Genomic DNA, 144,179 nt, shown 5'->3' with positions numbered 1-144,179 from the left:
CTCCGACATGATCCAACTAACACTTTTCCAACAACGAAGTATTCAATTACAAGAAAGAGTAGAACATGCATCAATTCTATGTTCCAAAATCCAAAATACAAATCGAGTTCAAATAAAATCTAAGTTCGATTTCAAATTCGACTTCTACAACAACAAGGCCTCACTCTATCAACTCGACCACCTAGCCATGCGATCTCTGACTCGGTCCTGCCCCATCTGTTGCCAAACACACATACAAAGACAAGACAACAACCGGATAATCCGGTGAGAATAATATTCCCAGTAAAAGAGACAAACATGCAATATCATAAAAACATCTCAAACGAAATGCATCATCTTCTACATATTCAAATAACAACCATGCAATTCCACAAGCATGTCTAAAACTCAATTCATATGCATAAATGCAATGCATGTCTTTAAATCTGAGATTATCAAGTCGGATAATCAAAACATTTCAGCTTTTGCTTTTGGGATCCCGAGGACGAGATCACGTAAACAACTCACCGACTCTCCCGATCGAGGTGGTGCTACGTATCTCCATCCTCTAGACTTTGGTGCAACTATAAGGAGTATGCTAGCACTAGGTGAAACAGCTACACCCAGGCCACTCACAATATAATTCCTAAAACGTCTATCATCAAAAGGGCCGTCCTGCCCGCTATTCAAATCAGGGTTCATATGCTCAATATGAATGCAATGCAACATAACTCAAATAATCAATTAACATGCAAGTATGTTATTTTTCCGGAACACTCGAATCAAGTCGGATTCGAGTCATTCGTTCCATTCCATTCCAAGTCATCTTATACCTCTTTTCAACAACGTCGATGATCCAAACCTGGAAACAACATCGATACAAGAATTTCAAATCAAAATTCCATTCCAAATCAAGTTCAACGATAAAGATAATTCAATTCAACTTTCGAGGATGGATCAACTCGATACCAAACCTCGATCAACTCTTCAACGATTCGAAAGTTGCCAATTCGGAACTCCACGATCTTCAACTAATCTGCGGAGATAAAATCAATCCAATATCAATCCATTCAAAACGAGCAACTCCCAAAAACTCAAACGAATCTCCAATTTCCAAAATCTCAAACCGGTGGCATAACGGCTATAAATTCAACTAACCGAAAATGCAAACAGCATAATATCACTCTAAGCAACTCACATCAATCAACATTCAACCAAAACAATCCAATTCCAACAAATCACAAAACTCACTTTTTCGAAAATCCCTTCAAAAATTCATAACAAATCCGAACGTCGCTCTAATTCAAAACTGACATATAATAAACGATCAGAACTCCGTCAGGAACAACATACTAGAATCTAAATCGATTCTAACCACCTCCGAAAAACAAAACATATCCGATCGGAGAAATACTTATGGTATAACGAAGCTCTCTCAGCCGTGATCGCTAATCTGTCTTCAGAAATAATTTCTAACAGACGGATCGAGCTCGGGAGGAAATCCAAAAGCTTGAAACTCACGTTGAGTTCTTCAATGGGGGAGAGAAACGTTTGGGAGGGATGAAGGGAGAATGGGAGACTTAGTCAAAGTCTAGATATTATAACAATTCCATTTTTTGCGTTTTAGTCCCTGAAAATTCCGAAATTTGCAAAGTAGTCCCTGATCAAATTCAAGTCGTCTCTTGAACTCTGGAATCTCCGATTATCTCAAATAAACTCATTTAAGATAAAAACGGGGCGTTACAATTCTCCCCCTCTAAGAAAAGATTTCGTCCTCGAAATCAAACACGGTTCTAACACGAACTGTATCTCTCAACTTATTCCTTCAAGTCCGTAAATCAAAATTCGACTCATTCTCGTCAGAATAATCTTCCTCTGCTTAGTCACAATTCGATTCATCTTCTATCTCGACAAGAAATTTCCATCTTACAACCATAGTTTTTAAACGTCTAAACAAAAAGGGCGATTCTGCCCGCTGAATCAAAGATAGGCTCAAGATGAAATCATAATAAAACATAACAAAAACTCAATCCATCAACCAAATACGAGTTCCACAAGCTAGAACAAGTATCGATGCGATATGTGATTTGAAAGGGAAACTCGAGAACCAACTGTCCCGAGTATGCTATCCCGCTACGATGACTGCTTTTACCTTTCAAGGCAGTAGCTCCAACTCTGGATAAGCTACAACAAAATATTGTATCAAAAGCTATACAATCTAAACAACAACAACGTCACTAGGTTGATTTTCTATATCGTTCTTTGTCCAAATCTCTGAAACGAACAATTGCTGCTAACTTCGGGTTCGACCGGGTTCGACAACTCCAAACAAATCTGTAAGGAGACAATAACTGATCAACATAGCGATCAACTCAATTTTCAAGTTCAATACTCCAAAACAGTTCAAATCTCCAAGAATAAAGAATTTTGTCAACTAGTGCTAAGTCAAGCACTACAGGTCATGGCATAACTTCAAAAGTTCAACTCATCTGCTCTGGCTGTCCGTAGCTCTGAGGGTATCGAACTGAAAAATTTGAATTCAGACAACAAAATCTCATTGAAATCTATGCCGAAAGAACGAGTGCATAAAAAATCTTTGTCTAAAATGACAGACTTCGGCAAAAACAAGACATCTGACTACCTCTGACAATATATCAATCTTCTAATCTTGACTGAAAGTCATCCAGTACAGAAAATAATAGCAGATTCCAGCAATAGGTCACTCTAATTCAGATAGTAGATAAAATAAGAACAGTTCAAAACATCGGTTGCTGCATAAAATTCCTCAGATAAAGATTCGCAGTCAGAATCTCAAACAATCTAATCTTCTTTTCTGTTTCCAAATAAATTTCATCTGTGAAAACAATTTCTCCAACTCCAAATATTATAACAGATCACGTAAATTTCCTCATAAGACCAAAGATAACAGATCTTCAAATCAATAAGATCGCTGCGAGCTCGAAGTCCAGATTCAGACATTGAGTCTCGAGTGTCTTCAGTTGTCTCGATGCATCAAGCTAATAAGTGATTCTTCTGAACAAGAATACATCCCGTAAATTCGATAAGAAGAGATCGCTGATCGACAGAAATTCCATCATCAAATCATACAATCGAAGAAGACCATTCAATCCAAAAGAATTCAGACATCGAAGAATAACGTACAACTGCTTGGTACCACAATATGCTATACGATTCTCAAAAGCTCCGAAAGATCAGTACAATTCTCATTCCAAAAAGATAAGAAATCAACGATAAGAATTCATAACCTCTACTAATTCTTCTGAAAGATCCGGTTAATAGAACAACACTACTGGAGTATTCATCAATTCGACAATTCAACAATTTAAAAGAGGCACGTTAGACATATACAGATTCTTCAATAAGAAGGCAAGAGATTCGCCAGTCTCTAACAGTCCAATAAGAATAGGAAACTCAATATCGAACGTTACCTGATCTGTCATTATCGGGTGCAGCCTGAGTCTGCGGATCCTCAGACAGAGCAAAAACTCGTGCCTGCTGTCTGGGAGGCTGGCTTCCATACTGATTACCTTCCTGCCTATTCTGCTGCTGAGGTTGGAAAGAGTGAACAGAAGGTGCTTGCTGCTGAGGCTGAGCTGTCTATCTCAAGAATTTTCCACTCTGTGCTTGCTCAGGGACACGCTGAGGACACGTTCTCGCAAAATGCCCCGCCTGGTTACAAATATGACAGCTTCCAAAAATACCTCTACACTGATCACTGGAGTGACGACCTCCGCAGTTGGCACAAGACATGCCTGACTGCCCCGAACTCTGTCCCGACCCATACTGCCTCGAACCACTCGAGCTCGAAGAACTGGTTCCGTGCTTCTTAAACTGCTTCCCCTTCGGATGATAGTATTCCTTCCTATTACCTCCACTGCTACCACCTTCAAAACTCGATGGTTGATTCTAAAATTGAAAAGGTTGTGCCTGAAACTGTTCTTGCTGCTGCTGCGGCACAAACTGACCTCCTCTCTGTCTCCATAAACCTGCTTCAGCACCTTTTGCGTGATTCATGGCATCCGCAAAATTGTTAGGCCTATTGGTGTTTACCAACGTGAAGACGTCGGGGTTCAAACCATTAATGAACTGGTCGGCTTTAGCTTCCTCATCGCTGGCAATCAGCGGTGCAAAGCGTAACAGACTATCAAACTTGGCTACATACTCTTCAATATTCAAATTCCCCTGCTTCAGATTTGCAAACTCGGCTCCCTTGTCCTTTCGGTACGACACGGGGAAAAACCGCTTATAGAACTCAGACTTGAAAAGAGCCCAAGTAATTTCCATACCTCTACTCTCCATTGCTTTCTTCGTCATAATCCACCAGTTCTTAGCAACACCACGAAGCTGATGAATGACTAACCTGGTTCGGCGGTCATTTGAGTAATCGATAGAATCAAACAGCTGATCGATATCATCCAACCAACTCTCACAATCAACTGGATTTTCAGTGCCCATCAACAACGGCGGATTAAAAGACTGAAACCTCTTCAGCAGGGTTTCCATAGGTGTCGCTGTAGCATCCATCTCAACAGTTTCAGTACTAGCTTTCTCAGTACCAGGAATAACTGGTGGTGGGTTCCTGTTAATAACTCGTCGAGGACCCATCTGATTATCAAAGGTTAGAACACAAGATATCTCAATCGCTGCAATTCGGTGCCCTTGCAACCTCTCAGAATTCTGGATACAGGTGAAATACAGTTCATATCTCAAATAATTCATGCTTCATATTTCAAATCACAAAATCATGTAAATCAAGTAATTCTCAACAACAAAGCATGCTCGCATGGTATTTAAATAAATCAATTTAAATAACTCAACCACATGCGAGAATCAATTCATTCAGACTCGATCTACCCCGCTCACTTCTAAATTCAGTCCAAGAATCTTATTGCTCTGATACCACTTAATGTAAGACATCGATTCTAATCATCTAATACCAGAATAAACAATAATTACGCATACAAGATCTAAGATAAAAAGCAAAGTTTTTTTTTTTTTTTTTTTAAAACAGGGTGAGGCGCGGGCGCGCCACCCGAGGCGCGGGCGCGCATACAGACCTGCCCGGGCCTCCGAGAAAGGGAGCAGAACGCGCGGGCGCTTCTCACCAGGAGCGGGCGCGCATGGCCTGCTGTTTTAGCTCAAAAAAGGCTCCAAAAGTGCAATCTAACACCCGGAAAGGCTCCGACATGATCCAACTAACACTTTTCCAACAACGAAGTATTCAATTACAAGAAAGAGTAGAACATGCATCAATTCTATGTTCCAAAATCCAAAATACAAATCGAGTACGAATACAATCTAAGTTCGATTTCAAATTCGACTTCTACAACAACAAGGCCTCACTCTATCAACTCGACTACCTAGCCATGCGATCTCTGACTCGGTCCTGCCCCACCTGTTGCCAAACACACATACAAAGACAAGACAACAACCGGATAATCCGGTGAGAATAATATTCCCAGTAAAAGAGACAAACATGCAATATCATAAAAACATCTCAAACGAAATGCATCATCTTCTACATATTTAAATAACAACCATGCAATTCCACAAGCATGTCTAAAACTCAATTCATATGCATAAATGCAATGCATGTCTTTAAATCTGAGATTATCAAGTCGGATAATCAAAACATTTCAGCTTTTGATTTTGGGATCCCGAGGACGAGATCACGTAAACAACTCACCGACTCTCCCGATCGAGGTGGTGCTACGTATCTCCATCCTCTAGACTTTGGTGCAACTATAAGGAGTATGCTAGCACTAGGTGAAACAGCTACACCCAGGCCACTCACAATATAATTCCCAAAACGTCTATCATCAAAAGGGCCGTCCTGCCCGCTATTCAAATCAGGGTTCATATGCTCAATATGAATGCAATGCAACATAACTCAAATAATCAATTAACATGCAAGTATGTGATTTTTCCGGAACACTCGAATCAAGTCGGATTCGAGTCATTCGTTCCATTCCATTCCAAGTCATCTTATACCTCTTTTCAACAACGTCGATGCTCCAAACCTGGAAACAACATCGATACAAGAATTCCAAATCAAAATTCCATTCCAAATCAAGTTCAACGATAAAGATAATTCAATTCAACTTTCGATGATGGATCAACTCGATACCAAACCTCGATCAACTCTTCAACGATTAGAAAGTTGCCAATTCGGAACTCCACGATCTTCAACTAATCTGCGGAGATAAAATCAATCCAATATCAATCCATTCAAAACGAGCAACTCCCAAAAACTCAAACGAATCTCCAATTTCCAAAATCTCAAACCGGCGGCATAACGGCTATAAATTCAACTAACCGAAAATGCAAACAACATAACATCACTCTAAGCAACTCACATCAATCAACATTCAACCAAAACAATCCAATTCCAACAAATCACAAAACTCACTTTTTCGAAAATCCCTTCAAAAATTCATAACAAATCCGAACGTCGCTCTAATTCAAAACTGACAGATAATAAACGATCAGAACTCCGCCAGGAACAACATACTAGAATCTAAATCGATTCTAACCACCTCCGAAAAACAAAACATATCCGATCGGAGAAATACTTACGGTATAACGAAGCTCTCTCAGCGGTGATTGCTAATCTGCCTTCAGAAATAATTTCTAACGGACGGATCGAGCTCAGGAGGAAATCCAAAAGCTTGAAACTCACGTTGAGTTCTTCAATGGGGGAGAGAAACGTTTGGGAGGGATGAAGGGAGAATGGGAGACTTAGTCAAAGTCTAGATATTATAACAATTCCATTTTTTGCGTTTTAGTCCCTGAAAATTCCAAAATTTGCAAAGTAGTCCCTGATCAAATACAAGTCGTCTCTTGAACTCTGGAATCTCCGATTATCTCAAATAAACTCATTTAAGATAAAAACGGGGCGTTACAGATTATGAAGTTGAGTTTATTTCTTGAAATTGGTTCAGAGTTGCCCTCACTCGATCGGTAGAGTTTGACCGATCGAGCGAGAGTGTCTGTAGCCTGTTCTCCGTTTTTCAAAGATTTGCCCGCTCGATCGGTTGAGTTTCACCGATAGAGCGAGCGGTCTTCAAGAAGGCGAGCAGAGTTTTGCTCACTCGAGCGGCAAGATCTTACCGCTCGAGCGAGGCACCTTTGCATGGAATTTTTTTTTATTGTCTTTCAATCTTGGATCTTGTATGATTAATTATTGTTTAATCCGAGTTTAGATGTTTAGAAACGAGGTCTCATATTAAGTGGTATCAGAGCGATAAGTTCTTGGTTGAACTAGAAGTGAGCGGGGTAGATCGAGTCCGGTTGTATTGGCTTCTCGCATGTGATTGAGTTATTCATTTGTTTATTTGAATTTCATGCGAGCATGCTTTATTATTTGTGAATTATTTGAATTACATGATTATGTGATTTAATTTATAAAGCATGGACTACTTGAGATATAACTGTTTTGTTTATCGACTTGTATCCGATTTCCTAACAGGTTGAAGGGCACCAAATTGTAGAGATTGAGATATCTTGTGTCCTAACCCTTTGATTATCAGATGGGTTCTCGTCGAATAATTAACAGAAACCCACCGCCAGTTACTCCTCCAAACGAATAAGCTAGTAACGAAACTGATCAAATGGATGCCACAACAACGCCTATGGAAACCTTATTGAAAAAGTTTCAATCGTTTAATCCGCCAACCTTGAAAGGTTCTGAGAATGCTATTGACTGTGAGAGTTGGCTAGAGGACATAGATCAGTTGTTCGATTCTCTCGACTATTCAGATGACCGCCAAATCAGGTTAGTGATTCATCAGCTGCAGGGTGTTGATAAGAGCTAGTGGATTTCGATGAAAAGGGTTCTTGAGAATCGAGGTACAATTGTCTCATGGAGTTTGTTCAATACAAAATTCTATAAGCGTTTCTTTCTAGTGTCTTATAGAAAGGAAAAGGGTGCTGAGTTTGCCACTCTGAGGCAAGGGAACATGAACATTGAAGAGTATGTGTCTAAGTTTGATAGCTTGCTTAAGTTTTCATCGCACTTTGCCGACAACGAAGAAGAAAAAGCCGATCAGTTCATTAATGGTTTGAACCCTGAGATCTTCACGTTGGTAAACACTACTAGACCTAATAATTTTGCAGATTCCATGAATCATGCAAAGGGAGCTGAAGCAGGTTTGATGAGACAGAGAGGTACTCCATTTGTGCCTCAGCAGCCGAGACAATCTTAGAACCAACCATCTCAATATCAGAATCAGACATCGCAATATCAGAACCAACCACAGAGGTCTGAAGGAGGAAGCAGTAGGGGTAATAGAAGGGATCATTTCAGAGCAAAAGGGAAACAGTTCAAGAAGCTAGGGAACAGTTCTTCTAGATCCAGTGGCTCCAAGCAGTTCGATTCAGGACAGAGTTCTGGATTTTCATCCATGTTTTGCAACAAGTGTGGAGGTAGACACTCCCAAGAGTAGTGTGTAGGAGTTTTCGAGAACTAAAATATCTATCAACAGCCGGGACACTTTTCTAAGGTGTGTCCTCAACGAGGTAAAGAACGAGCTCAGAATGGAAGTTCTTCTATACCTATAGCTCAGCATGAGAGGTAGACTTCTGTGGTTCACTCCTTCCAGCCTCAGCAACAGACTAGACAGAGAGGTAACCCGAGTGCAAACCAGCCTCCGAGACAGCAGGCACGAGTCTTTTCTCTGACTGAGGATCAGGCTCAGGTTGCACCTGACGATGTTATAGAAGGTAACTGTTCGATTTTTGGTTATTCTGCTCATGTATTGATTGATATGGGTGCGTCTCAATCTTTTATATCTGAGAAATTTGTTTTGATGCATGTCTTGCCTTGTGAGCCTTTGCCTGCTGTAGTAGCTGTTACTTCACCTTTGAGTGAGGGAATTGTGTTCGTAAGATTGGTTCGGAACTGTGAACTTCATTTCAAATTTAACGTGATTATTTTCGATTGTATTGTGCTTGGATTGTCAGATTTTGACTGTATTATCAATATAGATGCTTTGACCAAGTACAGGGCTACCGTTGACTGTTTTCAAAAAGTAGTCCGTTTTAGACCGGAAAAGGCATAGGAGAGGAAATTTTTCGGTAAGGGTTCTCGATCCAGAATTCCTTTAATATATTTTTTGTCGATGTCCCGTTTGTTACAGAAAGGAGCAGAAGGATTCTTGATGTATGCAGTGGATGTCCTGAAATCTAGCCCAGAATTGGTTGATATACCAGTGGTTAGAGAATTTGCTGACGTCTTTCTAGATGAGATTCCTGGATTTCCGCCTATTCGAGAGATTGATTTCATCATTGATTTATTGTCAAGTACTCAACCGATTTCCAAAGCTCCTTATCGTATGGCACCAGTCGAATTGAGAGAATTGAAAGAACAGCTTGAGGATTTGATTGCCAAGGGATACATTAGACCTAGTGTGTCGCCTTGGGGTGCTCCTGTTCTTTTTGTGTGGAAGAAGGATGGTTCTATGCGACTCTTGATTACTGTCAATTGAATCAAGCGACGGTAAACAAAAGGTATCCTTTACCTAGAATAGATGACCTTTTTGATCAACTGCAGGGTTCTTCTGTCTATTCGAAGATTGATCTGAGGTCTAGATATCATCAGCTGAGAGTGAAAGAGGAAGATATTCCTAAGTATAGTAGCCCGTAACCAAAATCAGTAATTAAGTGATTAATCATAATTACTTGGGTAGAGTTCGGAAGCTCCGAAGGTGAGATCGGAAGCTCCGATCAGGATCGGAAGCTCCGAACAGGATCGGAAGCTCCGATCGTTATTACGTCAGGCATGACGTGTGGCGAGATCGGAAGCTCCGATCAGGGCCGGAAGCTCCGATCACCCCTATCCAGAGTCAACAAGTGATATTCTGACATGTGGCAGATTAGGATCTTCGAAAGCTCCGATGGTAGGATCGGACGTTCCGATCAAGGTTCGGACGTTCCGATCAAGGATCGGAAGTTCCGATCGTTGTATATAAATAGAGGGCCGAGGCTTCACTTTCATTTGCCAATTCCGAGTTCTCCTTCCCATTCTAGTCCTTTTAGAGCTGTTCTAGTCTTCTTGGGCTTGGTCCGGAAGTCGGCAAGGCGTTCGGTAGTCATAGCGGAGTTGTGCCCAAGTTCTGGAGGCATCGACATCAAAGGGCTAACGACGGACGAAGGTATAGCTTTTGCTTCCTATAAATATTTAGGAGTATGCAATAGCTTAGTTAAGGCTTTTAGAGCACTTTAATGATAGTAGTATCATTTGGCAGTGTAGAGCAGACTATAGGCATGGACCTAGAGTTGGTAGAGCTTGCACTGTTTTGAGGTACGGAAGTACTGTTCGAGATATCCTGACTGAGTATGCATGTATTATGTGACTGCATGATTTATATGACATGATATTATGCTGCATTCATTTGCATTTGTTGTATCTCTTTCGAGATGTCTGTTAGTAGGGTTGTACCCTATCCTGTTAGTGGATGGACTTCCATCGATTTGGGTCCGGCGTATCCACGGTTATCTCGGTATGGGAGCCACCTCCTAAAGCGACGACACAGCGTGCTACATACCAGGGCCCGGTCTGTCTCTGTTATCTGATCCTTGACCTCGAGTCTATAGGGAGTTCACTTTGCATGCATGTATACTCATACTCTCGTACTGAGCGTTTTATGCTCACGTCTCGTACTCTGTATTTTTCTGGACACCCTATTCCATGGGGCAGGTTTGCGTTTGGACGAGGAGGGTGGATCCAGGAGGGGCTAGTCAGTGGTTGGCCAGCTGGAGCTTCGTCTATGTTTTATTACTGTTGTTTGGGTTTATACAGTTATTCGATTTGGTTGTATATTATTGGATAAATTACAGATTCCTTTACTTGGGATTGTATTAAGTTTACGGTTTCCGCAGTTTTATTCTGATATCTGTTTAATTAAGTTAATTGCATGCATAAGTTCTATTTAGTAGGTGATCCGGGTAAGGGTCACTACATTTATGGTATCAGAGCATGCAAAAGAATTCTTGGGATTTAGTCTCATCTTGAGGTATTTTTGTAGATGTCAAATCATGACGACCGGAGTTCTCATGGCAGTGTTGGTGGGCGTTGGGGTGATGCCGATCGGGAGCCTCGTCGAGAACGGCGTCATCGTCATCATGACGACGAGCGTTTCACTGTGCGTCGATTCTTAGCTATGGGTCCTAAGCCCTTAGTTGGAGGTGAGTCTCCGGAGGATGCGGAGAACTGGTTAGACCGCATGGAGACGACTTTTCAGACTTTCCAATGCACCGAGGAGCAGAAGGTGGAGACCCTTGGCTATCTTCTGGATGGGCGTGCGCGCAGGTGGTGGAGGTTTACTTCTGCACCTTTTGTTGCGGCGAGAGGAGTGGCCACCTGGGCCGAGTTCCGCACAGCTTTCCAAAAGCGGTATTTTCCTCCTGCACTTTGACAGTCGAAGGCAGGCGAGCTACTGAGTCTGCGACAGGGAGCCATGTCTATCGATGAGTATCAGCAGAGGTTCTTTGATCTGCTATCCTATTGCCCCGAGATTGCTGATAGCTCAGAGATGAAGTATAATCTGTTCCTTCAGGGCCTTAACCCTGAGATCCATGACCGTGTGGCGGTTGGTGACGACATGTCCTACGAGGGTTTGGTGAGCCGTTGTCACCAGGCGGAGGACAGCATTCGGCGGAACAGGTCTTTCCCTCAATCAAGGCCTGCTAGTTCTTTGGGTCCCCGTGCCCAAACTTTCAAGAAGTCTGGATCTTTTTCTTCCTCTAGTTCTGGAGGTGTTGTCCGTTACGGTAAGAAGGACAAGTGTGATCACTGTGGGAAGAACCATCCATCCGACAAGTGCCGTAGAGCTTCTGGAGCTTGTTTCCATTGTGGAGAGACTGGTCATATCCGGAGGGATTGTCCACTATCTGGGGGAGGCGGTTCTGGATCTGGTTCAGGATCGGGTTCTCAGGCCACCGTACAGCAGAGGTCGCAGGGACAGTCTGCTGGGAGTTCTCATTTGAGGCCACGAGCTTCTGGCCAGGTGTTTGCCCTGAGACATGATCAGGCTGTGGAGAAGAATGATAAAGTCATCGCAGGTACATTTCTGCTTTATGGTATACCTGCTCTTGTATTTATTGACACTGGTGCATCTCATTCCTTCATTTCTGCACGTTTTGTTAAGAGGCATAAGTTACCATGCATTGCACTAGACGTAGTAATGTTTGTTTCTACTCCGACGGGCCAATCTGCTTTGGCTAAGCGTCTAGTGATGGGTTGCCCTTTAGAGTTCGAAGGAAACGTTCTGTTAGCAAATCTCATGGTCCTGGCGATGGACGACTTTGATTGCATTCTGGGAATAGATATGTTGACTACCTATCGAGCTTCAGTGGACTTCTATCAGAGATTAGTACGCTTTCATCCGGAAGGGAGTGAGAGTTGGTTTTTATATGGTGAGGGAGCACGACCCCCGATGCCTTTGGTATCAGCTTTGAGAGCCTGTCGAGCTCTAGAGTCTGGCGGGGAAGGCTACCTTATCTATGCAGTTGATTTGTCCGCTGAGAGTATTGGGATAGAGAGCATTCCTGTTGTGGATGAATTTTCAGATGTATTTCCTGATGAGATTCCGGGTTTTCCTCCTGCTAGGGAAGTTGAGTTTGGCATAGAGTTGATGCCGGGTACTTCGCCTATTTCTAGAGCACCGTATCGTCTGGCTCCGTCAGAGATACGTGAGTTGAAGAATCAGCTACAGGATCTTTTGCACAAGGGGTACATTCGTCCTAGTGTATCTCCTTGGGGAGCTCCTGTTCTCTTCGTGAAGAAGAAGGATGGGTCGATGCGGCTGTGCATTGACTATCGGCAGCTGAATCGAATCACTGTGAAGAACAAGTATCCGTTGCCTCGTATTGATGACTTGTTTGACCAGTTGCAGGGCACATCAGTTTACTCCAAGATTGACTTGAGATCTGGGTATCATCAGTTGAGAGTCCGTGATCAGGACGTAGCCAAGACTGCATTCCGTACTCGCTATGGGCATTACGAGTTCCTAGTGATGCCATTTGGTTTGACTAATGCGCCGGCTATATTCATGGATTTGATGAACCGTGTCTTCAGGGAGTACTTGGACAAGTTTGTCGTGGTCTTCATTGATGACATCTTGGTGTATTCACGTAATACGGAAGAACATGTTTCTCACTTGCGGTTGGTACTACAGACTCTTCGAGATGAGCAGTTGTACGCCAAGCTGAGCAAGTGTGAGTTTTGGATGGATAGAGTGGTTTTTCTTGGCCATATCATATCCAGGGAAGGGATTTCTGTTGATCCAAGCAAGATTGAAGCGGTACTTAATTGGTCGCGTCCGATGACAGTTGCTGAGATCCGTAGTTTTCTGGGTCTAGCAGGGTATTATCGTCGCTTCATTCTGAACTTCTCTCAGTTAGCTCGACCATTGACGCAGCTTACCCGCAAGGGTGTGGATTTTGAGTGGTCCTCCGAGTGTGAGGAGAATTTCTGTGAGCTTCGACGGCGGTTGACTTCTGCGCCGGTGTTGGCATTACCGTCCGGATCTGGAGGGTATGTGGTATATACGGATGCTTCTCTTCAGGGGTTAGGTTGTGTCCTGACTTAGAATGGGCATGTGATCGCATACGCTTCTAGACAGCTAAAGCTTCACGAGGACAACTACCCAGTCCATGATTTGGAGTTAGCAGCCATTGTGTTCGTTTTGAAGATCTGGCGTCATTATCTGTATGGCGAGAAATTTGAGATCTTCACCGACCATAAGAGTCTCAAGTATTTGTTCAATCAGGCGGAGTTGAACATGAGGCAGAGACGTTGGATGGACTTGCTTAAGGACTATGATTGCGAGATTAAGTACCATCCGGGAGCTGCTAATCTCACCGCTGATTCTTTGAGTCGCAAGGTGCGACTATCCGCACTTCAGACTTGTTCGATATCTAGTGCGATCAGTGACTGTTGTACTTCAGATTTTACCTTCAAGCATAAGAAAGGTATGCAGAGTATCCAGATGTTTGCGATATTATCTGAGCCAGCCTTGTATTCGCGAATCCGAGATGCTCAGATGTCTGATTCGAAGACCCAGCGTTTAGCTCATCTAGCTAACGAGGGTAGCTCGTCTGGATTTCATTATCAGTCAGATGGCTTTCTGTGTTTGTCTGGTAGGCTTGTGATTCCGCAGGATGAAGAGTTGCGAGAGGAGATTTTGTCTCAGGCACATCGCACAAAGTTGAGTATTCATCCTGGGAGCAACAAGATGTACAAGGATCTACGTACTCGTTTCTGGTGGAAGGGAATTAAATGCAGTGTTTATCAGTTTGTTTCGAGATGTTTGGTGTGTCAACAGGTCAAGGCAGAGCACCGACGACCTGGAGGATTGCTTCACAGTCTGCCTATTCCTGAATGGAAATGGAAGTTTATCACAATGGACTTTGTGACCCATTTCCTGGTATCCCCGAGGAACTGTGATGCTATCTGGGTTGTGGTGGACCGACTCACCAAGTCAGCGCATTTCATTGCCTATAGCCGAGAGTACTCTGTGGATCGCATGGCACAGATGTACATTCAGGAGATCGTCCGACTTCAAGGAGTGCCTGTGAGCATTGTCAGCGATCGGGACCCAGGTTTACTTCTAGATTCTGGGGGAGTGTTCAGCGTGCGATGGGTACTACTCTCAGTTTGAGTACTGCCTATCATCCGGAGACTGATGGTCAGTCAGAGCACACTATCTGTACATTAGAGGATATGCTTAGAGCGTGCGTCATGGATTTTGGTTCAGCCTGGAAGGATCATTTGTCGTTGATCGAGTTCGCTTACAACAACAGCTATCACACTAGTATTGGGATGGCACCATTTGAGGCGTTGTATGGGCGACGTTGTCGTACTCCACTCTTCTGGGAAGAAGTGGGGGAGATACAGGCTGAGGGGCTGGAGTTTATCCAGCAGGCGATAGATATTGTTGATCAAATCAAGAAACGGAGTAAGACTGCGCAGGATCGTCAGGCCAGCTATGCTAATATCAAGCGTAGGCCCTTGCAGTTCGAGGTCGGGGAGAAAGTGTTTCTGAGAGTGTCACCTTTTCGCAAGATTCTCAGATTTGGCCTTAAGGGCAAGTTGTCTCCCAGATTTATCGGTCCGTTTGAGATCTTGGAGAGCATTGGCGATTTGGCTTATCGACTAGCTTTACCACCGCATCTATCCAGTATTCATGACGTTTTCCACGTATCTCTGTTGCGACAGTATGTGGTGGATGAATCTCATATTCTGCAGCGGTCTGAGGTTCAGGTAGACAAGGATTTGACTTATGTTGAGAAACCTCTTCGTATCCTGGATTATAAGGATAAGGTTTTACGGAACAAAGTCATTCCTTTGGTTTTAGTTCAGTGGCAGCGCCGAGGCACTGAGAAAGCTACTTGGGTGCTTGAGGACAGGATGCGTAAAGACCATCTTGAGTTGTTTTAATTTCATTCTTTAAGTTGTATTCAGTTGCAAACTCTGTAAATGTTTGATTTGAATAAAGAATGTTTCTGATTTCTGTATTTGCATTCGGTACTTAAGATCTGATTTCGAGGACGAAATATCTTAAGTGGGGGAGAATGTAGTAGCCCGTAATCAAAATCAGTAATTAAGGGATTAATCATAATTACTTGGGTAGAGTTCGGAAGCTCCGAAGGTGAGATCAGAAGCTTCGATCAGGATTGGAAGCTCCGAACAGGATCGGAAGCTCCGATCGTTATTACGTCAGGCATGACGTGTGGCGAGATCGGAAGCTCCGATCAGGACCGGAAGCTCCGATCACCCCTATCCGGAGTCAACAAGTGATATTCTGACACGTTGCAGATCAGGATCTTCGGAAGCTCCGATGGCAGGATCGGACGTTCCGATCGAGGTTCGGACGTTCCGATCAAGGATCGGAAGTTCCTATCGTTGTCTATAAATAGAGGGCCGAGGCTTCACTTTCATTTGCCAATTCCGAGTTCTCCTTCCCATTCTAGTCCTTTTAGAGCTGTTCTAGTCTTCTTGGGCTTGGTCCGGAGGTCGGCAAGGCGTTCGGTAGTCGTAGCGGAGTTGTGCTCAAGTTCTGGAGGCATCGACATCAAAGGGCTAACGACGGACGAAGGTATAGCTTTTGCTTCCTATAAATATTTAGGAGTATGCAATAGATTAGTTAAGGCTTTTAGAGCACTTTAATGATAGTAGTATCATTTTGCAGTGTAGAGCAAACTATAGGCGTGGACCTAGAGTTGGTAGAGCTTGCACTGTTTTGAGGTACGGAAGTACTGTTCGAGATATCCTGATTGAGTATGCATGTATTATGTGACTGCATGATTTATATGACATGATATTATGCTGCATTCATTTGCATCTTGCTGTATCTCTTTCGAGATGTCTGTTAGTAGGGTTGTACCCTATCCTGTTAGTGGATGGACTTCCATCGATTTGGGTCCGGCATATCCACGGTTATCTCGGTATGGGAGCCACCTCCTGAAGCGACGGCACAGCGTGCTACATACCAGGGCCTGGTCTGTCTCTGTTATCTGATCCTTGACCTCGAGTCTATAGGGAGTTCACTTTTCATGCATGTATACTCATACTCTCATACTGAGCGTTTTATGCTCACGTCTCGTACTCTGTATTTTTCTGGACACCCTATTCCATGGGGCAGGTTTGCGTTTGGACGAGGAGGGTGGATCCAGGAGGGGCTAGTCAGTGGTTGGCCAGTTGGAGCTTCGTCTAGGTTTTATTACTGTTGTTTGGGTTTATAAAGTTATTCGATTTGGTTGTATATTATTGGATAAATTACAGATTCCTTTACTTGGGATTGTATTAAGTTTACGGTTTCCGCAGTTTTATTCTGATATCTGTTTAATTAAGTTAATTGCATGCATAAGTTCTGTTTAGTAGGTGATCCGGGTAAGGGTCACTACACTAAGACTGCTTTCAGAATGAGGAATTGCCATTTCGAGTTTATAGTCATGCCGTTCGGTTTGACTAACGCTCCAGCAGTTTTCATGGGTTTGATGAACCGTATCTTTCAACGTTATTTGGATGAGTTTGTTATTATTTTCATCGATGATATTATTATCTATTCGAAGAACTGTACTGACCATGCATAGCATTTGAGGATCATATTGCAGATTTTGTGGGCTGAACAGTTGTTTGCCAAGCTGTCCAAGTGTGAGTTCTGGTTGGATCGAGTTGTCTTTCTCGGTCACATTATTTTTGGAGATGGGATTTCTTTCGATCTCAGCAAGATTGAAGCAGTCATGAATTGGCCTAGACTGACAACAGTGCCTGAGATCCAAAGCTTTATTGGTTTAGCTGGTTATTATCGCCGATTCATCGAGGGATTCACATCTATTGCAAATCCGATTACCCAGATGACTCAGAAGAATGCGTCTTTTATCTGGACTGTAGATTGTGAGGCTATTTTTGTTGATCTGAAGAAGAGAATGACCAGTGCTCCGATTCTTTCTATTCCATTAGGTACTGGAGGCTTTATCGTTTATTGCGATGCTTCTCACCGAGGTTTGGGATGTATTATTATGCAGAGGAAGCATGTGATAGATTATGCATTAAGGCAGCTGAAGCCGCACGAGACTCGTTATCCGTTTCATGATCTTGAACTCGCCGCGATCGTACTTGTTTTGAAGATCTGGCGTCACTATCTTTATGGAGAGTCTTTTGAGATCTTTATGGTGAGTCTTTTGAGATATTTTCTGATCATAAGAGCCTTAAGTATTTGTTTTCACAGGCAGAACTGAATATGAGACAGAGAAGATGGTTAGATTTGTTGAAGGATTTCGACTGTGAAATCAAATACTACCCGGGAAAGTCGAATGCAGCTGTAGACACTTTAGGCCGAAAGCTTTGCTCCTTATCTCTTTTTACTATCAGTGTTTCTCAGTTGATCAACGACTGTTGCACTTTTGGTTTGGAGTTTGAAACAGATAGGAGGACTATCAGAGTGTTTGCTATTCAAGCCGAGCCAGAGTTATTGGTGATTATCAAAGAAGCATAGAAGTCTGATCCGAGCATTCAAATTTCAGTAGAGAAAGTTAGATCTGGGTATCAGTATGAATTTCAGGTCAGGGATGATGTTTTGTTTTTGAATAACTGTATTGTTGTGCCAGAATTTTCTGAGTTGAGACAGTGTATTCTTGAAAGAGTGGGTGCCCAGTGAGCCAACTTGTGGCTAAGGGCTTTGATGACTCTTTGTATAAACAATCTTTTGTTTAATATAATTTACACTTTTATTAATGACAATGACTTTATCTTTCTTCATATTGTTATATTGTGATATACTATTGTTGTTTTGATAAAGACCTTGAATATACTATAGTGTATGTAAGATGTGGTAGAACATGGGGATGTCTATCATGAAACACATCTTATAGTCACTGTATATTCTAAACTGTTCCTAGTCGATTGAGCCGTCCGTTAATAAGGATAAGGATCGCTCGAGTTTGAGACTAGCATTTGCGATGCAGAGTACCACGTTTCATTGGTAGGGAACATAGAGATGTTCGAAGCATGCAAATGGATATTCATATGATGAATGATCGAACTACCCTATCCGGACTTTCCAAGTGGTTATCACTTATCGAGTGGATAAAGTCCGCGGTTTTGGTTGTACACCATTAGTCCTTACTACTTGAAACATCATTGAGACTCTATATGCTAGTATTGTGCTTTGACTCGTTTACCGACTTTATTGGGGTCATCAGGTGTCGGGATTGGGTATAGTTACAACACATATAGGAGTCGATGCTTTGTTATCAAGGATTCACCACATACTTGCGAGTGTGGATATCCTATGCAATCTGAGGAGATATTAGTGTGACGAATCTCTGGCCAGAGTACATGATGTGTTTTAAGAAATGGTTTCTTAGTAGCACATGCGATGTCACTATTTGATCTTCAAGATGCGTTGCATAGTTATCGAATCTCGAACGACTATCGATTTACCAATGGTTGTTGATTCGATCGGGATATATGGATGAAGGGACCGTACTGTACGCTAACCAAAATCTATTGGTTCTTGCAGGCACTATCAGTTATACCTAGGGAATCATGGGGCGATGTTGCTAGGCGCTCTTACCATGATTCGATGGGCAAGTCGGAAATTGTTGTTCCGAGTCACAAGGAGTTGTGAGCCCACGGCTAGCTGTATCCCTGAACCATTGAGGGTCACACAGAGTAATGGATTTTTAATCCCCGTTGAGATAGTTAAATTTAAAGAGTTAAATTTAATGAACAAAGAAGTTGGACTTCTTATTTAAGAGTAGAGGAGTAAGATTTCCTAAAATGACATAGGGATGGGCATTTTTGGAAATCACTGAATTCGGATTCAGAAAAATTTATCTTGACTTTAAAAGGTGCAGAAATGGTTTCTGTGTACATTGGTGAAATCGGTTTATCAATCGGAGTCATGATGAATTTTATATTAATTTCTGAACATGCGGGCTTTGCTTGCCGGACTTGAACTTATGACTAATGGGCCCTAAGCTGTTAGCGGCCTACATTATAAATAAGTTATTGCAGTACAGAAATTACACACAACAGGTCACAATTTTCGAAAAAACCCTAGTTTTCTCTCTAACAGTGGCCGCCCCCCTCCCCTCTGCTCAGGAAAAATCCAGCCTGTGAATTTTGAATTACAGTCTGGTTTAACGGATCAAATTCGTTAATTTCTTCGTAGAAACTTCTGATAGATTTTCTAGTGCAATCTATCAGAGGGATTAAATCTCTGTTCGTGGACCTGATTGAAGAACAGTTCGTCCATCAGTTCCTGGGAGATACAACAAGAGCAGAGCAATCTGTTGGTGTCCATAATCTCGATTCGAGATTGGAGGTAAAAATTTATAATTGTTATTTAATTTTTACACACACAATTTAATCGTAAAGTTTTGATACCCATTATGGAATCGTTCCATATAAAATTTTTAAACTTCCGCTGCACCGGGTATCAATCTTAATTGATCTGATCAACGTTCTCCAACAGTGGTATCAAAGCCAGGTTGCTCAGATCAAGCGATTAAATTAATCGATTGTACGAAAATTTTTAAGCCTCGGTTTTTTGAAACAAAATAATTTTTTTTAAAATAAAAAAAAAAAATTTCGGGCAAAACCCGGGCAGCGATCGTCGCTGCCCTGGGGGCAGCCGGGCAGCCCGGGAGTGTCCCGGGCGGCCCGCGGAAAAATTAATTTTTAATTTTTGAAATTAAAATTTTAATATGTTAAAATTCTATTTTTGGTCCGATCGAAAATTGTTTTTGATTGGTCCACGAGGCGTCGGATCGAATTGTTCGAGTTCGAAAATTTTAAAATTGATTTTTGGATAAATTTGAATTTTTGGAAAATTTATAAATTTTATTCGTTAAATCAGATTTTATGAAATTAATTATTTTTGGTACAATTGATGATAAGATATGATCTTATGGATATATTGAGTAAAATATGATTTTATGTATAAAATTGGATTTTATATGTAAAATATGATTTTATTTGATAAAAAGATAAAATATGATTTTGTATGTAAAATGAGATTTTATATATGGAATATGATTTTATCCTTTTAAATTTAAATTGTCATTGCATGTTATCAAATAAATTAATTTTGAATTAAATGTTATTGGATAAGGATGATCGATTGCCATAACCAATTTTGTAGGTGTATGTTAGGAATTTACATTTGTTTTTATTGTTGTTGGATTTATTAATGGACCTGGTTTATGGCCCAATATGAATTGTCATATGTAATAAAAGTGGGCTTGGTTTATGGCCCGTTCCCACCCCTTAAAATGTATCCCCTACTTGTCATGGTTATTTATTGTAAATACATTAGACTTAGTGGGAGATGAAGATTTGAAGATGGAGGTGGGCCCAGCAGACAATAAAGACAGAAGAAATGTAAATTGGAAACTCAATGTAATAGGATTGCATTGCATACTGCATATTACCTAGGATTGAACTAAGACTCGTGATTGGCAACCACGGGTCGATTAGAAATGGAATCGATCATCCTATATAATATATGATATTATTGTTGTATGCATGTTTTAGACTAAATTGTGTGAATCCGGCAAGCATACAAAAATTTTAAAATGATGAGACAAATTTTCAAAATTAAAATCCCTCATTTTAAATATGATTTAAAATTGATATCAAGATAAATAAAGGAAATTTAAAATTGTTTAAATGTTCCTACCTTCCATCAACGATCAATGTATGAGATGCTACCCGCGGATACGGTCCGGCTCATATTATTGGGGGGGCCGTTCGTCGGAAAGCTGTACATTGGATCGACACATGTTGTAAGTTGGGTGGAACTCCCATTGGATCGGCTCATATTATTGGGGGATCCACATGGCGACCGTCCATCACAACTTAATATTGATGGGTCATCTTGACATGTCACAATAAACGGCGTCATATTATTGGGCCCTTATTGGAAATGAGGTAAAAACGTGGAGGTTGCTTTGGAAGCAATTGGGCTCTACCTTTTCAAAATTATGGTTGGCTGATATTATTCGGGATCATAGTTTGTCAATTGGACTCCATGTTCTCACTAAGGAAAACAGTTTCCCGTTTTCACTAGAGGGTAGTGAAATCGTTAAAATAGTGGGAGTGAGATTCATAAAATAAATTTCGCCTATTTTATGTCTTAGTAAATTAATTAAATAATCACTGATATTTGTCTGTTTCTTTTCAGTATTTCATAAAGATGAATTCGCGTAATCCACTTTTCTCGATCCTCGAACAAAATAAATTGACTGGCACAAACTATACGGAATGGTTCCGTAAGTTGAAGATTGTCTTGACTTCGGAGAAGATGCTCTACGTGTTAGAAAAATCTCCTCCGAAGGAAGCACCAGCTGACATAAGTCCGGAAGAGTTAGCCAAACTTGATACATGGCGGGACCATGATATCAAGGCCAAATGCTATATGCAAGCCTCAATGTCTGATGAACTCTAGAGGCGATTTGAGGACACCGTGAATGCTGCTGACATTCACGTACAACTCAAGGAACTTTTTGGGGCTCAGTCGAGAGCTGAAAGGTTCGCTACTGTAAAGGAGCTAATGACGTGTCGCATGCGTGATAAGACTTCGGTCCGTGATCATGGGGTACGAGTGATTTGGCTCATACAGAAGTTGGTAACGCTTGATTTGGTGTTGGAGCATGAACTCAACGTGGACTTATTACTTCTATCTCTTCCTTCTTCGTTTGACGGATTTGTGGTGAATTTCAATATGAACAAGATAGAGGCCTCCCTTGAAGAGATGGTCAATATGCTTGTAACATATGAATCCACTTTAAAGAAGGATAAACCGGCTTTCTTGGTGGGCTCCTCTTCTTCTGCTAAGAAGGGGCCAAGTACAAAGGGTAAGAAACGTTCTGCCCCACCCAAGAAAATCGAACCCGAGAAGAAGTACAAGACAAAGGCTTCAAACATGGAAAAGTCCAAGGATGTTTGCCATTACTGCAAGAAGCCCGGTCATTCGAAGCGTAACTGCAAGGAATATCTTGAGCAGTTGCGAACTGCGAAGGGTATGTTCTATATTGAAATAAATGTTTCACTTAATACTACTTCTTGGGTATTGGATACCGGATGTGGATCTCACATTTGCAATGATTTGCAGGTGATGACAAGAAGTCGCAGGCTTAGAATGGGTGAGACCCAGCTGAGGCTCGGAAATGGTTCCAGAGTTGAAGCTAAAGCTGTGGGAGATATTTATTTAATTTTGCAGAACGGTTTTAAGTTACTTTTGAGAGATGTTTTATTTGTTCCAGATTTGATTAAAAACATTATTTCTATTTCTATGCTTGATAGAGATGGTTATTCTTGCAATTTTGTGAATGAGATTTGCAATATTTACAAGAATAAATGTTTGATTGGAAATGGACAACTTGAAAATGATCTATATAACTTAAAACTAAAAGACGTTCCAATAAATTATATTGATAAACCGGCAACAACAAACAAAAGGAAAATCGATAGTCAAAACCCGGCAAACCTTTGGCATGCTAGGCTAGGTCATATTTCCTCAAGGAGGATGAACAAGCTAGTGGGAGAGGGCATGTTTGATATGTCTGATATTAACTCTATACCTACTTGTGAATCCTGCCTGAAAGGAAAAATGACTAAATCTCCTTTTAAGGGGAAACCTGAGCGTAGTTAAAATCTGTTGGATTTGATCCATACAGATGTTTGTGGTCCATTTAGAATTGGTACTCAATATGGCCATACCTACTTCATTACCTTTACTGATGATTATTCAAGATATGGGTATTTATATTTAATGAAATATAAGTCTGAAGCATTTGAAAAGTTCAAAGAATTCAAGGCTGAAGTAGAAAACAAGCTAGGTAAAAGTATTAAAGCACTTCGATCGGATCGAGGTGGAGAATACTTGAGTACCGAGTTCTTGGACTATCTGAAAGAGAATGGGATTCTCTCTCAGTGGACTCCTCCTATGACACCTCAGCTGAATGGTGTATCGGAGCATCATAATCGAACTTTATTGGACATGGTTCGATCCATGATGAGCTTCACTGAGCTTCCACCTTCGTTTTGGGGCAATGCGCTTGAAACGGCGGTATTGTTGTTGAACAACGTCCACACCAAAGCAGTGGACAAAACTCCATACGAGTTATGCAATGGCAAAGCTCCTAAGTATTCGTACTTGAGGATTCGGGGATGTCCTGCTTACGTGAAGCAGACAGTGGGAGATAAGTTGGATAGTCGATCAACCTTATGTTATTTTGTAGGGTATCCGAAGAATTCAATCGGATATTATTTCTATCATCCTGCTGAAACAAAGGTGTTTGTTTCAAGGAATGCCACCTTCTTGGAGAAGGAGTTCTTATTGGATAAGAAAGGCGAGATGATGGAACTCGAAGAAATTCGAGAAGAACCCGAAATACAAAATAACGATCCTACACCTCAGGAACCATTGATAGACACGCCTATACCTAGAAGATCCGAGAGGACTTCTAGACCTCCTATTCGATATGGTCTTCTTCTTGAAGGGGATCAAGATGAACGCGATGTTGGATGTGATCCAAGAAACTTCAAGGAAGCAATTTCTGATGCGGATTCAAATTAATGGCTTGAAGCTATGCAGTCGGAAATAGATTCGATGCATACAAACCAAGTTTGGTCTTTAGTAGATCCTCCCGATGGAATTGCTCCAATAGGGTGTAAATGGATCTACAAGAGAAAGCTTGGGCCTGATGGTAAGGTATTGACCTACAAGGCGCGATTGATGGCGAAAGGTTATACTCAAAGACAAGGAGTTGACTATGATGAAACCTTTTCACCAGTTGCAATGTTCAAGTCCATAAGAATCCTTATTGCCATAGCTGCTTGGTATGACTATGAGATATGGTAAATGGATGTGAAGACTGCTTTTCTTAATGGAGACATTAAGGAAGAAATCTATATGACGCAGCCTGAGGGATACACATCCATGGGAAGCGAGCATAAGGTATGCAAGCTTCAGAGATCAATCTATGGTCTAAAACAAGCATTAAGAAGTTGGAACCAGAAATTTGATGAAACAATAAAGGATTTTGGTTTCATCAAGAACTCGGAGGAACCATGCATGTACAAGAAAGTAGTTAAGGATGCTGTGACATTCTTAGTACTTTATGTTGATGACATCCTACTCATTGGGAATGACGTAGGGATGTTGCAGTCAACAAAGATATGGTTATCAGGTAGATTCTCGATGAAGGATTTGGGTGAGGCATCCTATATTCTAGGGATACAGATCTATAGAGATAGATCTAAGAGAATGATAGGACTCACTCAATCAACCTACATCGACACCATATTGAAACGATTTTCAATGGATGGGTCCAAGAGAGGACATCTACCCATGTGTCATGGAGTTTCTCTATCCAGGTCTATGTGTCCCAAGACTGATGAAGAGATAGAGAAAATGACACATGTACCATATGCGTCAGCCATAGGTAGTATCATGTATGGGATGATTTCTACTAGACCGGATGTAGCATTTGCTCTGAGCGTCACGAGCAGATATCAAGCTAATCCCGGTCAAATGCATTGGAAAGCTGTGAAGCACATTCTTAAGTACTTACGAAGGACTAAGAATATGTTCATGGTATATGGAGGAAGAGAACTAAAATTGGAAGGCTATACCGACTCTAGCTTCAAAGTGACGTGGATGACTCGAAGTCAACCTCTGGATTTGTGTTCATGCTCAATGGCGGTGCTGTCTCTTGGAAGAGTTCCAAGCAGGACACCACAGCGGATTCCACCACTGAGGCAGAATACATTGCAGCATCAGCTGCTGCTAAAGAGGCCGTTTGGATGAGGAATTTCGTCCAAGAGTTGGGCGTTATTCCTGAAGTTGTTGGTCCAGTCCCGGTGTACTGTGACAACACGGGTGCCGTTGCTCAGGCAAAGGAACCAAGGTGTCATCAATGATCCAAATACGTACTGAGGAAATACCACATCATCCGGGAGATTGTGGAAAGAGGAGACATCACTGTCGAATGAGTGGCCTCTGCAGACAATATCGCTGATCCACTTACTAAGCCCTTGCCAGGACCATTATTTGACAAACATCGCGAAGCAATGGGTCTACGTAGTATGACTAGTTGGCTTTAGGGCAAGTGGGAGATTGAAAGAGTGGGTGCCCAGTGAGCCAACTTGTGGCTAAGGGCTTTGATGACTCTTTGTATAAACAATCTTTTGTTTAATATAATTTACACTTTTATTAATGGCAATGACTTTATATTTCTTCATATTGTTATATTGTGATATACTATTGTTGTTTTGATAAAGACCTTGAATATACTATAGTGTATGTAAGATGTGGTAGAACATGGGGATGTCTATCATGAAACACATCTTATAGTCACTGTATATTCTAAACTGTTCCTAGTCGATTGAGCCGTCCGTTAATAAGGATAAGGATCGCTCGAGTTTGAGACTAGCATTTGCGATGCAGAGTACCACGTTTCATTGGTAGGGAACATAGAGATGTTCGAAACATGCAAATGGATATTCATATGATGAATGATCGAACTACCCTATCCGGACTTTCCAAGTGGTTATCACTTATCGAGTGGATAAAGTCCGCGGTTTTGGTTGTACACCATTAGTCCTTACTACTTGAAACATCATTGAGACTCTATATGCTAGTACTGTGCTTTGACTCGTTTACCGACTTTATTGGGGTCATCAGGTGTCGGGATTTGGTACAGTTACAACACATATAGGAGTCGATGCTTTGTTGTCAAGGATTCACCACATACTTGCGAGTGTGGATATCCTATGCAATCTGAGGAGATATTAGTGTGACGAATCTCTGGCCAGAGTACATGATGTGATTTAAGAAATGGTTTCTTAGTAGCACATGCGATGTCACTATTTGATCTTCAAGATGCGTTGCATAGTTATCGAATCTCGAACGACTCTCGATTTACCAATGGTTGTTGATTCGATCGGGATATATGGATGAAGGGACCGTACTGTACGCTAACCAAAATCTATTTGTTCTTGCAGGCACTATCAGTGATACCTAGGGAATCATGGGGCGATATTTCTAGGCGCTCTTACCATGATTCGATGGGGAAGTCGGAAATTGTTGTTCCGAGTCACAAGGAGTTGTGAGCCCACGGCTAGCTGTATCCCTGAACCATTGAGGGTCACACAGAGTAATTGATTTTTAATCCCCGTTGAGATAGTTAAATTTAAAGAGTTAAATTTAATGAACAAAGAAGTTGGACTTCTTATTTAAGAGTAGAGGAATAAGATTTCCTAAAATGACATAGGGATGGGCATTTTTGGAAATCACTGAATTCGGATTCAGAAAAATTTATCTTGACTTTAAAAGGTGCAGAAATGGTTTCTGTGCACATTGGTGAAATCGGTTTATCAATCGGAGTCATGATGAATTTTATATTAATTTTTGAACATGCGGGCTTTGCTTGTCGGGCTTGAACTTATGACTAATGGGTCCTAAGCTGTTAGCGGCCTACATTATAAATAAGTTATTGCAGTATAGAAATTACACACAACAGGTCACAATTTTCGAAAAAACCCTAGTTTTCTCTCTAACAGTGGCCGCCCCCCTCCCCTCTGCTCAGGAAAAATCCAGCCTGTGAATTTTGAATTACAGTCTGGTTTAACGGATCAAATTCGTTAATTCTCTTCGTAGAAACTTCTGATAGATTTTCTAGTGCAATCTATCAGAGGGATTAAATCTCTGTTCGTGGACCTGATTGAAGAACAGTTCGTCCATCAGTTCCTGGGAGATACAACAAGAGCAGAGCAATCTGTTGGTGTCCATAATCTCGATTCGAGATTGGAGGTAAAAATTTATAATTGTTATTTAATTTTTACACACACAATTTAATCGTAAAGTTTTGATACCCATTATGGAATCGTTCCATATAAAATTTTTAAACTTCCGCTGCACCGGGTATCAATCTTGATTGATCTGATCGACGTTCTCGAACAATTCTTCGAGAGGCACATTGCAGTCGGTTTAGTGTTCATCCAGGTGGTCGGAAGATGTATAAAGATCTGAAGAATCAGTTCTGGTGGAAGAAAATGAAGAGCGATGTTGCAAGATTTTTTATCCCGATTTTTTAACTGTCAACAAGTGAAAGTAGAGAGGAAGCGACCGAGTGGTCTGTTGCACAGTTTAGTTGTTCCTAAATGGAAGTGGGATCGCAATTTGATGGATTTCATCATGAAACTACCGTGATCTGTTCGAGGATGCGATGCTATTTGGGTAGTGATCGAGTGATTGACAAAGTCTGCTTGCTTTATTCCATACAAGATGACGTATCTTCACGATCAGATGGCTAGGTTTTATGTTAGCAATGTTGTGAGATTGCATGGTGTGCCGAAGTTGATCTTTTCAGATCGAGACCTTAGATTCACTTCACACTTTTGGCATAGTCTTCAAGAGGAACTTGGTACTCGATTGCATCTGAGTACATCATATCACCCTCAGATCGACGAACAGTCAGAGCGGACTATCCAAACTTTAGAGGATATGCTTCGAGCAGTAGTGCTAGACTTTGCCACTAGTTGACACGATTATTTGCCTCTTGTCGAGTTTTCTTACAACAACAGTTATCAAGCAAGTATTGATATGGCATCTTTTGAGGCTTTGTACGATAAGAAGTGCCAATCTCCTTTGTTTTGGGGCGATGTGTCGGAGTCACCTGTTTTGGGACCGGATATGCTTCGAGATATGACAGAGCAAGTAAAGATTATTCAGTCGAGAATGAAGTCATCTCAGGATAGACATGAAAAGTATGCAAATATCAGATGTAGAACTCTAAGTTTCGACCAGGGAGACCGAGTATTCTTGAAGATTTTTCCTTTTCGAGGCACTGTTTAGATTTGGGAAGAGAGGGAAGTTATCTCCGAGATTCATCGGACCGTATGAGATTCTCGAGAAGTTAGGCGATCTTGCCTACAGACTTGCACTTCCTCCATCTTTATCTGGTATTCACGATGTTTTTCACGTCTCTATGCTGCAAAAATATCATCCAGATCTTTCTCATATTCTTCAGCCTGACAAAGCCGAGCTTGATGAGACTCTAAGCTACTTTGAGCGACCGTCAGATCCTTGACCGAAAGGAGAAGCAGCTCAGAACCAACTCTATTCCTTTGGTGAAAGTTCAGTGGAGCTGTCACGGAGTCAAGGAAGAGACTTGGGAGACAGAGTTTGATATAAGACAGCGGTTTCCAGAGTTATTCGGATGACATAAGTTCTACTTACTGTCTTAAGTTCTTAATTCTATCTTATGTGTTGATTCTTAGTGATTTCGAGGACGAAATCTCTTTTAAGAGGAGGAGAATTGTAACGCCACAAATTTATCTTAATTGAGTTTATTTGTGTTAATCGGATATTATAGAATTCAAGAGTCGATTTGTTTTTTATCAGGGTATATTTTACAATTTTGGAAATTTCAGGGACTAAAATTCAAATAGGGGATTTGTTATAATATCTTAGCTCCTTTGACTAGTCTTCATTCTCCTCCATCTCCTACAACATGCCTTCCCTCCATTTTTGTGCTTCAAACGTTTCTTCAAGCTTTTCTTCTTCGGTTTTCGGTCGATCCGTCCGGTAGAATTTTAATCCGAAGTCAGTTTAGCGATATCGGCAGCGAGAGATTCGTTCTATAGTAAGTTTTTCTCCGATCAGTTATATTTTTATTTTCGGATGTTGTTAGAATCGAATGAATTTCGAGTATGATGTTCTTGAACTAGTTCTTATCGTTTATTCTCAGTCGGATTTTAAAAAGAGCGTCGTTCGAAATTTTTATGATTTTTGTAGCATATTTTCGAAAAGTGAAGTTTTGGGATGTGTTGGTTTTGAATCAATATTGTTGTTTTGGTATTGGTTTGAGTTGATTTCGATGCTATACTGCTGTTTGGGTTTTCGGTTTGATCAGATTATAGCCGTTATGCCGCCGGTTTGAGTTTTGAGATTTTGATTTGTTTGAATTGTTGAACCATTGACAGTTGGGTGTGATTGTCATTGTTGATCTTTTTTTGCCTCCGTACATATTCGTTTGAAGTTTTTTGAGCCAAATTTAGCAGAAATCGATCGTCGAAGAGTTAGATGAATAGCGGTAAAGAGTTTTACCTTGAGCGTTTGTTTTAGTGGTTGTATGGATTTTGATATAACCTCTTTTTGTAGCGTATTCAGAGTTGGAGCTATTTGAACGAGAAAGGTATAAGCAAACATCATTTAAGCAGGATAGAACACTCGAGACAGATGATTCTTGAGTTTCCTTTAAATCACATACTTGCATCAATAATTGTTCTAGAATGGGGAACTTGTATTTTGTGATTGAATTCTTGTTATTACTTGAATTATGATTTAATGCCTTGTGTTTCTATATGCATTCATCTCGAGCCTAAATCTTTGATTTCAACGGGCTGTACGGTCCTTTTTGTTTAGACGTTTTGGGGGCTATATTTCGAGTGGCTTGGGTTGTAGAAGTTCACCTAGTGTCAGCATATTCCTTGTAGTCGTACCAAAGTCTAGGGGATGGAGATATGTGATACCACCTCGATCGGGAGAGTCGGTGAGTTGTTATGTGATCTCATCCTCGGGATCCCAAAAGAATAGCAGAAATTCCTTGATTATCAGAGTTGATATCCCGGTTTTAAAGACATGCATTTCATTCGTATTACCATTGAATATGTTGTCTTTATTTCATGTTATTGAGATATTACTTTTTATTTTATGTTATGTTGCTTTTACTGGGAATATCATTCTCACCGGAGTTATCCGGCTATTATTTTGTTTTGTATGTGTACTTGGTGACAGGTGGGGCAGGATCGATTCAGAGGAGACTTGGTTAGCTTGGAGATAAATGAATAGAAGTGGGACTCGGTTTAGAAGTCGAACAACATGTCAATCTAGTTTATATTTTGAAGCATGTTTAGAACTCAAACTTGTTTGATGTTTGTAGTATTTAATACTTGAATATTGTGGATTGAATGTTGTCGTTGCATGTATTGTATTCATCATTTTGTATTGAATGGATTATGAAGTTGAGTTTATTTCTTGAAATTGGTTCAGAGTTGCCCTTGCTCGATCGGTAGATTTTGACCGATCGAGCGAGAGTATATGTAGCCTTTTCTCTGTTTTTCAGAGTTTTGCCCGCTCAATCGGTTGAGTTTCACCGATCGAGCGAGCGGACTTCAAGAAGGCGGGTAGAGTTTTGCTCGCTCGAGCGGCAAGATCTTACCGCTCAAGCGAGGCCCCTTTGCATGAAATTTTTTTTATTGTCTTTCAATCTTAGATCTTGTATGCTTAATTATTGTTTAATACGAGTTTAGATGTTTAGAACTAAGGTCTCACTAGTTGGATGCTTGTTTGAAGTTTTGATGGTAAAAAAAAAAACCCAAGTAAATTTTGAATAATCATCTACTATTATGAGAGTGTGTCTCATTCCCCCTAAGCTCTTTATAGGAATAGGACCAAAGAGATCCATATGCAATATCCCTAAACATTGAGAGCAAGTGTTACAACCCTTATTTTTGAAAGTAGATCATACATGCTTGCCTAAATGACATGCGGTACAAACTTTCTTTTACGAAATTTCCTTTGGGCAGTCCAGTAACCAAATCATGTTTACTAAAACTAGATATTTACTTAAAGTTAAGATGATTCAATCGTTTATGCCACAACCATTGTCTATCATTAAGAGAAACAAAACATATAGGTGAGAGAGATTGATTATGTTTCCAGTTTATTCTACAAGTATTTTGTTCTCTTAAACCAGTCAACATAATATCACCATTTTTAGACTTTATCATGCATGTTTTTTGATAAAATTCTACAGCATAACCATTGTCATATAATTGACTAATACTAATTAATTTATAACAAATATTTTCAACAAGCAATAAATTATTAATAATGATATTACCATGGATAATCTTACCCTTACCCACGGTTCTGTCTTTAGAGTTGTCACCAAAATTAATTTTTGGAACTTTGATTTCAATTACTTCAGTTAGAAATTTTTTATTTCCAGTCATATGCCTCGAACATCCACTTTCTAGATATCAGGTAGTATTTCCAACCTTTTATCAATAATAAAATTTGGTACCCTTATCTTGTTTGGGTCCTGGATGGATTAGACCTTTCGGAACTCATAATTTAATTACCTTAAAAGGCCTACCCTGTGTGTGTTTCCAGAAATTTTGTGGATTTATTAGTTTTTTGGATATCATATGTTGTATTATATTTAATCATATGCTGTGCAGGCCTTTGATTGTTACTTTTCAGTCTATTCCTTTTTTGAACTGACATGAAGTTAAAGAACTATATTTGGTATCTCCTTTGAACATTTGGTCTAGATTAGACTGGTTTCTTCCATGACCAGGTGTAATTTCACTGATTTCTCTGATCAATTTCATGTGGTCCTGGATTCAACCAAATTTTTCCGAAAGAAATGTTTTCAGGTTCTTCATAGCCTAGTCCTTTATGCTTAGATTTGTTTTCATAAGGTATTTTCTGATATGCATTATCCTTAGGCATGTCATGATCTTATATCATACTGGATCTGACAAAATTTATCATATTAACTTTTTACCTTGTCCAGTTGCAATTGAGTGCTTGTCTCAGTAACAATGCATTCATTTGAATCAAAACCCAAGCCGGTCTTATCACCTGCCTGTTTTTTTTATTATCATGCATTTTACTTAGTGAGATAGAAGACTTGTTCCAAGAATTTATAGTTGTAAGTAACTTTTGATTTTCTTTTGAAGTAGCTTGGAACAATCTTCTCATGTTGTCATTCTCAGTAGCCAACAGATTTAATTTTACCCTTAGACTGTCAAGTTCCTTTTGTTGCACACAATTTGACTTATCTTTGAGTTTAGTATTTTCTGTTTTTACTTCCTCGAATGACTGAGAGAGTTTCATATAATCTCTAGACATTTCAAGTAATGCATTTACTAAATCTTCACGAGTAAATTCAGAAGAGCCAAAATCAATACCTCATTACTATGCTTTTTATTATCCAACTCTATGTTAGCCATTAAGAATTGAACCATTTCATCTTTGCTTTCACTGGAAGATTCCTCAGAGATGCTTGATTATCAGTTTGAATCATCTCATTTCGTGTTTTCTTCAGCCATCAGCACTTTTTGATATTTCAATTTTTTGAATTGCTGTCTATCATCTTTGGATTGTCTTTTCTCAAATAATTTCTTCACGTCTTTCCTAGGCTTGTTATAATATGCAGCAAAATGCCTTGGTTTGCCACAGTTAAATAATGTAGGACCATTACTTGTATGGTCTTTTTTATTGTAAGATTTTGAAAATTTAGATTGATTCTTTCTCATAAATTTACCAAATTTTCTTACAAAGAGAGACATGGCTTCATTAATGATTTTCTCGGCAGTCTTCTTTCCAGACCCTTCTTGATTATTAGGGCAACAACAGTTGTAGCCAAAGCTTTTGTTGGTTGAGGAGTTGATGGTTCTTCTATAGTAAATGTTGGAGAACGCGGCGATCAGATCAATCAGAATTGATACCCGGTGCAGCGGAAGTTTAAAAAATTTTATATGGAACGATTCCATAGTGGGTATCAAAACCTTACGATTAAATTGTGTGTGTAAAAATTAAATAACAATTATAAATTTTTACCTTCAATCTCGAATCGAGATTTTGGACACCAACAGATTGCTCTGCTCTTGTTGTATATCCCTGGAACTGATGACGAACTGTTCTTCAATCAGGTCCACGAACGGATATTTAATCCCTCTGATAGATTGCACTAGAAAATCTATCAGAAGTTTCTACGAAGAGATTAACGAATTTGATCCGTTAAACCAGACTGTAATTCAAAATTCACAGACTGGATTTTACCGAGTAGAGGGAAAAGGGGGCGGCCACTTCAGAGGAAAATTACTAGGGTTTTCGAAAATTTTGTGACCTGTTGTGTGTAATTTCTGTACTGCAATAACTTATTTATAATGTAGGCCACTAACAGCTTAGGGCCCATTAGTCATAAGTTCAAGCCCGACAAGCAAAGCCCGCATGTTCAGAAATTAATATTAAATTCATCATGACTCCGATTGATAAACCGATTTCACCAATGTGCACAGAAACCATTTCTGCACCTTTTAAAGTCAAGATAAATTTTTCTGAATCCGAATTCAGTGATTTCCAAAAATGCTCATCCCTATGTCATTTTAGGAAATCTTACTCCTCTACTCATAATTAAGAAGTCCAACTTCTTTGTTCATTAAATTTAACTCTTTAAATTTAACTATCTCAACGGGGATTAAAAAATCCATTACTCTGTGTGACCCTCAATGGTTCAGGGATACAACTAGCCGTGGGCTCACAACTCCTTGTGACTCGGAACAACGATTTCCGACTTGCCCAACGAATCATGGTAAGAGCGCCTAGCAACATCGCCCCATGATTCCCTAGGTATCACTGATAGTGCCTGCAAGAACCAATAGATTTTGGTTAGCATACAATATGGTCCCTTCATCCATATATCCCGATCGAATCAACAACCATTGGTATATCGAGAGTTGTTCGAGATTCGATAACTATGCAATACATCTTGAAGATCAAATAGTGACATCGCATGTGTTACTAAGAAACCATTTCTTAAAACACATCATGTACTCTGGCCAGAGATTCGTCACACTAATATCTCCTCAGATCGCATAAGATATCCACACTTGCAAGTATGTGGTGAATCCTTGACAACAAAGCATCGACTCCTATATGTGTTGTAACTGTACCCAATCCCGACACCTAATGACCCCAATAGAGTCGGTAAACGAGTCAAAGCACAGTACTAGCATATAGAGTCTCAATGATGTTTCAAGTAGTAAGGACTAATGGTGTACAACCAAAACCGCGGACTTTATCCACTCGATAAGTGATAACCACTTGGAAAGTCCGGATAGGGTAGTTCGATCATTCATCGTATGAATATCCATTTGCATGCTTCGAACATCTCTATGTTCCTTACCAATGAAACATGGTACTCTGCATCGCAAATGCTAGTCTCAAACTCGAGCGATCCTTATCCTTATTATCGGACGGCTCAATCGACTAGGAACAGTTTAGAATATACAGTGACTATAAGATGTGTTTCATGATAGACATCCCCATGTTCTACCAGATCTTACATACACTATAGTATATTCAAGGTCTTTATCAAAACAACAATAGTATATCCCAATATAACAATATGAAGAAAGATAAAGTCATTGCCATTAATAAAAGTGTAAATTATATTAAACAAAAGATTGTTTATACAAAGAGTCATCAAAGCCCTTAGCCACAAGTTGGCTCACCGAGCACCTACTCTTTCAATCTCCCACTTGCCCTAAAGCCAACTAGTCATACTACGTAGACCCATTGCTTCGCGATGTTTGTCAAATAATGGTCCTGGCAAGGGCTTAGTAAGTGGATCAGCGATATTGTCTGCAGAGGCCACTCTTTCGACAGTGATGTCTCCTCTTTCCACAATCTCCCGGATGATGTGGTATTTCCTCAGTACGTGTTTGGATCTTTGATGAGACCTTGGTTCCTTTGCCTGAGCAACGGCACCCGTGTTGTCACAGTACACCGGGACTGGACCAACAACTTCAGGAATGACGCCCAAATCTTGGACGAAATTCCTCATCCAAACGGCCTCTTTAGCAGCAGCTGATGCTGCAATGTATTCTGCCTCAGTGGTGGAATCCGCTGTGGTGTCCTGCTTGGAACTCTTCCAAGAGACAGCACCGCCATTGAGCATGAACACAAATCTAGAGGTTGACTTCAAGTCATCCACGTCACTTTGGAAGTTAGAGTCGGTATAGCCTTCCAATTTTAGTTCTCTTCCTCCATATACCATGAACATATTCTTAGTCCTTCGTAAGTACTTAAGAATGTCCTTCACGGCTTTCCAATGCATTTGACCGGGATTAGCTTGATATCTGCTCGTGACACTCAGAGCAAATGCTACATCCGGTCTGGTAGATATCATCCCATACATGATACTACCTATGGCTGATGCATATGGTACATGTGTCATTTTCTCTATCTCTTCATCAGTCTTGGGACACATAGACTTGGATAGAGAAACTCCATGACACATGGGTAGATGTCCTCTCTTGGACCCATCCATTGAAAACCGTTTCAATATGGTGTCGATGTAGGTTGATTGAGTGAGTCCTATCATTCTCTTAGATCTATCTCTATAGATCTGTATCCCTAGAATATAGGATGCCTCACCCAAATCCTTCATCGAGAATCTACCTGATAACCATATCTTTGTTGACTGCAACATCCCTACGTCATTCCCAATGAGTAGGATGTCATCAACATAAAGTACTAAGAATGTCACAGCATCCTTAACTACTTTCTTGTACACGCATGGTTCCTCCGGGTTCTTGATGAAACCAAAATCCTTTATTGTTTCATCAAATTTCTGGTTCCAACTTCTTGATGCTTGTTTTAGACCATAAATTGATCTCTGAAGCTTGCATACCTTATGCTCGCTTCCCATGGATGTGTAACCCTCAGGCTGCTTCATATAGATTTCTTCCTTAATGTCTCCATTAAGAAAAGCAGTCTTCACATCAATTTGCCATATCTCATAGTCATACCAAGCAGCTATGGCAATAAGGATTCCTATGGACTTGAACATTGCAACTGGTGAAAAGGTTTCATCATAGTCAACTCCTTGTCTTTGAGTATAACCTTTTGCCACCAATCGCGCCTTCTAGGTCAATACCTTACCATCAGGCCCAAGCTTTCTCTTGTAGATCCATTTACACCCTATTGGAACAATTCCATCGGGAGGATCTACTAAAGACCAAACTTGGTTTGTATGCATCGAATCTATTTCCGACTGCATAGCTTCAAGCCATAAATTTGAATCCGCATCAGAAATTGCTTCCTTGAAGTTTCTTGGATCACATCCAACATCGGGTTCATCTTGATCCCCTTCAAGAAGAAGACCATATCAAATAGGAGGTCTAGAAGTCCTCTCGGATCTTTTAGGTACAGGCGTGTCTATCAATGGTTCCTGAGGTGTAGGATCGTTATTTTGTATTTCGGGTTCTTCTCGAATTTCTTCGAGTTCCATCATCTCGCCTTTCTTATCCAATAAGAATTCCTTCTCCAAGAAGGTGGCATTCCTTGAAACAAACACCTTTGTTTCAGCAGGATAATAGAAATAATATCCGATTGAATTCTTCGGATACCCTACAAAATAACATAAGGTGGATCGACTATCCAACTTATCTCCCACTGTCCGCTTCACGTAAGCAGGACATCCCCAAATCCTCAAGTACGAATACTTAGGAGCTTTGCCATTCCATAACTCGTATGGTGTTTTGTCCACTCCTTTAGTGTGGACGTTGTTCAACAACAATACCGCTGTTTCAAGCGCATAGCCCCAAAACGAAGGTGAAAGCTCAGTGAAGCTCATCATGGATCGAACCATGTCCAACCAAGTTCGATTACGACGCTCCGATACACCATTCAGCTGTGGTGTCATAGGAGGAGTCCACTGAGAGAGAATCTCATTCTCTTTCAGATAGTCCAAAAACTCGGTACTTAAGTATTCTCCACCTCGATCCGATCGAAGTGCTTTAATACTTTTACCTAGCTTGTTTTCTACTTCAGCCTTGAATTCTTTGAACTTTTCAAATGCTTCAGACTTATATTTCATTAAATATAAATACCCATACCTCGAATAATCATCAGTAAAGGTAATGAAGTAGGTGTGGCCATATTGAGTACCAACTCTAAATGGACCACAAACATCTGTATGGATCAAATCCAACAGATTTTGACTACGCTCAGGTTTCCCCTTAAAAGGAGATTTAGTCATTTTTCCTTTCAGGCAGGATTCACAAGTAGGTAGAGAGTTAACATCAGACATATCAAACATGCCCTCTCCCACTAGCTTGTTCATCCTCCTTGAGGAAATATGACCTAGCCTAGCATGCCAAAGGTTTGCCGGGTTTTGGCTATCGATTTTCCTTTTGTTTGTTGTTGCCGGTTTATCAACATAATTTATTGGAACGTCTTTTAGTTTTAAGTTATATAGATCATTTTCAAGTTGTCCATTTCCAATCAAACATTCATTCTTGTAAATATTGCAAATCCCATTCACAAAATTGCAAGAATAACCATCTCTATCAAGCATAGAAACAGAAATAATGTTTTTAATCAAATCCGGAACAAATAAAACATCTCTCAAAAGTAACTTAAAACCGTTCTGCAAAATTAAATAAATATCTCCCACAGCTTTAGCTTCAACTCTGGAACCATTTCCGAGCCTCAGCTGGGTCTCACCCATTCTAAGCCTGCGACTTCTTGTCATCACCTGCAAATCATTGCAAATGTGAGATCCACATCCGGTATCCAATACCCAAGAAGTAGTATTAAGTGAAACATTTATTTCAATATAGAACATACCCTTCGCAGTTCGCAACTGCTCTAGATATTCCTTGCAGTTACGCTTCCAATGACCGGGCTTCTTGCAGTAATGGCAAACATCCTTGGATTTTTTCATGTTTGAAGCCTTTGTCTTGTACTTCTTCTCGGGTTAGATTTTCTTGGGTGGGGCAGAACGTTTCTTACCCTTTGTACTTGGCCCCTTCTTAGCAGAAGAAGAGGAGCCCAGCAAGAAAGCCGGTTTATCCTTCTTTAAAGTGGATTCATATGTCACAAGCATATTGACCATCTCCTCAAGGGAGGCCTCTATCTTGTTCATATTGAAATTCACCACAAATCCGTCAAACGAAGAAGGAAGAGATAGAAGTAGTAAGTCCACGTTGAGTTCATGCTCCAACACCAAATCAAGTGTTACCAACTTCTGTATGAGCCAAATCACTCGTACCCCATGATCACGGACCAAAGTCCCTTTACGCATGCGACACGTCATTAGATCCTTTACAGTAGCGAACCTTTCAGCCCTCGATTGAGCCCCAAAAAGTTCCTTGAGTTGTACGTGAATGTCAGCAGCATTCACGGTGTCCTCAAATCGCCTCTGGAGTTCATCAGACATCGAGGCTTGCATATAGCATTTGGCCTTGATATCATGGTCCCATCATGTATCAAGTTTGGCTAACTCTTCCGGACTTATGTCAGCTGGTGCTTCCTTCGGAGGAGATTTTTCTAACACGTAGAGCATCTTCTCCGAAGTCAAGACAATCTTCAACTTACGGAACCATTCCGTATAGTTTGCGCCAGTCAATTTATTTTGTTCGAGGATCGAGAAAAGTGGATTACGCGAATTCATCTTTATGAAATACTGAAAAGAAACAGACAAATATCAGTGATTGTTTAAGTAATTTACTAAGACATAAAATAGGCGAAATTTATTTTATGAATCTCACTCCCACTATTTTAACGATTTCACTACCCTCTAGTGAAAACGGAAAACTGTTTTCCTTAATGAGAACATGGAGTCCAATTGACAAATTATGGTCCCGAATAATATCAGCCAACTATAATTTTCAAAAGGTAGAGCCCAATTGCTTCCAAAGCAACCTCAACGTTTTTACCTCATGTCCAATAAGGGCCCAATAATATGACGCCGTTTATTGTGACATGTCAAGATGACCCATCAATATTAAGTTGTGATGGACGGTCGCCATGTGGATCCCCCAATAATATGAGCCGATCCCATGGGAGTTCCACCCAACTTACAACATGTGTCGATCCAATGTACAGCTTTCCGACGAAGGGCCCCCCCCAATAATATGAGCCGGACCGTATCCGCAGGTAGCATCTCATACATTGATCGTTGATGGAAGGTAGGAACATTTAAACAAATTTAAATTTCCTTTATTTATCTTGATATCAATTTTAAATCATATTTAAAATGAGGGATTTTAATTTTGAAAATTTGTCTCATCATTTTTTAAAATTTTGTATACTTGCCGGATTCACACAATTTTGTCTAAAACATGCATACAACAATAATATCACATATTATATAGGATGATCGATTCCATTTCTAATCGACCCGTGGTTGCCAATCACGAGTCTTAGTCCAATCCTATGTAATATGCAGTATACAATGCAATCCTATTACATTGTGCTTCCAATTTACATTTCTTCTGTCTTTATTGTCTGCTGGGCCCACCACCGTCTTCAAATCTTCATCTCCCACTAAATCTAATGTATTTACAATAAATAACAATGACAAGTAGGGGATACATTTTTAAGGGGTGGGAACGGGCCATAAACCAAGCCCACTTTTATTACATATGACAATTCATATTGGGCCATAAACCAGGCCCATTAATAAATCCAACAACAATAAAAACAAATGTAAATTCCTAACATACACCTACAAAATTGGTCATGGCAATCGATCATCCTTATCCAATAACATTTAATTCAAAATTAATTTATTGGATAACATGTAATGGCAATTTAAATTTAAAAGGATAAAATCATATTCCATCTGTAAAATCTTATTTTACATACAAAATCATATTTTATCTTTTTATCAAATAAAATCATATTTTATCTATAAAATCCAATTTTATACATAAAATCATATTTTACTCAATATATCCATAAGATCATATCTTATCATCAATTGTACCAAAAATAATTAATTTCAAAATTCAATTTAACGGATAAAATATTTAAATTTTCAAAAATTCAAATTTATCCAAAAATCAATTTTAAAATTTTCGGACTCGAACAATTCGATCCGACGCCTCGTGGACCAATCAAAAACAATTTTCGATCGGAACAAAAATAGAATTTTAACATATTAAAATTTAATTTAAAATTAAAAAAAATTAATTTTTCCGCGGGCCGCCCGGGACACTCCCGGGCTGCCCGCGCCCCAAAGGGCTCGGGCCGGGCAGCGATCACATCGCTGCCCCCCCCCCGGGCAGCGATCCAATCGCTGCCCGGGTTTTGCCCGAAAAATTTTTTTTTATTTTAAAATATTTATTTTCTTTCAAAAACCGAGGCTTAAAAATTTTTGTACAATCGATTAATTTAATCGCTTGATCTGAGCAACCTGGCTCTGATACCACTGTTGGAGAACGCGGCGATCAGATCAATCAGAATTGATACCCGGTGCAGCGGAAGTTTAAAAAATTTTATATGGAACGATTCCATAGTGGGTATCAAAACCTTACGATTAAATTGTGTGTGTAAAAATTAAATAACAATTATAAATTTTTACCTTCAATCTCGAATCGAGATTTTGGACACCAACAGATTGCTCTGCTCTTGTTGTATATCCCTGGAACTGATGGACGAACTGTTCTTCAATCAGGTCCACGAACGGATATTTAATCCCTCTGATAGATTGCACTAGAAAATCTATCAGAAGTTTCTACGAAGAGATTAACGAATTTGATCCGTTAAACCAGACTGTAATTCAAAATTCACAGACTGGATTTTACCGAGCAGAGGGAAAAGGGGGCGGCCACTTCAGAGGAAAATTACTAGGGTTTTTGAAAATTTTGTGACCTGTTGTGTGTAATTTCTGTACTGCAATAACTTATTTATAATGTAGGCCACTAACAGCTTAGGGCCCATTAGTCATAAGTTCAAGCCCGACAAGCAAAGCCCGCATGTTCAAAAATTAATATTAAATTCATCATGACTCCGATTGATAAACCGATTTCACCAATGTGCACAGAAACCATTTCTGCACCTTTTAAAGTCAAGATAAATTTTTCTGAATCCGAATTCAGTGATTTCCAAAAATGCCCATCCCTATGTCATTTTAGGAAATCTTACTCCTCTACTCATAATTAAGAAGTCCAACTTTTTTGTTCATTAAATTTAACTCTTTAAATTTAACTATCTCAACGGGGATTAAAAAATCCATTACTCTGTGTGACCCTCAATGGTTCAGGGATACAACTAGCCGTGGGCTCACAACTCCTTGTGACTCGGAACAACGATTTCCGACTTGCCCAACGAATCATGGTAAGAGCGCCTAGCAACATCGCCCCATGATTCCCTAGGTATCACTGATAGTGCCTGCAAGAACCAATAGATTTTGGTTAGCGTACAGTACGGTCCCTTCATCCATATATCCCGATCGAATCAACAACCATTGGTATATCGAGAGTCGTTCGAGATTCGATAACTATGCAATACATCTTGAAGATCAAATAGTGACATCGCATGTGTTACTAAGAAACCATTTCTTAAAACACATCATGTACTCTGGCCAGAGATTCGTCACACTAATATCTCCTCAGATCGCATAGGATATCCACACTCGCAAGTATGTGGTGAATCCTTGACAACAAAGCATCGACTCCTATATGTGTTGTAACTGTACCCAATCCCGACACCTGATGACCCCAATAGAGTCGGTAAACGAGTCAAAGCACAGTACTAGCATATAGAGTCTCAATGATGTTTCAAGTAGTAAGGACTAATGGTGTACAACCAAAACCGCGGACTTTATCCACTCGATAAGTTATAACCACTTGGAAAGTCCGGATAGGGTAGTTCGATCATTCATCGTATGAATATCCATTTGCATGCTTCGAACATCTCTATGTTCCTTACCAATGAAACGTGGTACTCTGCATCGCAAATGCTAGTCTCAAACTCAAGCGATCCTTATCCTTATTATCGGACGGGTCAATCGACTAGGAACAGTTTAGAATATACAGTGACTATAAGATGTGTTTCATGATAGAAATCCCCATGTTCTACCACATCTTACGTACACTATAGTATATTCAAGGTCTTTATCAAAACAACAATAGTATATCACAATATAACAATATGAAGAAAGATAAAGTCATTGCCATTAATAAAAGTGTAAATTATATTAAACAAAATATTGTTTATACAAAGAGTCATCAAAGCCCTTAGCCACAAGTTGGCTCACCGGGCACCTACTCTTTCAGTAAAAATGCTTAGTTCAAACTCACACGCTTTTAGATTAGCGAATAAGTCATGTAGTTCTATTTTTCTTAAGTCCTTAGACTCTCGCATTGGTACAAACTTCACATCACATTCCCTGGGCAAAGCACGCATAACTTTCATAAAAATTTCTCGATTAGAATAAACCTTACCTAGGGTGATAAGTTCACATATGATACTGCTGAATCGTTCATCAAATTCTTCCATAGTTTCTCCAGGCTTCATTTTGATATTGTCATATTTTGTATTGTCACTATGAGCTTATTATCCTTGGTTTGTTAATTTCCTTCACATAACTGAACAAGATTTTCCCATATTTCTTTAGAGGTTGTGCACGTCTTGATCTTATTGAACATAGTTTTATCCAAAGTTTTGTAAAGAATATCTTTGGCCACGTTATCAAGATTTGCCTTCTTTTTGTCCTCAGTGCTCCATCCAAACCTGTGTTTCTCAACAATCTGAGGTCCACCACTCATCATAGCTGCGACGGTGTTAACTTTGGTGATTTTCATGGGATCATCCATGATGACATACCACATATCATCATCTTGTGCTGACAGATGCGTCTGCATGCGAATTTTCTAATCATCATAATCTTCTTTAGATAAAATAGGAATTTCATTAAATGCAGATGACATTATGAGTATAAAATATATCAACAAATAAAGAAAAAATCGCTCTGATACCAATTGTTAGGATCGAATATGTGTGTAGAGAGAGGAGGGCTGAATACACACTTATAATATTTTAAAATATTTTTCAAACTCTTCGCGAGCAGTCTTAATAGAGTTAACTATTAAGACTATTTTCTTTATTCTCAAAAGCAGTTTGGACTACTAAAGTAGTGCGGATAAACAGTCCAAATGCATTTGTGATATCTTTATATTCAAATAAGTAAGTACAGATAATAAAATAAATGAGTAGATGAAGTAAGTGAGGCAGGATATATGGAAGTTCGAAGCAAACTGCTTCTAAGTCTCCCCTTCTTCCAGAAAGGAGTAATTCACTAGAAAGCTTTGGTTTATACACTCTTTTGTATATAACCCACTCCAATTGTAGGACTTATCTTTTGCCTAGATTGAAACTCCTAGTTCTCAACACAACTTAAGACAACAAGTCTTTAAAGTATCAAGTTAAATAATCGTAGTTTGAATGAATCATTAGATTCAAACGAATGAGCAGCTCATCTTCAACGATTCCATGGAATGAGCAATTGGGAGTTAACTCTTTGATTTTTTTATCCTTAGAATGATCTGATATTTATCTTGTATATGTGGGCTAAGTGAGCAGTTGGGATAAGTATACGCAAAGCTTCCTCTCTCTCTCTCTCTATATAACCATCTTTTCATAACGTTCATCTTTTATGACTTCAAAAATGTTCTTCCGAACCGTATGTTAGTTTTCCAAGAATCTTCATAAATATCTGTTTGTATATCTTCATAAATGTGAAACAAGATCTTTGCCCAAGATGAATAAGATTAATTCTTGCGGCTCTTTAATGCGGTTGACAGCTTGTCTGTTTTATTGGTATTTGAACTTGTTTATTCAGAGCAGTTTTGATTTAATAGCCGTAAAGAATTTGTCTTAGAATCTTTTTGAGATCTTTAAGTAGTTTGAAGAATCTTTTAGAGCATTTTAAGATCTTTAAGTAGTTCAAAAATTCTCTTGAGTCTTTTGAGCAGTTCGAAGTGTCTGAGAATTTTGTAGATTAGTTGGAAATCTTCTACTCATTTTACAATGCTTGGCAGTTCAGTTTGTAATCACCAAAACTAAGGGTCCAACAATTGCTCTCTTTCCCTTTTGCCTTAGTGGCTTCACCTGCCCCCTGAGCAGGTGAGGGAGTACCAAATACTTGGAGTAGATTAGCATTGTCCAAAGCATACTCTTCTTCATCGGATTAAAAAATGACTTTCCTTTTGAGCGGCTTTGGTGCCTTTTTCTTCTTGGCATGGTCTCCTGCTCAGCACCAATATCTCGTTTGATTGATCGAAGTTCATCAACATTGACTTTGTTTTTCTTCAGAAATTTGTGAACATTTTCTATGTTCAATGTAGTGATCCGCACCGTGATCACCTACTAATCAAAACTAAGCATGCAATAATCTTAATAAAAGCATAATCAGAGTTCAACTGCGGAAACTGATAAAGTTATACAATTCCAAGAGAATAAATATGCAAACTTAATTATTAATAAAATCGAATAATCATATTCTCAGTACCAAAATCTTCAGAAAGATAAACAACACTGTAAAGATAAACTTCTCATGCTATCAACCTAGATACCTAGGATCTCCCAGCATCTCCGACGCTATCCAACCTGAGACCTGCCTCGTCAAATAGGGTGTCCATTAATCACAGAAATAAAGGACGTGAGCGAACTATGCTCAGTACAAGAGTATGAGTATACAATATTATATGTGCATGAATGCAAGTGTACGGGTTACCAAGACTCGAGGTCAAGAATCTCTGGTTCAGGAACAGAGTCGGGCCCTAGGTATGTAACACTCTGTGTTGTCACACCAGGAGGTGGCTCACATACCCAAAAGTGAATATAGGTGACCTGATCACGAATATACGTGTCCAATCATCTACTAACAGGATAGGGTGGAAACCCTACTAAAGGATATTATAAGGATACAAGCTCAATATGACCATGCATGAAGCATAATAACTTGACATAATATATGCAGATAAAATCATGCCATATAAATAATGCAACACATAATACATGCATACTCAGTCAGGGTATCTCGAACAGTACTTTTGAACCTTAATTCTACTAGGTAAGCTACACCAGCTCTATTGTCCAAGCCTATAATAACAGGATTACTAGATCACTAAACAATATCTAAAAGCCATAACTAAGCTAATAGATACTACCAATCTATTTATATAATCTAGAGTTATACCTTTGTTCGTCATCAGCCATTTGTTGTCGAATGCCCCAGAACTTGGGCACAACTCCGCTAGGACTCCTGGACGCCTCGTCAAGGCTCCGCCCCTAGCCAAAGATGGCTGGAAAACCCCTAAACTAACCAAGAAACTAGAGGGAGAATTTGTGAATTGGCAAGCTAAAAGTGAGCCTCGAATGCCCTATTTATAGACTGAGATCAGAAGATCCAAACTCTTCTTTGGAAGCTCCGATCTCGCATGCCATCCATGTTGCAGAAATACAACGATCGGAATCTCCGAACTCCTCTTTGGAAGCTCCGATCTCCTGCGTTTCCGAACTCCTTGACACGTCGATAATGTGCATGGCCTAACTACGATCGGACATTCCGAACCATCCGTAGCCTTGAGCCCTGAACTGTGCTTCCAAAGTGTTCGGACCCTCTGAACTTGGGTTCGGACCTTCCGATCTCTCCTTAACAAAAAATTCACAAATTTCCCAATTAAATACAAATTAAGTCCTTCATCCATGCTTAATCAATTTAATCTTATAAAATGGGACTGGGTTACTACATTCAACCATTTTGAGGAATGGAAAAGCTCGGTTCTTGAGAAATCAACTCCAAGCATTCCTAGAATGTGGCAAATGTGAAAATCATATCCTTCAGATTGACCTTTTCCATTGGTCATGTCACATAGAGTACCATAGAGAATGTCGGACCAGTTGACAGAGATATTTGATGCAATAATAACCATATACTATTTATTTTCCAGAGTAATTTTTTCATATGAGCTGGCTCGGGTGAGAGATTTTTGGCCACAATGTTGGCCAGCAGAAGACAGGGCACCTTCAAATTGAGTTTAATACTTGGGATCTTGATTGGAGTACCATCCAACGTGAACTCAGTGGCCCATATGGCAGCATTCCCATCACAAACTTCGGAGCATTTGTTCAAACCCTTGGTGGGAATGTCAATGGAATCACTAAAATAATTATAGTCGAATTTGTAATTGGTGCCATTGATAGCACATAAAAATTTGTCATGGTCCAAACGAGCAGAGGTGAAGATGTAGCGATCCATTCCGGAATCACAAACTAATCAAAGTTTAAGCATGAAATAAATATCTTTAAGGACAATAACCAGCAGAAACTAAAAAGATACAACTAAAAACCACTAGTGGAATACAATCGGTAATGAAATTATATATAGCCAAATGTTATATACCCCCATCGAATAACAGTACTAAAAACATAATAATGCATGTAGCAGTAATAACCGTGGCATAATAAATGAACATAAACCATGAAAATATAGAATATGCATACTCAACCAGGATATCTTGCATAGTACGTTCGTACCTCTATCAAGCAACTCAAGCAACCTAGGAACATTGGGTCTCTAGTCCAATCCTATAAGAAGATAATCATCATATCACTTATTATCTACTAAAAGCCTTAACCAAACTAATAGCTACTCATAGAAGCCAATCAGAGTCTAGACTTATACCTGCGTTCATCTTAACCCTTTGATGCAATGGCCTCAGAACCCAGGAACAACTTTGCTACGATCTCAATAGTGCCTTGCTAGCATCTGACCTTGGAACCGAAGCCTAAAACTTCTAGAATTGAGCTAGAAGTTGAGATGGAGAGAGAAGTGAGACTGGTGTGAAGAAATGGCTGCCTCGAGCTCCTATTTATAGGCAATGATCGGACCTTCCGATCCCCCGATCAGACCTTTTGATCAGGCTTCGGAGCTTCCAATCTATCTATCGGAGCTTCCGATCTCTATCCACTAAAAGCGTGTCCCTGATTGGACAACACAATGCTGCCGACGGAGTTCAGGCCTTCCGAACTAGGGTTTGGAGCTTCCGATCTATCTCTCTTTTCACCAATCAGAAAGCCCATACTTTCTTATTCAAAGGCGATCGGACCTTTCGATCTTGAGTTTGGAGCTTCCGAACTCACCCTCTGCCTCCGTGTTGCGTAATTTCTTGCTCGCAAGTGCATGATTGTCAAGTTTTAATATATGACAAGTAGAGTATCGTTCCTACGAGGAGCATGTATTGAAAATTATATAGTACTTGTAATTAAAATATTCTAAACTTTATTTAGAAATTTAAATAAGAGAATTTTGTTGTTCAAATTTAAATAATAAAGAAAAACTATTAAGAAAATCACACACTTGAGAGAATTATCACTGAGAGAAAATATATAGAGAATTTGATTTCACCTAGTTTTGACAACGACTACTTTTAATTAATTTATGCTCATGAATTCCTTTCATCTAATAACCAAGAACAATTAAGTATTTCTATTTCCCTCTCCCGAGCAACAAATAGAATGTATGAATTAAATTTTGATTCCAATATCCCTATTAAAAATCAAGGATTAATGATATGTGATAAACGATGTTCTTACGCAAGCTTTGTTAAAGTTATAAAGCCTCCCGAGCTATATAAACCTTAACAGTGTATTTTCTATTGGTACTATTCAAAATCCCATCCCCCGAGCATCGATTTCAAATAAATATGAAAATTCATTTATTGATCAGGTAATTGAAAGACAATATGTGAGACCTCGGTTCTAAAAATCAATTAAAGGAGTAATTAAAAATAAGCAAGAATTAAAAGCCAACGCATTTTTTTTTTATAAAAGGGCCCGCGCGGCCGCGCCTCATCAGGCGTGGGCGCGCACGGCGCCCTGGCTCATGCGCGGCCGCGCATGAAGCCCTGCCCAAAAAGGGGCGCAGGCGCGCGGGCGTGCCTCCCTGGCTGCTCCGGTGCTAGAATCACCAAAAACAAGAACATCAAGCCATACAATACTCCGAAACATGAACATGCGTTACAAACTTGATTCCTCCATTTAAAACAGGAGTTCAGGAGTTCAACATCCAAACCAAAGTCGAGAATATGCAACAACAATATAACGATGAAGTTCGATAACTAAACATGTTCTAACATAAACTAGATTGACATGCTGGAATCGACTTCTAAACCGAGTCTCACTTCTACATCTTTCCCTCGAATCTAACCATGCCTCTTCTGACTTGTTCCTGGCCCACCTGTTGCCAAGTACACATACAAAACAAAGAAACAACCGAATAATCCGATGAGAATACAATTCCCAGTAAAAGAGACTAACATGCTATCAAGTAAACATATCAAATCATAATATGAACTCATTCTTCAAATAATCAATTAATCCAATCAAGAACTGAATTAAAATGATATGCATGACTTTAAAACTTCGGGATTATCAGACTCAGATAATCGAATGCAATTCTTCTATTCTTTCTTTCTTTCTTTCTTTCTTTCCTTCTTTCTTTGGTTTGGGATCCCGAGGTTAAAACATTCAACGATCACACCGACTCCCCTCTCGAGATGGACGTGGCATGTTTTAATCCTCTAGACTCCAGGGCATTACAGTGAGCTACTCGACATGGTAGTAAATCGCCTACCAAGCCACTAAACCACAATCCCTAGATCGTCTAATTCAAATTGAATAAATCAAGGCTCAATATGAATGCATATGTAATCTCATGCACTCACTATAAATTCAATCATATAATCAAATAAGCAGTCAAAACATGCAGTATGTGATTTCTTCTAGGACACTCGAATCAATCCGGATTCGAGTTAATCGTCCTATTCCATTCCAAATTCATCTTATACCTCTTCTTTGACATTCCAAAACTTCAATCTGAAAACAACAATTCTTCGATCAATATCCAAGTCAAGTTAAATCAATCGATAAAGAAGAACATCGATACTATACCAGCTCAACTCTTCCAAACTGATCCAAGATGCAAGGATCGCAACTCCAAAGACTTCAAATCAATCTATCAGAAGAAGTCATAGCGATCAAAATCGATATCAAAACGCATACTAAGCTCGGTATAATTCAAAACATCGAAACGACATCCAAAACTCAAACTGACGGCATAACTGCTATAAATTGAACAAATCGAAAATGCAGACATCATTTCAATATCGATATCAATACGAATCAATGCTAATACAACAACAAAAGCTCAAACCCAACCAATCTCAAAACTCAAACTTTCAAAATTAGCATCCAAAAATCAAAACAAATCCGAACGTCGCTCTAATTCAAAATCGACAGATAATAAACGATCGGAACTCTGCCAAGATCAACATACTCGAATCTCGAACGATTCTAACAACATCCAAAAACTAGAAAGAACTTGATCGTAGAAAAACTTACGATAGAACGAAGCTCTCGCAGCCGAGATCGCTAATCTGCCTTCGAAAATAATTTCTAACGGACGGATCGACCGAAAACCGAAATCCCAAAGCTTGAAAACGAAATGGGGCGGCTTCAATGGTGGATAATGCGATGGGGGAGAGATGGAGTGGAGGAGAAGAGTCAATACATGCTTAAATATCTATTTAAGTCCAAATTTGCATTTTAGTCCCTAAAAATTCCTAAAATTGCATTCTAGTCCCTGATCAAAATCGAATCGGCCCTCGACTTCTAAAATCTCTGAATATCTCAAATAAAGTCCACTAAGATAATTTTGGGGCATTACAATTCTCCCCCTCTAAGAATCGATTTCGTCCTCGAAATCAAACATGATCTATCACAAGGTCGAGGCTTTGAATCAAAGGACTGCAATAAGAATTTACAACTCGGAACTAAGTCCAGAATTTGCTTCCAATCTAACTCTGAATCGTTCGTCTCAATCAGTTTGACATCTCAATCAATCTGAGAAGGTCCGAATTTCTAGTCCATTAATTCATCAACACTCTATCCATCTATCAAAGTCAACTCTTCCTTGTCAGCAAAATCCTTCTAATTCCAGTCACACTTCGAATCATCTTTCGTTCCAAACCAAAAGACAAAGAAAATTCATCTCAAAATTCAAATCGATCATCATCTCCTCTCGTACAACTTCTAAAAAGTACCTTCAATTAATCAAAAAATTCTGTCGTTGCACGAAATCTCCACAAAAATCAAGAATTCTGTCAACTAGTGCTAAGTCGAGCGCTACTACTCACTGCAATTCTTCTAAAGTTCGACTCATCTGATCAGGCTGTCCGTCGTTCTGAGGATATTGAATCGGAAGTAGTCGGAATCAATAACAAAAATATCTTCGAAGTCTATGCCGAAAGAACAATTACATCAAGGATCTCTGTCTAGACTGAAAGACTTCGGAAATTAAAGACATCTGACAACCTCTGACAAGATATCAATTCTCTCTTCTTCATCATAATCATTCTGTACAGAAAACTGTAACGGATTCCATCTATCGGTCAATCAAAATCAGACAGTAGATAAAATAAGAAAACTTCCAAAATCTCAATAAGAAGAAAACCCAACACTGAAAGATCATCAGCATTGCAATTCAGAATACAAGAGAACAGATAATCTGAAATCCCATCATCAGATAATAAGGATCAAAGAAATTCATTCGATCCAAACCGAAATTCAAACATCGAGATTAGTCTACAACTGATCGGCGTACAATTCTAAAAATATTGTCGAAAACTCTGTACGATCAGTACAATTCTCAAAGCACAAAAGCAAGAAATTCATCAATAAGAATTCCTAATTTCAACTAATACTTCTGAGAGATTCGGTCAACAGAAAATTCTTCAACAATATAGGATTATTCTTCAAATCAAACGGCCTGTTCAAAGTTCAAAACGGCCTTACCTCATTTCGCAAATTATTCTGAGAAAGTTCTCTTCACGAACTTCCTGAAGATAAAATTCGGATCCCCATTCAGTGTCGAACTCGTTCTGATAATTGGGACCAATCTAGAAGTTCATTCCAAACAACTTCAGTCGTTCACTAACCACTGGCACATCAACCAGTTCAGGTTACAATCCAATACATCAACTGTAAAGCTTCGAGAGTTCGTTCATACTATTCTGCAACAACAGTCATTCTACAGAGTAAATCAAGAATTCTTAGAATCAAAAATTCTTAACGAAAGATTCCATTACTCGATCAACAAAATTCAGATAACATCTTATCTCGGACTCACAAATAGCCTTGCTACAAAATCATCTAATTGTGATCCCAATTCCATTCTGAATCAGAATAGACTGTACAACAGAATTTGGATTGTTCTCTCTTTGACTGTTGACAGTTCAAAACATCAGAATCCATACTTCGAACTTCATGCTTCCTCATCCTCTATTCGATCTGATTCCTCAATTCATCAAACATCTTCCGATCATCTGGAAGAACTCTAAATAAACTTCAAAGTGCCAATCTCCTTATACTCTGTCTCAAACCGAACATCTGGCACCACAAAAGTTATTCGCTAACAAGGCATCAATAAAAATTCTGCATTTCAGATTATACTCAGATCAGATCTATCTTCATCAGATTTTGAAAGGTCGAATCAGATCCCAAAGCATTCTCAAGCAACTCTGGTTCGAAGTCGAATGAAGGAGTCAAGATATATTTTCCATCTGTTCCATACTCTATCATAAGTGCAGCAATCATCTGTCAAAGAAGAGAACTGAAGTAGATAAAATAAGATCAGATCATACAGCTTAAGATCTTAGCTGTTACCATCAGTTCTCCGGATAACAATAAAATTCGCCTTCAGATAAATCGTCCTCTAAAACTCTCTCTCCCAATACAAAATCAGTTCGGCTGCGACAATCAAAACTTCTATCTTCCTAGATCAAAACAGATTACTGAAATCTTCCAAGCAAATAAAATGATGCTAAATATTTCGAGCAATAAGATCTTTGAGAGGCTCAAATCGGAAACTAACATTGCATCTCGAGCGTCTTCAACTTCTTCGATGCTCAATAAAACAAGGAGTTCTTCTAAACAGAATAAGTCTCAATTCTCAATAAGAAGGAGTGCAAAGCACCGAAAGGTCATCAATACCGAATAAGTCAATAATACTGAGGTGCTGTTCAATCTCTCCTCGAACTCAATAAGAACTGGTCTCAAAGATACAAACTAAATAGAAGAGCATAATCTGCTGAGTAATCGTCTTCTCAACAACAAGAATTCTTCAAAGGATTCGCGCTAGAATTCACTAAATCCAAAAATCTTCAAATTCAGATAAGGACGTCGATCCAGATCAATTCACAACAGTTCCTCTTGAGGTGTTCAATAAAATTCCATCTTCTTAGAGAAAAGATCGAGGAAAAGACAACTCGGTCTCAACAAGATTCAGACGTCAAAAGAATAGCATAATTGATTGACATGCAAATCTGCGAACAATTCTTAAAGAATCTGAAATATCAATACGGCTCTTCGAAGGATAAGAGATTCATCGATAAGAATACTCAAGAACTTATCTACAACTCTCTGGAAGATTCGGTTCAAGGACTCGTAAACGTTGCAGATGTAATTCCAATTCAATCTGTACGATAAAAATTCAAATCGGTCGTACCTCATTCCGAATTCGATCTCTGAAACCTCTTCCCTTCAGATTATCAGTCGATGATGTCTGATCTAAAATTAATGTTGAACTCATCCTCTCGACTCGATGTCAAATATGGAATCTCAACTAGAACGACAACAGCAAACTCAACAACTCTACTAAATCAACCAACAAGGGCTGAATGAAGACATCACCTACATACATCAAACATTCCTCCGTACCTTTCTGTAACCAACGGTAATCAACAAACAATAAGAAAGGAATTCTTAACTCAGGAATTCTTACCGGAGGAAAAATCCACTCGTCTAACATCTCGGATCCGAATCTGGCAACAATCTGAAATCAACCTTGGTTGCCCTGTACTCGGTTAATATACTACATCGATAATATAATCAAAACTGATAACCGAAATATAGTACTGTTAAGTACAATCAACTCCCATCGAAACAAAATTCGAAATTTCGAACTAAATTCACCGCAACTAATTCAGATAGTCAATAGTAGAGCAAGCATCAATCTACCTTCTCCACAAAAAGAAAAGTTGCATCAATATCTAACAGCAAAATAGTCGAAAGACTAGAATTGAACAGTTATGTTGTGAATTTTCCTCGCAAGCGTACGAGTGTCAAGTTTTAATATAGTGATTAAATCAGATATCGATCCCTCAGAGAGTAAAATGAAAATATTTAATACTTGTAATTAGAATAGTCCAAAATTTATCTAGAAATTCAAACTTTGAGAATTTTGCAATAAAAATAAAATAATTAAGAGATTTAAAATCACGCACACAACTTTCAGCTTAAAAATCAATCAGAGAAAAATGGTCTAGAGGTATAGATTTCACCTGGTTTCAACAACAATCAATCCTAATTAATTTAGTTTCATGAATTCCAGTCAATTAATAGCCAAGAACACTTAAGTTTATTATTTCCCTCTCCCGAGCAACAAATAATGTTTATCAACTACAATTCAATTCTAATATTCCTATTAAGAATTTATCGCAGTGATCTATCACAAAACAATGTTCTTTTTAAAATCTCTGTTAAAATCATACACTCTCCCGAGCTGTATAAATAATTAATAGTATATTTTATAATGTCCTATTCAAAATCCCCTCTTCCAAGCAATGATTTCAAATAAATATAACAAATCAATTATTGATCAGATAATTGAAAATACAATCAATTCTAGAAAAAACAAATAATCTAGAAGAAACTCAATTCAATAAAATCAAACATTCATGAAAACGTCTACACCAGGTTCCATCCGACCTCTAGACTATAAAAATTTAGTTCATAATAAAATTCTGAATAAAACAATAATTTATAAATCCAAACATATTCAGAATAAAATAAAAGTAAAAAATCAAATCCGTCGTCGATGCCGTGTCCGGACTATCGAACTCCGTCTTCGTTCTTCAATTAAGCTCCAGAAAATCCTCAGAAATCTTCACGATCAATATCTGATATCCTAATGTGTGTGTGGCAGCTCTCCTCCCTTTTCTCTGACAAAGAATTCCCTTTTATATCTCTCAAGAAAAAACCCACAAAATCAAGCCAAAGAATTAATTGCCCGAAATAATAAAATTTCCAAAACACAGCGACAGGGCGTGCGCTCTAGAAACGGCGCGGGCGCGCCTTTATCTCGAATACAATCTCCAATCTTCACAAGGCATAGCGCGTTTGCTCTTATCTCAACGCTAACAACAAGCGCTAATCTTTCTTCAGGCCCATTAAAGAAAAGCCCATTAACCTCTTTGCTCTTGTTTAATTGTTACTTTCTTCTTCTTTTCTTCTCTAATTCTTCTTATTTTCTTTTCTCCATTTTCTCTTTTCTCTTCTCAAATTCTTATTTTTCTTCACTTTTCCACATAACTTCACTAAATTCCTACGACCACAAATGAAAGAGTGGGTGCCCGGTGAGCCAACTTGTGGCTAAGGGCTTTGATGACTCTATGTATAAACAATCTTTTGTTTAATATAATTTACACTTTTATAATGGCGTTTACTTTATCTTTTATCATATTATTATGTTGTGACATACTATAAGATGTTTAGATGAAGACTTTGAATATACTATAGTGTATGTAAGATGTGGTGGCACATAGGGATGGCTATCATGAAACACATCTTATAGTCACTGTATATTCTAAACAGTTCCTAGTCGATTGAGCCGTCTGTTAATAAGGATAAGGATCGCTCGAAATTGAGACTAGCATTTGCGATGCCGAGTACCACGTTTCATTGGTATGGAACATAGAGATGTTCAAAGCATGCAAATGGATATTCATACGATGAATGATCGAACTACCCTATCCGGACTTTCCAAGTGGTTATCACTTATCGAGTGGATAAAGTCCGTGGTTTTGGTTGTACACCATTAGTCCTTACTACTTGAAACATCATTGAGACTCTATATGCTAGTACTGTATTTTGACTCGTTTACCGACTCTATTGGGGTCATCAGGTGTCGGGATTGGGTACAGTTACGACACATATAGGAGTTGATGCTTTGTTGTCAAGGATTCACCACATACTTGATAGTGTGGATATCCTATGCAATCTGAGGAGATATTAGTGTGACGAATCTCTGGCAAGAGTACATGATGTGTTTTAAGAAATGGTTTCTTAGTAGCACATGCGATGTCACTATTTGATCTTCAAGATGCATTGCATAGTTATCGAATCTCGAACGACTCTCGATTTACCAATGATTGTTGATTCGATCGGGATATTTGGATGAAGGGACCGTACTGTACGCTAACCAAATCTATTGGTTCTTGCAGGCACTATCAGTGATACCTAGGGAATCATGGGGCGATGTTGCTAGGCGCTCTTACCATGATTCGATGGGCAAGTCGGAAATTGTTGTTCCGAGTCACAAGGAGTTGTGAGCCCACGGCTAGCTGTATCCCTGAACCATTGAGGGTCACACAAGTAATGGATTTTTAATCCCCGTTGAGATAATTAAATTTAAAGAGTTAAATTTAGTGAATAAAGAAGTGGGACTTCTTATATCAGAGTAGAAGAGTAAGATTTCCTAAAATGACATAGGGATGAGCATTTTTGGAAATCACTGAATTCGGATTCAGAAAATTTATCTTGACTTTAAAAAATGCAGAAATGGTTTCTGTGCACATTGGTGAAATTGGTTTATCAATCTGAGTCACGATGAATTTTATATTAATTTCTGAACATGCGGGCTTTGCTTGTCAGGCTTGAACTTATGACTAATGGGCCCTAAGCTGTTAGCAGCCCACATTATAAATAAGTTATTGCAGTACAGAAATTACACAACAGAGGTCACAAAATTATTCGAAAACCCTAGTTTTTCTTAAAGTGGCCGCCGCCCCCCTCTCTCTGTTCTGAAAATTCCAGCCTGTGAATTTTGAATTTACAGTCTGGTTTAACGGATCAAATTCGTTAATTCTCTTCGTAGAAACTTCTGATAGATTTTCTAGTGCAATCTATCAGAGGGATTCGAATTCTGTTCGTGAACCTGATTGAAGAATTGTTCGTCCATCAGTTCCTGGGATATACAACAAGAGCAGAGTTATCTGTTGGTGTCCATTATCTCGTTTCGAGATTCAAGGTAAAAATTTAATTGTTATTTAATTTTTACACACACAATTTAATCGTAAAGTTTTGATACCTATGATATGGAATCGTTCCATATAAAATTTTAAAACTTCCGCTGCACCGGGTGTCAATTCTGATTGATCTGATCACCGTTTTCCAACAGTGGTATCAGAGACAGGTTGCTCAGATCAAGCGATTAAATTAATCGATTGTACAAAATTTTTTAAGCCTCGGTTTTTGAAACAAAACAAATTTTAAAAATTAAATTTTTTGACGGGCAAAACATGGGCAGCGATTGGATCGCTTCCCAAGGGAAGCGATGGTCGCTACCCAGCGCAGCGCTGGGCGCTGCTCAGGGCAGCACACGGCGATACCCAGGGCAGCGCACGGCGCTGCCCAGGGCAGCGATCATCGCTGGCCAAGGGGCAGCGACGGGCTGCCCGGCCCGAGCCCCTTTTGGGGCGCGGGCTGCCCGGGATCGTCCCGGGCGGCCCGGGAAAATTAATTTTTTATTTTTAATTAAAATTTTAATATGTTAAAATTCTATTTTTGGTCCGATCAAAAATTGTTTTTGATTGGTCCACGAGGCGTCGGATCGAATTGTTCGAGTCCGAAAATTTTAAAATTGATTTTTGGATAAATTTGAATTTTTGGAAAATTTATAGATTTTATCCGTTAAATCAAATTTTATGAAATTAATTATTTTTGGTACAATTGATGATAAGATATGATCTTATGGAAATATTGAATAAAATATGATTTTATGTATAAAATATGATTTAATATGTAAAATATGATTTTATTTGATAAAAAGATAAAAATGATTTTGTATGTAAAATAAAATTTTATATATGGAATATGATTTTATCCTTTTTAATTTGATTGCCATTGCATGTTATTCAATAAATTAATTTTGAATTAAATATTATTGGATAAGGATGATCGATTGCCATGACTAATTTTGTAGGTGTATGTTAGGGAATTTACATTTGTTTTTATTGTTGTTGGATTTATTAATGGGCCTGGTTTATGGCCCAATATGAATTGTCATATGTAATAAAAGTGGGCCTGGTTTATGGCCCGTTCCTACCCCTTAAAATGTATCCCCTACTTGTCATAGTTATTTATTGTAAATACATTAGACTTAGTGGGAGATGAAGATTTGAAGACAAAGGTGGGCCCAGCAGACAATAAAGACTGAAGAAATGTAAATTGGAAGCACAATGTAATAGAATTGCATTGCATACTTGCATATCACCTAGGATTGGACTTAGACTCGTGATTGGCAACCACGGGTCGATTAGAAATGAAATCGATCATCCTAAATAATATATGATATTATTGTTGTATGCATGTTTAGACTAAATTGTATGAATCCCGCAAGCATACAAATTTTAAATGATGAGACAAATTTTCAAAATTAAAATCCCTCATTATAAATATGATTTAAAATTGATATCAAGATAAATAAAGGAAATTTAAATATTGTTTAAATGTTCCTACCTTCCATCAACGATCAATGTATGAGATGCTACCCGCGAATACGGTCCGGCTCATATTATTGGGGGGGCCCGTTCGTCGGAAAGCTATACATTGGATCGACACATGTTGTAAGTTGGGTGGAACTCCCATGGGATCGGCTCATATTATTTGGGGATCCACATGGCGACCGTCCATCACAACTTAATATTGATGGGTCATCTTGACATGTCATAATAAACGGCGTCATATTATTGGGCCCTTATTGGACATGAGGTAAAAATGTAGAGGTTGCTTTGGAAGCAATTGGGCTCTACCTTTTGAAAATTATGGTTGGCTGATATTATTCGGGACCATAGTTTGTCAATTGGACTCCATGTTCTCACTAAGGAAAACAGTTTCCCGTTTTCACTAGAGGGTAGTGAAATCGTTAAAATAGTGGGAGTGAGATTCATAAAATAAATTTCGCCTATTTTATGTCTTAGTAAATTAATTAAACAATCACTGATTATTGTCTGTTTCTTTTCAGTATTTCATTAAGATGAATTCGCGTAATCCACTATTCTCTATTCTCGAACAAAATAAACTGACTGGCGCAAACTATACGGAATGGTTCCGTAAGTTGAAGATTGTCTTGACCTCGGAGAAGATGCTCTACGTGTTAGAAAAATCTCCTCCGAAGGAAGCACCAGCTGATATAAGTCCGGAAGAGTTGGCCAAACTTGATATATGGTGGGACCATGATATCAAGGCCAAATGTTATATGCAAGCTTCGATGTCTGATGAACTCCAGAGGCGATTTGAGGATACCGTGAATGCTGCTGACATTCACGTACAACTCAAGGAAATTTTTGGGGCTCAATCGAGAGCTGAAAGTTCGCTACTGTAAAAGAGATAATGACGTGTCGCATGCGTGAAGGGACTTCGGTCCGTGATCATGGGGTACGAGTGATTTGGCTCATTCAGAAGTTGGTAATGCTTGATTTGGTATTGGAGCATGAACTCAATGTGGATTATTACTTCTCTCTCTTCCTTCATCGTTTGACGGTTTTGTGGTGAATTTCAATATGAACAAGATAGAGGCCTCCCTTGAAGAGATGGTCAATATGCTTGTAACATATGAAGGCACTTTAAAGAAGGATAAACCAGTTCTCTTGGTGGGCTCCTCTTCTTCAGCTAAGAAGGGGCCAAGTACAAAGGGTAAGAAACGTTCTGCCCCATCCAAGAAAACCGGACCCGAGAAGAAGAACAAGACAAAGGCTTCAAACATGGAAAAGTCCAAGGATGTTTGCCATCACTGCAAGAAACCCGACCATTGGAAACGTAACTGCAAGGAATATCTAGAGCAGTTGCGAACTGTGAAGGGTATGTTCTATATTGAAATAAATGTTTCACTTAATACTACTTCTTGGGTATTGGATACCGGATGTGGATCTCACATTTGCAATGATTTGCAGGTGATGACAAGAAGTCGCAAGCTTAGAATGGGTGAGACCCAGCTGAGGCTCGGAAATGGTTCTAAAGTTGAAGCCAAAGCTGTGGGAGACATTTATTTAATATTGCAGAACGATTTTAAGTTACTTTTGAGAGATGTTTTATTTGTTCCAGATTTGATTAAAAACATTATTTCTGTTTCTATGCTTGATAGAGATGGTTTTTCTTGCAATTTTGTGAATGGGATTTGCAATATTTACAAGAATGAATGTTTGATTGGAAATGGACAACTTGAAAACAATCTATATAACTTAAAATTAAAAGACGTTCCAATAAATTATGTTGATAAACCGGTAACAACGAACAAAAGGAAAATCGATAGTCAAAACCTGGCAAACCTTTGACATGCTAGGCTAGGTCATATTTCCTCAAGGAGGATGAACAAGCTAGTGGGAGAGGGCATGTTTGATATGTCTGATATTAACTCTCTACCTACTTGTGAATCCTGCCTGAAAGGAAAAATGACTAAATCTCCATTCAAGGGGAAACCTGAGCGTAGTCAAAATCTGTTGGATTTGATCCATATAGATGTTTGTGGTCCATTTAGAATTGGTACTCAATTTGGCCACACCTACTTCATTACCTTTACTGATGATTATTCAAGGTATGGGTATTTATATTTAATGAAATATAAGTCTGAAGCATTTGAAAAGTTCAAAGAATTCAAGGCTGAAGTAGAAAACAAGCTAGGTAAAAGTATTAAAGCACTTCGATCGGATCGAGGTGGAGAATACTTAAGTACCGAGTTTTTGGACTATCTGAAAGAGAATGAGATTCTCTCTCAGTGGACTCCTCCTATGACACCTCAGCTGAATGGTGTATCGGAGCGTCGTAATCGAACTTTGTTGGACATGGTTCGATCCATGATGAGCTTCACTGAGCTTCCACCTTTGTTTTGGGGCTACGCGCTTGAAACGGCGGTGTTGTTGTTGAACAACGTCCACACCAAAGCAGTGGACAAAACACCATACGAGTTATGGAATGGCAAAGCTCCTAAGTATTCGTACTTGAGGATTTGGGGATGTCCAGCTTACGTGAAGCAGATAGTGGGAGATAAGTTGGATAGTCGATCCACCTTATGTTATTTTGTAGGGTATCCGAAGAATTCAATCGGTTATTATTTCTATCATCCTACTGAAACAAAAGTGTTTGTTTCAAGGAATACCACCTTCTTGGAGAAGGAGTTCTTATTGGATAAGAAAGGCGAGATGATGGAACTCAAAGAAATTCGAGAAGAACCCGAAATACAAAATAATGATCCCATACCTCAAGAATCTTCAGAGGACATGCCTATACTTAGAAGATCCGAGAGGACTTCTAGACCTCCTATTCGATATGGTCTTCTTCTTGAAGGGGATCAAGATGGACCCGATGTTGGATATGATCCAAGAAACTTCAAGGAAGCAATTTCTGATGCGGATTCAAATTTATGGCTTGAAGTTATGCAGTCGGAAATAGATTCGATGCATACAACCCAAGTTTGGTCTTTAGTAGATCCTCCCGATGGAATTGTTCCAATAGGGTGTAAATGGATCTACAAGAGAAATCTTGGGCCTGATGGTAAGGTATTGACCTACAAGGCACGATTGGTGGTGAAAGGTTATACTCAAAGACAAGGAGTTGACTATGATGAAACCTTTTCACCAGTTGCAATGTTCAAGTCCATAAGAATCCTTATTGTCATAGCTGCTTGGTATGACTATGAGATATGACAAATGGATGTGAAGACTGCATTTCTTAATGGAAACATTAAGGAAGAGATCTATATGACGCAGCCTGAGGGATACACATCCATGGGAAGCGAGCATAAGGTATGCAAGCTTCAGAGATCGATCTATGGTCTCAAACAAGCATCAAGAAGTTGGAACCAGAAATTTGATGAAACAATAAAGGATTTTGGTTTCATCAAGAACCCGGAGGAACCGTGCGTGTACAAGAAAGTAGTTAAGGATGCTGTGACATTCTTAGTACTTTATGTTGATGACATATTACTCATTGGGAATGATGTAGGGATGTTGCAGTCAACAAAGATATGGTTATCAGGTAGATTCTCGATGAAGGATTTGGGTGAGGCATCCTATATTCTAGGGATACAGATCTATAGAGATAGATCTAAGAGAATGATAGGACTTACTCAAGCTACTTACATCGAAACCATATTGAAAAGGTTTTCAATGGATGGGTCCAAGAGAGGACATCTACCTATGTGTCATGGAGTTTCTCTATCCAAGTCCATGTGTCCCAAGACTGATGAAGAGATAGAGAAAATGACACATGTACCATATGCGTCAGCCATAGGTAGTATCATGTATAGGATGATATCTACCAGATCGGATGTAGCATTTGCTCTGAGTGTCACGAGCAGATATCAAGCTAATCCCGGTCAAATGCATTGGAAAGCCGTGAAGGACATTCTTAAGTACTTACGAAGGACTAAGAATATGTTCATGGTATATGGAGGAAGAGAACTTAAATTGGAAGGCTATACCGACTCTAGCTTCCAAAGTGACGTGGGTGACTCGAAGTCAACCTCTGGATTTGTGTTCATGCTCAATGGCGGTGCTGTCTCTTGGAAGAGTTCCAAGCAGGACACCACAGCGGATTCCACCACTGAGGCAGAATACATTGCGACATCAGCTGCTGCTAAAGAGGCCGTTTGGATGAGGAATTTCGTCCAAGAGTTGGGCGTCATTTCTGAAGTTGTTGGTCCAGTCCCGGTGTACTGTGACAACACGGGTGCCGTTGCTCAGGCAAAGGAACCAAGGTCTCATCAAAGATCCAAACGCGTACTGAGAAAATACCACATCATCCGGGAGATCGTGGAAAGAGGAGACATCACTGTCGAGAGAGTGGCCTCTGCAGACAATATCGCTGATCCACTTACTAAGCCCTTGCCAGGACCATTATTTGACAAACATCGCGAAGCAATGGGACTGCGTAGTATGACTAGTTGGCTTTAGGGCAAGTGGGAGATTGAAACAGTGGGTGCCCGGTGAGCCAACTTGTGGCTAAGGGCTTTGATGACTCTATGTATAAACAATCTTTTGTTTAATATAATTTACACTTTTATAATGGCATTTACTTTATCTTTTATCATATTATTATGTTGTGACATACTATAAGATGTTTAGATGAAGACCTTGAATATACTATAGTGTATGTAAGATGTGGTGGCACATAGGGATGGCTATCATGAAACACATCTTATAGTCACTGTATATTCTAAACAGTTCCTAGTCGATTGAGTCGTCTGTTAATAAGGATAAGGATCGCTCGAAATTGAGACTAGCATTTGCGATGCCGAGTATCACGTTTCATTGGTATGGAACATAGAGATGTTCAAAGCATGCAAATGGATATTCATACGATGAATGATCGAACTACCCTATCCGGACTTTCCAAGTGGTTATCACTTATCGAGTGGATAAAGTCCGCGGTTTTGGTTGTACACCATTAGTCCTTACTACTTGAAACATCATTGAGACTCTATATGCTAGTACTGTATTTTGACTCGTTTACCGACTCTATTGGGGTCATCAGGTGTCGGGATTGGGTACAGTTACGACACATATAGGAGTCGATGCTTTGTTGTTAAGGATTCACCACATACTTGATAGTGTGGATATCCTATGCAATCTGAGGAGATATTATTGTAACGAATCTCTGGCCAGAGTACATGATGTGTTTTAAGAAATGGTTTCTTAGTAGCACATGCGATGTCACTATTTGATCTTCAAGATGCATTGCATAGTTATCGAATCTCGAACGACTCTCGATTTACCAATGGTTGTTGATTCGATCAGGATATATGGATGAAGGGACCGTACTGTACGCTAACCAAAATCTATTGGTTCTTGCAGGCACTATCAGTGATACCTAGGGAATCATGGGGCGATGTTGCTAGGCGCTCTTACCATGATTCGATGGGCAAGTCGAAAATTGTTGTTCCGAGTCACAAGGAGTTGTGAGCCCACGGCTAGCTGTATCCCTGAACCATTGAGGGTCACACAAGTAATGGATTTTTAATCCCCGTTGAGATAATTAAATTTAAAGAGTTAAATTTAGTGAATAAAGAAGTGGGATTTCTTATATCAGAGTAGAAGAGTAAGATTTCCTAAAATGACATAGGGATGGGCATTTTTGGAAATCACTGAATTCGGATTCAGAAAATTTATCTTGACTTTAAAAGATGCAGAAATGGTTTCTGTGCACATTGGTGAAATTGGTTTATCAATCTGAGTCACGATGAATTTTATATTAATTTCTGAACATGCGGGCTTTGCTTGTCAGGCTTGAACTTATGACTAATGGGCCCTAAGCTGTTAGCAGCCCACATTAAAAATAAGTTATTGCAGTACAGAAATTACACAACAGAGGCCACAAAATTTTTCGAAAACCCTAGTTTTTCTTAAAGTGGCCGCCGCCCCCCTCTCTCTGTTCTGAAAATTCCAGCCTGTGAATTTTGAATTTACAGTCTGGTTTAACGGATCAAATTCGTTAATTCTCTTCGTATAAACTTCTGATAGATTTTCTAGTGCAATCTATCAGAGGGATTCGAATTCTGTTCGTGGACCTGATTGAAGAATTGTTCGTCCATCAGTTCCTGGGATATACAACAAGAGCAGAGTTATCTGTTGGTGTCCATTATCTCGTTTCGAGATTCAAGGTAAAAATTTAATTGTTATTTAATTTTTACACACACAATTTAATCGTAAAGTTTTGATACCCATGATATAGAATCGTTCCATATAAAATTTTAAAACTTCCGCTGCACCGGGTGTCAATTCTGATTGATCTGATCACCATTTTCCAACAACAAAAACAACAAAACACAGCATAAATCTGCTCAAAACCAATAATTAAGAATTAAAATCATATATAAATTAAGTGTATAAAATACACTTATCAAATACCCTCAAACTTAGACTTTTGCTAGTCCCGAGCAAAACTATTAAAAACAAATTCTAAAAACTCATTCTATCAAACCAACAAGAATAGTCAAGAAATAATATGGAGCAATGGCATCTGCAATGATTTCAAAAAATATCAAATCCAATCATGTCACACCTACTAAGTTTTAGCCAATCACAAAATAATAACCGCATAAACTCACAATCTCCACAACTCACGTTCAAAACACCATTATCCAAGTTCAATTCAAACATTTATAGATCATGAGGACTTTTCAAGGATAACATAGGATCAAATATAGGATATAAATAAAAATCACTCACAAATAGGTAAATGCAAAGAATAATAGTATGTGCATGTTTTGATCAAAATTCATAATCATTAAAAGCGTCAATCAACAGTCCATAGGCTAAATTCTTGCAACTCTTCTCCACTATTATATTAGGCAACTGAGACTCGGTTAATAGGACTTAATTGGCTCATAATGTAAGGCCTGGCTCATGGCTACAAATGAAGAAAAAGAATTCAAATAAGGAGTAATTTATAATTTTATCAAACTCTAATTACGACTCCTTTTTCATTCACAATTTCACACTTTTTCTCTTCAATTCATTTCATTAATTTTTTCTCAACTTCATCTTCTTTCACAACTCTTTTCAACTTTCATCAATTTTTTTCTACTACCTTTTTCATTTTTTTCTTTTCAATTCATCCACCACACCATTCCATTTTTCACAAATAAAACTAGGAGCATACAACATTTTAGCAGTCAAATTACTCCCTTAAAGGTAGGAATTAGTGTATAGGCTATTCAGGTAGTCAATGTAGGACCTTGAAATAATGACGAATTGGGGTTTAATCACACGTTTACACGCATGCCATTCGATTTTCAATAAAGCTCAAACAAGGTACTAGGGATAAAATTCATTACAAGGTAGCTTGAAAGGCTCAAACGAATTCAGAAAAATTGCCTAAATCATTCCTAATCTCAGTTTTGCCCGTATTTTGCCTCGAAGAGTGTTTGAACTAGTTCTAGACAAGTCTCAATCCACAATTAAATCATACAAATATCAATCAGCGCAGAAAAGATAATCATCAGCAGTAAACGATGATTTTCACAAAAAATTCAGATTTTCTCGTACCTCAATGTACTAATATACGTATAGGCTCAACTAGGCAACTAAGGATAAAATTTTTCAATAAAAAGCAGGCCCAAAAAATCCAAACAATGCCTCAATCAAATCTATGTTTGTATGTTTCAAAAATCAGATTCAAGCATTAATCACAGAGTATATAGGAAATTGTTCATCTAATTGGTTCCATTTTTTTCAAAAAGTATTTGTCAAATAGGCAGACAATCATGGATTTTAGTTATAACACAAAAAACTTTTTTCATCAGCAGCCATGCATCCAGTTCTTTTTAAACTTCTTTTAAATTCAACTCAACTCAACAACAACAACTAAACTCAACAAAAATTTTATCTATGAAATTCAAAACTCAACTTTCAACCAAACAACTAAATCAAACATTGATTCACCCCCCCAAACTTAATGTAATCATTGTTCCTAATGATTAAAAACAATAAAAAAAACAAGAAACTCATACCTTCGACACCGAGCATCAGTACCCGATGTTATCAAAATTTCCATTAAAAATAATTCGCAGCCGCAAGACCATTTGAGAGGTGATTTGGAGATGAGCACGACATGAACGTTCAATTCAACCTGAAAAGAATACATGCACATGATTTAAAACACAAAAAATATTAAACGCAAACCATGCAATACAATATATCTCGCTTAATGTATGGGAAAATAAGGAAGAGTGTGAGGCATCATGCGCTGTTCCGGAGCTTTGATGTTGCACAGAAATGGTGCCATTGATGAATAAGTTGGCACATGGTGTAGAGAAGGATGCTAATGAGACTCGATCGCTCATAATGTAGAGTGCAGCTTGGACGGTTGTTAGCGCATTGTTTCTGATCAAGTAGGAGAGCGAGAGCACATGTTAGGCTGTTGTGATCTCATTTGCGCATGGAATTTCTGATCAAGGTTGTCCATTTGCACTAGGAAGAGAAACAACATGGAGCGCTGGTGGTGATTATTTGCATAGCAGCTGGGAGCGCGATATTGCATTATGAGGTGCAGAGTAGGAATCATTGGCGGAAGATGAAGAGCAGCTGGGTTGCAAGGGATTGCGCGATGGCGCATGAATTGTAGCTGGGAAGGAGCGCGTTAGCGCTGAGAAACGCGCTAATGGAGATGATGATGCGCTATCGCACTAGTTGGAAGGCGCAGAAGATTAGCGAATAGCGCTGCTGGCTGTTGGAAAATGTGGGAGCGCGATAGCATGGATAGCTGCGCAAATGGTGGGGTGAGGACGCGCGATTGCGCTGGGATAAGGGCAGATGGAGGGATGGTTAGCGCAAGATTTCTGCGCGTTTGCTGTTAGTATGGTGCAGATGAGACCCGTTTGCGCGAGGAGATTAGCATGTGAGCTGCGCGATTGCACCAAGCCTAGCGTGGTTGGGAATCCTTTGTTTGCGCTTAAAGAGGCGCAGATAACATGCGCGATTGCACTAGTTCTTGCGCAAATGGTTAAGCTTCAGGCGTTGAGGATGCGCGGGTGCTCGATAGGAGTGGCGTGGGCGCGCCTTGAATTCGCAAAATAACGTCAATTTAGTCCAGGTAAGGCGCGGACGCTCAGATAAATGGGGTGGGCGCGCCGTCTGCTCGACTTTGAGATTTCTAGAGCCTGAAAAATTTTGAAAATTAAGAAAAATTAAGCTAAAAAAATTGAAAATAAAAAAAAAACTTAAAACAATTAAATAAAAAAAAATTAAATAAACTGAAAATAAAAGCAAATAAAATAAAATAAAAATGCTTGGGTTGCCTCCCAAGTAGCGCTTGGTTTAAAGTCGTCAGCCCGACTTTCACCGGTGTTAGTTAATTTTTTCCTTCGCTCTCAGACGCCAAATATATTCACTAAAACTGCAATGAAAACAAAAGAAATAAATTAGAAAATTAAAAAAAATCACATAAATAAAAACTCTAAATTAAAATCTAGACTAATTGGTAACAAGACTAAAAAATAAATCAAAATTTACTCCCCGACAATGGCGCCAAAAACTTGTTATGAATTTTCCTCGCAAGCGTACGAGTGTCAAGTTTTAATATAGTGATTAAATCAGATATCGATCCCTCAAAGAGTAAAATGAAAATATTTAATACTTGTAATTAGAATAGTCCAAACTTTATCTAGAAAATCTAACTTTGAGAATTTTGCAATAAAAATAAAATAATTAAGAGATTTAAAATCACGCACACAACTTTCAGCTTAAAAATCAATCAGAGAAAAATGATCTAGAGGTATAGATTTCACCCGGTTTCAACAACAATCAATCCTAATTAATTTAGTTTCATTAATTCCAGTCAATTAATAGCCAAGAACACTTAAGTTTATTATTCTCCTCTCCCGAGCAACAAATAATGTTTATCAACTACAATTCAATTCCAATATTCCTATTAAGAATTTATCGCAGTGATCTATCACAAAACAATGTTCTTTTTAAAAGCTCTGTTAAAATCATACACTCTCCCGAGCTGTATAAATAATTAACAGTGTATTTTTTAATGTCCTATTCAAAATCCCCTCTCCCAAGCAATGATTTCAAATAAATATAACAAATCAATTATTGATCAGATAATTGAAAAGACAATCAATTCTAGAAAAAATAAATAATCTAGAAGAAACTCAATTCAATAAAATCAAACATTCATGAAAGCGTCTACACCAGGTTCCATCCGACCTCTAGACTATAAAAATTTAGTTCATAATAAAATTTTGAATAAAACAATAATTTATAAATCCAAACATATTCAGAATAAAATAAAAGTAAAAAATCAAATCTGTCGTCGATGCCGTGTCCGGACTATCGAACTCCGTCTTCGTTCTTCAGTTAAGCTCCAAAAAATCCTCAGAAATCTTCACGATCAATCTCTGATATCCTAATGTGTGTGTGGCGGCTCTCCTCCCTTTTCTCTGACAAAGAATTCTCTATTATATCGCTCAAGAAAAAACCCACAAAATCAAGCCCAAGAATTAATTGCCCGAAATAATAAAATTTCCAAAACACAGCGACGGGGCATGCGCTCTAGAAACGGCGCGGGCACGCCTTTATCTCGAATACAATCTCCAATCTTCACAAGGCATAGCGCGTTTGCTCTTATCTCAACGCTAACAATAAGCGCTAATCTTTCTTTAGGCCCATTAAAGAAAATCCCATTAACCTCTTTGCTCTTGTCTGATTGTTACTTTCTTCTTCTTTTCTTCTCTAATTCTTCTTATTTTCTTTTCTCCATTTTCTCTTTTCTCTTCTCAAATTCTTATTTTTCTTCACTTTTCCACATAACTTCACTAAATTACTACGACCACAAAAACAATAAAACACATCATAAATATGCTCGAAACCAATAATTAACAATTAAAATCATATATAAATTAAGTGTATAAAATACACTTATCAAGTTACCTGCTTCGTCATCGTCAGGAGCAGTTAGAGTCTGTGAATCCTTGGTAAAAGCAAGTACTAAAGTCTGTCGCAGAAACTCGGATTTAACAAACTCTACGAAACGAACAAACCTTGTTTCTCTAAGGCTTTCTTCTTCAATATCCACCAACTTTTGCAATACCTGCAGTTGGTAAACAACTAACTGAATCCGTCGTTCGTCGGTGTAGTCTAGAGAATCAAACAACTGATCTATCTCTTCTAATCTGCTTTCATACCCAAACTCTTTCTCAGAACTCCTCAGAGTTGTAGGTTAAATTGACTGAAATCTCATCAGTAATTCTTCTATCAGAGTCGGTGTGACATCCATCAGTTCAGTCACAGAACAATTCTGTACAATCGGGTTCACTACTAGTTGAATCCTGTTCAAAACTTGCCGAGTAGAAAATCTGATTCAAGAGGATTAGGACACAACATCTCAAATACATCTATCCGGTGTCCGACAACCTCAACTCGACATACTAAATCCATCTCAAGAGTATTAATGCAACCAGTAACCCGAAACAGTTCGTATCTCAATTAATTCATGCTTTAAAATTTAAATCACATTCTCAAGTAATTCAAATAATTCTCAATCATAAAGCATGCTCGCATATTCTTCAATCATATAATTAATCAATCACATGAGAGGAATTAAATTCAAGCGGAATCAATCTATCGCTTTGATACCACTTAATGTGAGACCTCAGTTCTAAACATCAATTAAAGGAGTAATTAAAAATAAGCAAGCATTAAAAGCCTACGCATTTATTTTTTTTTATTTTTTATTTTATAAAAGGGCCCGCGCGATCGTGGCTCATCAGGCGCGGGCGCGCACGGCGCCCTGGCTCATGTGCGGCCACGCATGACACCCTGCCCAAAAAGGGGCGCAGGCGCGCGGGCGTGCGCTAGGATGCGCAGGCGTGCCTCCCTGGCTGCTCCGGTGCTAGAATCACCAAAAACAAGAACATCAAGCCATACAATACTCCAAAACATGAACATGCGTTACAAACTTGATTCTTCCATTTAAAACAGGAGTTCAGGATTTCAACATCCAAACCAAAGTCGAGAACATGCAACAACAATATAACGATGAAGTTCGATAACTAAACATGTTCTAACATAAACTAGATTGACATGCTGGAATCGACTTCTAGACCGAGTCTCACTTCTACATCTTTCCCTCAAAGCTAACCATGCCTCTTCTGACTTGTTCTTGACACACCTATTGCCAAGTACACATACAAAACAAAGCAACAGCCGGATAATCCGGTGAGAATACAATTCCCAATAAAAGAGACTAACATGCTATCAAGTAAATATATCAAATCATAATATGAACTCATTCTTCAAATAATCAATTAATCCAATCAAGAACTTAATTAAAATGATATGCATGACTTTAAAACTTCGGGATTATCAGACTCAGATAATCGAATGCAATTCTTCTATTCTTTCTTTCTTTCTTTCCTTCTTTCTTTGGTTTGGGATCCCGAGGTTAAAACATCCAACAATCACACCGACTCCCCTCTCGAGATGGATGTGGCATGTTTTAATCCTCTAGACTCCAGGGCATTACAGTGAGCTACTCGACAAGGTAGTAAATCGCCTACCAAGCCACTCAACCACAATCCCTAGATCGTCTAATTCAAATTGAATAAATCAAGGCTCAATATGAATGCATATGTAATCTCATGCACTCACTATAAATTCAATCATATAATCAAATAAGCAGTCAAAACATGCAGTATGTGATTTTTTCTAGGACACTCGAATCAATTCGGATTCGAGTTAATCGTCCTATTCCATTCCAAAGTCATCTTATACCTCTTCTTTGACGTTCCAAAACTTCAATCTTAAAACAACAATTCTTCGATCAATATCCAAGTCAAGTTAAATCAATCGATAAAGAAGAACATCGATACTATACCGACTCAACTCTTCCAAACTGATCCAAGCTGCAAGGCTCGCAACTCCAAATACTTCAAATCAATCTATCAAAAGAAGTCATAGCGATCAAAATCGATATCAAAACTCATACTAAGCTCGGTATGACTCAAAACATCGAAATGACATAAAAAAAACTCAAACTGACGGCATAACGGCTATAAACTGAACAAACCGGAAACGCAGATAGCATTTCAATATCGATATCAATACGAATCAATGCTAATACAAAAACAAAAGCTCAAACCCAACCAATCTCAAAACTCAATCTTTCGAAATTAGCCTCCAAAAATCAAAACAAATCCGAACGTCGCTCTAATTCAAAACCAACAGATAATAAACGATCAGAAATCTGCCAAGATCAACATACTCGAATCTCAAACGATTCTAACAACATCCAAAAACTAGAAAGAACTTGATCGTAGAAAAACTTACGATAGAACGAAGCTCTCGCAGCCGTGATCGCTAATCTGCCTTCAAAAATAATTTCTAACGGACGGATCGACCGGAAATCGAAATCCCAAAGCTTGAAAACAAAATGGGGCAGCTTCAATGGTGTATAAGGCGATGGGGGAGAGATGGAGTGGAGGAGAAGAGTCAATACATGCTTAAGTATCTATTTAAGTCCAAATTTGCGTTTTAGTCCCTAAAAATTCCAAAAATTGCATTCTAGTCCCTGATCAAAATCGAATCGGCCCTCGACTTCTAAAATCTCTTATTATCTCAAATAAAGTCCACTAAGATAATTTTGGGGCGTTACACAATAAATTCTATAAAACACAATTAAATTTAAGGAAATTCAATCAAATAAATTAAAAAGTCGTAGAAGTTGTCTCTACTAAGCTACATTATCCTCTAGACTTAAAAATCTAGTTCATGATAAAAAAATACTTAAAAACAAATTCAAACTAGACATCAAATTTAGAATTAAAGAGGAATAAGTGAAGAAAAACAAAGCTGAAGTAAGTAGCATCTGCGTCCTTTGTCTTTGATCTTTTCTCTTCCAACTTCTTCTTCAAACGTACAACCTTCTTCTTCCTTCTCAATCTCTCTTTTGCGTGCAGCAGCTTCAGATTTTGTCATGTTTTTTGTGTGAATCCCCGCCCTCTCTTATGCGTCTCGTTCCTCTCCTTTTATGCATGCTCAAAGCCCTTCAATCAAAGCCCAAAGATCCCAGACTTTTAGATTTCCAAAATTTTGATTTTTTTCCTTTCACAAGTAGTAGCGCAGAAGAGCTTCACATCTAGCACAAAAGCGCCTCATTCACGCATCCTCAAGCGCTAAAGATCTTAATCCATTGTGATTCTGTGCTTTTGCTTCGTAACATTGGGCTCACAAGCGCTTCTTCTCTTTCATCGAAGCGCTGCTGCTCTTCTTCAAACAATAAGTGCAACTGCTCTTCTTTTTTGTGGTTCTACGCTGCTGCTTCGTCCATATAGCGCAACTGCTCTTCTTCTTTGCGCAGCTGCTGTAACACCCCAAATTATCTTAATTGATTTTATTTGAGATAATCAGTGATTTCAAAATTCGAGAGCCGACTTTTTATTGATCATGGTCTATTTTGAAATTTTTGGAATATCAGGGACTAAAACGCAAAATGAGGATTTGTTATAATATCTAGACTTTGACTAAGTCTTCCATTCTATTCCTTCATCCCTCCCAACCAATTTCCTCCATAGATGGACGCCCAAAGCTTTTCCTATGCTTTGTGATTTCATTTTCTGATCGATCCGTCCGATAGAATTTATTTCTGAAGTGATATTTGCAGTCACGACATCGAGAGCTTCGTTCTATCGTAAGTTTCTTTCCGATCAGATATGTTTTATTTTTTGGATGTATTTGGAATTTGTTTCTTTTCGGGTATGATGTTCTTGAGATTATTCTTATCGTTTATTCTTAGTCGGAATTGAAATGGAGCGTCGATTGGATTTGATATGAATTTTCTATTGATTTTCGAAAATATGGATTTTGAGATGTGTTGGTTTTGAATTGGAATGGATGTTTGTGGATTGGAATGAGTTTATTTGATTGATATTATGATGTCTTCATTTCCGGTTTGTCAGAATATAGTTGTTATGCCGTCAGTTTGAAGTTTGGATATTGTATCGTTTGAATGTAATCGTACCGAGCTTTGATGAGGTTTTGAATACCGGCATTGATCTTGTTACTTCTTATTTTAGATTGAATCGAAGTCAGTGGGGTTGTGAGATTGCATCTTTGATCAGTTTGGAAGATTTGAGCCGGTATAGTATCGATTTTCTTACTTATCGATCGAAGAACTTGAATAGATATTGAATTGAGATTTGTTGTTTTACAGATTGAAGATTGTGAAACGACAAGAAGGTATAAGACGACTTTGGAATGGAATAAGATGATTAACTCGAATCCGGATTGATTCGAGTGTTCTAGAAGAAATCACATACTTGCATGTTTATATGCTTATTTGAATTTATGATTTAATTGATATTTGAATGCATGAGATTTCATATGCATTCATATTGAGCCGATTGATTATTCATTTTGAATTACACAATCTGGAGATTATAGTTGAGTGGCCTTGGCAGGCGATTTACTACAAGTGTCGATTAACTCACTATAATGCTCTAGAGTCTAGAGGATTAAAATATACCTCATCTACATCGAAAGGGGAGTTCGGTGTGATTGTTGGATGTTTTAACCTCGGGATCCCAAACTAAAAAAAGAAAGAAATAAAGAAAGGAAGAAGAATTTCTTTTGATTATCTGAGTCTGATAATCTAGAAGTTTTAAAGTCATGCATATCATTTTAATTCAGTACTCGAATGGATTACTTGATTATATTTGGAATTGATTCATATCATGACTGATATGTTTGTATGATATTGCATGTTAGTGTCTTTTACTGGGAATATTATTCTTACCGGATTATCCTGCTGTTGTCTTTGTTTGTATGTGTACTTGGCAACATGTGGGGCAGAACCGAGTCAAAGATCACATGGCTAGTGTTGGAAAACTGGCGAGTTCCCAGACCAATTACGATTGATACCCGGTGCAGCGGAAGTTTAAAAATTTTTCATGGAACGTTTCCATGGTCTGGGTATCAACCGTTCATCAATTGAATTACGTGTGTGTAAAATTTAAATAACAATTAAATAAATTTTACCTCAAATCTCGCAACGAGATTAATGGACACCAACAGAACAATTCTGCTCTTGTTGTCTCTCCCTGGAACCGATGAACGCCTTCAATCAGGTCCACGAACAGAGGTTTAATCCCTCTGATAGATTGCACTAGAAAATCTATCAGAAGTTTTCTGCGAAGAGAATACACGAATTTGATTCGTTATTCCTTACTGCGATTCAAAATCACAGACCGGAATTTTCTCGGGCAGAGCAGGAAGGGGACGGCCGAAAATTCTTTGAGAGAGAAGGGTTTCGATTTTTTTCTGTCTCAAAAATTATGACCTGTTGTGTGTAATTTCTGTACTGAAATAACTTATTTATAATGCAGACCACTAACACCTTAGGACCCATTAGTCATAAGCTGGGGCCCGACAAGCAAAGCCCGCTCGTTCAGAAATTAATATAAAATTCATCGTGACTCCGATTGATGAAACGATTTCACCAATGTGCACAGAAACCATTTCTGCACGTTTTAAAGTCAAAATAAATTTTCCTGAATCCGAATTCAGTGGTTTCCAAAAATGTCCATCCCTATGTCATTTTAGGAAATCCTACTCCCTTACTCTTATTTAAGAAGTCCAACTCCTTAGTTCATTAAATTTAACTCTTTAAATTTAACTATCTCAACGGGGATTAAAACTCCATTACACTGTGTGACCCTCAATGGTTCAGGGATACAGCTAGCCGTGGGCTCACAACTCCTTGTGACTCGGAACAACACTTTCCGACTTGCCCAACGAATCATGGTAAGCGCCTAGCAACATCGCCCCATGATTCCCTAGGTATCACTGATAGTGCCTACAAGAACCAGTAGATTTTGGTTAGCGTACAGTACGGTCCCTTCATCCATATATCCCGATCGAATCAACAACCATTGGTATATCGAGAGTCGCTCAAGATTCGATAACTATGCAATACATCTTGAAGATCAAATTAGTGACATCGCATGTGCTACTAAGAAACCATTTCTTAAATCACATCAATTACTCTGGCCAGAGATTTATCACACTAATATCTCCTCAGATCGCATAGGATATCCACACTCGCAAGTATGTGGTGAATCCTTGACAACAATGCATTGACTCCTATATGTGTCGTAACTGTACCCAATCTCGACACCTGATGACCCCCTCAGAGTCGGTAAACGAGTCAAAGCACAGTACTAGCATATAGAGTCTCCATGATGTTTCAAGTCGTAAGGACTAATGGTGTACAACCAAAACCGCGGACTTTATCCACTCGATAAGTGATAACCACTTGGAAAGTCCGAATAGGGTAGTTCGACTATTCATCCTATGAATATCCATTTGCATGCTTCGAACATCTCCATGTTCCCTACCAATGAAACGTGGTACTCCGCATCGCAAATGCTAGTCTCAAACTCGAGCGATCCTTATCCTTATTATCGGACAGCTCAATCGACTAGGAACGGTTTTAGAATATACAGTGACTATAAGATGTATTTCATGATAGACATCTCCATGTTCTACCACATCTTACATACACTATAGTATATTCAAGGTCTTTATCAAAACAACAATAGTATATCACAATATAACAATATGAAGTAATATAAAGTCATTGCCATAAAAGTGTAAATAATATTAAACAAAAGATTGTTTATACAAAGAGTCAACAAAGCCCATAGCCACACAGTTGGCTCACTGGGCACCCACTCTTACAATCTCCCACTTGCCCTATAGCCAACTAGTCATACTACGTAGACCCATTGCTTCGCGATGTTTGTCAAACAATGGTCCTGGCAAAGGCTTAGTAAGTGGATCAGCGATATTGTCTGCAGAGGCCACTCGTTCGACACTGATGTCTCCTCTTTCCACAATCTCCCGGATTATGTGGTATTTCCTCAGTACGTGTTTGGATCTTTGATGAGACCTTGGTTCCTTTGCTTGAGCAACGGCACCCGTGTTGTCGCAGTACACCGGGACTGGACCAACAAATTCAGGAATGACGCCCAACTCTTGGACGAAATTCCTCATCCAAACGGCCTCTTTAGCAGCAGCTGATGCTGCAATGTATTCAGCCTCAGTGGTGGAATCCGCTGTGGTGTCCTGCTTGGAACTCTTCCAAGAGACAGCACCGTCATTGAGCATGAACACAAATCCAGAGGTTGACTTCGAGTCATCCACATCACTTTGGAAGCTAGAGTCGGTATAGCCTTCCAGTTTGAGTTCTCGTCCTCCATAAACCATGAACATATTCTTAGTCCTTCGCAAGTACTTAAGAATGTCCTTCACGGCTTTCCAATGCATCTGACCAGGATTAGACTGATATCTGCTCGTGACACTCAGAGCAAATGCTACATCCGGTCTGGTAGATATCATCCCATACATGATACTACCTATAGCTGACGCATATGGTACATGTGTCATATTCTCTATCTCTGCATCAGTCTTGGGACACATAGACTTGGATAGAGAAACTCCATGACACATGGGTAGATGTCCTCTTTTGGACCCATCCATTGAAAACCGTTTCAATATGGTATCGATGTAGGTTGATTGAGTGAGTCCTATCATTCTCTTAGATCTATCTATATAGATCTGAATCCCTAGAATGTAGGATGCCTCACCCAATTCCTTCATCGAAAATCTACCTGATAACCATATCTTCGTTGACTGCAACATCCCTACATCATTCCCAATGAGTAGGATGTCATCAACATAAAGTACTAAGAATGTCACCGCATCCTTAACTACTTTCTTGTACACGCAAGGTTCCTCCGGGTTCTTGATGAAACCAAAATCTTTTATTGTTTCATCAAATTTCTGGTTCCACCTTCTTGATGCTTGTTTTAGACCATAAATTGATCTCTGAAGCTTGCATACCTTATGCTCGCTTCCCATGGATGTGAACCCCTCAGGCTGCTTCATATAGATTTCTTCCTTAATGTCTCCATTAAGAAAAGCAGTCTTCACATCCATTTGCCATATCTCATAGTCATACCATGCAGCTATGGCAATTAGGATTCTTATGGACTTGAACATTGCGACTGGTGAAAAGGTTTCATCATAGTCAACTCCTTGCCTTTGAGTATAACCTTTTGCCACCAATCGCGCCTTGTAAGTCAATATCTTACCATCAGGCCCAAGCTTTCTTTTGTAGATCCATTTACACCCTATTGGAACAATTCCATCGGGAGGATCCACTAAAGACCAGACTTGGTTAGTATGCATCGAATCCAATTCTGACTGCATAGCTTCAAGCCATAAATTCGAATCCGCATCAGAAATTGCTTCCTTGAAGCTTCTTGGATCACATCCAATGTCGGGTTCATCTTGACCCTCTTCAAGAAGAAGACCATATCGAACTGGAGGTCTAGAAGTCCTCTCGGATCTTCTAGGTGCAGGCGTGTCCAGCAATGGTTCCTGAGGTGTGGGATCGTTATTTTGTATTTCGGGTTCTTCTCGAACTTCTTCGAGTTCCATCATCTCGCCTTTCTTATCCAATAAGAACTCCTTCTCCAAGAAGGTGGCATTCCGTGAAACAAACACCTTTGTTTCAGCAGGATAATAGAAATAATATCCGATTGAATTCTTCGGATACCCCACAAAATAACACAAGCTGGATCGACTATCCAACTTATCTCCCACTGTCCGCTTCACGTAAGCAGGACATCCCCAAATCCTCAAGTATGAATACTTAGGAGCTTTGCCATTCCATAACTCGTATGGTGTTTTGTCCACTGCTTTAGTGTGGACGTTATTCAACAACAATACCGCCGTTTCAAGCGCATAGCCCCAAAACGAAGGTGGAAGCTCAGTGAAGCTCATCATGGATCGAACCATGTCCAACAAAGTTCGATTACGACGCTCCGATACACCATTAAGCTGTGGTGTCATAGGAGGAGTCCACTGAGAGAGAATCCCATTCTCTTTTAGATAGTCCAAAAACTCGGTACTCAAGTATTCTCCACCTCGATCCGATCGAAGTGCTTTAATACTTTTACCTAGCTTGTTTTCTACTTCAGCCTTGAATTCTTTGAACTTTTCAAATGCTTCAGACTTATATTTCATTAAATATAAATACCCATACCTAGAATAATCATCAGTAAAGGTAATGAAGTAGGTGTGGCCATGTTGAGTCCCTACTCTAAATGGACCACAAACATCTGTATGGATCAAATCCAACAGATTTTGACTACGTTCAGGCTTCCCCTTAAAAGGCGATTTAGTCATTTTCCCTTTTAGGCAGGATTCACAAGTAGGTAGAGAGTTAATATCAGACATATCAAACATGCCCTCTCCCACTAGCTTGTTCATCCTCCTTGAGGAAATATGACCTAGTCTAGCGTGCCAAAGGTTTGCCGGGTTTTGACTATCGATTTTCCTTTTGTTTGTTGTCGCCGGTTTGTCAATACAATTTACTGGAACGTCTTTTAGTTTTAAATTGTATAGATCGTTTTCAAGTTGTCCATTTCCAATTAAACATTCATTCTTGTAAATATTGCAAATCTCATTCACAAAATTACAAGAATAACCATCTCTATCAAACATAGAAATAGAAATAATGTTTTTAATTAAATCTGGCACAAATAAAACATCTCTCAACAATAATTTAAAACCATTCTGCAAAATCAAACAAACATCTCCAATGGCCGTAGCTTCAACTCTGGAACCATTCCCGAGCCTCAGCTGGGTCTCACCCATTCTAAGCCTGCGACTTCTTGTCATCACCTGCAAATCATTGCAAATGTGAGATCCACATCCGGTATCCAATACCCAAGAAGTTGTATTAAGTGACATGTTTATTTCGATATAGAACATACCCTTTGCAGTTCCCAACTGCTCAAGATACTCCTTGCAGTTGCGCTTCCAATGACCCGGCTTCTTGCAGTAATGGCAAACATCCTTGGATTTTCCATCGTTTGAAGCCTTTGTCTTTTGCTTCTTCTCGGGTTCCACTTTCTTGGGTGGGGCAGAACGTTTCTTGCCCTTCATACTTGGCCCCTTCTTAGCAGAAGATGAGGAGCCCACCAAGAAAGCTGGCTTATCCTTCTTAAGTGTGGATTCATATGTAACGAGCATATTGACCATCTCTTCAAGGGTGGCCTCTATCTTGTTCATATTAAAATTTATCACGAATCCATCAAATGAAGAAGGAAGAGATAGAAGCAGCAAGTCCACATTGAGTTCATGCTCCAACACCAAATCAAGGGTCGCTAACTTCTGTATGAGCCAAATCACTCGTACCCCATGATCACGGACCGAAGTCCTTTCACGCATGCGGCACGTCATCAACTCCTTAACAGTAGAGAACCTTTCAGCCCTCGACTGAGCCCCAAAAAGTTCCTTGAGTTGCGCGTGAATGTCAGCAGCATTCACCGTGTCCTCAAATCGCCTCTGGAGTTCATCAGACATCGAGGCTTGCATATAGCATTTGGTCTTGATGTCATGGTCACACCATGCATCAAGTTTGGCCAATTCCTCCGGACTTATGTCAGCTGGTGCTTCCTTCGGAGGTGCTTTCTCTAACACGTAGAGCATTTTCTCCGAAGTTAAGACAATCTTCAACTTCCGGAACCATTCCGTATAGTTGGCGCCAGTCAGCTTGTTTTGTTCGAGGATCGAGAATAAAGGATTTCGCGAATTCATTGTATGAAATACTGAAAAGGAAAACAGACATATATCAATGATTGTTTAACAATTTACTAAGACATAAAATAGGCGAATTTAATTTATGAATCTCACTCCCACTATTTTAACGATTTCACCACCTCTAGTGAAAACGGGAAACTTTTTCCTTAGTGAGAACATGGAGTCCAATTGACAAACTTATGGTCCCGAATAATATCAGCCAACCATAATTCTCAAAAGGTAGAGCCCAATTGCTTCCAAAGCAACCCCCATGTATTTACCTCATGTCCAATAAGGGCCCAATAATATGACGCCGTTTAAAGTGACATGTCAAGATGACCCATCAATATTAAGTTGTGATGGACGGTCGCCATGTGGATCCCCCAATAATATGAGCCGATCCCATGGGAGTTCCACCCAACTTACAACATTTGTCGATCCAATGTACAGCTTTCCGACGGACGGGCCCCCCCAATAATATGAGCCGGACCGTATCCGCGGGTAGCATCACATACATTGACCGTTGATGGAAGGTAGGAACATTTAAACAATATTTAAATTTCCTTTATTTATCTTGATATAAATTTTAAATCATATTTAAAATGAGGGATTTTATTTATAAAAATATTTGTCTCATCATATTTAATTTATTGCATGCATTGCCGGATTCACGCAATTTATGTCTAAACATGCATACAATCATAATATCACATATTATATAGGATGATCGATTCCATTTCTAATTGACCCGTGGTTTCCAATCACGGGTCTTAGTCCAATCCTAGGTAATATGCAGTATGCAAATGCAATCCTATTACATATGCTTCCAATTTACATTTCTTCAGTCTTCATTGTCTGCTGGGCCCACCATCTTCAAATCTTGATCTCCCACTAAATCTAATGTATTTACAATAAATAACAATGACAAGTAGGGGATACATTTTAGGGGGTGGGAACGGGCTATAAACCAAGCCCACTTTTATTACATATGACATTCATATCGGGCCATAAACCAGGCCCATTAAAAACCAACAACAATAAAGACAAAATGTAAATTCCTAACATACACCTACAAAATTGGTCATGGCAATCGATCATCCTTATCCAATAACATTTAATTCAAAATTAATTTATTGGATAACATGCTGTGGCAATTCAAATTTAAACAAGATAAAATCATATTTTATATATAAAATCACATTTCACATATAAAATCATATTTTATCTCCATATCAAATAAAATCATATTTTATCTATAAAATCCAATTTTACAAATAAAATCATATTTTATCTAATATATCATAAGATCATATCTTATCATCAATTGTACCAAAATAATTGATTTCAAAATTCAATTTACGGATAAAATATTAAAATTTTCCAAAAATTCAAATTTATCCAAAATCAATTTTAAAATTTACGGACTCGAACAATTCGATCCGAAATCTCGTGAACCAATCAAAAACAATTTTTGACCGGACCAAAAATAAAATTTTAACATATTAAAATTAATTTTTAATAAAATATTAATTTTTCCCGCGGGCCACCCGGGACACTCCCGGGTTGGCCCGCACCCGGGGCGCGGGGCAGCGCACAGCGCTGCCCTGGGCAGCGCCGTGCGCCGCCCTGGGCGGCGACGGTCGCCGCCCCTGGGGGCAGCGACCATCGCTGCCCCCTCCGGGCAGCGATCCAATCGCTGCCCGGGTTTCGCCCCCGGAAAAAAAAATTTTTTTATTAAAAATATTTATTTTGTTTCATAAACCGAGACTCAAAAATTTTGTACAATTGATTAATTCAATCGATTGATCTGAGCAACCTGGCTCTGATACCACTGTTGGAAAACTGGCGAGTTCCCAGACCAATTACGATTGATACCCGGTGCAGCGGAAGTTTAAAAATTTTTCATGGAACGTTTCCATGGTCTGGGTATCAACCGTTCATCAATTGAATTACGTGTGTGTAAAATTTAAATAACAATTAAATAAATTTTACCTCAAATCTCGCAACGAGATTAATGGACACCAACAGAACAATTCTGCTCTTGTTGTCTCTCCCTGGAACCGATGAACGCCTTCAATCAGGTCCACGAACAGAGGTTTAATCCCTCTGATAGATTGCACTAGAAAATCTATCAGAAGTTTTCTGCGAAGAGAATACACGAATTTGATTCGTTATTCCTTACTGCGATTCAAAATCACAGACCGGAATTTTCTCGGGCAGAGCAGGAAGGGGACGGCCGAAAATTCTTTGAGAGAGAAGGGTTTCGATTTTTTTCTGTCTCAAAAATTATGACCTGTTGTGTGTAATTTCTGTACTGAAATAACTTATTTATAATGCAGACCACTAACACCTTAGGGCCCATTAGTCATAAGCTGGGGCCCGACAAGCAAAGCCCGCTCGTTTAGAAATTAATATAAAATTCATCGTGACTCCGATTGATGAAACGATTTCACCAATGTGCACAGAAACCATTTCTGCACGTTTTAAAGTCAAAATAAATTTTCCTGAATCCGAATTCAGTGGTTTCCAAAAATGTCCATCCCTATGTCATTTTAGGAAATCCTACTCCCTTACTCTTATTTAAGAAGTCCAACTCCTTAGTTCATTAAATTTAACTCTTTAAATTTAACTATCTCAACGGGGATTAAAACTCCATTACACTGTGTGACCCTCAATGGTTCAGGGATACAGCTAGCCGTGGGCTCACAACTCCTTGTGACTCGGAACAACACTTTCCGACTTGCCCAACGAATCATGGTAAAGCGCCTAGCAACATCGCCCCATGATTCCCTAGGTATCACTGATAGTGCCTACAAGAACCAGTAGATTTTGGTTAGCGTACAGTACGGTCCCTTCATCCATATATCCCGATCGAATCAACAACCATTGGTATATCGAGAGTCGCTCAAGATTCGATAACTATGCAATACATCTTGAAGATCAAATTAGTGACATCGCATGTGCTACTAAGAAACCATTTCTTAAATCACATCAATTACTCTGGCCAGAGATTTATCACACTAATATCTCCTCAGATCGCATAGGATATCCACACTCGCAAGTATGTGGTGAATCCTTGACAACAATGCATTGACTCCTATATGTGTCGTAACTGTACCCAATCTCGACACCTGATGACCCCCTCAGAGTCGGTAAACGAGTCAAAGCACAGTACTAGCATATAGAGTCTCCATGATGTTTCAAGTCGTAAGGACTAATGGTGTACAACCAAAACCGCGGACTTTATCCACTCGATAAGTGATAACCACTTGGAAAGTCCGAATAGGGTAGTTCGACTATTCATCCTATGAATATCCATTTGCATGCTTCGAACATCTCCATGTTCCCTACCAATGAAACGTGGTACTCCGCATCGCAAATGCTAGTCTCAAACTCGAGCGATCCTTATCCTTATTATCGGACGGCTCAATCGACTAGGAACGGTTTTAGAATATACAGTGACTATAAGATGTATTTCATGATAGACATCTCCATGTTCTACCACATCTTACATACACTATAGTATATTCAAGGTCTTTATCAAAACAACAATAGTATATCACAATATAACAATATGAAGTAATATAAAGTCATTGCCATAAAAGTGTAAATAATATTAAACAAAAGATTGTTTATACAAAGAGTCAACAAAGCCCATAGCCACACAGTTGGCTCACTGGGCACCCACTCTTACAGCTAGGTGGTCGAATGGATATAAGTGAGGCCTTGGTGTTTAGGAGTCGATTTTGTATTCGAACTCGTTTGTATTTTTCATGAGTTGTAAACTTAGATTGAAAACATGTTCTATTAGTTTCGATTGGATGTATAAATTTAGAACTACCTTGTATTGTAATATGCATGTTGGATGTGTTGATGCATGTTTTAGATTGTAGATTTGAATGGGATTTGAATGGTAGCATGCTTGCCCTGTTTCTGATTTTTTTTTGGGCAGAGGGCGCGCTCGATCCCACGAGTTCGTAGGATCGAGCGTGGCCCCTAATATTGTTGAGGCAGAGATCTTGGCAGATTTGGTGCGCTCGATCCCATGAGTTCATAGGATAGAGCGCAGCACCTGAGTTTTTTCGGCAGTGTTTGAGGCTTGGATGGTGCGCTCGATCGCACGAGTTCATGCGATCGAGCGCAACCCTTTAAAAAAAAATTTCCTTTGCTTTTATTCTTTTAATCTTTTATACTTTATTTTTGTTTATCCCAAGATTAGATGATTAGAATCGAGGTCTCACATTAAGTGGTATCAGAGCGATAAGATCTTGGACTGAATTTAGAAGCGAGCGGGGTAGATCGAATCCGCATGAGTTGAATTCTCGCATGTGTTTGAGTTATTTAATTGATTTATTAAATACCATGTGAGCATGATTTATTAATTGAGAATTATTTGAATTAAATGATTATGTGATTTAAATCTTAAAGAATGAATTCTTTGAGATATGAACTGTAAATTTTCTGCTTGTTCTCGAATACTCTTGAGCTCGTTTGAGTTTGCCGATCAAGGATTGATGGATACCGTATACTTGGGATTAAGATTTTGAGATTTTGTCTTAATTCGTTGGATAGCAGTTATGTATCCTCGAAGAGTTTGGAACGAGCAACCACCAGTAGAAACCTCCTTGATTGATCTTAATAGTACTACGAACTGTATTTATGCATGTTTAAATTCAGATTCAGTCGTATGACTTGAGTAAGCAGAACAGAGGTTTTTGGACACCGAATGTTTGAAGATCGAGGAAATTCGTGTCCTAACTCTTGTGAGAATGGAATATACGTTCTTGATTTATATTGAACAGTAATCGAACTGCATAGAATCCGGACTGGATAGAGTGATACTATGACTGCTCAGATTGATATCTATCCGTCATCGATGAAAGCATTATTGATGAGATCTCAGTCGTTTTAACCGCCGACTTGGTATAGTACTGAGAATACCACGGGATGTGAAAGCTTTTTATTAGAAATCGATCAGATAATTGACTCTCTAGTCTACAGGTATGATCGTAGAACTCGAGTAGTTTTATTCAACTTCAAGGCTTTGAGAGAAGTTAGTGGTTCTCGAAGAAGAAAGAATTAGAGAATCAAGATACGAATATTTATTGGAGTTTGTTTAATCAGAATATGAATCGACCTCCGATGCAACAGACTTTAGTCTTTGCTTTTTTTGAGGATCAGCAGATTCGGACTGCACCTGGAGATGATAGTATAGGTAATCGTTCGAATTTTGGTTTTAAACTTTTATGACTGATGGATTTTGGGTGAGTCGTACTGATATTTCAGATTCATTGAGAGCTGTTTACAGATTTGCATGCTTAGCAGTTACGCTATTCTATCGACGTCTGATTCTGATGGGATCGAATTGTCTCCCTCAATCATTTTATCTGGAGATTGAATTTTTGCTGATCACCTCGAGGCTGAAGCCGTTATGAATTGATCTATATCGATGTCCTTATCTGTTATTGGAAGATTATGAGTACTATCCCTGATTCTTCAAGGAATTCTTATCGTTCGTAAAGCCGATTACTCAGCAGAATATATTCTTATGTCTGGACTTAATCTTATGAGACTAGTTCATATGGATTTGAATAAGAGATTGATCAGCGCTTCAGAATTCTTTATTCTTCTGTATTGACTACCTTAAGGTGCTTTGCACTTCTTCTGATTGAGATTTGAGGCATATTCTAGTTTGGAAGAATCACTTATTAGCTTGAGCATCGAGACAGCTGAAGAAGCTCGAGACTCAATTTCTGAATCTGGACTTTGAGCTCGTCGCGATCTTATTGATTAGAAGATCTGTTATTGCTTTTCTTATGATGAGATTTCCATAATATTCCCTGATCTTGGAAGTTTTAGTACTGGTTTTGCCATACAGACCGAGTATGAGAAAGAGAAGATGATTAGAAGTGCTGAGGAATTTTTGATTGAAAATCCTTTCTTTCCGGAGATATCGAATGCAGCAGTTGTTGCTCTGAGTCAAAATATGTGTTTTTATTTTATCTACTATCGGTTTTCTTCTTGATTGAAGATTGCGGAACTTCCGATTAGAATTTGAAGATGATAGGAGGACTATCAGAATCTTGCTTTAGATCCAATTCAGAACGTTGAGAAATCAAGAATGTATTGAATCTGATTTGATTATTTTCAGAATTCAAGGAGGAAGAATCAAAATGGAATACCAATCTGAAATTCAAGGTAAGAAATAATGCCTTGATTGGTGAGCAACCGTTTTGCTGTGCCAGTTGTTTCTGATCGAGAAAATGAATCTTGATATTGACACCTTGCAGTCTATTCAATATTCTTTCAAAGGTATACAATGATTGAAGAGTCAGATAGGTTAGAATCAGATGAAGAACGATGTTCGAGGTATGTTTCTTTTTGATGTTTTGAACTGTCTGCAGTTGATAGCAAAAAGAGAACGACTCGACGGTCTGTCGTTCAGTTTATTCTGGTGCAGAATTGGATGGAGATCATGTTTGATGGATTCGTCACAAGACTACTATGGTCAGTCTGAGTTTGAATTGCCATCCGAGTTTGATTGACCGATTGATGAATCTAATATTGTATTCCCTACAGAATGATTCTCAGACATGATCAGATGTTAGATTTTCTGTCAGAACTTTTGTCAGATTGTTGAATGTCGAATTTGGTCATTTCAGATAGATATTTTTGATATACCCTTCTTGTGGTATATTCTTAGAAGAGACTTTTATTATTCGAGTACATCTGAGTACAGTGATTATCCTCAGAATGACGGACAACCAGAATAGATGATATGGATTTAGAGGCTTTGCCGAACTATTTAGAAAGGTTCTTGTATGAGCAGTACATGCCATATCTTAAGCTCAGTATTACCAGATGTGGTAAAACATAGTACCGATCTCTGAAGGTCCATGGTTCAAATTAGAGGAAGCTATGAGACTCCCTGAGCCAGGGAAGAGAAGATAGGGAGTATGGTGCTTGATGCTTGCACTAGCTGATGATTGTCGCTAACTCCTATGAAGATATTGTATAACCACCGTCAGATGACTATCTTGATGGCCTTCTTTTGATAAGTTGCTCAGACAGAAATGAGAATATCTAATGGCATATTTCGATGGGATGTACGAGCAGGATTGAAAATCTCATTGAATTGAGAAGATGAATTCTCTGAGTCACCTGATTTGAGACCCGATTTGATTAGATTTTATTAGGACAGATGAAGAATTGTCTGTCGAGAAGGAAGACAAATTGAATTAGAGAGTCAAAGTATGCGGATGTTTAGATGCAAACTTTCGTATCTTGATCAGTGAGACCGGTGTTTCGGAAGATTTCAACTTTCAGAGGAAAGTCAGATATGGGAAGAGAGAGAGAAATCATCCCTAAGATTGAGTGAATATCATTAGAGTTCGGAGATGATGTGCGATCTTGCCTACAGACTTGTTTTATTCCGTATCTTTTTGGTTTTCACGAAGTGTTTTCCGTCTTTTGATCCGAATTATCACCAGATTCTCGTTGTTGAATTACCAGATCAAAATTTCTTTTGCTCTTTAGCTGATGAGACCGGATTTGTTGAAGTGGCGAATTTCTTGAGACGACTGATTCAGAGTATGACCGGACAGAGTAACAGCTCCATAGCCAAACCAATTCAGTTTTTTTTTAACAGATTGAGCCAACACAGATTTGAAGAAGCAGTTAGACGAACAAATTTTGTTTGGAGCAGCAAATTCAGAGTTAGTCCTGAGAGAAGAATCTTTATTGCAGTTTTGACTCTATCTCGTTCTTATGTGCTTGAACCGTATTTGAAACGTCCTAGAACTTCTACTGGAATTTTTTTTTAAAACTCTCTAATAATAAAATAATGAATATAAATATATATATGCTCATACATATATATATATATATATATATCATACTTAAAAATAACTTTCCTTAAGTTAATATACATAAACACAATAAGTACAATAATAGAACATGCACACCTACAATTAAATACTTAAAATTAATTACTAAATAATCATTTAGAAATATTCCATAATAAAATTCCTAAATTCCATGCATATAATGAAAATATATAATAATAAAACATATGCGGAAATAAACGTTCTAGTCTCAACATAAAATTCATCTTAGAGCAATGGTCACGGGTTCTAGCTGCCTGGATACTCATGCGCCCTCGCCGCCAATAGGGAACACATTATCCTTATTGACATTTTTCTCACCTGCACCATTTAAATCTAGTGAGTCTAGAGGCTCAGCACGTTCTATCCTTACATAACAAAATGAAACCACACACAAGCACACATCATATAAAATACATTAATCATAATTATACGTGCATGATCTTAAAATTATATGCAAATAAACATAAATAAATAATCATTCTTCTAAATCATCATGCTATAACATAATTCATCATACTTTATAATTCTCATAAAAATGACTTATCATGATTTCTTAGTTCTCAACAGGTCGTATCCATGTCGGTGGCATCATACTGAGCGATTGATCAATCTATAAACCAACGTACGTGGCGGTGGGATTTCCACCTCTGTGTTGCCAGTTCACCAGCCCTCTCAGCTGGATCCATAAGCTCATCATACTTATACATCATTAAGAAGGTCACCGGGCCCAGGTATCCCGGCCTCCAACCACGTCACTTTCCATCTTCACTTCAACTTCCATGAAAAATTTATTTTTCTTAACATGCATTTAAACTTATCATAAAAATTCTTACATGATGCATGAACTTGAAAATTTTCACTTATTTCTTTATTTCATAAAAATTTGACCGTAAATATATATTTAATTTATTTTCATAAAAAAAATAATACTTATATATCTAATAAAAATACATGCATGAATTAAATATATATTTACGGACGTTTATTTTTCCAAGGACTTGTTTGAGCTGCTGACCACTAGACTTAAACTCAAAAATTCCAAGACTGACTCAAAAACCCAAAAGCCCAACCTGACCTGGTCCAATAATTCTCATGGATCACACGGCCCATGACAAATTAATGGGCTCACGTCCATAATTATTAAATCTCATTAAATTAGTCTAATTAATTAATTAACCTAAACCCAAATCCATTAATTAATAATTTAAACTCTTAATTAAAATAAAATACTCCAGCCCAATTAATAAAAATCTAGACCCGAACTAAAATTAATTTGACCCATCAAGACGTGACCTGACCCGGACCCAAGACCCAAGCCCGGCCCATCTAACAACCCATAAACCGAAATACTAATAAAAAAAGACACCCAATTACCCAACCCAATCACGTACAGACTCCCCCCCATGCTATTTACTATCGGCCATGTAGCAGCAGGCCACTGCCGGCCATCTTCGGCCACCGAATGGCCGGAGCTCTACTGCCCAGACGTAGCCCACGTCTGGGCGGTTCCAACGAACCAAGCCTTGCCTTGAACCGATCCCTACACCGCCCTAGCGACCCATGACTCGGGAATCCAAAAACTGCCGCGATTTGCTATACTATCAACCCTTAACCACATGCTGCTTGACTCACGCCCAGCCCCTTCTCCTTCCTTCTCCAAGACCGAGCCACCCTCTAGACCAGCCCCTAAGGACCCTAACTCGAACCCTTAGCCCTCGGTCCATCCCTGGTCCGATCAAGGACCAGCATGTAGAACCCGATTCCAAGTTCTCCCAACCTGCTGCTGCTTGGCCTGCACATCTGAGGAGCCATGCCCAGCCATGGTTCCAGCCCTCTACAAGGTCGAAACCCCACACCAAACCAACCCTAAGGACTCTAGATAGGACTCCAAACCAGTAGGTAGCAGTCTCGAACAGCCATGCAAGAAAATCAAGTCAAAAATCGTGTCATCTCACTCAAAAACGTAAATCATGCATGACTATGAAAAAATATAATTCAAATGTGAATAAAACATACATTAACAGATCACTCATGCTTAAAATAGTATATATGATTTAAACGGTGGCCAAGAATGGATTCGAAACGTGCCTTGTTGAAGATTTAGACCAAAACAAAGAAATCAATGCGGATCGGGCTCGCCGGGACGAACGACTTGAAAATCCTTGCCGAAAAAACTCAAGAAAATTGTGTGTGATGTGTTCTTGACGATGGAAAATTTTCTGAAGATTTATGGAGGCGGCTAAGAGAGTTTTCGCGTGAGATAGGGATAGAGTTTTAGGGAGAATAATTTAGGTTAAATCTTTAATATAATGATGCTTAGGGTAATAACTAATTATTGTATTAATAAAATAAATTTAAAAACTCTTAATCATCATAAATAATCTGATTTATAACCTTAAATCCCGAAATATAAAATAATTGGATTTTTAAAGCTTAATAAAAGTCATAAAAATGACTTATTTTGGGTAAAAACGGACAATTAAATATACATATATATAAATACCATAATTTTCTTCAAATTATACCTTAAAATAATATTTTAAGGCTCCTAAAAATCTCATAAAATATTTTGGGTGAAAACATCTCGTCCGTCCACGGTCCCGCCTACGCGATCATAATATAAACTTTCTCAAATAAATTCATAAATCACATCATACAGATTTAAATGCCGAAGAAAAATATTTAAAACATGCAAATAAATAACACAATTCACATAATAACTCATAAAATAATTTAACCCATTTTCGCATTATTTTAAAATTATAAAATCCACTAGTTATGCATGCGGATTTACGTGACGAATTTCTGGGCGTTACAGTATTTGATTTCGAGGACGAAATCTATTCTTAGAGGGGGAGAATTGTAACGCCTAAAATTATCTTAATTTACTTTATTTGAGATAATAAGTGATTTCAGAATTCGAGAGCCGACTTTTTATTGATCAAGGTCTATTTTGTAATTTTTGGAATTTCAGGGACTAAAACGCAAAATGAGGATTTGTTATAATATCTAGACTTTGACTAAGTCTTCCATTCTATTCCTTCATCCCTCCCAACCTATTTCCTCTATAGATGGACGCCCAAAGCTTTTCCTAAGCTTTGTGATTTCATTTTCTGATCGATCCGTCCGATAGAATTTATTTCTGAAGTGATATTTGCAGTCACAGCATCGAGAGCTTTGTTCTATCGTAAGTTTCTCTCCGATCAGATATGTTTTATTTTTTGGATGTAGTTAGAATTTGTTTCTTTTCGGGTATGATGTTCTTGAGATTATTCTTATCGTTTATTCTCAGACGGAATTGAAATAGAGCATCGATTGGATTTGATATGAATTTTCTATTGATTTTCGAAAATATGGATTTTGAGATGTGTTGGTTTTGAATTGGAATGGATGTTTGTGGATTGGAATGAGCTTATTTGATTGATATTATGATGTCTGCTTTTCCGGTTTGTTAGAATATAGCCGTTATGCCGTCAGTTTGAAGTTTGGATATTGTATCGTTTGAATGTAATCGTACCGAGCTTTGATGAGGTAATACCAACATTGATCTTGTTACTTCTTATTTTAGATTGAATCGAAGTCAGTGGGGTTGTGAGATTGCAGCTTTGATTAGTTTGGAAGATTTGAGCCGGTATAGTATCGATTTTCTTACTTATCGATCGAAGAACTTGAATAGATATTGAATTGAGATTTTTTGTTTTACAGATTGAAGATTGTGAAATGACAAGAAGGTATAAGACGACTTTGAAATGGAATAGGACGATTAACTCGAATCCGGATTGATTCGAGTGTCCTAGAAGAAATCACATACTTGCATGTTTATATGCTTATTTGAATTTATGATTTAATTGATATTTGAATGCATGAGATTTCATATGCATTCATATTGAGCCGATTGATTATTCATTTTGAATTAGACGATCTGAAGATTATAGTTGAGTGGCCTTGGTAGGCGATTGACTACAAGTGTCGATTAACTCACTATAATGCTCTAGAGTCTAGAGGATTAAAATATACCTCGTCCACCTTGAAAGGGGAGTTCGGTGTGATTGTTGGATGTTTTAACCTCGAGATCCCAAACCGAAGAAAGAAAGAAAGAAAGAAAGGAAGAAGAATTCATTTTGATTATCTGAGTCTGATATTCCAGAAGTTTTAAAGTCATGCATATCATTTTAATTCAGTACTCGAATGGATTACTTGATTATATTTGAAATTGATTCATATCATGACTTATATGTTTGTATGACATTGCATGCTAGTCTCTTTTATGGGAAATATTATTCTCACCGGATATTCGGCTGTTGTCTTTGTCTGTATGTGTACTTGGCAATAGGTAAGGCAGGACCGAGTCAAAGATCGCATGGCTAGGTGGTCGAATGGATATAAGTGAGGCCTTGGTGTTTAGGATTTGATTTTTTATTCGAACTCATTTGTATTTTTTGTGAGTTGTAAACTTAGATTGAAAGCATGTTCTATTAGTTTGGATTGGATGTATAACTTTAGAACTACCTTGTATTGTAATAGGCACGTTGGAAGTGTTGATGCATGTTTTAGATTGTAGATTTGAATGGGATTTGAATGTTAGCAAGCTTTCCCTGTTTCTGATTTTTTTTCTGGGCAGAGGGCGCGCTCAATCCCACGAGTTTGTAGGATCGAGCGCGGCCCCTAATATTTTTGAGGCAGAGATCTTGGCAAAATTGGTGCGCTCGATCCCATGAGTTCATAGGATCGAGCGCAGCACTTGAGTTGTTCGGCAGTGTTTGAGGCTTGGATGGTGCGCTCGATCGCACGAGTTCATGCGATCGAGCGCAGCCCTTTAAAATAAAAATTCCTTTGCTTTTATTCTTTTAATCTTTTATACTTTATTTTTGTTTATTCCAAGATTAGATGATTAGAATCGAGGTCTCAAAGCTGCTCTACTGCTTCACAGCCAAGCACTTGACATTTTTCAAAAAATCATATCTCACATTCTAACCGTCGGATCGAGCTGAAATTTTGTCAGAAGCTTTGAACATCCTAAGCTTAATTTTGAACGGTGGAGATTGGATTTTAATATTTCTAACAACTCCAATAATTATTTAAACTTGCAAATTAGTTATTCCTTAATCCGGCTCTTCTTGATACTTAACTTCCAATCCTTGCATATCACAAAAACAACAACAAATATGCATAAAATCCGCTCAATACATCACAAAATCCAAGTCAAATCATATGTAAATTAAGTGCATAAATTTCACTTATCACTTTGAATTACAACGCTACTTACGAACTGGTTTGGTGCTTCCAAACTGATCTTCGGGGCTTCTGTCTGCTCAAGGGCGCCAATCGAATATACAGTACCAGCTGGAGAGCGACTCCGCGGGGTACATCCACATATTATCCCTATCACCCTAGCATCAGTCTCTATCGTCGCGGCATCTCCCGATGATAGACAAAACAATACGAAGCCGAGCCTCCCCTTACATGACCCACCTCTCACGAGATGCAGTCTAGAGTAAATCATGCATGTGTTAAAACATTAAAACAGTAAAACATGGGACATATAATGTAACATAGAAGTGTATATATCATGTCAGCTATCTTGTTCAGCACTTACATACCTCTTTCACAGTAGGCAAAACCTAGTAACACAGCCTTAGGTTCCGTGCCTACAAGTCAATATTATCCGAGTCACTACTAATGCTCTAAAAACCTTAACTAAGCTAATGGATACTTCCTAATATTTTAGGGACCCAAAATTATACTTGCGCCCATCGTCAGTCCTTTGCTATCGAAGTCTTAACTCCTGGACACAGCTCCGCTATGACTTTTGGAACTCCTCGCCAACTCTCGGGTAAGGACTAGAAGTCTGGTAATTCCCTAAAGGGACTAGGAAACAAGAGAAGAGAAATAGGAAAGGTGCAAGGAAAATGAGCTCTCGGATCCCATATTTATAGAGCACGATCGGAACCTTCGATTGCATGATCGGAACTTCCGATCAGATCGGAACCTCCGATCCCCTGCTTCCGATCTCTCTCCTCCAACCACGTGTCATTCAAAAGCTGGCTGCCAACAGTCAATCGGAGCTTCTGATCACCTCTTCGGAGCTTCCGATCACATGACATCATCAATGCTGACCTCATCCATGAAAACTACTCTCGAGTAGAGTTAGGAGCTTCCAAACCATGATCAGAGCTTCTGATCGTGACTGAGCTTCCAATCCTAAACTGTGCTTCCGAACTACCCGATTTCTTGGAATCCTCCGGGCTATTTTTGAGCGTTTTGAATCCATTTTTGAACTCCTTAGATCCCTTTGAAAATCCCTTAATCAATTTTTACCCAAATTAATCATGATTAATGAGTTAATTAATCATTTTGGGTACGGTCACTACATTGAATGCTATGCAAGTCTTTTGTATAGACATGTTTTCTGTCTCTTAAAAGGTGAAGAAAGCAAAGAGAAAGTGAAAGCACGAACATGCAAGAAAGCACATAGTTTTGCAAAAGTTTGAAAGAAAATATGAAAGTGTAAATAATGAAAGAGATGATTGATGGAAAATATATAATATTTAATGGGTTAGTTGCTGATGTTCACGCGGTATAACGGTTATGGATTTGAATTTTAAAATTTTGAAATAGGCACCGGAGTTTTAATAACCCCATGCTTAAGGAAGATTAAATGCCTAATTTTAAGCAAAAACGCATGTTGGTATTTGTAGTAACCCTACTCACGTTTGAGTAATTAAATGTCTAAGAATTTTTAAATGATCATAACATGATTAAGGAGTCTTTATTTAAGGAAAACAAGTATAAAATCAAATTTAGGACATTCGGAAATGGCTCGAAGGGAACCAAGGGTCCGAGTAGTTCGGAAGGTCCAAACTTGAGTATGGAAAGTTTGGAGGGTTAGGGTGGTGTTCGGAAGAGCCGAACATGAGATCGGAGCATCCGCACTCCCTCAGACAGACAAGGTATGAGGTTTTGATTGGTAATTTGACTCGAGGCATTTTGAAAGGTCCGAACCATTGATCGGAAGGTCTGAACTTTGTCTGTACAGTGAATTGTCCAATCACAAGACACATGTTCGGTGAGTAGAGATCAGAATCTCTGAATGCAGATCAAAATCTCCAAAGGCACAATCAAAAACTCCAAACACAGATCAGAGTGTTCGAAGTTTTGGATATAAATATGGGTCAAGACCCTCATCTCAGATTGTCAATTCCACTGCTACTCTCTCGTTCAGTCTTTAGTTTTTAGGCTTTGTGGGAATCACCTCAAGGGCCAGGTGATTGTGAGGTGCTACTGAGATCTTAACAAAGTTGTGCCTAGAGTTTGGGTTCATCACCATCAGTGGGCTAACAACGGACACAATTAATACTCCGAGATCCTTGATAAGTTTGGAAGGATATGTTAGCTTAGTTAAAATTTTTAGAATTATACAAGTGATATGGTGCACATATGATTATACTCTTGGATTCTATCTTGTTCAGATAGACTTGACCTATAGAGGTATGCATGTACCGACTGAGATATCCAGTTGATTATGCATTCTTCTGCCCAAGTTTCACGTTGAGCCGAATATTCTTCGAGATATCCATATATTTAGTAGGGTCACTCAGCCTTAGTTTGTGGATGATTGGACTCATGAGTCACAGTGGCCAAAGGGTCGAGAGGGCTGTGATGTTTTCAAGACATTCCGGATACATGTCCGGATGATTGTGGTAGTTATCCAGAGGGGTATTTCTGAGTTGATACTATTAACTTTGGTGCCTCCGATCTGAGCATGAGTTTTTCTTGTTGATCTAGTTACCCAGTCTATGTCATATACATGCACATATAGGTTTGTATACTCATATTTTTGTACTGGATGTTAGGACTCACGTCCTTTTTTTCTTTTTGGACACCCCATTCTGTGGGGCAGGCCTCAGGTTGGATGATGCTGGCAGGAACGAACCCCGAGGCAAGAAGCTGCGCCGTTGAGATTCTGGTTATTTAGTTCAGTTGTATTACCTTGGGATGCATTATGATACACTTATTTTGTTATTGTTGTACCTTAACCAGTATTTCAGATTGATATTTTTTATTTGGATTTTATATGTATTCTAGTTTCCACCGATTTATCTGATTACTATTATTTAAGATTTAATTGCATGCTTATGTTTGATTAGTAGGTGATTCCGGAGCGGGTTACTACATTTATGGTATCAGAGCATGCATTATATTTTTGGGATATAGAAACTTGATTTGGTTTAATTTTCGTTGTGTCATGTAGATGACAAGACGAGATGATGAGAGCAGCCATGATAATGTTGGACGATGGGGTGATGATGAGGGCCGTGATCGCCTTCGGGAACATTGACACCATCACCATGAAGGTCGTTGCCGCTTCAACATGCATAGGTTCCTTCAGACGGGGCCCAAGCCATTGGTGGGCAGAGAATCAGCTGAAATGGTTGAGGATTGGTTGGAGAATATGGAAGATTGTTTTCGAGTGTTCCACACCATTGAGGAACAATGTCTGGAGGCAGTGAATTTCTTTCTGGAGGGCCGCCTCGTAAATATTGGAAGTATGTCTATTGTAGTAACCCGCATCTCGAATTAGTGATTAATGAGTAATTAATCACATGATCATGTTCTTAATACATGATTAGGGATGTCCTGTTGAACTAACGGACTCTAGAAATAGATCCAGGATACTTGAACATGGTGGGCATGACTCGGGAGGTTCGGATGCTCCGAACTGGTGTTCGGAGGACCCAAACTTGATCGGAGTCAGGATCGGAGGCCCGAGGAGTTCGGATGATCCGAAGAGGATCGGAGGCTCCGTCGGTGGAATCGGAGGACCCGAACAGGGTTAGGGCTTACGTCATCAATTACGTCAGAAAGGTGACATCATGGCTGACATCACTGATGGGACTTCGGAGGACCCGAAGTTAGGATCGGACGATCCGATCAAGTTCGGATGATCCGAAGTCATGATCGGAGGATCCGAACCAGTTCGGAGGGCCCGAAGCCGAGTTCGGACGGCCCGAACGCTGTCTATAAATAGAGGAGCCGAGGTTCATTTGTGACTCGCTCATTTCCTCTCTTCTCTCTCAATTCCTAAGCCTTCTAACTCAGATCTAGGGAGATCTAGGCGTCCTATGGGGAATCCGGAAGTGGCTTAGTGATCTAGACGTCGTCGCGGAGCTATGGCCTAGTTTTGAGGCTATCGACAGCAAAGGACTAACGACGGACGCAGGTATAGCTTTGGCATCCTAAAAATATTTAGGAGTACGCTTTAGCTTAGTTAAGGCTTTTAGAGCTTTATTGTTGATGCATGGATAATTGCATTGTAGTAGCAGTAGACTAGACTAGTAGGCTTGGAGTATAGGCCAGTGGAGCTAGGTTTGTCCAGCAGTGTTAGAGGTACGTAAGTACTGACCGAGATAGCCGACATGATATATTTGCATGTATGTTGCATGAGTATGTGCTATATGCTTTATCATGTTTTAGCATGTTTTACCGTCTTAGTACATACATGATTTTATGTGTGACTACATCCGGAGAGATGTGAGTCATTGACAGTCTCCATAGGGAACTATGATCTCATTTTTGGACTCGAGTCAGGTATGACAGTTTCCATATGGGGCTTGCATCCTGTTTTGGTTTTGGGTCAGGATGGGGTTGGCTCAGCCCTGATATGGAGTATTCGAGTACCCCGCGGAGTCGCTCTCTAGCCGGTATTGTATATTCTCGGCGCCATGAGCAAGTGTTTTCACTTGAGTTTTAAATCATCTATGTGCGCATATTTGTATTTATATCATTGCTTCGTATTGAGCATTCTAGCTCATGCCCCTGTGTTTGGGTATTCGTTGTGTACCTTATGGCGGAACAGGTTTGAGGTTGGACGGTCCAGGCAGCTCTCAGCAGGATTGAGCTTGGGAGAGTGTGAAGTTGTAGAGGGTAGGGATTTATTTACCCTGAACCTTCGATTTGGTTGTATAACAGTACTTACACACTTGTGATATCGTCGGTTGTATTCTGCCGATTGGATTTGTTGTATTTTAATTATCCGCACTTTAGGCTTTAAGCTTTTTATTGCATGCGTTTTTACTGTAACTCTGATTAGGTAGTCGATCCGGGTTGGGACACTACATTTTTGGTATCAGAGCGCATTGCACTGGGAATATCGTAAAGCGGATTAAGTAATTATCTGTTCTTATGAAACAGATGGTAGATTACGATGAGAGCCACGATAGCGGAGGCGGCGGTCTTTAGGGCGATCCGAATGATCGTAGACGTCGTCAAGGACAGCCTTAGGAGCGCAAGCGACTGAGCATGCGCAGATTCAAGGAGGTTAGCCCGAAGCCTTTGTCGGGAGGTGAGACAACTGAAGAGGCGGAGGATTGGCTTGAGAGGATGGAGCAGTGCTTCCAGGTGTTCCGTTGCACAGCTGAGGATAGGATGTAGATTCTTGCCTTTATGCTTGAGGGCAGAGCGAGGAAGTGGTGGAGATCTACTTCCGCACCATTCATAGCAGCTTGAGGTGCAGCTACATGGGTTGAGTTCCGTACTGCTTATTAGAGGTTGTATTTTCCTCCAGCTCTTCGTCAGGCGAAAGCCAGTGAGTTGTTGAGTTTGCGACAGGGGACGATGACGATCGAGGAGTACCAGCAGAAGTTCTTTGATCTGCTACCTTTTTGTCCTCATGTTGCTGATAGTTCTATGTTGAAGTTTGATCATTTCCTTCAAGGGTTGAACCCTGATATTCATCGTATGGTTGCTGTGGGCGACGATGGGACTTACGAGGATTTGGTGGACCGTTGTCGCCAGGCCGAGGACAGTATTCGGAGGAACAGGGGACTTTACTCTTCTTCTTCCAGGTCAGCAAGTGCTAGTGCTTTGGGCCCTAGGGGGCAGTTCTTCAAGAAGCCAGGAGGTACTTCTTCTTCTTCCTCTGGATCTGGGGGAGTGCATCGTTTTGGTGGACAGAGACCTAACCGATGTATTCAGTGCAGACGCAGGCATCCTCCAGGAAAATGTGGTCGATCGACCACTGCATGTTACCAGTGTGGCCAGGAGGGTTACATGAAGAGAGATTGTCCTATGCTGATTGGGGCAGTGAGTGGTTCCGGAGGTTCTCAGGCATCTGTTCAGCCACCTCAGTACCAGCAGCCACCTTTCCAGCAGCAGTATTCGCAGCAGCGCCAGCAGCCGCAGCAGTCTCAGAGACAGCCTACTCAGACCCCTTCTCAGGGTCACTCTTCTTTGAGGCCACGTGCCCAGGGTCAGGTCTTTGCGCTTAATCAGGAACAGGCAGAGGCTGACAGTGATCGGATGATCACAGGTACCTGTAGTTTGTGTGGTTTTCCTGCATTTGTTTTGATTGATACCGGTGCATCGCATTATTTTGTCTCAGCACGTTTTGCTAAGAAGTATAGATTGCCATTTATTCCTTTAGACGTGTTGCTAGTGGTTTCTTGTAGTGACCCTTACCCGGATCACCTACTAAACAGAACTTAGGCATGCAATTAACTTAATTAAACAGATATCAGAATAAAACTACGGAATCCAATAACATTATACAATCCCAAGTAAAGGAATCTGTAAGTATCCAATAATATACAACCAAATCGAATAGCTGTATAAACCCAAACAACAGTAATAAAACCTAGACGAAGCTCCAGCTGGCCAAACACTGACTAGCCCCTCCTGGATCCACCCTCCTCGTCCAATCGCAAACCTGCCCCATGGAATAGGGTGTCCAGAAAATACAGAGTACGAGACGTGAGCATAAAACGCTCAGTGCGAGAGTATGAGTATACATGCATGCAAAGTGAACTTCCTATAGACTCGAGGTCAAGGATCAGATAACAGAGACAGACCGGGCCCTGGTATGTAGCACGTTGTGCCGTCGCTTTAGGAGGTGGCTCCCATACCGAGATAACCGTGGAAACACCGGACCCAAATCGATGGAAGTCCATCCACTAACAGGATAGGGTACAACCCTACTAACAGACATCTCGAAGGAGATACAGCAAGATGCAAATGAATGCAGCATAATATCATGGCATATAAATCATGCAGTCACATAATACATGCATACTCAGTCAGGATATCTCGAACAGTACTTTCGTACCTCAAAACAGTGCAAGCTCTACCAACTCTAGGTCCACGCCTATAGTCTGCTCTACACTGCCAAATGATACTACTATCATTAAAGTGCTCTAAAAGCCTTAACTAAGCTATTGCATACTCCTAAATAATTATAGGGAGCAAAAGCTATACCTTCGTCCGTCGTTAGCCCTTTGATGTCGATGCCTCCAGAACTTGGGCACAACTCCGCTACGACTACCGAACGCCTCTCCGACCTCCGGACCAAGCCTAAGAAGACTAGAACAGCTCCAAAAGGACTAGAAAGGAAAGGAGAACTCGGAATTGGCATAGAGAAATGAAGCCTCGGCCTTCTATTTATAGACAACGATCGGAACGTCCGAACCTCGATCGGAACGTCCGATCCTGTCATCGGAGCTTCCGAAGATCCTGATCTGCCACGTGTCAAAATATCACTTGATGACTCCGGATAGGGGTGATCGGAACGTCCGATCCTGATCGGAGCTTCCGATCCAGCCACACGTCATGGATGACGTAATATCATCGGTGCCTCCGATCCTCATCGGAGCTTCCGATCCCGATCGGAGCTTCCGATCGTCCCTTCGGAGCTTCCGATCCGTCCAATCCCCAATTTATTTAATTAGCATTAATCCTTTAATTACTCAATTAGGGTACGGGCTACTACATTCTCCCCCACTTAAGATATTTCGTCCTCGAAATCAGATCTTAAGTACCGAATGCAAATACAGAAATCAGAAACATTCTTTATTCAATCAAACGTTTACAGAGTTTGAAACTGAATACAACTTAAAGAATGAAATCAAAACAACTCAGGATGGTCTTTACGCATCCTGTCCTCAAGCTCCCAAGTAGCTTCCTCAGTGCCTCGGCGCTGCCACTGAACTAAAACCAAAGGAATGACTTTGTTCCGTAAAACCTTATCCTTATAATCAAGGATGCGAAGAGGTTTCTCAACATAAGTCAAATCCTTGTCTACCTGAACCTCAGATCGCTGCAGAATATGAGATTCATCCGCCACATACCGTCGCAACAGAGATACGTGGAACACGTCGTGAATACTGGATAGATGCGGTGGCAAAGCTAGTCGATAAGCCAAATCGCCAATGCTCTCCAAGATCTCAAACGGACCGATAAATCTGGAAACAACTTGCCCTTAAGGCCAAATCTGAGAATCTTGCGGAAAGGTGACACTCTCAGAAACACTTTCTCCCCGACCTCGAACTGCAAAGGCCTACGCTTGATATTAGCATAACTGGCCTGACGATCCTGGGCAGTCTTAATCCGTTTCTTGATCTGATCAACAATGTCTATCGCCTGCTGGATAAACTCCGGTCCTTCAGCCTGTCTCTCCCCCACTTCTTCCCAGAAGAGTGGAGTACGACAACGTCGCCCATACAACGCCTCAAAAGGTGCCATCCCAATACTAGTGTGATAGCTGTTGTTGTAAGCGAACTCGATCAACGGCAAATGATCCTGCCAGGCTGAACCAAAATCCATGGCGCACGCTCTAAGCATATCCTCTAACGTACGAATAGTGCGCTCTGACTGACCATCAGTCTCCGGGTGATAGGCTGTACTCAAACTGAGAGTAGTACCCATCGCACACTGAACACTCCCCCAGAATCTAGAAGTAAACCTGGGGTCCCGATCGCTGACAATGCTCACAGGCACTCCATGAAGTCGGACGATCTCCTGAATGTACATCCGTGCCATGCGATCCACAGAGTACTCTCGGCTATAGGCAATGAAATGCGCTGACTTGGTGAGTCGGTCCACCACCACCCAGATAGCATCACAGTTCCTCGGGGATACCGGCAAATGGGTCACAAAGTCCATAGTGATAAACTCCCATTTCCATTCAGGAATAGGCAGACTGTGAAGCAATCCTCCAGGTCGTCGGTGCTCTGCCTTGACCTGTTGACACACCAAACATCTCGAAACAAACTGATAAACACTGCGTTTCATTCCCTTCCACCAGAAATGAGTACGTAGATCCTTGTACATCTTGTTGCTCCCAGGATGAATACTCAACTTAGTGCGATGTGCCTGAGATAAAATCTCCTCTCGCAACTCTTCATCCTGTGGAATCACAAGCCTACCAGACAAACACAGAAAGCCATCTGATTGATAATGAAATCCAGACGAGCTACCCTCGTTAGCTAGACGAGCTAAATGCTGGGTCTTCGAGTCAGACATCTGAGCATCTCGGATCCGCGAGTACAAGGCTGGCTCAGATAATATCGCAAACATCTGGATACTCTGCATACCTTTCTTATGCTTGAAGGTATAACCTAAAGTACAACAGTCACAGATCGCACTAGACATCGAACAAGTCTGAAGTGCGGATAGTCGCACCTTGCGACTCAAAGCATCAGCGGTGAGATTAGCAGCTCCCGGATGGTACTTAATCTCGCAATCATAGTCCTTAAGCAAGTCCATCCAATGTCTCTGCCTCATGTTCAACTCCGCCTGAGTGAACAAATACTTGAGACTCTTATGGTCGGTGAAGATCTCAAATTTCTCGCCATACAGATAATGACGCCAGATCTTCAAAGCGAACACAATGGCTGCTAACTCAAAATCATGGACTGGGTAGTTGTCCTCGTGAAGCTTCAGCTGTCTAGAAGCGTATGCAATCACATGCCCATTCTGAGTCAGGACACAACCTAACCCCTGAAGAGAAGCATCCGTGTAAACTACATACCCTCCAGATCCTGACGGTAATGCTAACACCAGCGCAGAAGTCAACCGCCGTCGAAGCTCACGGAAATTCTCCTCACACTCGGAGGACCACTCAAAATCCACACCCTTGCGGGTAAGCTGCGTCAACGGTCGAGCTAACTGAGAGAAGTTTAGAATGAAGCGACGATAATACCCTGCTAGACCCAGAAAACTACGGATCTCAGCAACTGTCGTCGGACGCGACCAATTAAGTACCGCTTCAATCTTGCTTGGATCAACAGAAATCCCTTCCCTGGATATGATATGGCCAAGGAAGACCACTCTATCCATCCAGAACTCACACTTGCTCAGCTTGGCGTACAACTGCTCATCTCGAAGAGTCTGCAGTACCAACCGCAAGTGAGAAACATGCTCTTCCGTATTACACGAATACACCAAGATGTCGTCAATGAAGACCACGACAAACTTGTCCAAATACTCCCTGAAGACACGGTTCATCAGATCCATGAATATAGCCGGAGCATTGGTCAAACCAAATGGCATCACTAGGAACTCGTAATGCCCATAGCGAGTACGGAATGCAGTCTTGGCTACGTCCTGATCACGGACTCTCAACTGATGATACCCAGATCTCAAGTAAATCTTGGAGTAAATTTATGTGCCCTGCAGCTGGTCAAACAAGTCATCAACACGAGGCAACGGATACTTGTTCTTCACAGTCACTCTATTCAGCTGCCGATAGTCAATGCACAGCCGCATCGACCCATCCTTCTTCTTCACGAAGAGAACAGGAGCTCCCCAAGGAGATACACTAGGACGAATATACCCCTTGTCCAAAATATCCTGTAGCTGATTCTTTAACTCACGCATCTCTGACAGAGCCAGACGATACGGTGTTCTAGAAATAGGCGAAGTACCCGGCATCAACTCTATGCCAAACTCAACTTCCCTAGCAGGAGGAAAACCCGGAATCTCATCAGGAAACACATCTGGAAATTAATCCACAACAGGAATGCTCTCTATCCCAATACTCTCAGCGGACAAATCAACTGCATAGATAAGGTAGCCTTCCCCGCCAGACTCTAGAGCTCGGCAGGCTCTCAAAGCGGATACCAAAGGCATCGGGGGTCGCGCTCCCTCACCATAGAAAAACCAACTCTCACTCCCTTCCGGATGAAAGCGTACTAATCTCTGATAGCAGTCCACTGAAGCTCGATAGGTAGTCAGCACATCTATTCCCAGAATGCAATCAAAGTCGTCCATTGCCAGGACCATGAGATTCGCTAACAGAATGTTCCCTTCGAACTCTAAAGGGCAACCCATCACTAGATGCTTAGCCAAAGCAGATTGGCCTACGTCTAGTGCAATGCATGGTAATTTATGCCTCTTAACAAAACGTGCAGAAATGAAGGAATGAGATGCACCAGTGTCAATAAGTACAAGAGCAGGTATACCATAAAGCAAAAATGTACCTGCGATGACTTTCTCATTCTCCTCCACAGCCTGATCATGTCTCAGGGCAAACACCTGGCCAGAAGCTCGTGGCCTCAAATGAGAACTCCCAGCAGACTGTCCCTGCGACCTCTGCTGTACGGTGGCCTGAGAACCCGATCCTGAACCAGATCCAGAACCGACTCCCCCAGACAGTGGACAATCTCTCCGGATATGACCAGTCTCTCCACAACGGAAACAAGCTCCAGAAGCTCTACGGCACTTGTCGGATGGATGGTTCTTCCCACAGTGATCACACTTGTCCTTCTTACCGAAACGGACAATACCTCCAGAACCAGAGGAAGAAGAAGATCCAGACTTCTTGAAAGTTTGGGCACGGGGACCCAAAGAACTAGCAGGCCTCGACTGAGGGAAAGACCTGTTCCGCCGAATGCTGTCCTCTGCCTGATGACAACGGCTCACCAAACCCTCATAGGACATGTCGTCACCAACCGCCACACGGTCATGGATCTCAGGGTTAAGGCCCTGAAGGAACAGATTATACTTCATCTCTGAGCTATCAGCAATCTCGGGGCAATAGGATAGCAGATCAAAGAACCTCTGCTGATACTCATCGATGGACATGGCTCCCTGTCGCAGACTCAGTAGCTCGCCTGCCTTCGACTGACGGAGTGCAGGAGGAAAATACCGCTTTTGGAAAGCTGTGCGAAACTCGGCCCAGGTGGCCACTCCTCTCGCCGCAACAAAAGGTGTAAAAGTAAACCTCCACCACCTGCGCGCACGCCCATCCAGAAGATAGCCAAGGGTCTCCACCTTCTGCTCATCGGTGCATTGAAAAGTCTGAAAAGTCGTCTCCATGCGGTCTAACCAGTTCTCCGCATCCTCCGGAGACTCACCTCCAACTAAGGGCTTAGGACCCATAGCTAAGAATCGACGCACAGTGAAACGCTCGTCGTCATGATGACGATGATGCCGTTCTCGACGAGGCTCCCGGTCGGCATCACCCCAACGCCCACCAACACTGCCATGAGAACTCTGGTCGTCACGTTTTGACATCTACAAAAATACCTCAAGATGAGACTAAATCCCAAGAAATTTTTTGCATGCTCTGATACCATAAATGCAGTGACCCTTACCCGGATCACCTACTAAACAGAACTTAGGCATGCAATTAACTTAATTAAACAGATATCAGAATAAAACTGCGGAATCCAATAACATTATACAATCCCAAGTAAAGGAATCTGTAAGTATCCAATAATATACAACCAAATCGAATAGCTGTATAAACCCAAACAACAGTAATAAAACCTAGACGAAGCTCCAGCTGGCCAAACACTGACTAGCCCCTCCTGGATCCACCCTCCTCGTCCAATCGCAAACCTGCCCCATGGAATAGGGTGTCCAGAAAATACAGAGTACGAGACGTGAGCATAAAACGCTCAGTGCGAGAGTATGAGTATACATGCATGCAAAGTGAACTCCCTATAAACTCGAGGTCAAGGATCAGATAACAGAGACAGACCGGGCCCTGGTATGTAGCACGTTGTGCCGTCGCTTCAGGAGGTGGCTCCCATACCGAGATAATCGTGGAAACACCGGACCCAAATCGATGGAAGTCCATCCACTAACAGGATAGGGTACAACCCTACTAACAGACATCTCGAAGGAGATACAACAAGATGCAAATGAATGCAGCATAATATCATGGCATATAAATCATGCAGTCACATAATACATGCATACTCAGTCAGGATATCTCGAACAGTACTTTCGTACCTCAAAACAGTGCAAGCTCTACCAACTCTAGGTCCACGCCTATAGTCTGCTCTACACTGCCAAATGATACTACTATCATTAAAGTGCTCTAAAAGCCTTAACTAAGCTATTGCATACTCCTAAATAATTATAGGGAGCAAAAGCTATACTTTCGTCCGTCGTTAGCCCTTTGATGTCGATGCCTCCAGAACTTGGGCACAACTCCGCTACGACTACCGAACGCCTCTCCGACCTCCGGACCAAGCCTAAGAAGACTAGAACAGCTCCAAAAGGACTAGAAAGGAAAGGAGAACTCGGAATTGGCAAAGAGAAATGAAGCCTCGGCCTTCTATTTATAGACAACGATCGGAACTTCCGATCCCTGATCGGAACGTCCGAACCTCGATCGGAACGTCCGATCCTGTCATCGGAGCTTCCGAAGATCCTGATCTGCCACGTGTCAAAATATCACTTGATGACTCCGGACAGGGGTGATCGGAACGTCCGATCCTGATCGGAGCTTCCGATCCAGCCACACGTCATGGATGACGTAATATCATCGGTGCCTCCGATCCTCATCGAAGCTTCCGATCCCGATCGGAGCTTCCGATCATCCCTTCGGAGCTTCCGATCCGTCCAATCCCCAATTTATTTAATTAGCATTAATCCTTTAATTACTCAATTAGGGTACGGGCTACTACATTTCTAATCCTATGGGGAGCGAGGTTTTAGCCAAGCGTCTAGTTGTGGGTTGTGTTTTGGATTTCGAGGGACATCATCTTAGTGCTAACCTGATGATTCTAGCAATAGAGGATTTCTATTGCATCATTGGGATAGATTTATTAACTACCTACCGAGCGATGGTGGATTGCTATCAGAGGTTTGTTCAGTTTCGTCCAGAGGATGATGAGTCATGGTATTTCTATGGTGAGGGAGCGCGACCCCCAATGCCAGTGGTTTCAGCTCTGAAGGCCCGACATGCTTTAGAGTCTGGCGGGGAAGGCTAACTTATCTACGCCATTGATGCATCCTTAGGAGAGCCAGATATTCGAGAGATACCAGTGGTTCGTGACTTTCCAGATGTGTTTCCAGAGGAGATTCCAGGTTTGCCACCAGTAAGGGAGATTGAGTTTGGCATTGAGTTAGTGCTGGGGACTGCACCGATTTCCAGAACTCCTTACCGATTGGCACCGCCATAAATGAAAGAGCTGCAGAAGCAATTGCAAGATCTTCTTGATAAGGGTTATATTCGACCTAGTGTTTCGCCATGGGGAGCCCCAGTACTGTTTGTCAAGAAGTTTGACTACCGTCAGTTGAATCAGGTGACAGTGAAGAATAAGTATCCTCTTCCGCGGATAGATGATCTCCTTGATCAGTTGCAGGGTACTTCTGTCTATTCGAAGATTGATCTTCGGTCTAGGTATCATCAGTTGCGAGTTCGACAGGAGGATGTTCCTAAGACAGCATTTCGTGCGCGGTATGGACACTATGAGTTTCTAGTGATGCCGTTTGGTTTGACGAATGATCCAGCTGTTTTTATGGATCTGATGAACAGAGTTTTCCGCGACTTTCTGGATAAGTTCGTGGTGGTGTTCATCGATGACATTTTGGTGTATTCTCGCAGCATGGATGAGCATGCCTACCATATATATACTGTACTACAGGTCTTGAGGGAGAGACAGTTGTACGTGAAGCTGAGTAAGTGTGACTTTTGGATTGACCGAGTTGTGTTCCTTGGTCATGTCATTTCTCAGGAGGTCTTATCTGTTGATCCTAGCAAGACATAGACTATTTTGAATTGGTCACGTCTGACTACAGCTTCTGAAATTCGTAGTTTCCCTGGTTTAGCAGGATACTATCGTCGTTTTGTGGAGAATTTCTCTCAGATAGCTAAGCCTTTGACTCAGTTGATGAAGAAAGACGTTTCTTTCGTTTGGTCTGATGCTTGTGAAGACAGTTTTCGTGAGTTGAGACGTCGTCTGACGATAGCTCCAGTTCTTGCTTTACCGTCTGGATCAGGTGGTTTTGTAGTCTTCACTGATGCTTCTCTCCAGGGTTTGGGGTGTGTGTTGACTCAGAATGGCCATGTGATCGCTTATGCCTCCAGACAGCTGAAGACTCACGAGGAGAACTATCCCATACATGATTTAGAGCTTGCAGCCATTGTCTTTGCTCTTAAGATATGGAGTCACTATTTGTACAGAGAACGATTTGAGATCTTCACCGATCATAAGAGTTTGAAGTATCTGTTCACTCAGGCTGAGTTGAACATGTGGCAGCATCGTTGGATGGATCTGTTGAAGGATTACGATTGTGAGATCAAGTACCATCCAGGTTCTTCAAATCCTATTGCTGATGCGCTTAGTCGCAAAGTCTATGCGAGTTCCCTTCGTACCAATGCGGTACGGAAGGCAGTGAAAGAGTGTTGTTCTTCAGGATTCACATTCCGTCATAAGTGCAGAGCCAGTGTTGTATCGACGAATCCGAGAAGCTCAGAATTCTGATCTAAAGACACAGAAGTTAACCCGTTTGGCTGAATGTGATAATACTTCTGGTTTCCATTTGCAGGGAGACGGTCTGTTGTGTCTTTCTGGTCGAGTTGTGGTACCCGAGGACTCTACTTTGAGGGATGAGATCTTATTGCAAGCTCACCACAGTCGATTCTCTGTACATTCAAGCAGCTTCTCAAAATGCTAAAGCTATGAATATTTTGTATTGTTCTTTAGATATGAACGAATACAACCGAATCTCGATGTGCTCCTATGCAAAAGAGATATGGGATAAATTGGAGATATGCCACGAAAGGACTAGTAAAGTTAAGGAGACAAAGATCGATCTACTCCAACTCAAATACGAGACATTTGAGATGGAAGCCAATGAGGATGTTGACACCATGTTCCGAAGGCTCACTCAAATCATCAATGAGTTAGCTAAACTTGGAGAACAATATTTATCCAAGCAAGTATGGAGGAGAGATCTACGCGACCTACCCAAGGAGTGTGATGAAAAGAGACCGACCATCATCGAATCCAACAAAGGTGATGCCGTATCCTATGATCTTGACCAACTTCATGGGACCATAAAAACCCATGAGTTGGAAGTATCCACAAGAAAGGAAGCGAAGAATGAAGTGAAAATATCAAGGCAAAGGGGATTGCCTTATCTAGCCAAGTTGAAGATGATGATGATGAAGACATGGTGCTCTTCGTAAGGAAATTCAAAAGATTCATGCGAGGAAATAAATTCAAGAAGACGGACAAAGAAGTGAAATGCTACAACTATCAACAACAAAGGAATTATGCAAATGAATGCCCTCTCAAGAAGAAAAATGACAAAGGAAAGAAGAAAGCACTCATAGCCACTTGGAGCAATAGCGATGACAACGATGAGAAAGCCAACATATGTCTCATGGCTAAGGATGATGACATCGTCTCCAACAACGATGACGAGGTACCTTCCTATGATGAACTATTGCATTCATATCAACTCATGTATGATATGACTAAATCTCTTAGAAAGGAAAATAAAAACCTTAAAAATGAATTAGAATCTAAGGAGCATGAAAACCTAAGATTAAAGGATAAAATAGCTCACATAGAAAAATCATTTGACAAATTCAATGTTAGTAGCAATAAATTGAATAACTTACTAAGCATGCAAAAATGTAGCTTTGATAGAGGCGGTTTAGGGTATGAAAAGAAATCAATAGGCTTTACTAGTCTCATTGCTAAAGCTAAAATGAGATCACCCCCTACATGCTCTTACTGTTGTAAAATTGGTCATGATAGACATAAATGTAGATCTTTAAGATTTCATAATGATAAAAAGAGCTATATGAAATGGAGGCCTAAGAGTACTTAACAACTCATCAGTCGGCATTATGAGATAATGATCTAAGGGAGTTCATCATAGACCGGTTTAAACTGCCTTCACTTGCGACTGGTCTTCCTGATGAACGCTGCTCTGTCCAAGGAAATAGGTTTTTAAAGAGGCCATAGCCCTACCTACTACTGGGAGCACTCTTGGAAAATGGCGATGATGTTGCTATGAGAGACTGAACTATTAAAAATCTATTTTATGTTTCTCTTTTCTAACAACTGTGGACCCAAAAGAACTAAAGGGTACCAAAAACACTCTCTGCGGGAAAATAGGAAAAATATTCTTCCTAGAATATGGTATCTAAACAGTGGATGTTATAGACATATGACGGGGAACAAGGATCTACTCCAATCCATCAAACCAAAGGAGAAGGAAACTGTAACCTTTGGAGACAACAACAAAGGAGTAATTGAAGGAATCGGCTCATAGGTATATCTAAATCTTGCTTGATTGATGATGTACTCCTAGTGAAAGGGCTTAAACATAATCTAGTAAGCATAAGTCAATTGTGCGATAGAGGTTATGAAGTCAAATTCACTCCCCAACACTGCACTATATCACTCAGGACTGACAAATCCATAAATTTCAAAGGATATAGAAGTGAAAATATAAACAAGGTTTCTTTAATAATTTATCTTTATCAAATATCAAAAGCCTTGTATCTTTGAATGTTGATGATAACATTCTTTGGCATAGACAACTAGGTCATGTTGGTCCTAGTATGCCAAAATTTAATTTAAAATTAAATTCTGTTTGTGATGCGTGCCAACTTGGAAAACATACAAGAGAATCTTTTAAAAGCAAAAATTTTGTATAAACTTCTATGCCCCTTGAACTTCTCTACTAGATCTATGTGGTCTCTCGAGGAATGCTAGCCTAGGAGGGAAGCTTTATGCATTTGTCATTGTGGATGATTTCTCACGTTACACATGGACATTGTTTTTAGCCCACAGAAATGATGTCTTTGATTATTTTAAAACTTTTGTCAAACGAGTTGAGAATGAGAAAAATATTTCAATAAAACAGATCCGTAGTGACCACGGAACTGAATTTCAAAATGAGAGTTTTACAAATTTTTGTGAAGAAAAAGACTTCGGTCATAATTTTTCTTATCCTAGGACTCCTCAACAAAACGGGGTCGTTGAGAGGAAAAATAGGACACTTGTATAGATTGCAAGGACCATGATATGTGAGCATTCTTTACCAAAATATTTTTGGGCTGAAGCAATGAACACTGCATGTTACATCATCAATTGTGTATCAATAAGGCTTATTCTCAAGAAAACTTCATATGGATTATGGACAGGGAGAAATCCTAACATTTCATACTTTCGAACCTTCGGTTCAAAATGTTATATCCATAATAATGGTAAGGACAACCTCGGTAAGTTTGATGCCAAGTCCGACAAAGGCATCTTTCTTGGATATTCCACAACAAGTAAGGCTTATAGAGTATTTAATAAACACACTTTATTTGTTGAAGAATCAATGCATGTTATATTTGATGAGTCTATGTCTATAGTTTTTCGCACTAACAATGATGACGTAGATTTACTCGAAGAAGAGATGAATTCCTCAAGCTTAAATGATTTAGATGTTTGTGTTGAGGAAACGCCTCTTCCGAAGGAATGGACGCTTCACAAAGATCACCCAATGGATCTTATCATCGAAAGTCCTTCGAAATGAGTAACCACTCGCTCTTCTCTTAATAATATTTGCAATAGTCTTGCCTTTGTTTCTCATATTGAACCTAAGTGTATTGATGATGCTTTATTAGATGATGCATGGATTATTGCTATGCAAGATGAGTTGAATGAATTTAAACGTAATGATGTTTGGTACCTTGTTCCTAGGCCGCATGATAGATCTATTATTGGAAATAAATGGGTCTTTAGGAATAAATTTGATGAGCATGGTACTATCACTAGAAATAAAGCTATACTTATAGCAAAAGTATATAGTCAAAAAGAAGGCATAGATTATGATGAAACTTATGCGCCTGTTGCTAGAATAGAATCTATTCGCATTCTACTTGCTTTTGATTGCTCTAGAAATTTTAAGTTATTTCAAATGGATGTCAAAAGTGTCTTTCTTAATGGTGAATTGAAAGAAGAAGTTTATATTGAACAACCTGATGGCTTTGTTGATCCTTTTTTGCCTGATCATGTGTTTAGACTTAACAAAGCATTGTATGGTTTAAAATAAGCTCCTCGAGCTTGGTATGAAAAATTATCAACTTTCCTTCTTTCAAATGGTTTTTCAAGAGGAAAGATTGATATTACGTTGTTTACCAAACATGCTAAAGATGACTTATTGATTGTGCAAATTTATGTTGATGACATAATTTTTGGTTCTACTAATGAAACTTTCTGTCAAGAAATCTCCAAGCTTATGTAGGATCACTTCGAGATGAGCATGATGGGTGGAACTTAATTATTTACCCGAATTTCAAATCAAGCAGTGCAAGGATGGGTTCTTTATGAACCAAAGCAAATACATCAAGGAGATTCTGAAGAAGTTTGGGATGGAGAACACAAAATCATCATCCACACCAATGAACACAACAATCAGACTCGACAAGGATGAAAATGGTAAATCTGTAGATCAATCTTCCTTTCGTAGTATTATTGGCTCCTTACTTTATGTTTCTGCCAGTAGGCCAGACATTATGTTTAGTGTTTACTTGTGTGCACGATTTCAATCATGTCCAAAGGAATCACATTTGTTCGCCTTAAAATGAATTTTCAAATATCTTTCAAATACTCCAAATCTTGGCTTGTGGTATTCGAAAAATTATTTCTTTGATTTAAAAGCGTATTGTGATGTCGACTTTGGTGGATATAAGGTGGACAGGAAAAGCACTAGTGGAACTTGCTTCTTTATAGGAAATTGTTTAGTTTCTTGGTTTTCAAAAAAACAAAATTGTGTTGCGTTGTCAACGACCGAAGCCGAATATATGGCTGCCAGTAGTTGTTGTGCGCAAATTATTTAGATGAAGCATCAATTGCTCGACTATAGTGTATCTTTTTTAAAAATCCCTATTTTCTATGACAACACTAGCGCCATATGTCTTACAAAGAATCCGATTCAACATTCGCGCACCAAACATATTGACATTCGTCATTATTTTATTCGTGATCACATCGAACGAAATGAAGTTGAACTTCAGTATGTTGACACTAAAAATCAAATTGTCGATAAAAATCAAATTGCCGATATTTTTACAATACCACTAGATGAAAATACTTTTATTCGTTTGCGTGGTGAACTTGACATGATTGAGTTGTAATCTCATGTGGACATAAATTGAAGTTTAATGTCATATTAAGGGGGAGTTTAATAATAAAATTCAAGCAACTTAATTTTGGATAATATAAAGTAATTGTATTTATTCAAAGTTATAAAACTCACATTTTATGTGAAATTTATGTGTTGCATTTTAGAAATCATATTTCAATTCTCTTGTTTTGCATTTACATTTCCAGTCTTTTTGATTATCACAAAAAGGGGAGAATTAGTTTGGTTAAATACTTTAACTAAGGGGGAGATTTAGTTTGGTTAAATGCATGGAGAATAAAATTGGTTATTTGATAAACAAATTTTTAATTCTCTTCTTAACTAATTGTTTAATTGAGGGGGAGTTTTTGCATAGTTTTACTTTATTGTGCAAATTTAAATTGTTTATTTAATATTGTACATTTATTTCTCCTATTTAACCATGTTTTGTGATCATCAAAAAGGGGGATATTGTTATGTCTTAAACGCATACAAATCTCGTGTTATGAGATTAATGTTTTTAATGCATTAATAAATCTCATAATATTATGTTTTGATGATTACAAAACTCGATTAATAGTTACTAACCATTTCAAGTGATTTTGCAGATTAGATTTATTGACAAATAGATTATTGGAATTTATTTTGAAGCTATCAATGTATTTATGAAGTCTCATATTGCTCATATAATGGACACAATGTTATGTGGATGCCATGAAACATTGTTATGAGGATATGTAGAAAAGGACAAGAAGAAGCTAAAGTATGGAGCAACAACTTCCGAAAATTATTGGAAATTTTCTATGCATTAAAATCCGATCTCCACCTGTCATAATCCAGATGAAGAAGTATTAAATCTTTTGTCCAAATTTGAGAGAAATCCAACAGCTATATTGAAAGATATGATTTTTTCAAATATGCTGCACAGTACCTACTCCTGCAAGGAATGAAACCATGAAGATTCAAATTCAGAAAATAACTAGAAATTATTGATACATCTAAATCATATCTCCACCAATCTGATTCAATTTTAGGATGTTATATAACTTCTGTCCAAATTTCAGATCAATCCAACAGATGGATTGGGAGATATGAATTTTTCAAATGTGTCGCGCAGAACAAGATGTGCAAAAAATGATGAAGCAAATTCCGAAATTTAATGGAAATGTTTGACTCATTAAAATCAAATCTCCACCGTACCAAATAAAGATCAAGATGTTTTAAAGCTTCAGGAAAAATTTTAGATCAATCCAACAGTTGGATTGTGAGATATAATTTTTCCACAAAATCCGCTCAGTGCTGGGTGAAAGCAGGCAGCGGCGCCGAACACTTTTTGTCTACTCCTTGACTTCCCAACACACGCTCCATGCACTCAAATCAGATTCAAATCCTTGCCAACTATAAATAGAGGCTTTTCAAGGTCATTTGGAGACATCCCAACTCATTTCTTCTCTCCTTTGCAAGCAATCTTCTCTCTATCAAAGTGTTTGTGTGATATATTCAAATATTTGAGAGTGTTTGTAAAAATAGTTTGTGAGTTGGTTGTGCTATTGTTGTAAACACTTGAGTGTGAAGCCAAGTGAGTTGTGTTATCGTTGTAAACACTTGAGTGTGAATCCAAGTGTGTTGTGTTGATGCTATCTTTGGAGCCCTTAAGGCCAAGTGTTAGAGTTGTATCGACGCGGTGATCTTGTTGAGTTGTACGTCTATCATTGGAGCCATCAAGGCCAAGACGTTGAAGTGCTAGTGGATCCTTGATTAATCGATCTTAACCAAGAAGGGGAGACGTAGACGATTTATCGTCGAACTTCCATAAACATATCCTATCTCATTTGTCGCTTTATTTATTTTACGCATTTATTTACCGCATTTATTTTTGATTGCTTTAAGTCTTCCGCTTGCGTATTTGCATAATCGCTTTAAATTGCTAAAGTTGCCAATATAAACTAAATTCCCCCCATTAGGTTCTAACAATCCTCACCCTGCTCAATCTCATTTTCAACTTTATCATTTTTTATTCTCTTGTTTATTGTCTAGTTCCTCTGTTTCCTTATTATCTTTCTCAGTTTCTTGTTCATGTCCATGTTCCTGTTCTTTTTCCTTTTCAAAGTTTTCTATTTGATCATTGTTTGTCTCTGGTTCCCTTGGTATTTAAATTTACATATGCTCAATTTCAGATTGTTGCTGATCTTGTGTGGTTCAATTTTCATTTTCTTCAAATTTTTCAGTCTTAGGCTCAATTCTTTACTAATGCAACTTGGAAGTTATATCTCTAAGCTCTTGACGAGTTAACTCTTCCTAAGTTGTCAATTCAAACACTGAAATTTGTTCTTTGAACATGTAAGGCCTTTCTTCCACTTCAATTTCAAACTCACGATTGTTATCAAATGATGTATTATTCTTAATTTCTTCAGTAAGAGTCTTCAATATAGAATCAATGTTGAGAATAAACACTGGCTCAACTGTATGAGTCAGTTTGTCTGGATAAAAAAATAGATATATATATATGCTAAACCCATTTTGGTTCAGCAATGGCTTCCATATAAGTTTCAGTTACTGACTCAGCTTGCTAATCTGTAACTATTTCCTCCCCATGTTCAGTTGTCTAATAAGCAGATGTTTCTCCAGTTGGTTCAGCATTTGAAGCATGATAAGGATTTATCTTCTTCTTGGAGCTTTTGTGTAGGATTGGAATGAAAATCTCATGATCTTATTCAAAAAACTTAACCCTCATTTGTAGAGTGAGCAGATCAGAGTTCGGTTGAGCGAATATAACCACATAATCAAAAGTAGTAGGGCTGGTCAAATCATAATTTTTCTGAAATTATTGACAGATTTGAGTGATCTTCCTTACCTTTATTCAATTGTTGAAGTACTCACTTTGCTCCATTGCAATGAAATAAACTTCTTCAACCTGGCTGAATTCCTGAATTTCCTCGCAAAAAATTGTGACCTAAAGTTGTACCACTAATCAAAGTTTTCAGATTAGTCTCGACAAAGTCATTTACATCGTCTGACAAGAGGTCAATTTTTATCTAAACTGCAGATATTCTTCTAGTTTATGCATTTTCTATGAGATCCAGTCCTGATCGAGTGTATTCGAGTGGATCTCTGGTGTATGCACCAATTGGATAGAGTGCTGGCAGAATGAATGGTGGATCAACAACTTGGAACTTAATTAAGTGATATTAATTTGATTAATCGGATCAAGAAATCGACTCAAGGACATCAGAAATGGTCAAAGGGTCGAAGTGGGCTTGGACAAGTTCAGAATGTCCGAATGAGATCGGAAGATCCGAAGTGATCGGATCAAGATATGGTGTTCGAAAGCTAGATCGGAACGTCCAAAGGTGAGATTGGAACTTTCGATCGAGTTAGACCATGCACACTTGTGACGTGTTGTTGAAGTTTGGACACGTAGCTGCATGAGTGGGATTGGAACTTCCGAAGTCTAGATAGGAGCATCCGATCGTGGCCATTCGGGACGTCGCCAGCATGCAGAGATCGGAACGTCCGATCTCCACCTACAAATAGGGCATCTAGGAGCCATTTTCAATTGCAAATTCACAACTGTCCCTCTCGTTTCTTGAGTAGATTAGGGACTTCCAGTCTTTCTTTGTCAAGAGAAGGGCCTTGGCGAGGTGTCTCTAGAGTCGTAGCGGAGTGTGCCCAAGTTCTGGAGTAATAAAAAAAAAATGTGCTAACGACGGACGATGGTATAATCCGAGTTTCTATAAATAGTTTGAGAGTTTTTATTAGCTTAGTTAATACTTTTAGATGATGATTAGTGATATAGTAATCTTGTGATTATAGGCTTGGACAGTAGAGCTGGTGTAGAAAATGTTGTCAAGAGACAAGCTAATATTTCATTAAGTAATAATTTTACTTAAACACTGCATATTTAACACTTTAATATTTACTATGGTACAGAGAAATTTCAAAGGGAAGGAACCAAGCAAAACCACAAAGAATAAATCCAAACTTACATCAAAAAATACTGGTGTAAGTAGACTAAATTATTGTTTTTATTAATCTCATTGTCTCATTTTTATCCACAATATTTTTTCATCATCACAGGGCAAACATGACAATATCATGGCAGCAGCAACATCGTCACTTCCTATACCCAACCCAACAATGTTTGAGCAGTTGCAAAACTTCCAAGTGACAACACACTCTGTTAATATTAGGGCACCTGCACCTTTCATTGGAGGCTGTTACATCCAAAGTATTGAAAAATACATCATGCAACCTTGCATAGATCCTACGCCAATCATGACTGAAGGTGGAAAGAAATATGTGACTATGTCCAACCTAGCTTCAGCACTTTCCCAAATCAAAGATGTGAAGAATAACAAAGACAAGGGGAAGAGGCCTTCAAAGTGACTATTGTGTTTTAGGGAAGTTGGTTTTTTTTTTACTTCAATGTCTTGGAGGCATTTTGGCAAATATGGTTTGGTATTTAATGGTAGTAGAATATGACCTCTGTCTTGGCGGCATTTTGATGAATTTGGTTTTGATGAATTTGGTTTGGCATTTGCTGAATTTGATTTAGCATTTATAGTTGGTGGAAATTGTTTCATATTTTTTGGATTTATCACTTTGTTATGAGATGACTTTTATGGATTTGGAGTTATATTATTCCAGTTTGTTATGAGATGACTTTGATGACTTTCACCTCATTTTCCTCAGTTTTCAAATTATGTTTCTCTCCATCCCTCCATCTGCATCTGCATTTTCTCTTTCGTTTTTGGATATGTATTTTCTTTATAGTTCTTGTGTCTTATATCTGATTATTGCTGGTGGGAAAATATGGCTTAAATTGTTGGCCATTCTGGTTCTCATATTTTCAAGCTTTGATTTTGATGTTTCTAGTAACAAAAATAGTTCAAACTTGAATTTTCAAGTTTTCTTCAATGTTACCAATTCCTTGATCCTTATGGTCATTGATTCCTCAAATTTATTTTACAGTAGGAAAACTTAAAATTGTATTTAAAAATCACCTATTTTTTACATGTTGAATCAAATGAAATAAGTTTTAATAGATTGAAAAAGATGCATAGCCTTATCAATATGATCTGACTTAGTTAACAATTGACCAACACAAAACATATTGTGGAACTACATATATATATATATATATATATATAAAAAGAATAAGTTGGTGCAAAGATTCTATTTCAGGGAGCATTTTGGAGTGGATGAGAATGAATAAAGAATCGTTTTCTTTTCATTTCAGATTAGCAAGCCCAAATCCATATATATAGAAAAGATTCATGGATTCATGTAAGAGAAATTTTCTCCATTGAATGACAAAAAAAAAAAAGTAATCATGAAAGAAGAATAAACAACTTTAATTTTTTGTTCTTCTTCACCATCTCCTTGTTTGCATCTTCCAATGTTTGTACTTTCCACTTTAAAGATGGAATGGTAGTCATAGCTCTTGAACACATAGGTGGGTCATTCCAAGAAAAAAATTACAACCACCACTCTACAGTGTAGAAGAAAAACATTAGATGAAACTTCACTGTAAAAATCGACCAAAATAAAATAGAAAAATTTAAGAAACAATCACCTTCCAATCTTGGAACCCATGAAATCTGCGGCATGGGTGGTCATTTGTACAAGAAGATCTCAGTTGCGCCCTCTTTCCACAATTGAAAAAAATGAACACAATCAAGAAACAGAAGACATGATGGTGGGTGCAGAGTTTCTAACACAAGCAAAACAAGAAATGCAAAATTAAAGTCAATTTTCTACTGCCCATCTCTAGCACGCATCTTCTAATTTTTGGAGGATATGAAAATTAAATTTTGGAGAGCTATATATTCTGTAATTTCTTTTTGATCTAGCAAGTTAATTAATTAAAGTACTTGGAGGGAATGAGATACAATTTCTCTCCAAGTTTTGGCTTTTTATGATGTGGAAGCACAAGAATATTCAAGATAAATAGGTGAAAAATAGTCTTAAGCCATGCAGATAATATCCTACATTTTTTTATGCCATGAAGGCGAACTCAGATTTCAAATCATCAAATTCCGACGAGTTTGGATTTTTCGGCCAAAATCGGGGAAATTTAGGGAAAAGGAAGTACATTGTAAGTTATTTAAAAAAATTGATCCAAAAGTCAATTTACCTATATGTCTTTGTGTTTAAGTGCAAGTACACCATTAGATTTTTCAAAAACTATAGTGACCCACCCCGTGATCACCTACTAATCAGATCTTAAGCATGCAATTAGTCAATAAAATAATATTAATCAGAGTAACTGAGAAATATTAAAATAAATAATACCATGTAAGCAAATCCTAGTGGTAAACCCTGCTATCCAGTCTTGGTCACCACCTAACCTCCTTGTCTTCGGGAGAACTACCTGAAACTATTCCATGGAATATGGCATCCAGCCAATAGAAAAAATAACCGAAAGTGAGCCTAACATGCTCAGTACGAGAGTACGAGTATACGGTGTTATGTGTGCATGTATACATGTGAACTGGGAACCAAGACACTCAGGTCAAGAAACAAGCTCATAGACCGGGCCCAGGGTATATAGCACGCTGCGCCGTCGCCTCAGGAGGTGACTCATATACCCAGTGGATAATAATAGTGACCTGATACTAGTACATGTGTCCAACCACCATGGTGACCTAACACAAGACTTAAGTATCCAACCATCCACAACTCGTAGGGTGAGCGCCCTACTACAGGATACCTCTACGGTAACGGTTCAATATGCTCATGTATGCAGCATACAGTCGTGACATGCTGTATATATAAAGGCATATAAAACATGAAATCACATAATCCATGCAAACACATAATACATGCATACTCATCTGGATATCTCGAATAAATACTTCCATACCTTACTAAGGCAGATCCTAGAAGCTTACCCTCTAGGTCCAATCCTACCATGCATCACTAAAACATAAATAACCCATGCATTACCTAGCATGCCAAACATCACCTACTAGGCACTAAAAGCCTTAATTAAACTATAGCCTACTACCTATTTACTATAGGGAACCAAAGCCATACCTTCGTCCGTCGTCAGCCCGCTAATGATGCATGCCCCAAAGCCTGGGCATAGCCTAGCTACGACCCCTGGACGCCTTGCCAGAGCTTTGCTGGCTGGCTGCTACTGCGGACACTGTCCGCTAAATAAAAAATACTACTTACTACAACTCTTAAAATAAGAGTACCCAAAAGCTCATAAAAAAATAAGCTAACATGGTCCAAGGAGAGGTGTGATTGCTTTCAAAATGAGGCCCCCTCGTCCCCTATTTATAGAGCACAATCGGAAGCACTGATAGTGCCATCGGAAGCTCCTATTTATGCATGGAATTCACGTTGAAACTGGTTGAGATCGGAAGCTCCGATGTGTTGCATGCAGCTATGTGTACAATTCTCATTTCCACGTCTTCAGACAGTACATCGAAAGCTCCGTTGATGCATCGGAACTTCCGTTCGTACTGGAAACTCCGATCTGCACAACGGTGGCTCCGAAGTGAACACCCTTTTATTTACTATTTTTGGACCCCCAAGACCTACCCTACCATTTTTGGACGTTCCAGATCTGATTTTCCATTTATTTTCAGCAAATAAGTAACCCTTGAACATGTTTAGACACTTTTAAAATTATATGTCATTTTTAACATGTTTAAAATCACTTAATCTTGTAAAATGAAACCGGGCTACTACAAAAACACTTACTCAAACCTAAATCCAATTCTCAATCCATTCCCCATTCCCGTCGACTCAAAAACCTAAATCCAATTCTCATCCAAATCTTCCATTCTCGTCGATTGAAATCCACCGTCGACCCCCTTCTCTTCCCGGCAACCCTCCTTACGGCACCCCTCACTTCTAGCGACCCTCTCTTGTAATAATCTCTCCCTTCTCGGCGATTCTCGACGCAAATCCTTGGATCAACCCAAATCATCTATCAAATCCCTTCCAATCGACGCAACAACTAAAACTACATCGGACAAATGGCTAACAATAATCTGGTAACGTTTCTTTAGAATTTTTGTGTTGGTTCTTATTAGGGAAGATGGCAATCAATTCGAGAAGAAACAAGTGTGGGTCGACCATTGGCTTGTTGACCAAAGCGTGGGTCGACTACTTGTGGACCCAACATTGGGCCGACCCAATGTTAAGTAAGATTGGTTGCCTCTATGATTTTTCTAACGTATTTATTTGTATTTTTAACAGGTCTATTTGCCAAGAAAACTAGGCAGGGATGCAATTTTCTGCTGTAAATTGACACTTGAGTCGAGATATAAAGAGACTGCCAAGAAGATTCATCACTACCTGAACAACGAGGAGAGAGCAACGTTTTTTGAGCAGTATCTTTTTGGTAATCTCGTTAGGTATCACCGAGATTTTAATGTTTCTAGTCAAATTATCTGGTATTTAATGAGTAGTTAGATAGTTGATAATGGTAGTGATGAGTTGTGGATGGTCGTGCTCAAGAGGCCAGTTATATTTTTTATGTTAGAGTATTGTTTAATAACGGATCTCGACTGCGCTATAGAGCCGACAGATCTACCAGAAGGATGTGTATTTGTCTCCAAAAATTTTGTTGGTAAGTCTCAGATTTTTTTGAGCGATTTGGATGAAAAGATTCCTGTCCAAGGACAGAATGAGACTGAGAAGATAGATGTGGAGAATTTGAAGATGGCTAGTATTTACTTCTATTGTGCAGTGTTCGGTGAAGGAACTAGGGAAAAGAGCGTGAAGATCGACCCTAGATGTCTAAGGCTTATATATGTTTGGATAGGTTTAACAATTATCCCTGGGGTAGAGTAGCCTATCGTGATGCAGTCAGATCTTTGAAGAATGACATTTTAGGGAGATATACTTACCTCACCGAGGCACAAGGTTGTAAAGAAGTTGATGACAACTTCCTTTTCAGTGGTTTTTTGCTGCCTCTGCAGGTATATCATTTTTTGAATGTTAAAGTGAATTTTTTATCTTTATTTCTAATAATAACATTATTTGGAATTTATGTTATAGATCCTTGCATATGAATATTATCCGAGTGTGGCACAACAGTTTGCAAAGAGAAGGGATGTGGTGGACGGTTTGATGTTTCCCAGGATGTTTCAGTGGGTGACTAACACATTGCCCTCAAACCGTGCCCCATCTGCTGTTGATGTTAGTGCAGCCTTTGGTGCCTGTGCTATAGTTGTTAGTAATATGAATTTATTTGATATAATAATTGTGGACATAAATTTTAAATTTATCCGATACGATATTAAATAAATATAGGATTGTGTTGGATGTTTGACTCCTACTTCTGAGGAGCTCGTTTCACCGTATTATACGACCGGTGTTTTTGTTGATTCTACACCTGATGAGGTCATCACTCGGGTACTCGAGCTGTGGAGTCAGGGTCAAACTGTTATATGTAGCCAACACCCTCTGAAGAATGATGAGGAGTCTCCCCCAGTCCAGCACACATAGGCCCAGTTTGGTTTCAAAAGCCAGACCAAAAAAACACTTTTTTAATTGCTTTTCAGTTACCAAGGTGTTTGGTTGACCAAAAAAGTGCTTAAATAAGCACTTTTTAAAGTCAAAATTAGAGCTTTTTCAAAAGCCAAAAATTTTAGCTTAAAAAAGTTTTTTTTTTTTTAAAAATGTCTATCAAATCCAAACGGGGCCTTCATCTCCAGATGGTTTCAGCATTCCTTCTGCTGATGGCACTAGATCCAACTCCAGCACCCCTGTTGCTGATGCCACTAGATCCATCTCCAGATGGTTCCAGCATTCCTTCTGCTGATGCCACTTCTCCCATTCGTACGGTTCATAGAGTCCACTTTGGACTCAATCTGTAAGGCTCGGGATTAATTAATATTAATCCGAATTTATTTAATTTTAATCCGAGTATATTTAATTTGGGAATATTTAGAGTTTTGATTTAAATTCTAAAATTCTTAAATTATTTAGGATTGAAATTGAATTAAAATAAGGGACGGGGACCAAATTGCAATTATTGAAGATTTGAGGGCTAAATTGCAATATTGGTTGAGAGTTATCAGATTTTTATTTTATTACTCAGAATGAAACGTGTACTTGCCTTAGACATTTCAGAAGTGTTGAAGCAGAGAGCCGTCTTCTTCATTTTTCCTTTGAATCTTCAATTTTCGATTTGCCATAACTTTTGAACCGATCGTCCGTTTTCGATTCCGAAAAGTGTTTTGGAATCCTTAAGACGAGGGCTTAGATTTTGTGTAAGTTTTATGTTGTGTTATATGGATTTCGAGATCAGTTTATGAACAGAGATCAGATTTTATGGTTTGATTATGTTCTTGAGATTCTATTGCTCGTATATTCGAAACTGGATTGAATAGCTTATGTTATTTGTACTCAACCATGAATTCCAGCTTATATTTGATATGTATAATGGTTGGTATGAAGATTTATATGCTGTTTATTGAGTTAGAGGCATATATGAATTGATTTGAAGTTAGAAATGATTTTGGGATTACGTCGGTTACCGATTTTAAATCTCTACGCCGTCGATTCGAGTTTTTGGACCGTTTTGATAGCCTATATCTGAGTTGAAGTTGTTATCTAGATGTTATGAATGTTATAGAATTTTTATTCTTCAAGTTTAGTCAAGTTTGAAGGCCAATGATTCAAGACTCCGAGTTAAACCGAAGAAGAAAGAGTTGAGATTGAAGAGTTCATAACCGAGATATTAGAAGGTATAATGAAGACATCGCGAAGTAGGGACTGTGAAACTCAAGAACGACTAATCTTGACTTGGCCCGCAAAAACCACATACTAATTTATTTTTTTGATTTGATTGTGATGTTGTCGATCCATCTCAGGTAGTGGATCTTTATATTCGAGTTGATATGATGCTATATTGAATCGATTCTATGCCAAGGTTGCGGTTAACCTTATTTGCGAGTCGTTTACGAACTCGTTAGATGGATATCCATGTCAAGATCATTTACGATCTTGATGGCACGAAGTTATATGAATCAATTCTTAGTCGAAGCATTATTTACTCTATTTGTTGAGTCGAGTTTAAATAGAGTCGATATGATTTATTTAACGCTTTCTATATATGCTGGTTATACTGAGAATCGTTTCTCACCGGAGTTTATCCAGTTGTTTTCTTGTTTTGTATGTGTGTATGACAACAGAAGGGGCAGGAGCTAGTCATCGACGTCATTGACAGCTGGGAGAGAGTCTAGCACGTGAGGACTCGGGTTGTAGATGATGTCTTGAACTCTAGAAGCAAGGAACCTTGGTCTAGTTTGTTTTGGACTACATGTATGAAGTATGAAATAATTGATGTTGTTTACCGATCTTTAGCAACTTGTTGATGTAATAAAATACATGTATAAATGCTTGAGACCTTGTTTGTATGTAGATTCAAGTTCCAGATCTTTTAAACCATGTTTTGCATTGATGTTGGTGATAGGAATTGATGGTGCACGGTTTGACAGCAAAATTGTAGCTGCTGAATTTTTCTGGAAAACAGGCCCGATCGATCGGGTGATTATCACCAATCGAGCGCGGCCCTATTTTGTTCAAAACAGAGGATTTGAGGTTTTGGCTCGCTCGATCCGCAGAAGTTGACGAATCGAGCGAGGCCAAATTATATTTCCATCCGAGAGCTGAGCAATTGTGCTCGCTCGATCGGGTGTTTTTCACCGATCGAGCGAGACACTGAATTTAAAAAAAAATAAAAAATTTTACTTGGCTCTTGGTTTATTAATTGATGTTTAATGAATGTTAATTGTTCATTAATTGCCCTAAGATGAGATTAGCAACCCGAGGTCCCCATAACAGGTGGTATCAGAGCATAAGTTTCTCGGACTGAGAATAGATGAGCGGGGGTAGATCGAGTCTTTTATTCTGATTTAGTTATTCTCAAAGCATGTTTATTATTTGACTTGATTTACAGCTTTAAGAATTGCATGTTATCTGTTATCTGATATGATTGGAAGCATGTATGATTACGATTGAATCAGATTCGATATTGTGAGAAGGCATTGTGGATTGAAACAGAATGGTTTTAACTGAGATTGAACTGTACACTAATCTGTTTGATTATCAGATATGCCTCCCCGACCAGCACCGAGAGTTAGAGAGACGTTGGCTACGAATCAGCCTGAACAGACAAATGCTGCACAGGTCCCAGTGACAGTGTCTGAACATGGACAGGGTAGTACTTCTACTGATGAGTTCAGTGATGCTAATCCGATGGAGAAACTTCTGAAACGATTCCAGTCATTCCAACCACCGAAGTTGCAAGGAACAGAGAATGCTATAGAATGTGAAAACTGGTTGGAAGATATTGAGCAGTTATTCGAGTCTATTGACTATTCAGATGATCATCTTGTGAGACTGGTTATTCCTCAACTACATGGCCTTGCCAAGAGTTGGTGGATAGCGACGAAGAAAGAATTGGAGAACCAAGGTACTGTTATTACCTGGTCTGTATTTCGAACTTCTTTCTATCAGCGTTTCTTTCCTGTGTCTTATCGTAAGGACAAAGGAGCAGAGTTTGCAAGTCTGCAATAGGGGTAGTTAAATATCGAAGAATATGTTGCCAAATTCACCAGCTTGTTGAAGTTTGCTCCACATATTGCTGTTAGTGATGAAGCTCAAGCCGATCAATTCATCAATGGCTTGAACCCTGATGTGTTTACACTTGTGAATTCGGGAAGACCGAATACCTTTGCTGATGCTTTGAATCGAGCAAAGGGTGCAGAAGCAGGGATACTGAAACAACGAGGAGCACAGTTTGTGCCACAGCCAGTGAGAAAGTCCCAAGAACAGTCACAGATTCCACCGCCACCTTGATTTGAAGCTGGAGGTAGCAGTAGTGGAAAGAAGAACTTCTTCAAGGGCAAGAGTAAATAGTTCAAGAGATCTGTGGTAGTAGCTCTTCAAGTTCAGGTAGCTCCCGACAGTTTAGAGCTGGACAGAGGTCTGATGTGTATTGCACCAAGTGTGGTGGATGCCATACCAATGAACAATGCCGAGGTGTATTTGGAAGTTGCCACATTTGCAACAAGATGGGACACTTTGCAAGGGTATGTCCACAACGAGGATCTGAGGGTGCACAGGGTACTGGATCATCGAGACCGGTAGGTCAATCTGCATCTTCTGTTCATTCGTTTCAACCACAACCAGCAGTATAGAGTAGAGCAGAAGGAGGAGGAGGTCAGTAAGTGAATCAACCTCCGAGGCAACAAGCACGAGTGTTTGCATTGACAGAAGAGCAAGCACAAGTAGCACCGGACGATGTGATTGCAGGTAACTGTTTTCTTTCTGGTTATCCTGCCTATGTCTTATTCGATATTGGTGCGTCGCATACCTTCATATCTGAACAATTTGTTACGTTGTATTCATTGTCTGTTGAGTCATTAACTATTGTAGTGTCTATATCTTTACCGTTGGGAAAAGGTATAGTATCAGTGAAGTCTATTAGAAATTGTGTACTAGAGTACGAAGGTAATGAAGTTGAGCTTGACTGTATCGTTCTTGATTTATCTGATTTCGATTGTATAATCGGTATTTATATGTTAACCAAGTACAGAGCAACAGTTGACTTTTTTCAGAAGATTGTGCAGTTCAGACCTAATATGACTGATGAATGGAAATTCTATGGTAAGGGATCATGAGCCAGAATTCCTTTGATATCTGTTCTTTCTATGACTGACTTGTTACAGAAAGGGGCGGAAGGATTCCTTATTTATGCAGTCTATATACTGAAGACTAGTCCGACATTGATGGATATATCGGTGGTGAATGAGTTTGCAGATGTATTCCCTGATGAGATTCCAGGATTGCCACCGTACAGAGAGGTAGATTTTGGTATTGAATTGATGCCAGGTACACAGCCGATATCGAAAGCACCTTACCAAATGGCACCGATTGAACTGAAAGAATTAAAAGACCAACTTGAAGATTTGTTGGCTAAGGGATATATCAGACCGAGTGTTTCCCCATGGGGTGCTCCGGTATTATTTGCTAGAAATAAGGACGGATCGATGAGGCTATGTATTGACTACCGGAAATTGAACAAAGCAACGAAAAAGAATCGCTATCCTTTACCTCGTATCGATGATATATTTGATCAATTGTAGGGATCGTCAGTATATTCTAAGATTGATCTACGATCCGGATATCATCAACTGAGGGTTAGAGACGAAGACATTCCTAAGACTGCATTTAGAACCAGGTATGGCCATTATGAATTCATAGTCATGCCTTTTGGTCTAACGAATGCACCGACAGTTTTTATGGGATTGATGAATAGAGTATTTCAAAGATATTTAGATGATTTTGTGATTATCTTTATCGATGATATTTTGATATACTCTAAGAATCTGTGTGAACATGCTGATCATCTCCGAACTATATTGAGAATATTAAGAGAAGAGAAATTGTATGCCAAGTTATCCAAATGTGAGTTTTGGTTGCAGGGAGTTGTTTTTCTTGGTCATGTAATTTCAGGAGATGGCATTTCAGTGGATCCGAGTAAGGTTGAAGCTGTGATTAGTTGGCAGAGACCGACATCTGTGCCAGAAATTCGAAGTTTTATGGGCTTAGCTGGTTATTACCGTCGTTTCATTTGAGATTTTTCATCGATAGCGAAGCCTATTACACAGCTTACACAAAAGAATGCACCTTTTATTTGGTCTGAGGCATGTGAAAGAAGTTTCGTTGAACTCAAGAAGAGATTGATGACAGCGCCGATTTTAATAATCCCTACAGGTACTGGTGATTTTGTTGTTTATTGTGATGCTTCTAACCAGGGTTTGGGATGTATTTTAATGCAGAAAGGACATGTTGTCGCTTATGCTTCTCGACAACTTAAACCACATGAAGTCAGGTATCCGATTCATGATCTTGAATTGGCTGCAATTGTCTTTGCATTGAAGATCTGGAGACATTATTTATATGGCGAGAAGTTTGAAATATTTTCTGATCACAAAAGTCTGAAGTATCTGTTCTCACAATCTGAATTGAATATGAGACAACGACGATGACTTGATTTATTGAAGGATTTTGATTGTGAAATCAAATACTATTCGGGAAAATCTAATGCAGCAACGGATGCCCTAAGTAGAAAGGTATGTGCTTTATCATTGTCTACGATAGGTGTATCTAATTTGATTGAAGATTGTTGTATTTTGGGGTATGTATTTGAGATAGATAGAAGGCTGATGAGAGTGTATGCAATCAGTGCTGAGCCAGAGTTATTGATTCGTATCAAAGAAGCACAAAAAGCCGATCAGAATGTGCAAAAATCGATTGAAATGATTCGATCAGGACATCAGTCTGAGTACAAGGTTAGTGACGATGATATCTTGTATGTGAATGACCGAATAGTTGTTCCCAATATTGCAGATTTGAGACAGAATATTTTGAAAGAAGCCCATTGCAGTCGCTATAGTGTTCACCCTGGAGGCAGAAAGATGTACAACGACTTGAAGAGTCAGTACTGGTGGAAACAAATGAAGTCTGATGTGACTGAATTTGTATCTAAATATTTGAATTGCCAACAGGTGAAAGCTGAAAGAAAGAAACCATGTGGCTTATTACAGAGTTTATTGATTCCTGAATGGAAATGGGATCACATTTCCATGGACTTTGTAACGAAGTTGCCACGATCATCTCGAGGATGCGATGCTGTTTGGGTGATCATTGACAGATTGACGAAATCTGCGTGCTTTATTCCTTACCGAATGACTTATCATCATGATCAAATGGCGGATCTCTATATTCGAGAAGTGGTAATACTACACGGTTTTCCAAAGTCGATTGTATCTGATCGAGATCCGAGGTTTACTTCACACTTTTGGCATAGCCTACAGGAAGCTCTAGGTACGCGCTTACATTTGAGTACTGCTTATCATCCTCAAACTGACGGTCAATCTGAACGAACTATTCAGATGCTTGAGGATATGCTCAGAGCTATAGTACTTGATTTTGGCATTACATGGCAAAATTTTATACCACTCGTGGAATTTTCTTATAACAACAGTTATCAGACGAGTATAGAGATGGCACCATTTGAAGCATTATATGGGAAGAAGTGTCGATCGCCTTTGTATTGGGATGATGTTTCTGAGGTACCTGAGTTAGGGCCAGATATGATCAGACAAATGACTGAGAAAGTGAAATTGATACAGCAGAAAATGAGAACAGCATAGCATAGACAGACGAGATATGCAAATGTACGACGACGACCGTTATCTTTTGATCAGGGAGATAGAGTGTTTCTGAAGATTTCACCGTTCAGAGGCACCATTCGATTTGGCAAACGAGGAAAATTATCTCCGAGGTATATTGGGCCATATGAGATTCTCGAGAAGATAGGCAATCTTGCTTATCAACTCGCTCTTCCTATGTCTTTATCTGGGATACATGATGTCTTTCTTGTATCGATGTTGAGGAAGTATAAATCTGATGCGTCTCATGTGATTCGATCTGATGAAGCTGAGTTGGATGATACTCTTTGCTACTTCGAGCAACCTATTCAGATTTTTGATAGGAAGACAAAACAACTCCGAACAAAGACCATTTCATTGGTGAAGATTCAATGGAATCGACATGGAGTTGAAGAAGCGACGTGGGAATTCGAAGATGATATGAAGCAACGTTTTCCTTATCTATTCCACTGATGTGAGTTCTTATTCAGTTTTCAGATATTCTTTATTCTTATGAGCATGCAGTCTGCATATCTATACTGTTTATGAATTCGAAGACGAACTCCTGTCTTAGTGGGGGAGAAATGTAAGGCCCGGGATTAATTAATATTAATCCGAATTTATTTAATTTTAATCCGAGTATATTTAATTTGGGAATATTTAGAGTTTCGATTTAAATTCTAAAATTCTTAAATTATTTAGGATTGAAATTGAATTAAAATAAGGGTCGGGGACCAAATTGCAATTATTGCAGATTTGAGGCTAAATTGCAATATTGGTTGAGAGTTATCAGATTTTTAGTTTATTACTCAACATGAAACGTGTACTTGCCTTAGACATTTCAGAAGTGTTGAAGCAGAGAGCCATCTTCTTCATTTTTCCTTTGAATCTTCAATTTTCGATTTGCCGTAACTTTTGAACCGATCGTCCGTTTTCGATTCCAAAGAGTGTTCTGGAATCCTTAAGAAGAGGGCTTTGATTTCGTGTAAGTTTTATGTTGTGTTATATGGATTTCGAGATCATTTTATGAAAAGAGTTCAGATTTTATGGTTTGATTATGTTCTTGAGATTCTATTGCTTGTATATACGAAACTGGATTGAATAGCTTATGTTATTTGTACTCAACCATGAATTCCAGCTTATATTTGATATGTATAATGGTTGGTATGAAGATTTAGATGCTGTTTATTGAGTTAGAGGCATATATGAAGTGATTTGAAATTAGAAATGATTTCGGGATTACGTCGGTTACCGATTTTAAATCGCTACGCCGTCGATTCGAGTTTTTGGACCGTTTTGATAGCCTATATCTGAGTTGAAGTTGTTATCTAGATGGTATGAATGTTATATCATTTTTATTCTTCAATTTCAGTCAAGTTTGAAGGCCAACGATTCAAGACGCCGAGTTAAGCCGAAGAAGAAAGAGTTGAGATTTAAGAGTTCAGAACCGAGATATTAGAAGGTATAATGACAACATCGCTAAGTAGGGACTGTGAAACTCAAGAACGACTAATCTTGAGTTGGCCCACAAAAACCACATACTTGTTTATGTTTTTGATTTGATTGTGATGTTGTCGATCCATCTCAGGTAGTGGATCTTTATATTCGAGTTGATATGATGCTATATTGAATTGATTCTATGTCAAGCTTGCGGTTAACCTTATTTGCGAGTCGTTTACGAACTCGTTAGATGGATATCCATGTCAAGATCATTTACGAATCTTGATGGCACGAAGTTATATGAATCAATTCTTAGTCGAAGCGTTATTTACTCTATTTGTTGAGTCGAGTTTAAATAGAGTCGATATGATTTATTTAACGCTTTCTATATATGTTGGTTATACTGAGAATCGTTTCTCACCGGAGTTTATCCGGCTGTTGTCTTGTTTTGTATGTGTGCATGAAAACAGAAGGGGCAGGATGAAAGAGTGGGTGCCCGGTGAGCCAACTTGTGGCTAAGGGCTTTGATGACTCTATGTATAAACAATCTTTTGTTTAATATAATTTACACTTTTATAATGGCGTTTACTTTATCTTTTATCATATTATTATGTTGTGACATACTATAAGATGTTTAGATGAAGACCTTGAATATACTATAGTGTATGTAAGATGTGGTGGCACATGGGGATGGCTATCATGAAACACATCTTATAGTCACTGTATATTCTAAACAGTTCCTAGTCGATTGAGCCGTCCGTCAATAGGGATAAGGATTGCTCGAGATTGAGACTAGCATTTGCGATGCCGAGTACCACGTTTCATTGGTATGGAACATAGAGATGTTCAAAGCATGCAAATGGATATTCATACGATGAATGATCGAACTACCCTATCCGGACTTTCCAAGTGGTTATCACTTATCGAGTGGATAAAGTCCGCGGTTTTGGTTGTACACCATTAGTCCTTACTACTTGAAACATCATTGAGACTCTATATGCTAGTACTGTGCTTTGACTCGTTTACGGACTCTATTGGGGTCATCAGGTGTTGGAATTGGGTACAGTTACGACACATATAGGAGTCGATGCTTTGTTGTCAAGGATTCACCACATACTTGATAGTGTGGATATCCTATGCAATCTGAGGAGATATTAGTGTGACGAATCTATGGCCAGAGTACATGATGTGTTTTAAGAAATGGTTTCTTAGTAGCACATGCGATGTCACTATTTGATCTTCAAGATGTATTGCATAGTTATCGAATCTCGAACGACTCTCGATTTACCAATGGTTGTTGATTCGATCGGGATATATGGATGAAAGGACCGTACTGTACGCTAACCAAAATATATTGGTTTTTGCAGGCACTATCAGTGATACCTAGGGAATCATGGGGCGATGTTGCTAGGCGCTCTTACCATGATTCGATGGGCAAGTCGGAAATTGTTGTTCCGAGTCACAAGGAGTTGTGAGCCCATGGTTAGCTGTATCCATGAACCATTGAGGGTCACACAAGTAATGAATTTTTAATCCCCGTTGAGATAGTTAAATTTAAAGAGTTAAATTTAATGAACAAAGAAGTAGGACTTCTTATATCAGAGTAGAAGAGTAAGATTTCCTAAAATGACATAGGGATGGGCATATTTTGAAATCACTGAATTCGGATTCAGAAAATTTATCTTGACTTTAAAAGATGCTGAAATGGTTTTTGTGCACATTGGTGAAATTGGTTTATCAATCTAAGTCACGATGAATTTTATATTAATTTCTGAACATGCGGGCTTTGCTTGTCAGTCTTGAACTTATGACTAATGGGCTCTAAGCTGTTAGCAGCCCACATTATAAATAAGTTATTGCAGTACAGAAATTACACAACAGAGGCTCATAATTTTTGAAATTCACTAGGGTTTTTGAGACCTAGTGGCCGCCGCCCCCTCTCCCCTCTCTGCTCGAAAAATTCCATCCTGTGAATTTTGAATTTGCAGTCTGGTTTAACGGATCAAATTCGTTAATTCTCTTTGTAGAAACTTCTGATAGATTTTCTAGTGCAATCTATCAGAGGGATTAAACTTCTGTTCGTGGACCTGATTGAAGAATTGTTCATCCATCAGTTCCTGGGATATACAACAAGAGCAGAATAATCTGTTGGTGTCCATAATCTCGTTTCCAGATTCAAGGTAAAAATTTAATTGTTATTTAATTTTTACACGCACAATTTAATCGTAAAGTTTTGACACCCATGATATGGAATCGTTCCATATAAAATTTTTAAACTTCCGCTGCATCGGGTATCAATTCTGATTGATCTGATCACCGTTTTCCAATAGTGGTATCAGAGCCAGGTTGCTCAGATCAAGCGATTAAATTAATCGATTGTACAAAATTTTTAGGCCTCGGTTTTTGAAACAAAAGATTTTAAAAATTTAAAAATTAATGGGCAAACCCGGGGCAGCGATTGTCGCTGCCCAGGGCAGCGATCTTCAAACAATGAACTGTCAATTTAAAGTGGCTTTAAATTGATCGCTGCCCAGGGCAGCCCACCAAGAGAACTGGTTTATCCTTCTTTAAAGTGGCTTCATATGTTACAAGCATATTGACCATCTCTTCAAGGGAGGCCTCTATCTTGTTCATATTGAAATTCACCACAAAACCATCAAATGATGAAGGAAGAGAGAGAAGTAATAAGTCCACGTTGAGTTCATGCTCCAATACCAAATCAAGCGTTACCAATTTCTGTATGAGCCAAATCACTCATACCCCATGATTACGGACCGAAGTCCCTTCACGCATGCGACACGTCATTAGCTCTTTTACAGTAGCGAACCTTTCAGCTCTCGATTGAGCCCCAAAAAGTTCCTTGAGTTGTACGTGAATGTCAGCAGCATTCACGGTATCCTCAAATCGGCTCTGGAGTTCATCAGACATCGAGGCTTGCATATAGCATTTGGCCTTGATATCATGGTCCCACCATGTATCAAGTTTGGCCAACTCTTCCGGACTTATGTCAGCTGGTGCTTCCTTCGGAGGAGATTTTTCTAACACGTAGAGCATCTTCTCCGAGGTCAAGACAATCTTCAACTTACGGAACCATTCCGTATAGTTTGCGCCAGTCAGTTTATTTTGTTCGAGAATAGAGAATAGTGGATTGCGCGAATTCATTTTTATGAAATACTGAAAAGAAACAGACAATTATCAGTGATTGTTTAATTAATTTACTAAGACATAAAATAGGAGAAATTTATTTTATAAATCTCACTCCCACTATTTTAACGATTTCACTACCCTCTAGTGAAAACGGAAAACTGCTTTCCTTAGTGGGAACATGGAGTCCAATTGACAAACTATGGTCCCGAATAATATCAGCCAACCATAATTTTCAAAAGGTAGAGCCCAATTGCTTCCAAAGCAACCTCCACGTTTTTACCTCATGTCCAATAAGGGCCCAATAATATGACGCCGTTTATTGTGACATGTCAAGATGACCCATCAATATTAAGTTGTGATGGACGGTCGCCATGTGGATCCCCCAATAATATGAGCCGATCTCATGGGAGTTCCACCCAACTTACAACATGTGTCGATCCAATGTACAGCTTTTCGACGAACGGGCCCCCCCAATAATATGAGCCGGACCGTATCCGCGGGTAGCATCTCATACATTGATCGTTGATGGAAGGTAGGAACATTTAAACAATATTTAAATTTCCTTATAATCTTGATATCAATTTTAAATCATATTTAAAATGAGGGATTTTAATTTTGAAAATTTGTCTCATCATTTAAAATTTGTATGCTTGCGGGATTCATACAATTTAGTCTAAAACATGCATACAACGATAATATCATATATTATATAGGATGATCGATTCCATTTCTAATCGACCCGTGGTTGCCAATCACGAGTCTAAGTCCAATCCTAGGTAATATGCAGGTATGCAATGCAATCCTATTACATTAAGCTTCCAATTTACATTTCTTCAGTCTTTATTGTCTGCTGGGCCCACCTCCGTCTTCAAAACTTCATCTCCCACTAAGTCTAATGTATTTACAATAAATAACTATGACAAGTAGGGGATACATTTTAAGGGGTGGGAACGGGCCATAAACCAGGCCCACTTTTATTACATATGACAATTCATATTGGGCCATAAACCAGGCCCATTAATAAATCCAACAACAATAAAAACAAATGTAAATTCCTAACATACACCTACAAAATTGGTCATGGCAATCGATCATCCTTATCCAATAATTTTTAATTCAAAATTAATTTATTGGATAACATGCAATGACAATTTAAATTAAAAGGATAAAATCATATTTCATATATAAAATCTTATTTTACATACAAAATCATATTTTATCTTTTTATCAAATAAAATCATATTTTACATATAAAATCCAATTTTATACATAAAATAATATTTTACTCAATATTTCCATAAGATCATATCTTATCATCAATTGTACCAAAAATAATTAATTTCATAAAATCTGATTTAACGGATAAAATCTATAAATTTTCCAAAAATTCAAATTTATCCAAAAATCAATTTTAAAATTTTCGGACTCAAACAATTCGATCCGACGCCTCGTGGACCAATCAAAACAATTTTCGATCGGACCAAAAATAGAATTTTAACATATTAAAATTTTAATTAAAAAATAAAAATTAATTTTCCTGAGCCGCCCGGGACGCTCCCGGGCTGCCCGCGCCCCAAAGGGGCTCGGGCCGGGCGGCAACGTGATCGCTGCCCAAGGCAGCGCCCTGCCCTGGGCAACGCCGTGCGCTACCCTGGGCAGCGACCCTCGCTGCCCCCCCTGGGAAGCGATCCAATCGCTGCCCGTGTTTTGCCCGGAAAAAAAAAAATTTATTTTTAAAAAAAAAAATTTATTTTGTTTCAAAAACCGAGGCTTAAAAATTTTTGTACAATCGATTAATTTAATCGCTTGATCTGAGCAACCTGGCTCTGATACCACTGTTGGAGAACCATGATCAGATCAATCAGAATTGATACCCGGTGCAGCGGAAGTTTAAAAATTTTATATGGAACGATTTCATATCATGGGTATCAAACCTTTACGATTAAATTGTGCGTGTAAAAATTAAATCACAATTAAATTTTTACCTCCAATCTCGAATCGAGATTATGGACACCTACAGATTACGCTACTCTTGTTGTATATCCCAGGAACTGATGGACGAACAATTCTTCAATCAGGTCCACGAACGGAAATTTAATCCCTCTAATAGATTGCACTAGAAAATCTATCAGAAGTTTCTACGAAGAGAATTAACGAATTTGATCCGTTAAACCAGACTGCAAATTCAAAATTCACAGGCTGGAATTTTCGAGCAGAGAGGGAGAGGGGGGCGGCCACTTAGAGAGAAAAACAACTAGGGTTTTCGAAAATTGTTACCTCTGTTGTATAATTTCTGTACTGCAATAAATTATTTATAATGTAGGCTGCTAACAGCTTAGGGCCCATTAGTCATAAGTTCAAGTCTGACAAGCAAAGCCCGCATGTTCAGAAATTAATATAAAATTCATCGTGGCTCAGATTGATAAACCAATTTCACCAATGTGCACAGAAACCATTTCTGCATCTTTTAAAGTCAAGATAAATTTTCTGAATCCGAATTCAGTGATTTCCAAAAATGCCCATCCCTATGTCATTTTAGGAAATCTTACTCCCTCAACTCTTAAATAAGAAGTCCCACTTCTTTGTTCATTAAATTTAACTCTTTAAATTTAACTATCTCAACGGGGATTAAAAATCCATTACTTGTGTGACCCTCAATGGTTCAGGGATACAGCTAGCCGTGGGCTCACAACTCCTTGTGACTCGGAACAACAATTTCCGACTTGCCCATCGAATCATGGTAAAAGCGCCTAGCAACATCGCCCCATGATTCCCTAGGTATCACTGATAGTGCCTGCAAGAATCAATAGATTTTGGTTAGCGTACAGTACGGTCCCTTCATCCATATATCCCGATCGAATCAACAACCATTGGTAAATCGAGAGTCATTCGAGATTCGATAACTATGCAATGCATCTTGAAGATCAAATAGTGACATCGCATGTGCTACTAAGAAACCATTTCTTAAAACACATCATGTACTCTGGCCAGAGATTCGTCACACTAATATCTCCTCAGATTGCATAGGATATCCACACTCGCAAGTATGTGGTGAATCCTTGACAACAAAGCATCGACTCCTATATGTGTCGTAACTGTACCCAATCCCGACACCTGATGACCCCAATAGAGTCGGTAAACGAGTCAAAGTACAGTACTAGCATATAGAGTCTCAATGATGTTTCAAGTAGTAAGGACTAATGGTGTACAACCAAAACCGCGGACTTTATCCACTCGATAAGTGATAACCACTTGGAAAGTCCGAATAGGGTAGTTCGATCATTCATCGTATGAATATCCATTTGCATGCTTTGAACATCTCTATGTTCCATACCAATGAAACGTGGTACTCGGCATCGCAAATGCTAGTCTCAATCTCGAGCGATCCTTATCCTTATTTACGGACGGCTCAATCGACTAGGAACTGTTTAGAATATACAGTGACTATAAGATATATTTAATGATATCCATCCCTATGTGCTACCACATCTTACATACACTATAGTATATTCAAGGTCTTCATCTAAACATCTTATAGTATGTCACAACATAATAATATGATAAAAGATAAAGTAAACGCCTTTATAAAAGTGTAAATTATATTATACAAAAAGATTGTTTATACATAGAGTCATCAAAGCCCTTAGCCACAAGTTGGCTCACCGGGCACCCACTCTTTCACTTATGACTAATGGACCCTAAGTTGTTAGGAGCCCCATTATAAATAAGTTATTGCAGTACAGAAATTACACAACAGAGGCTCATAATTTTCGAAATTCACTAGGGTTTTTGAGACCTAGTGGCCGCCGCCCCCTCTCCCCTCTCTGCTCGAAAAATTCCAGCCTGTGAATTTTGAATTTGTAGTCTGGTTTAACGGATCAAATTCGTTAATTCTCTTCGTAGAAACTTCTGATAGATTTTCTAGTGCAATCTATCAGAGGGATTAAACTTCTGTTCGTGGACCTGATTGAAGAATTGTTCGTCCATCAGTTCCTGGGATATACAACAAGAGCAGAGTAATCTGTTGGTGTCCATAATCTCGTTTCCAGATTCAAGGTAAAAATTTAATTGTTATTTAATTTTTACACGCACAATTTAATCGTAAAGTTTTGACACCCATGATATGGAATCGTTCCATATAAAATTTTTAAACTTCCGCTGCACCGGGTATCAATTCTGAATGATCTGATCACCGTTTTCCAACACAGGAGCTAGTCATCGACGTCATTGACAACTGGGAGAGAGTCTAGCACGTGAGGACTCGGGTTGTAGATGATATCTTGAACTCTAGAAGCAAGGAACCTTGGTCTAGTTTGTTTTGTACTACATGTATGAAGTATGAAATAATTGATGTCATTTACCGATCTTTAGCGACTTGTTGATGTAATAAAATACATGTATAAATGCTTGAGACCTTGTTTGTATGTAGATGCAAGTTCCAGATCTTTTAAACCATGTTTTGCATTGATGTTGGTGATAGGAATTGATGGTGCACGGTTTGACAGCAAAATTGTAGCTGCTGAATTTTTCTGGAAAACAGGCCTGATCGATCGGGTGATTATCACCGATCGAGCACGGCCCTATTTTGTTCAAAACAGTGGATTTGATTTTTTGGCTCGCTTGATCCGCAGAAGTTGACGGATTGAGCGAGGCCAAATTATATTTCCATCCGAGAGCGGAGCAATTGTGCTCGCTCGATCGGATGTTTTTCACCGATCGAGCGAGACACTAAATTTTTTTTAAAAAAAAATTTTACTTGGCTCTTGGTTTCTTAATTGATGTTTAATGAATGTTAATTGTTCATTAATTGCCTTAAGATGAGATTAGCAACCCGAGGTCCCCACACAATCCTTCCCGCCACCCATCACCTCTGGATCATCGTTTTGGGTGGCGTTTAACTGCATTGGAGGATACTGTTAAATCATTGCGTCTTGAGATAAGATCAGGATTTATTGAGACCAGAGCGTGTATTATGGATATGAAATTGGGTTTTGATGAACTGAGATCAAGTTTGGTTGAACAGATTAGAGCAGGTTTGGCTGAGATCAAGTCTCAAACGCCAGTGCAGTATCAAAAAGATTATATCATGGTCTATATCAGAGGGAAGAAGAGGAAATCATTCGTACTTGAGGCAGACGTTGGTGAGTTATTTTTATTTATGTTTACGTAAGAGAATGATGTATTAAAATTGTCATTCTAATTTTAATTTGTTTGATGTATATTGTTAGGTGTGGATGATAATATGGTCAGGGAATTGTTTCCTAGTAGTAGCCAAGCTGAGGAGTCAGCACCATCTGTCTCGGTACCTGATTCAACACCTAAACCAGTCCCAGAACCAGCATTTGAGCTTAGCCTGAAAACTATGCCAGATGAATCCTCCAAAGGTGATTTAATGCAGTTTTTGGCTTATATATTTACGTATAGTATAATAAACTATAAACTTTATGTTTTTATATATTCATGTTACTCCTGATGCGGTTATGTCAGGTGTCGAGGCGACCACGTAGAGAGGTTAGTATACCACATCTTATCCATCCCTGTTTGCATTAATCTTTTTATAATTTAACATATTATGTAGGGAAATGTCAGTTTGGGGCAATTATAGATGACGGTGTGAGGCCATTTGCGGAGAGCGTGACTTTAAAGGTAAACGACTCGCTGGCTCGAGTTAGGGCAGCGTTGCTCGTCTGTACGTCGAGCAAGATAAAAGGGTTTTATGACGAATATGAAAAGTTGTTATAAGTTCCCATGGCGATTGCGAAGTCGCCTATCACGATTTGTGTAAGCATTTATAATTCATGTATATTTGTAGAGCACCTATTCTTCTGTCGAATTCCTTTAAACTTTGAAAACCTATTCTTCTATCAAATTCAGCACATGGGTGAAGCTCTCCGGGGATTGCTTGAGATACAGCTGCGACATCTTAAAGTGATGTCACCAGTCGTGTTGCTGATGGATAGGCAATTATATTGCTCGATGTCAATAGTGGCTGAAGGAGAAAGCCGAGTTCTCAACACAAATCTGGTGGAGGTGGTTAAAGTGATTGATACATAATGGCCCTACGTCTCCTGGGAAAGGCACAAAGAATTCTCATCCTTGTCCACACAGATGGGCACTGGTTTTTACTAAAACTAGTGGCAGGGGTCAATGAGTGCACTATATTCGACCTCCAGTGAAGACACGACCCTAACTGCAAAGCTCTGAATAAGGACGTAGAGATTATACTTATCAACGCTGCTCGTTTGCTATTCCTTGTTGGGAACAACCCACACCATGAGAGGCCATGGTTTATAAAGATGTATGATGAATTCAGAGTCCGGATTAAACAGTACGTTCTCGTATATCTAATGTGTAATATTTTTAGCATTGACAGATGAATAATAATTTCATTACTCTTTTTACTTGTAAAGTGAGGATTCAAGAGCATTTGTCTTAGCTGCTGTTGGATATGACTTATCCAAGGACAGTAATCACCTAGTATTAAATTTAGATGATAAACTTGTATCTGAGTTTAGATATTTTTATTTTGTAGTATGTTTGATAATCAATGGAAATGTATTGATCTTTAAATTTATTTCGAAGTGATAAATTTAAGGTTTTATGGTCGAATGTTTGATGTTGGTCAGTTTTTGGGTCGACCTTGTTGATTTTGGGTCTACCTTGGTGACGTCTGGTTTGACGCTGTTGCTTTTGGGTCGATCCCTGGTGACTTCTGGGTCGACCATTTTTCTATTTGGTCGACCTTTGTTGTTTTGGGTCAACTCTGTTCTATCGTACATGCTTAGCATATGAATCCACTAATTTCACAAGTTTGACCGATAATTACATAATTTTGACCCGTAATTACACAATTTTGAATTATGTTGACCGATAATCGTACATGTTTTAACATATTAATCCACTAATTTCACAAATATATTCTATAATCGTACATGCTTTAACATATGAATCCATTAATTTCACAAGTATGTTCTATAATCGTACATGTTTTAACATATGAATCCACTAATTTCACAAGTATGTTCTATAATCGTACATGTTTTAACATATGAACCCACTAGTTTCACAAGTTTGACCGATAATTACATAATTTTGACCCGTAATCATACAATTTTAACCAATGTTGACCGATAATCGTACATGTTTTAACATACAAATCCACTAATTTCACAAGTATGTTCAATAATCGTACATTTTTTAACATATGAATCCACTAATTTCACAAGTATGTTCTATATATAATCGTACATGTTTTAACATATGAATCCACTAATTTCACAAGTATTTTCTATAATCATACATGTTTTAACATATGAATCTACTAATTTCACAAGTATGTTCTATAATGATACATATTTTAACATATGAATCCACTAATTTCACAAGTATGTTCTATAATCGTACATGTTTTAACATATGAATCCACAAATTTCACAAGTTTGACCGATAATTACATAATATTGGCCCGTAATAACAAAATTTTGATCAATGTTGACCAATAATCGTACACGTTTTAACATATGAATCCACTAATTTCACAAGTATGGTCTATAATCGTACACGTTTTAACATATAAATCCACTAATTTCACAAGTATGTTCTATAATCGTACATGTTTTAACATATGAATCCTCTAATTTCACAAGTATGTTCTATAATCGTACATGTTTTAACATATGAATCCGCTAATTTCACAAGTATGTTCTATAATAGTACATGTTTTAACATATGAATCCACTAATTTCACAATTATGTTGTATAATCGTACATGTTTTAACATATGAATCCACTAATTTCACAAGTTTGACCGATAATTACATAATTTTAACCTATAATTACACAATTTTGACCAATGTTGACCGATAATCGTACATGTTTTAACATATGAATCCACTAATTTCACAAGTATGTTCTATAATCGTACATGTTTTAACACATGAATCCGCTAATTTCACAAGTATGTTCTATAATCGTACATGTTTTAAAATATGAATTCACTAATTTCACGATTATGTTCTATTATCGTACATGTTTTAACATATGAATCCACTAATTTCACTAGTTTGACCGATAATTACACAATTTTGACTCATAATTACACAATTTTGACCAATGTTGACCGATAATCGTACATATTTTAACATATGAACTTGGGTCGACCCAAAGGCTGGAACTTTAGGCGACCCTTGTTGCTCCCGGTCGACCCAAAGGGCTGGAAATTTGGGTCGAACCTTGTTGCTCCAGGTCGGCCCAAATGCTGAATATGCTTTTACCTTCTGCTGAATTCACCAATTGAAGGAATTATGTTCTGTTTTATTCTGCCAAGTCTCTTTTCTAAACAAGGAGGTAGGACTACTGGAAAATTAATGTTACGTGACCATTCACTATATTCGGGAATGGGATACACAGTCTCTAAGTAAGCCATGCACCATGTCATCATAGAATAGTACTCTGAACACAATTCATATAAATCAATCTTAGCTAACCAACTGGATGCAATGGAATGAGCACATGGGATTCTATCAATATCAAAAACTTGGCATGTGCATATTTTTTATTCCAGGTCTACTATGGCCGAATGTCGACCTCTCCTAACATCAAACTCAAGACGGTCCAATTCAAAAACTTACATTCTCTAAGCATCAGTGAACCTGCTACGAAGAATATCCTCGATTGTAGGGGTCAGATTAGTGTTAGCTGCAATTGATGCGTGGCGATATCGGGCAAACCGAGATGAATCCCGTCTCTGCAAAGAATCTAAAAGTGCAATGATTGGAAGCTTCCTCTCTTCAAGTAGTCCAGTATTGATCGACTCAACCCTGTTTGTCGTCATAATATTGTAACGGGTCTTTGGACAATATGCTCAAGTCCATCGATCAAGTGAATCTCTCTCGTCCAAAAACTATGCGGCCTCAAAATATTTCTTCCTAAAATAATTATATGCAATATCAAACTCGATATGCTTATTAATTTTTGCAATGTGCAGAAACATATCGGTTGCACCATTCTTTTTGCACCTAGTTTTCAAGCTTTTGGATAAATGCCACGTACAATGACCATTATGCACATTTCTATAGACACTAGAAACCGCATTAATGATTGCTTGATGTATGTCTAAAATTTTCATCAGTTCATCCTCGTCTGGTACTACTTCTAACAACTTCGTCAAAAACCAACTCCGCGAAGAAGTAGACTCGACATCGACGATTCCTCATGCCAACGGATGTTGGTGATAATTTTCATCTTGTGCCGATTCCACGAGTAAAACACCATTATACTTGGCCTTCAACCACGTACCATCAATTGATACAACTTTACGCATACTTAGATATCCCCTGACGCATGCACCAAAGGCAAGAAACATATACTTGAATCGATTTTACTCGTCAACATATATGCCTGTTATGCATCCTTCATTCATCTTCTCAACCATGTGCAAATAACAATGCAATAGAGTAAAACTCTTCGTGGGATCACCTTTCAAAATATTTTCAGCTAGTTCTTTCCCTTGCCAATCCTTTTATATGATATATCAGCATTCATACTATTGCGCATCATGGCCATGACTGCTTTCGGTACAGTTGGCACTGGATGACCTTAAAAATTATCCACCAACATATCACAAACAACAGCCGAACTAGCTCTGTGGATTCTCTTACATCTCTCTGTCAAAGCACAAGTGTTTGTATTGCAATATGTCTGAATGGAGAATGCATGTAGTAACCCGTAACCCAATGAAGTGATTAAGGGATTTATTAACAAAAATAAGAAAATTGGGCCAGCGCAGATCGGAGCTCCGAAGTGGAGTTCGGAGGCTCCGATCGTGATCAGACGGTCCGTCGGTAGGATCAAACGGTCTAAACAGGGCCAGGGCTTACGTCATCGTCTACGTCCGCAAGATGACGTCATGAATAACGCATTGATGGGACTTCGGATGCTCCGAATTCGGGATCGAACGCTCCGATCGTGTTCGGAGGCTCCGAACTGGGTTTGGACGGTCCGAACTCCGTCTATAAATAGAGGAGCCGAGATTCATTTTCAAGCGCACCAAACTCTTCTCTTCTCTTGATTCCTTAGCCTTCTAACTCAGATCTAGGGAATTCTAGGCATCCTATGGGAAATCCGGAAGTGGCATAGCGATTCAAGCGTCGTAGTGGAGCTGTGGCCTAATTTTGAGGCAAGCGGCAGCAAAGGGCTGACAACGGACGCAGGTATAACTTTGACTTTCTAAAAATATTTAGGAGTATAGAATAACTTAGTTAAGTCTTTTAGAGTTTATTTAATGATGCATGGGTATTTTCATTGTAGACACTTTAGTTTGGACTGATCGGCGTGGAATCTAGAGCAGTGGTGCTAGGATTTGCCTGCAGTGTTAGAGGTACGTAATTACTGACCGAGATATCCGGCATGATATATATGCTTATATGTTGCATGAGTATGTGCTATGTGTTTTTCCATGTTTTAAGGCTTTAGCACATGCATGTTTTTACGGTAGATAGCATCTGGTATGATGTGAGTCATTCACAGTTTCCATCGGTGAGGGGTTACTCTTTATGGATTCGGGTCGGGGAAAGGAGACTCAGCCCCTGGTTTTGCTATCACTAAGAGCGGTCACGACGGTGAGTTTTGACGCTATAGTTGATAGGAAAATATATGAGTACCCCGCGGAGTCTCTCTCTTATCATGGTATTGTATATGCATGGTTCCCTGGGTAGACTATTTTTAACCAGTATTTTAAAGTAATTTGCTTGTTGCATATTAGTCTATATATCATTTCTTTCGTATTGATCGTTGTCGCTCACGTCCCTATGTTTGGTATGTTTGGGTACCTTGTGGTGGGACATGCTTGAGGCTGGATGGTCCAGGTGACTCGCAGCAGGGTTGAGGTTATTACCTGTTTCAGTGAGAGTTTAGCGATAGGGCTTGTGACCCTAAGACTTTCGATTTGGTTGTATAAGTATTATACACTTTTATTATTGTCGTTTGTATTTTGCCGATTGG

Source organism: Henckelia pumila, chromosome 3 (assembly GCF_033568475.1).
Source record: "Henckelia pumila isolate YLH828 chromosome 3, ASM3356847v2, whole genome shotgun sequence".
In the NCBI taxonomy this organism is placed as follows: Eukaryota; Viridiplantae; Streptophyta; class Magnoliopsida; order Lamiales; family Gesneriaceae; genus Henckelia; species Henckelia pumila.
Note: the sequence above shows the minus strand (reverse complement) of the source record.